A 144179-nucleotide genomic window follows, 5' to 3' on the forward strand; every position below is an offset into this window, starting at 1 on the left:
CCCTAACGGGAGGGGGGGGCGGCTTTGTGCCAGAGTCAGCTGCGGGAGCTCCGGTGGCTCTGAGCGTTGGCACTGCTGTTCCTTTGGAGCAGCGGTGTCATCGTGAAAGAGCTGCTGGGGCCAAGATGTCTTCGCCTCCCAGAAAGACTGGACTAAAACCTTTATTTTGTATTGGCGCCGCTTATCCAGAACAGGAGCAGAAAACTCCAGTACTGATGAGGCGGAGGGTACCAGTAAAAACAGGGCTGGGGCCACTAATAAACAGGCTAGGCAGGCTTCCCGGTCCTTGTATAAAGGACCGGTGACCTGTCCTGTGGTGGTGGCTCCAGCTCTGGTACCCAGTGATGCTGATGGTACACTATCTGCACCAGAACGCACCGGTCCAGCCAGTATGAATGAGGAGGCTAATGTTGGAGTGAATTGTAGTATGGGCTGTAGCACGGGTGGAGGTATGGGGGGCACATCAGCTAAAACAGGCAATAATGGTGTGAGTATGGATTATGTGGAGGAGGGTGGTGAAGGGGCACAGATTAGTGGTGGGGATGTAGGGCCTGGTCCAGTTGCACCCCCAGCGGTGGCAGCACCGATACGCAGCTACGCAAATGTCACCGCTGGGGGGAGGGGGGCACCTTCCTCGTCTTCTGGCTCTGGGGGGGGCAATTTGCAGCAGCGTCTCCTGGGGGCCTTAAGGAGAGGGGAGAGATCAATCAATGTAGAGGGTAGGGAGGTTGATCTATCCTTTTGGATAGAAAGACATGGTCTTTCAGCCTTCCGAGAGGAAAGAGGGGGGGATACTGTGTGGTCCTTCCCAACAGCCGGGCCAGGTGGTCTCCGAAGGAATGTGGTCCGGCTGAGGTGGAGAGGCAGTGATACATGTCCTCCAAGATCTAAAGTTGTTGAGCTTCTGCTGAAGTTGGGCTTTAAGGCAGCTGACATCTACGCCTTAATACATCCTTATGGTACCCCTGAGTTCGATATCAGCTTTGTTCGGCCAGAGGGGCTTGAGCTCTTCTGGTCGAATTATGAGCTGGTAAAGAATGAGCCCGGCTGGCGAGACTTTGCCATTCAGGCGGTGTCTCGCCAAAACAATGTCAAGAAAGTGACCGTTTTAACCCGTAACGAATCACTTTCTTGTGTTGACATCATGACGTGGCTAGGTCGATATGGAGAGGTGGTGGAGGTCCCAAAAAAGAACAGGGATGAATATGGCATCTGGTCAGGGGCCTGGACGTTTATGGTCAAGCTTAAGCTTTCAGGAAACACCGTTACCCATATACCATCTGCGACCTTCCTCGGAAGGGATCGTATCCAGATCTTCTACCAGGGTCAGCCGAAGCTCTGTCACAGATGTGGTGACCCCACACATTTTAGTGCCAATTGCACTGTGCAGAAGTGCACTCTGTGTGGGGAAATAGGCCATCTCGCTGCATCTTGTGCAGAGATTAGGTGTCACCTGTGTGGTGACTTAGGTCACCCATTCAGTCGCTGCCCTCGTTCCTTTGTCAACGCGGTTGTTGCCCCAGTGGGGGTAAGCCATGAGGTGAACTCTGCTGGGGGGATGGCTGGCGGGGATGAAGGGGTGCAGGGGCCAGGGAAGAAAAGTAAGCAGAAGACGCCTGCCCAACTGAGGCGTCTCAAGAAGCGTCAAAGGGATAGGGAGATTCGGGAGTCACAGGAGCACCAGCCAGCTGAGGTGGCTTCTGATCCTGTCCCTGTGACCAGTGTTACTGCTGAGGCCCTGGGGGATAGTGAACTGGATGAGGAGACTGGAAGGATCCACAAAGAGGAGGATACTGTCTCCTCGCTGTCCTCCCATGGTGAGAGCGCGGATGAGGACAGAGGGAGATGGGCAGAAACAAAGCGGGGTACTCGGAGGAATAAGAAAAAGGGAGATTTAAAATCTTCTCCCACCCGCCAGATGCCAAAGGAAGGTACAACTGACCCCCCTCTGATTGGTCTCTCCAACCGGTTCCGAGCCCTCCGCGACATTTCCTCTTCGGAGGAGGAGGCTGGGGGTGAGGTTCCGGATGTTGCGGTGGGGCCCACAGGGGACCCTGAGTCCTCTCTCCCTGGGGAACCTATGTCTTCAGGGGGGGGGACTGGCTCAGAGTCAGGGGACGAGGAAAATGTAAATAAAGGGAAAATGGACACATCCATCTCACTAAAAAGGGGTAAACCATCATCTGATGAGGAGGGTGGTGGGGTGGATGGGAAGGATGGTGGGAAAAAGAAAGCTGTCTAACTCAATCACCCTTGATGGCGGCACCCTCTCCGTTGACTCTGGCATCCATTAATGTTGCCAGCATAAAGTCAGATACGGCTCGATTTGCGGCCTATGATTTTTTTGCCCATATTAATGCTGATATTTTATTTTTGCAAGAGACCAGGCTAACAGATATGTCATCTATCTACAAGGCTAAAAGAGAGTGGAGGAATGGGCCCTCCTACTGGTCTCTTGGGGCCGAGCCGTATAGCGGAGTGGCGGTCCTTTTTACCGCAGCGGTAGAATGCCGACGGGTTATCGAGTTAGAAATGGGGAGGTGCCTGATCTTAGATGTCCTCATGAAGGGACAAGAACTTCGCCTTATTAACATCTACGGCCCACAGTCTAAGTGGGACCGGAAGTGTCTCTTTATGAGGATCAAGCCCTATCTTTTTACAAGTCGGCAGGTGGTCTTTGGAGGGGACTTTAATGCTGTCACGAGGCCCCAAGACAGGGGAGGTGCCAGAGACAAGCTGACTTATGATAGCGTCGCCCTAAATAGCATAGCGAGTGAGGCTCGCCTGGTGGATGTCCACATCCGGCACACCCCAGGCCACGCGGGATTCACCTATCATAGGGGTAGTTGTAGGTCTAGGATAGATAGGTTTTATTTAAAGGAGGAGGCCGTCTCTTCAGCAGTGTCTGTTGTTGAGGTGGAGTTCTCCGATCACTGTTTAATTTTGTTTTCTCTGAATGTTACAGAGACCCCCCGGATGGGCAGAGGCTATTGGAAGCTGAATTCGTCTCTCTTGGAAGAAGCGGAGATAAGACAGTCCTTTGAGGATTTTCTTCAGAGCCAGGTACCATTGCTGGGCCTTTGTAGCAGTAAGTCAGAGTGGTGGGAGATCTTCAAAAAAAGGGTTGCGAGATTCTTCCGCCAGCTCTCAGGCCTCAGAAGCCTAAACAGGTACCGTTTGTACCAGGGCCTGAGGAAGAAACTTGAGCACCTTGTCTCGACTGGAGGTAGTCGTGACGATATCTCCAGAGTGAAATCCTTGCTGATGAGGTGTCAGTACGATAGGCACGCATCTTTGGTTTTTGAGAGGGATTACGGGAAGTACCGCTCGCCCGACCCTTACAGAAACTGCAAGATGTCAGTGAATAGTAAGGTAGTCTCAGGACTGATTGATAGTACGGGATCCTTGAAAAGGTCCAGATCAGGGATCTTGGAGGTCGTCAGATCCTTTTACTCGCACCTCTTGGGAAGGAAGGATCTAGATCGGGATAAGGTGTCAGCTTTCTTGGCTGAAACCATCCCTGAACTAGGAGTAGACCCCTCTCTTGACGTTTTGACAGAAATGATCCGGGAAGAGGAAGTCAGGATGGCTATTGATGGGCTTGCCCTCAAGAAGTCACCCGGTCCAGATGGCTTAACATCTGAGTTCTATAAGACCTTTAAGGACACTTTGGTTCCCCTGTTGACCAAGGTATTTAATGAGTGTCTATCCTCGGGCACTCTGCCAAAGTCAATGAGGAGGTCAGCGCTGATCATCCTGTCAAAGGGTAAAGACCCGTTCCACATTGAGAATTGGCGTCCCATAGCGCTTCTCAATGTGGACCGAAAGATTCTGGCAAAAGTGCTGTTTAACCGGCTGGTGGAGTTTGCACCCCGGCTCCTTTCGGGGGCTCAGCATTGCTCTGTTCCGGGCCGCAGTACATTTAGTGCTGTGCTCAGTGTCCGAGAGGCTGTGGAGCAGGGTAGGGCTGGCCACTGGAAGGGGTACTTGCTGTCCTTGGATCAGGCAAAAGCGTTTGATCGGGTTAACCATGAGTACCTCTGGTCTGTTCTTCTGAGATATGGCCTGCCGGGGGGGTTTGTTGATTGGCTTAAGACCTTGTACGCAGGGGCAGAAAGTTTCCCGCTTGTGAATGGTTGGATTGGCCGCTCTTTTGAGGTTGGGTCTGGTGTCCGTCAGGGTTGTCCTTTGAGCCCGTTGCTGTACGTGTTTGCAATTGATCCTTTCCTTAGGAGGATTGATTGTGGACCGTTGGCGGGGGTGAGAATGGACCTGGCGGTGCCGGATTTGGCTCTGAGGGCGGTAGCGTATGCTGATGATGTCACCGTGTTTGTCTCCTCACAAGAGGAAGGCCAATGGGTGATGTCAGAGGTGGACCGCTACTCGGAGGCATCCGGGTCCAAGATCAACCGGGATAAGTGCGAGAGTCTCTGGCTGGGAGGGGGAGATCCTAATTTTGATCTCCCGGACGCCCTTCCAGAGCCCCAGGAATCTGCAAAAGTTCTCGGCATTGAATTTGGCCAAGGGGATTACCCCAAACAAAACTGGGACAGCAGGCTTAAGATCGCCGCTCAGAAGGTGGATCAGTGGAAGGGTTGGTCTTTGACCCTCGGGGAAAGGGTTAACCTGATCAAAACATTCCTGCTCCCTTTACTGATATACCTGGGCAGTGTGTGCATGTTGCCAGAACCTCTTTGGACCCGGGTCTACAGTGTGTTCTTCCAGATGTTATGGGGGAACAGACTGAACCTAGTGAAGAGGGAGGTTACTTACCGTACAAGGAGACTAGGGGGGTTGTGTATGGTCAACCCTGTGGTATTCCTAGTGAATACCTTTCTTAAGACCAATATAGCAAACCTCTGGTCAGAGAGGGCTCCTCCGTGGGTATCCTCCTGTAGGGGATGGTTTTGGCCTTTCTTCCAGGAATGGGAGACAGGAGGGCAAGTGAAGGATCTTCGCACACCACACGGGCATCTCCCGGCTTACGCTACCCCGGTTCTGAAGGTTATTCGTCGGTGGGGTCTGGGGATGGGGGAGATTAGGACTCTGTCGAGGAAATTCCTTGACAAGAGGGTCCTGTCTTCTCATTTCCAGAGGCCATTGGCGCTCAAGGACTGCCCAAGTCGGGATCTGGAGGTGGGTTTAGAGCTTTTGAATTCTATCAGGATCCCCTTGAAGTTTTGGGACTTGACTTGGCGCTGCTTCCATGGGAAACTGTGTGTGAGGGACAATCTGAAGTGCAGGAGCTCTGATGACCGGGGATGTCCCCGCGAAGAGTGTGGAGGCATGCTGGAAAGCATGGAGCATTTTCTGCTTCATTGTCCCTTTAACACAGAGGTTTACACCAGGGTGGGCGCTTCCATTGGTTGGCCTCGGCTGGCCAGTCTCTCCTATGCGGAATGGGCCTATGGGGCATTCAGAAACCTTGGAGGCTGGGACCGGTGCACTTTATTCCTAGTCAGCTCAGTGGTTAGATACTACACGTGGAACGCACGGTGTTTAGTGTCGACGCAGCGTAAAATCCTCCCTGTGGATGTGGTGGTTAGGAACATTCTCGGTGACCTGGTGAAGGTGCGTTCTCTGGAGTACGAGAGGCTGGGTGCTGGCAGGGCCTCTCGTCTATGGAGGGGCTCTGCCTTTAAAGTGCCTTAGCCTGTTGTCTCCCCCTGGTGGTGGGCTGATGCTGGCACATTAGTCTTTTTGTTTTGAGCAGTTGGTTTATGGTAATATAGGGCTTGCAGGCGCTGAACTTGAGCTTTAGGGGTTTGTTGTTTGGCTTATAGTGTTATATGTATTTGTTATTTTATTTATTGTTGTAGTCTATTTGTATACTTATATATTGTTAGTCTGTGTATATTTTATGTAATGTATATATTGTATATATTGTGTGATGCCACCTGGGGATTGGGTTTAGTTTAGGTTGGGTGGTGGGTTAAAAAGGGGGGAGGGGGTTTGTATGGGACTTTTATATATACAGAAAATCCTGGACTGGTTCATGGACGTCTGGTAACATGTACTGGGGGCATGGGATGCGGGACCAGCTCAGGGCCAAAAAAAAAAAAAAAAAAAAAAAAAAAATAGAAAAATAAAAAAAAGTGGTGTTATTTTGTTTGTGTTGGTTTTTATTATTTTGTATATATTATTATTGTTGTTGTTGTTATTCTTTTGGTATATTACTGGTATTGGGTTTTTGGTATTGCAACTGGGCCAGGAAAATCACATTTAGTATTAGTGTATATTAGTGTATATAGTTTATTAGTATGGTATGGGTATTATGGGTATTATAGGAATATGTCTTTTGTAAATATTGTATATATTTGTTTGTGTGCAGGAATGAGTGTGGGGTGGACCGGTGTTGTATTTTATGCTATGGTGTTGGTTTTATGATCGTTATATTGATATGTTCTGTCGGATATGATATGTTTATGTTTTGTATTTTTTTTATTGTGATGTTTGAAATTTTAATAAAAGATCTACAGGATATAAATCGAGATTTTCCTAGCTTGTGACGGAAAATATTAGTTATATGAAGACAGGAGGCGAGTATCTTATGCATTAATCTTTCTTTATTAATGCCCATAGCAGAATTTTTATAACTTCTTTTAATAAAATTCAAACAAAAAACTACAACTCCCAGCAGTCCTAGCAATGCTGTAAGCCACGCCTAGGCTGGTGGCCCCTATATAATGGACTGCCTCAGGATGATCCTCCTCTTTCTTGATGCGACAAACTCAGCAACACTGGAACACGATAGCCATCCGGAGCACCGCACCGCCACTGGAGTCTTCGGCCAGCCGGCCCGCACTCCCCGACTCCAACTCTGGAACCTCACCAACAATTCTATCCCAACGGGGATTGCATCGGAGGGACGTCATCCCAACAGGGGATGAAGAAAACCGAAAAGCTGCACCAACAGGTCAATCACCAACATGGACACGTCGTCGATTTTCAGTAACCTGAGGAGAGATAAAGACATCCGTCACAGGGTTGGGTCGGGAGGGAAGATACTCGCCTCCTGTCTTCATATAACTAATATTTTCCGTCACAAGCTAGGAAAATCTCGATTTATATATCAGACAGGAGGCTCCTATCTTATGCAAGTTCAAAGCTAACAGTCAAGAATGAAACATCAATACATAAGATATGTAAGCTGTTATAAGACCGACATGGAAATATGTTCCTCTGGTCGGAAGTAGAAATGGCGAAAAGTGGTCTCAGAAGACCAATCCGCAGCCATTAACAGGTCGGAAAGGGAGCCCCCTGAAGAGACTACCTTAGTAGCCATCGTTCCCCTGGTGGAATGAGCACCAAACAGGGAAACGTCTATACCTGCCAGTGCCATGGCGGAACGCACCCAACGTGCCAACGTGGCTGACGAAACCGGGTGGTGCGGCTTAACGTAAGAAACTAGAAGTTGGGAGAAATGCAAGGAGCGCAAGGCGGCAGTCTGCGATTCGTACGCCTGTAGGCAACGAACAACACAGAGCCGCGGATGATCTGGAAAAAACGGGTAAAAGACCGAGTGAATACCAGTCTTAGTCCTACGGACCACTGAAAAACTAACTCCCTGAGGCGAAAATTGTCGCCTAGAAACGTCCAGGGCCCTTACGTCTGACACCCTTTTGACTGAAACTAAACACAAGAGCACCGTCAGTTTAAAGGACAACAGTTTCAGGGAAAGATCGATGTTGTCTTCCCAGGTGGAAAACATATCAAGCACCTTGGAAACATCCCAGGTTGATTGGTACCTGGGCCGCGGGGGTCGTTGAAACTTCACGCCTCTCAAAAGTCTACACACCAACGGGTGTTTTCCAACCGGTAAGGAATCCACCGGGCAGTGATAGGCTGAGATAGCCGACCGATAGACATTAATAGAGCTATATGACTTGCCGGATTCGAACGAATCAGCCAAGTAATTCACCACTACTGGCACAGGTGCCTGTACGGGATCAACCTGTCGTTGATCACACCAACGCACCCAGAGTCTCCAGGCTGATCGATATGCCGATCTAGTCCCGGGGGCCCAGGCCAAGGCGAGGAGGTCCCTAGCTGACTTTGAAAGGTCGCTATCTGCATCTGGGATCCCGAAACCAACCACGCCAGGAGAGGCAGGTTGCCCTCCATAACTAGAGGGTGAAGACCCTTGGTCGGGTTGGTGAGCAGCTGTGGAAAGTGGGGAAGCAATCTGGGGTAATCCACCGACATTCCCAGAAGAAGGGGAAACCACGGTTGTGTCGGCCACCATGGGGTGATCAGCACCACCGTCGCATTCGAGTTCGTTATCTGTAAGAGGACCCTGGGAATCAACCGAAAGGGGGGAAACGCATAATGCGTGCCCTTCGGCCATATCTGGCGGAAAGCGTCCACCGCGTGCGCCTCCGGGTCCGGCCTCCAGCTGAAAAAGTGGGGCAGTTGGCGATTGAGGCGAGAGGCGAATAGATCCAGGTGGAACGGACCCCATAGTTGCCTCAACTGAAGAAAAACGGAACGATTTAGCCGCCAATCGCTGGAATCGAGCAGATAGCGGGAATTCCAGTTGGCAACCATATTGGAGACCCCCGGAATATACTCCGCAATTGGGATTATTTCGCGGGCTAGGCAGAAGTGCCAGAAGTCTTTCGCGACGTTCGCCAGGACCCTGGATTTGGTGCCCCCTAAGCGGTTGACGTATTGCACCGCTGCCACATTGTCCATGCGCAGTAATACACAGCAATTGGACGCGTGTGGTATGAGACTCCTGACGGCGAAAAACGCCGCTAAGTTCCAGTGCATTGATGTGAAGAGTAGCTTCGGAGGCGGACCATGTCCCTCCTGTGGAGGAGCCTCCGCACCGGGCACCCCAACCCCGTCGACTCGCGTCCGACTCTATGATAACGTCTGGACTGGAATTGAAAATGGTCTTGCCGTTCCACTCGACGGCATGACGAAGCCACCATCGCAATTCCTCGGTGGTCTCCGGACAGAGGGGTACCTCGTCTGCATATCTGAGACCCTGCCTCAGATGCATGATCTTGAGCCTCTGCAGGGCCCTGTAGTGAAGCGGGGCCGGGAAGATAGCCTGGATAGAGGCCGCTAGGAGACCCACCAGTCGGGCTAGTGCACGCAAGGATAAATAACCCTTTCGCAGAACCGCCCTGATTTCTTTGCGGATCAGGGTGAGTTTTGACCTGGGGAGACGGAGGACGGCCTGATTGGTGTCCACCAGAAATCCCAAGAACTCCATCTCCTGGGCTGGGATGAGAATAGACTTCTCTAGGTTGATTAGGAATCCCAGCCCTTGTAACAATGACATCGTCCATGTCATATGGAGATATGCTTGAGGTTTGGAATAAGCCATGATGAGGAGATCGTCTAGATAGATGATCAGACGAACACCTCGGCTCCTCAAGGACGCCACCACGGGTTTCATGAGTTTGGTGAAACACCACAGGGCGGAGGATAGTCCGAATGGAAGGCAAGTAAACTGCCACATTCGGTCCCTCCAGAGGAATCGAAGTAGGTGTTGTGATTCCCCGTGGATCGGGACGGTGAGGTAGGCGTCCTTCAAGTCTATTTTCACAAGCCAGTCCCCCGGCTGCAGAAGGTCCCAAAGGAAATGAATGCCTTCCATCTTGAAATGTCGATACTTGACATGTTGGTTCAAGTCCCAGAGGTTGATCACGGGACGATAACCGCCCCCTTTTTTCTTTACTAAAGAGAGGTTGCTTACGAAGCCCGGAGAGGACGGTTCCACCTCCATGACCGCCTGCTTGGCTTGGAGTTCTTATAGCTCCTTGTCTATGAGGGCAACGTTTAGGTTTGCGAATCGGATAGAGGGAGGGATAACATTTAGAACCGGTAGCGACTGGAGGTTTATGAGAAATCCCGCTACTGTGTGTAGAATCCATGCGTCTGCCGTAATCGCAGACCAGGCGTGGATAAAATACCTCAGACGCCCCCCCACAGGGATATGAGCAAGAGGAGTGAAAGGTGTACTCACCAGTAGGAGGTCTGGATCGAGGGTAACCACGTCCGCCGCGGCCACGCCAGGGTCTGCCCCTGGGTGGAAAGAAGGGCGCTGGTTGCGCCACAGGCATGGGGTAGGATGGAGCCTGAGAGTACTGGAACTGAGAAGGGGCTCTGCCCTGTGGCCTATAGGGTGGGGTGCGGCCGGCAGATCGGCCTCTACCTCTGCCGGCCTTAGGGAAAACCTTATTGGTCCCCGATTTCTTCAAAGACGTTTGGGCTTTGTCTAAGCTTGTGAAAAGCCCAACAAACTTGTTGATGTCCTTTATTAAGGAGTCCCCAAACAGCATTCCGTCTGCTGACGGGCCAGGCTCAGATTCTGCCAGGTGGGACAATTGAGGATCCAGGCGCATCAATATTGATCGGCGCCTCTCTATAGAGCAAGTAGTGTTAGCGCTGCCAGCTAGGCAGACCGCTCTCTGTGCCCAACCTTGCAGCTGTTGGAGATCCACAGGCTGATCAGATGCAGCTGCTTGTTCTGATAAATTTAGAATTTTCGTGAGGGGACCCATTAAGTCCAGAATACGGTCCTGGATTGATTTGAAGGACCTCTCAATCCCTTTTTTAGGGAATTTCCCTGATTTTAACAGATATTTAGTGAGAATTGGGTCTACCTCTGGGGTAGCTACTGCCTTTCTAGGGATGAAGGGCCTAGGGCACTCAGCTCTCAATTTGTTTCGGCTAGTCCTATCCAGGGACTTACGTGCCCACGACTCTACGTATTTAGATACGTGAGGCAACGGTGTCCATTCACCAGAACGGGGATGAGAGATGCCGTCTGGGTGGAAAAATGGTTCGCCTAGGGCATCTAGGAGGACCTCGCCCTGCGTTGCAGGGTTGGCGTCTGTGTCGATCGCCGTGTCCCCAGCATTGTCCTGAAAAGATTCAGACTCGGAGTGATCTGACTCGTTGGAAGTATCCGATGAGTCCTCATCTGAGGTATCAACAAATGAGTCGGGTTTGGCCCGTCTAGAGGATCTATGCCCCTTCACATGTATCTCCCTGGGGCCCAGGGGTCGAGTGGTGTCTGAGGGATGCTGGGGTTGGTAGCTCGTGGTTGGAGCTGCCTGGAGCATATTGTTGTCTTCCCCTGCCGGGGAGTCATGTGCCGCCTGGGAATGTTTGCGTTTATGGGACGCTTTCCCTTTCTTAATAGGCGGTTCGCCACCTTGTGAAGGTAACGGTAAAAAAGTCACTGGCTGTTGGGCTTTAGTGATCACAGTGACTGAGGCCAGAGCTGCTTGGACAGATTGATTAATGAGGTCCTGAATCTGGCTTGCACTCATGAATTGTGCTGAGTCTGTAGAGAATACCTCCCCTCTGAGGGGGGTAGCAGTAGGTTCCTCAGCCATGGATGTAAGAGAAGGGGTTAACAAATAGAGTATATACAGCACCTGCTAAGGGTGAGGAAAGTAGCTGAAGATCTCTTTTCCAGTAGGAGGACCAATGAAAGGAGTAGGTCTAAATATATATATATATATATATATATATATATATATATATATATATAACTCTCTATCTATGGGGATAACACTAAGTAGGAGAGTGGAATAAATTCCCTCTCTACACTGCTTACAGGCTCCGTCCTCTACGCCGTCCGCGCTGTAACTGGCGCAGCGGCGTGAGGGGAAGCCGAAAAGCTCCGACTCCCAGGGATGAAGTCTCGCGAGACTACGTCCCCTGGAGCTGATTGGACGCCGCAGGAACGCCCGCTGAATACGTCAGCAGGAGCAAAGGGGAAGAAGGAGGAGGACCCGCCCCCCGCCCACGCGCGCGAAGAGATGCGGGAAGACGATAATAAGAAGGAAGAAAGGCGCAAAGGTAAAATGGTGCCGAGGATAGGAAGGAGAGGAGGGGGGGGAGGGGAGGGGAAGGAAAGGGAAACAGAGAAAGGAATGCGGCGATACCTGAACCGGAGGGTCGGCTCCGGCACCTGGTATAACCCCAATACAGGAAAAGGGGAAAAAAGGTCTACTATAGAAGAAAGTAATGGAGAAAATGTAAAGCGAGGTATATATATATCTGAAAGAGGTACCTTAGGGTATCTGCACAGAATATGAAGTAAATATGAAGTAAATATAACGTTATACAATAAAAACCATATGAGAACTTATCTGTATGTATGCTGCTATGAGCAGAAAGAAAGAGGAGGATCATCCTGAGGCAGTTCATTATATAGGGGCCACCAGCCTAGGCGTGGCTTACAGCATTGCTAGGACTGCTGGGAGTTGTAGTTTTTTGTTTGAATTATATTAAAAGAAGTTATAAAAATTCTGCTATGGGCATTAATAAAGAAAGATTAATGCATAAGATAGGAGCCTCCTGTCTGATATATAACTCAGGATCAGTACAGGATAAGTAATGTAATGTATGTACACAGTGACCTCACCAGCAGAATAGTGAGTACAGCTCTGGGGTATAATACAGGATATAACTCAGGATCAGTACAGGATAAGTAATGTAATGTATGTACACAGTGACCACCCCACCCAGCAGAATAGTGAGTACAGCTCTGGAGTATAATACAGGATATAACACAGGATCAGTACAGGATAAGTAATGTAATGTATGTACACAGTGACCACCCCACCCAGCAGAATAGTGAGTACAGCTCTGGAGTATAATACAGGATATAACTCAGGATCAGTACAGGATAAGTAATGTATGTGCACAGTGACCTCACCAGCAGAATAGTGAGTACAGCTCTGGAGTCTGGCCACTAGAGGGAGCATCTTCCTGTTTGAGCTTCCTGTGAGCGTTTGGTGTGCTCGACCTTGAGAGTGATCCACCTCTCTCCCAGGAGCGACCTTCCTTTCCCCAGAAGGAGGGTTCGTTTCCTGGTATGAGCGAGGAGCGGAGAACCCCAACACCTGCCCCCCGAAGTAGGTCCGCGGGGGGCAGGGGGAGCCAGCGACCAGTTGCAGAGGGACCAGCATCAGGAACTGCACCAGAGGTCTCTGGGTTAAGGCGCTCTGCCAGGAGATGCAGCGATGTATCTCCAGCACCTCCTGAGCCCATGGAGATGAAGAGTAGCCGCAAGGCTGCTCCAACAAAAGGTACTACAGGTACTATGGACTGTGATACTCCTCCTGGAGCAAAGCCAAATGCCCATGGAGGTGTGGAGGAGGATTGGGCAATGCCCAGGGCCCAGGAGCCTGGAACCACCTATGGATCCCGTGTTGCAGAGATACTTCAGGGATATAAAGAAGCAAGGAGCAGCTTGTATAGGCTCCAGGAGGAGGTACAGGAGGCAAAAGCTTTAATGGAAACTGCGTCAAAACGCCAGAAGGCTGAGCTGTCAGCAAGGATTAAACAGCTTAAAACCAGCATCAGCAATCTAAAGAAAAGGAAAACTTTTATTTTGGAGAACAGCGGGCCATTTAAAGAAAAGCTTCAGAATGAAGATCGCTTTGCAGAAAAGGAGAGGGAGAAGCAAAGAAAGCTGAGGGGGCTTCAGCCACGGGTGGAGGAGGAAGGAGACGTTGCGGAGGCCGATAATGTTGAGCCAAATCCACCCGGGGGTCTGCAACATCTCACCCCATACAGTGGGCTCCCTGCAGGGCAAGTGGCAATGTCATCTGGCTGCGGCCCTGGCGGTTCGGGGGATGAGAGTAGCACCAGTCACCAGGGAGGGGCGCTGATGGCCCAGATCCAGCTCCTGGAGTCCCCAGGTCGCCTCCAGGACTTCACGTTTGGACATGAGTTACCAGAGGAGGCACCTGGGGGAAGGAAAAAGAAGAAGTCAAAGAAGACCAAGCTCCAGGAGCAGGTAACATTTGTATATACCCCCCTCCCTGAGCCCCCCGGACTGGCCGCAGGGTCAGCTCACTGTGTGAACCCCATTTCTCAGCCCAGCCTGAGTTCTGCTGTGGACTCAGTGCAGGAGAGTGGGGAGAGTATGGAGTCTAGTGTGGCGGTGAGCTCCATCGCTGTTTGCAGTAACAGTGGTGGAGCAGACAGTGTACCGGCTGTGAGGTCGGACAGTGATATTTGCCCAGCGATGGGCAGTAAAGGCTCTGGCACATTGGGTTGCTCCCTAACGGGAGGGGGGGGCGATTTTGTGCCAGAGTCGGCTGCGGGAGCTCCGGTGGCTCTGAGCGTTGGCACTGCTGTTCCTTTGGAGCAGCGGTGTCGTCGTGGAGGAGCTGCCGGGGCTAAGATGTCTTCGCCTCCCAGAAAGACTGGACTTAAACCCCTATTTTGTATTGGCGCCGCTGATCCAGATCAGCGGCGCCCAGGAGCAGGAAACTCCAGTACTGATGAGGCGGAGGGTACCAATAAAAACAGGGCTGGGGCCGCTAATAAGCAGGCTAGGCAGGCTTCCCGGTCCTTGTATAAGGGACCGGTGACCTGTCCTGTGGTGGTGGCTCCAGCTCTGGTACCCAGTGATGCTGATGGTACAAAATCTGCACCAGAACACACCGGTCCAGCCAGTATGAGTGAGAAAGTTAATGTAAAAGTGAATGAAGGAGTGAATGTATCTGTTAATAATCTGTCTGGGGCTTTGAATGGTGGTTTGGGCTGTAGCACGGGTGGAGGTATGGGGGGCACATTAGCTAAAACATGTGACAATGGTTTGGGTATGGATTATGTGGAGGAGGGTGGTGAAGGGGCGCAGATTAGTGGTGGGGATGGAGGGCCTGGTCCAGTTGCACCCCCAGCGGTGGCAGCACCGGTACGCAGCTACGCAAATGTCACCGCTGGGGGGAGGGGGGCACCTTCCTCGTCCTCTGGCTCTGGGGAGAGCAGTTTGCAGCAGCGTCTCCTGGGGGCCTTAAGGAGAGGGGAGAGATCGATCAATGTAGAGGGTAGGGAGGTTGATCTATCCTTCTGGATAGAGAGACATGGTCTTTCAGCCTTCCGAGAGGAAAGAGGGGGGGATAATGTGTGGTCCCTCCCTACAGCCGGGCCAGGTGGTCTCCGTAGGAATGTGGTCCGGCTGAGATGGAGAGGCAGTGATACATGTCCTCCAAGATCTAAAGTTGTTGAGCTTCTGCTGAAGTTGGGCTTTAAGGCAGCTGACATCTACGCCTTAATACATCCTTATGGTACCCCTGAGTTCGATATCAGCTTTGTTCGGCCGGAGGGGCTTGAGCTCTTCTGGTCGAATTATGAGCTGATAAAGAACGAACCCGGCTGGCGAGACTTTGCCATTCAGGCGGTGTCTCGCCAAAATAATGTCAAGAAAGTGACCGTTTTAACCCGTAACGAATCACTCTCTTGTATTGACATCATGACGTGGCTAGGTCGGTATGGAGAGGTGGTGGAGGTCCCAAAAAAGAACAGGGATGAATATGGCATCTGGTCAGGGGCCTGGACGTTTATAATCAAACTGAGGCGTTCAGGAAACACAGTTACCCATATACCATCTGCAACCTTCCTCGGAAGAGATCGTATCCAGATCTTCTACCAGGGTCAGCCGAAGCTCTGTCACAGATGTGGTGACCCCACACATTTTAGTGCCAATTGCACTGTGCAGAAGTGCACTCTGTGTGGGGAAATAGGTCATCTCGCTGCATCTTGTGCGGAGATTAGGTGTCACCTGTGTGGTGACTTAGGTCACCCATTTAGTCGCTGCCCTCGTTCCTTTGTCAACGCGGTTGTTGCCCCGGTGGGAGTAAGCCTTGAAGTGGATTCTGCTGGGGCGATGACCGTCGGGGATGAAGGGGTGCAGGGGCCAGGGAAGAAAAGTAAGCAGAAGACGCCTGCCCAACTGAGGCGTCTCAAGAAGCGCCAAAGGGATAGGGAGATTCAGGACTCACAGGAGCATCAACCAACTGGGGTGACTCCTGATCCTGTCCCTGCGGCCAGTCTTACTGCTGAGGCCCTGGGGGATAGTGAACTGGATGAGGAGATTGGGAGGATCCACAAAGAGGGGGATGCCGTCTCCTCACTGTCCTCCCATGGTGAGAGCGCGGATGAGGACAGTGGGGGATGGGCAGAAACAAAGCGGGGTACTCGGAGGAATAAAAAAAGAGGAGATGTAATATCTTCTCCCACCCGCCAGATGCCAAAGGAAGGTACAACTGATCTCCCTCTGATTGGTCTCTCCAACCGGTTCCGAGCCCTCCGCGACATTTCCTCTTCGGAGGGGGAGGAGGCGGGGGGGGAGGTTCCGGATGTTGCGGTGGGGCTCACAGGAGACGCTGAGTCCTCTCTCCCTGGGGAATCTTTGTCTTCAGGGGGGGAGACTGGCCCAGAGTCAGGGGACGAGGAAAATGTATATAATGGGAAAATGGACACATCCATCTCACTAAAAAGGGGTAAACCATCATCTGATGAGGAGGGTGGTGGGGTGGATGGGAAGGATGGTGGGAAAAAGAAAGCTGTCTAACTCAATCACCCTCGATGGCGGCACCCTCTCCGTTGACTCTGGCATCCATTAATGTTGCCAGCATTAAGTCAGATACAGCTCGATTTGCGGCCTATGATTTTTTTGCCCATATTAATGCTGATATTTTATTTTTGCAGGAGACCAGGCTAACAGATATGTCATCTATCTACAAGGCTAAAAGAGAGTGGAGGAATGGGCCCTCCTACTGGTCTCTTGGGGCCGAGCCGTATAGCGGAGTGGCGGTCCTTTTTACTTCAGCGGTAGAATGCCGACGGGTTATCGAGTTAGAAATGGGGAGGTGCCTGATCTTAGATGTCCTCATGAAGGGACAAGAACTTCGCCTTATTAACATCTACGGCCCACAGTCTAAGTGGGACCGGAAGTGTCTCTTTATGAGGATCAAGCCCTATCTTTTTACAAGTCGGCAGGTGGTCTTTGGAGGGGACTTCAATGCTGTCACGAGGCCCCAAGATAGGGGAGGTTCCAGAGACAAGCTGACTTATGATAGCGTCGCCCTTAATAGCATAGCAAGTGAGGCTCGCCTGGTGGATGTCCACATCCGGTACACCCCAGGCCACGCGGGATTCACCTATCATAGGGGTAGTTGTAGGTCTAGGATAGACAGGTTTTATTTGAAGGAGGAAGCCGTCTCTTCAGCAGTATCTGTTGTTGAGGTGGAGTTCTCCGATCACTGTTTAATTTTGTTTTCTCTGAATGTCACAGAGACCCCCCGGATGGGCAGAGGCTATTGGAAGCTGAATTCGTCTCTCTTGGAAGAAGCGGAGATAAGACAGTCCTTTGAGGATTTTCTTCAGAGCCAGGTACCATTGCTGGGCCTTTGTAGCAGTAAGTCAGAGTGGTGGGAGATCTTCAAGGAAAGGGTTGCGAGATTCTTCCGCCAGCTCTCGGGCCTCAGAAGCCTAAATAGGTACCGTTTGTACCAGGGCCTGAGGAAGAAACTTGAGAACCTTGTCTCGACTGGAGGTAGCCGAGAGGATATCTCCAGAGTGAAGTCCTTGCTGATGAAGTGCCAGTACGACAGACACGCATCTTTGGTTTTTGAGAGGGATTACGGGAAGTACCGCTCGCCCGACCCTTACAGAAACTGCAAGATGTCAGTGAATAGTAAAATAGTCTCAGGACTGATTGATAGTACGGGATCCTTGAAAAGGTCCAGATCAGGGATCCTGGAGGTCGTCAGATCCTTCTACTCGCACCTCTTGGGAAGGAAGGATCTAGATCGAGATAAGGTATCAGCTTTCTTGGCTGAAACCATCCCTGAACCAGGAGTAGACCCCTCTCTTGACGTTTTGACAGAGATGATCCGGGAAGAGGAAGTCAGGATGGCGATTGATGGGCTTGCCCTCAAGAAGTCACCCGGTCCGGATGGCGTAACATCTGAGTTCTACAAGACCTTTAAGGACACTTTGGTTCCCCTCTTGACTGCGGTTTTTAATGAGTGTCTATCCTCGGGCACTCTGCCAAAGACAATGAGGAGGTCAGCGCTGATCATCTTGTCAAAGGGTAAAGACCCGTCCCACATTGAGAATTGGCGTCCCATAGCTCTTCTCAATGCGGACAGAAAGATTCTGGCAAAAGTGCTGTTTAACCGGCTGGTGGAGTTTGCACCCCGGCTCCTTTCGGGGGCTCAGCATTGCTCTGTTCCGGGCCGCAGTACATTTAGTGCTGTGCTCGGTGTCCGGGAGGCTGTGGAGCAGGGTAGGGCTGGCCACTGGAAGGGGTACTTGCTGTCCTTGGATCAGGCAAAAGCGTTTGATCGGGTTAACCATGAGTACCTCTGGTCTGTTCTTCTGAGATATGGCCTGCCGGGGGGGTTTGTTGATTGGCTTAAGACCTTGTATGCAGGGGCAGAGAGTTTCCCGCTTGTGAATGGTTGGATTGGTCGCTCCTTTGAGGTTGGGTCTGGTGTCCGTCAGGGTTGTCCTTTAAGCCCTTTGCTGTACGTGTTTGCAATTGATCCTTTCCTTAGGAGGATTGATTGTGGACCGTTGGCGGGGGTGAGAATGGACCTGGCGGTGCCGGATTCGGCTCTGAGGGCGGTAGCATATGCTGATGATGTCACTGTGTTTGTCTCCTCACAAGAGGAGGTCAGATGGGTGATGTCAGAGGTGGACCGCTACTCGGAGGCATCCGGGTCCAAGATCAACCAGGATAAGTGTGAGAGTCTCTGGCTGGGAGGGGGAGATCCTAGTTTTGATCTCCCGGACGCCCTTCCAGAGCCCCAGGAATCTGCAAAAGTTCTTGGCATTGAATTTGGCCAAGGGGATTACCCCAAACAAAACTGGGACAGCAGGCTTAAGATCGCCGCTCAGAAGGTGGATCAGTGGAAGGGTTGGTCTTTGACCCTCCGGGAAAGGGTTAACCTGATCAAAACATTCCTGCTCCCTTTGTTGATATATCTGGGCAGTGTATGTATGTTGCCAGAACCTCTCTGGACCCGGGTCTACAGTGTGTTCTTCCAGATGTTATGGGGGAATAGACTGAACCTAGTGAAGAGGGAGGTTACTTACCGTACAAGGAGACTAGGGGGGTTGTGTATGGTCAACCCTGTGGTGTTCCTAGTGAATACCTTTCTTAAGACCAATATAGCAAACCTCTGGTCAGAGAGGGCTCCTCCGTGGGTATCCTCCTGTAGGGGATGGTTTCGGCCTTTCTTCCAGGAATGGGAGACAGGAGGGCAAGTGAAGGATCTTCGCACACCACACGGGCATCTCCCGGCTTACGCTACCCCGGTTCTGAAGGTTATTCGTCGGTGGGGTCTGGGGATGGGGGAGATTAGGACTCTGTCGAGGAAATTCCTTGACAAGAGGGTCCTGTCTTCTCATTTCCAAAGGCCATTGGCGCTCAAGGACTGCCCAAGTCGGGATCTGGAGGTGGGTTTAGAGCTTTTGAATTCTATCAGGATCCCCTTGAAGTTTTGGGACTTGACTTGGCGCTGCTTCCATGGGAAACTGTGTGTGAGGGACAATCTGAAGTGCAGGAGCTCTGATGACCGGGGATGTCCCCGCGAAGAGTGTGGAAGCATGCTGGAAAGCATGGAGCATTTTCTGCTTCATTGTCCCTTTAACACAGAGGTTTACACCAGGGTGGGCGCTTCCATTGGTTGGCCTCGGCTGGCCAGTCTCTCCTATGCGGAATGGGCCTATGGGGCATTCAGAAACCTTGGAGGCTGGGACCAGTGCACTTTATTCCTAGTCAGCTCAGTGGTCAGGTACTACACGTGGAACGCACGGTGTTTAGTGTCGACGCAGCGTAAAATCCTCCCTGTGGATGTGGTGGTTAGGAACATTCTCAGTGACCTGGTGAAGGTGCGTTCTCTGGAGTACGAGAGGCTGGGTGCTGGCAGGGCCTCTCGTCTATGGAGGGGCTCTGCCTTTAAAGTGCCTTAGCCTGTTGTCTCCCCCTGGTGGTGGGCTGATGCTGGCACATTAGTCTTTTTGTTTTGAGCAGTTGGTTTATGGTAATATAGGGCTTGCAGGCGCTGAACTTGAGCTTTAGGGGTTTGTTGTTTGGCTTATATTGTTATATGTATTTGTTATTGTATTTATTGTTGTAGTCTATTTGTATACTTATGTATTGTATATATTGTTAGTCTGTGTATATTTTATGTAATGTATATATTGTATATATTGTGTGATGCCACCTGGGGTTTGGGTTTAGTTTAGGTTGGGTGGTGGGTTAAAAAGGGGGGAGGGGGTTTGTATGGGACTTTTATATATACAGAAAATCCTGGACTGGTTCATGGACGTCTGGTAACATGTACTGGGGGCATGGGATGCGGGACCAGCTCAGGGCCCAAAAAAAAAAAAAAAAAATTAAAAAAAAAAAATTAAAAAATAAAAAAAAAAATTAAAAAAAATGTGGTGTTATTTTGTTTGTGTTGGTTTTTATTATTTTGTATATATTATTATTGTTGTTGTTGTTATTCTTTTTGGTATATTACTGGTATTGGGTTTTTGGTATTGCAACTGGGCCAGGAAATTCACATTTAGTATTAGTGTATATAGTTTATTAGTATGGTATGGGTATTATGGGTATTATAGGAATCTGTCTTTTGTAAATATTGTATATATTTGTTTGTGTGCAGGAATGAGTGTGGGGTGGACCGGTGTTGTATTTTATGCTATGGTGTTGGTTTTATGATCGTTATATTGATATGTTCTGTCGGATATGATATGTTTATGTTTTGTAATTTTTTTATTGTTATGTTTGAAATTTTAATAAAAGATCTACAGGATATAACTCTGGATCAGTACAGGATAAGTAATGTAATGTATGTACACAGTGACCCCACCAGCAGAATAGTGAGTGCAGTTCTTGAGTATAATAAAGCTAATATAAATGTATAAATGCTGTAGAGGTCAGAACCATTTTGGAAAGCTCCATGGAAGATTTAGTCAATGCTTTGTCATCCCAGCTCTGCAGAATGAATGTTTCGTCAGCAGTGAGGTCGGAGTGCAGCCTTATCTTTATGATCTCTTTCCATTGATGGTTTTATTATAATGAAGTCACTGAATTATCCCTTTTTTTTTATCTTCTTGCTCTAAATTCTTCACAAACAGAATAATCTAAGGGAAGTAAAGACCCTGAAAGCAGGGATTCTGTATTTTCTCATATACCTGTGTTAATATAAATAGTTGTTCATTTTTTTCCTCACTTTGCCCTTCAGCCTCTTATCTCGGCTCGCTGTAGGTAGCCACTCCCTGTGCTGATATTATATATATCCAGGTGAGGTGACGGCTCCACAACAGAGACAGCATGGCTCTCACCAAGGACACCCGCCTCACCCTGAGTGATGGGAACACCATACCCATCCTAGGACTGGGCACCTACGCCTCTCCTGATGTAAGTCCCTACTATCTTCTCCTATCGTAGCTGTTGTTCTCCATAGCTGGGGTAGATGTGATTTTCTGACACTTCACAAGAAGGTGACACAGGTGACCTCTATGATCTCCACCGATTTCCAGAACCAAAGGGCTCTATAGATGTGTGGTGGCCCAGTACGGGATGGTGTTGTGTTTCCTCGTACCTCTCCTGCTCTGTTGGGCAGAGTCTCTTCATGTCCCCAGGGCCCCCTTTATGTGTTATCCCCTGTATATATAACTTGTGATATTAATAATGTAATGTTTCTTTAATTGTTATACCATGTGATTGTTACCCAGGAGGCACTAGTGACCAGGTGACCCCCCAAGTTACCTATGGGCTCCTGGCACAGCCCCCCTATACAACCAGGGGAGGGACTGTAATCTCTCTCTCTTAGTTCCTGAGGTCCAGTGAAGTCATCTCGGTGTGTGTGTCCGGATCATTGGAGGCCTCAAGCCTATAGTCTGCAGCCACCTGTCAATTGCAAGTACGCCAAAGTCCTCTAATTGTCAGTCATCAAGTCAGTCAAGTCCACCTTATAGTCACCGTGGCCTGCACCAAAGTCAGTCTAACTACTGCAAGTCCCAGCAAGCCTGCGAGGTCCTCCTGTGACACTGGTCACGTTATCCAATCTGATCTGTCTAGGGTTATGCAGATCGCAAATGCTCTAAGGCTGCATTCACATTACGTTTAGGCACTACAGCTGTCGGATCCGGCTGGGAAATTTCAAAACCGGGAGCTCCTGTATCCCAGCTGGACCGAGGCCAAAACCCATTCAGATAGTGACTCCAGTCGGCTCATTTTTGCCCCATAATCCTGTTTTGTGACCCGATCTAAAACCGTGGCATACAGGGCAAATATGATACAGGGCAAAAATGAGCCGACCGGAGTCACTATCTAACCCGGCAGCTGTAGTGCCTAAACGTAATGAGAATGCAGCCTAAGATATCCATCAGCCAGATACTCATTCAACCAACAACTACCTTTCATGATCCACCAATACACAATGTTTTCTGAATAGGGTAAAGGGGAGGAATCAGCTGCTAGATTCCTCTGGCGATGACTTCTCACCCCAAGAACTAATGGTTTGGGTAGTTGAAACCCAACTTGCGTGATCCTTCACTCCCCTAACATCGGCCATCAGGGAGAGTCAGGAGGTCACAATAGATGGTTGGCCGGTCAGGGCCAACGGGTTCAGCCAACACATGTCCAATGTGTACAGTCAGCTTTATCCTGCTTTCTATTAGATCACGTGTTCTCCCAGCATTCTTCTCTCTCTCTCTCTCACATGCTACATTTGAAGCCCAATACATCAGTACAACATAATCATTGGCTTCGATGGCATGGTTTGGAGCCTTCTGCAGTAAAGGGGTTCTCTGTCGCTAGACATGTTGTCCCCTATCCAAAAGATAGGTCGTGGGGGTCCGGCCGCTGAGGACAACCGCAATCCCTGTAGCGGCACCCCAGTAATCCGGTGCATGGAGGGAACTCTGCTACGTGGCGGATGACTGGCAAACACAGCCATCATGTCTCCTCCCATAGACATGAATGGAGGGGGCGTGGTGTGACGTCATGATCACAGAAGCCCCAGGCTTCCGTGAACGTAACACCGCAGCATCGGCCCGGAGTTCCTATCCTTCGGATAGGCGATAACATGTCTAGGGGCGGAGTACCCTTTTAAGTTCCCATTTCGAAACACAGCTCTTACTTTGGGAAAGTTTAGTACCAGTGAGCGCCTCATGTCGGGAGATGCTGTTCCAGTCCGATTGCTTTAATGGCAAAGCACTATACGGCGCGATCTGACATTAGAGATGACCATGCGCTCTTACGTTCTTCAGTACCGTCAATGGATGGGAGTCTGTCGAAATGTCATGCGCTGTACTACCCCTGTACAGTCTCTTCGTCCTGTTTTACAAATCTAATGCAAAAACCTTTTGATATGTTGTAGAGATGTTTTATAACCTTTAATCGGTTGGGGTGTTTACGATAGCGGGCCGGGAGAAGAGTGCGCTTAGCGCGTTCACTCCCGGCTCTGTGTCACGTAACCAAGACTTGTCTATAGGGTAGGGTCACCAGTAATGGATCTGCAGCATATTATACACTGCGGATCTGCCGATGGACGACCCTAGAGTGTGCCTGTGTTTTCTGCTCATAGACATGCAAGTCGCCATGCGCATGCGCATTGTATTCGCAGACATCGTGGTTGCTCCTCCTGCTCCCTGACCTAGGCTAAAAGTGGCTGCGATGTCTGATCACACTGCGCATGCGCGCTGCAACTCACCAGTCCCTGTGTGTCTGCTCGTAGTGACGGATTGCTGCTACGAGCAGACAACGCAGGCAGAGGCAGGAGGCACATTCTAGGGTTGGTCATCGGTGGATCCACTGTGCAAAATACGCTGCGGATCCGTTATGTGTGACCCTACCCATAATGTACGTCTATGGGGCTGTCCTGGGCACCTAGACATAAAATAATAAAAAAAAAAAAACGCACAGCCGCGCTCAGTCTCCTCATCGATTGGGGTCTGAATTCTCCCCTGGGACATGTCAAAAGCTTTCTGAACATTTTGTCCAGAACGCTCGGTGCCAGAGGCCGTAATCTTGACGTCACCGCTACGGCCCCTCGTGATGTCATGCCATGCCCCCTCCCTTCATGTCTATGGGAAGGGGCATGTTGACCGACACACCCCTTCCCATAGACATGAATAGAGGGGGCGTGACGTGACATCACGAGGGGCCGTGGCTGTGATGTCACAACCACTGCCGCAGGAACCCGGCATTTGTTTAGAACGTTGGGTTCTGCGGGAGATGGCGAGGGGCCTCAGCAGCGGGACACCCGCGATCAGACATCTTATTCCCTATCCTCTGGATAGGGGATAATATGTCTAGCAGCGGTGTACCCCTTTAATATCTTCCGTCCCATGCAAGATTGTGAATTCAAATAGAGAAACAAAACAGTCATGATCCTCGGCTTCTCAGCAAAATTGATTAAACTAACAGGTTGTACGTAGCGGGTCCCTAACATCCCTAGCATGAAATGGCGCAGCACTGAGCAGCGCTGCAACATAAGTGCCCACAGGATGAACAACCCACTGGCAGGGCAGCCCCAATGCCACCCAAAGAGACTCTGGGCCGCGCCACTCTACAGACACGGCGCCACCAATGGCCGCCGGAGAGCAGAGCACCAGTGTGAACAGGTGACAAAACACACATATTATGTACTCCCAGTCAAATACTGAGAGACTGCCAGAAAGAATAGGGCCCTTTGCAGTTTCCTGAAAATTTAAATGGGTACTCCACTGCCAGACATCTTATCCCCTATCCAAAGGATAGGGGATAAGATGTCTGATTGCGGGGGTCCCGCTGCTGGGGCCCCCCGCATTCTCCCACAGCACTTGGCGTTCTAAACAAATGTCAGGTTCCTGTGGCAGTGGTTGTCCCATTCCATAGGCATGAATGGAGGGAGCGCCGCGTGACGTCACAAGGGGGCGTGACCGTGAAGTCATGATCACGACCTCCTACTCTGAGCATTCTGAACAAAATGTTCAGAACTCCGGAGGACTGGACTACCCCTTTAAATAGGCCTGGGCTGAGGGGGAGGGGCAGAGTGCTGACCAAGTGGAATCAAAACAGAGGGGATAGACATCACAATGTAAATTCAAATAGAGACAGACATGGTCACACATATACAACTTGCAGTGATCACAATGGTGCGGTGCGGCGGCCATTGCTGCCGTGGCGCTGTTTCTGTGGGTGGCGTCTAGCAGGCTTGGACTCATTACTTACGACATCGGCATGTAGCCAAGTGATGAAACCTATGTCAACCCCAATGTGACACCTCTGACATTTGTTTCTTTGCGTTCGTTTCTTACGTTTTTTTTTATTGTCATTTTTAATTTTCCTTTTTTGTTTAGGTCCCAAAAAGTCTCGGGGAAGAGGCCACAAAAATTGCCATCGATCTGGGCTACAGGCACATTGACTGCGCTTATATCTACGGCAATGAAGTCCAGGTTGGCAACGCCATCCGTGCCAAGATCGCTGATGGCACAGTCAAGAGGGAGGACATATTCTATACGGGGAAGGTAACGTGTGTTTTTGTTGTTTTTCAGACTTAACAAGTTCCGTGGGATGGAACCAGACGGACTAGACCTCACTCCACCCTACACATCAGTCAGCCTTGGGGTGCCATGTGGTTCTTGTCTAGATTGGCTTCTGCCCTGAGATACATGTGGTGTCATACATGCAGTAAAATCCTTGAACATGAGACGTCTCACACAGTCCTCAGTGGGCACTTCCCTCAGCACTGTCAAAAGACCCTCTGTCCATTTTAGGAACTGCCCAGAGTAGAAGCAAATCCCCATGGCAAACCTCTCCTGCTCTGGACAGTTCCTGACATGGACAGAGGTGTCAGCAGAGATCACTCTGGTTAGACTGGAAAGAACTAGATAACTTCCTCTGGAGTAAACAGCAGCTGATAAGTACTGGAAGGATAAAGATTTTTTAATAGAAGTAATTTTCAGATCTGTTTAACTTTCTCGAACAAGTTGATTTAAAAAAAAAATAATGTTCTCCACCGGAGTACCCCTTTAAGGATGCCCCAATAGCTCCCCCCAGCCCTCAGCAGGCTATGCTGGAAGTTGTAGTTTTGCAACACCTGGAGGCACCCTGGTTGGGAAACACTGTCTAAACAGCTTTCAACATCTCTCAGAAGTCCTCGGCAAATCCCCGGCTAAGCTTGGGTCCCCGCTCAGCCAATGATTTGCTGGGCAGGCCGTCACTAAAGCCCGTCTCCTCGGGTGGGGGCCGGAGTGCGAGGGGTGAGTAGCCGACTCCCCTACAGCAGAAAGGGAATACGTTTATTTTCCCAGAGTACCCCTTTAAAGAGAACCTGTCATGAAACCATATTTTGTAAACTAACTCAGATTATATTTCCTAACACCCCTCCTGCCCTTAAAATTTTTTTTCCGGGTTTTAAAAAACTGTGTATCATACCTTTCCCCTTGATCGCATTGAGTGAGCTCCTGGCAGAAGAAAGTGGGTGATCCCCAACAGGAGCGATGTCACTGAAGCCTGCGAGAGCTGTGCCCGTCATGCCCCGCACAAACTTCCTGAGTTTGGTCTCCTGCCAGGCCAGGAGGAGACCAAACAAACTGTTTGACTTGTGCAGTGAACATAACAGAGCCACCTAGTGGCAGCAGCACACATTACTACTGTAAAATAAAGCATAGGAACCTGGAAGTAAATCAGACATATGTGCTATGGGAGCATCCAGAGAAGCAGCATGGAGATCACCACAAGCCAGGGAGTGAAGTGCGCTACTGTGCGCTTCTCCTTTTTGTTCTCCTGATCGGTGGGATCCTCAGCATCGAGACCCCGACTGATCAAAACTCACGTGTGACACCTCAAATGTTTTTCTAACAGGAATTACAGGAACTTCTGATCAGATGAACGTCCTGATTATTTTTAAATAAATAAATATTATTATTATTAATAATAATAATAATAATAATAATAATAAAAAAAAAATTTTTTATTACAATTTATGCAAACGAGCCTGATGAATATAAATGCGCCTATTATGATAGGATAGGGGTATAGTCCTAGGGAACTTCATTCTGTAAAAATATAATTATATAATTTAGTTTTTACATAATTTTTTTTTTTTATCATTTATTTGTTCATTTTTATGTCCTTTTTTTTTTTATAGAATTTATTCATTTATTTTTATTTATTATTAATTTACTCTTCTTTATTTATTTTTTCTATTTAGCTGTGGTGTTCATTTTTTTCTCCTGAACTTGTCCGCAAAGGTCTAGAAAAGTCTCTGCAGGACCTTCAGCTGGATTACCTGGACCTGTTTATAATGCACTGGCCTTTCTCCCTAAAGGTAAGTGATTGTCTGGACCGGTCAGGACCTGAGCGCCTGAGTCTCCAACTTTGACCTCTCTGCTACTCAGGGTCTATTCACTCAGCAAAATTTCCGCTTGCGAATTCCGCCTCAAATTAAAGCCCATAGACTTCTATGGGATTCCGCACTCCCATTCACACTTCTGAATTTCCGCTTGCTTTCGCAAGCGGAAATTCAGAAGTGTGAATGGGAGTGCGGTATCCCATAGAAGTCTATGGGCTTTAATGAGAGGCGGAATTCCGCAAGCGGAAATTCAGAAGTGTGAATGGGAGTGCGGTATCCCATAGAAGTCTATGGGCTTTAATGAGAGGCGGAATTCCGCAAGCGGAAATTCAGAAGTGTGAATGGGAGTGCGGTATCCCATAGAAGTTTATGGGCTTTAATGAGAGGCGGAATTCCGCAAGCGGAAATTCAGAAGTGTGAATGGGAGTGCGGAATCCCATAGAAGTCTATGGGCTTTAAGCTTTGTCTTACTTAGAAATTTGTCTACATCTGAGCTACTTTGCGATAAGAACGTGCACCCAGGAAAACAGGGGTAAAAAGAACTTGATATACACAAACAATGAGAAATCCCTCCCCCTAAGTCTTGTTAAATGTGTAGCATTATTTCTAGCATACTGCCCAGAATGCCGTTATGTAACAAAAAAAACAAAAAACTCCCTCTGCTCCCCCGAGGCCCTTGGTAGCCTCTTGTGGTCAGGTCAGGTTTTGCCTATGGGCAACATAGGCAGCCTCCTAGAGTGCCCTTTTGAATGGGGCATCCCTCTACCCGCTGCAAGAAAGCTACTAGCCAGCCAGCATCCAAAGCACCCGCCGCTCATCAGAAGCACCCGTCCAACCAGCACCGTTGTACCCCCCCCCCCCTGATGCCATTGTCCACCTCCAAGGCCACCTCCAAGGCCAGACAGGCAGATCATCCTGACATCGAGCGCGCCTCCATACATCCGCCCCATGAGGAGGAGGTTTGTTACAAAGCGTCACCCCAGTAGTAAGGTGGGGAGTGTCAGAGGGGGAAGCCAATGGGCATGGTCAAGGGACGGCAAAATTAGCTGTCCCCCAGGGTGGAAAAAATCCTTGCACCAGCCCTGCTTGTGGTCGACTTGTCACATTGCGGCTCACAACGGCCACAATAATGTCCCACCTCAGCCTGTGATGTATTCCCCTCAGCACCGGACGGTAGACCGCTCAGCCAATCATCGACCGAGGCGGGACATCACTGCGGCTGGCGATTAACTGAGCTGCAGTGTGACAAGTCGGCCACAAGAGGCAGGAGGAGGATCACTGCTGAGGCGGGGATCGGGATAGCAGAGGAATTGGGGGAGCAGAGGAAGGTGAGTACAGTATTTTTTTTACATTCAGGCATTCTGGGCAGTATGCTAAAAAAGAAAGCTGTATCCCGGAGTACCCCTTTAAAATAAGAGTTTTTCAATCGACTTTTACAACTCACATTTGAAATATAGTACATACACTTACAAATATATATATATATTTCAATCTGATGCAAAGATTTTAGTCACCGTATAAACCTCTTTATTGACAGAAGTGAAATAGTGACACCTATAGGTAACAAAAGGAAAAGCAGGTGAATCACATGACACAAAGGAACGTCAACCATGCATTATGTTTGTGTTTTTCAGCCCGCAGGAGCCGAGGAACCCAGCAAATCAGATAAACCCTTTGTGTATGATGATGTGGACTTCTGTGCCACTTGGGAGGTGAGGTATTGAATTGGAATTCTGGGCATTATACACCTTTATTTTAGTTTATCAATGTTAATTAATGTTCTGATTAATGTCCCCTCCTTGTTGGGAACTGCGCCACTCTTGTCCATGTGTGGCTGTGTCTAGTATTGCAGTTATGTGTCATTCAAGTAAATACCTGACACAGCCCAGAAGACTTTTATTGGCCATAGAAAGGAAACACATGTATGTCAAATGCCAGGAAGGAGTTAATTTTATCTTTATATTGGTCAGTACCTTTGTCCGAACAGAGCTCTAAATTCTCTGTATTCAGTCAGGCTGAAGCTGCATACAGAGTTATTATGAAGATCAATGCATAACCAGTATTCAGTAAGCTCTTTAGCTCCCCCTAATGGTGGCTACATCTAGCAGTGTCTGTCAGTCTGGTGTATGTTTATACCTTGGTTCAATGAGAATTAAGGACATCCACATATCAACCCACGTTCACCATGTGACCTCTAATCCGACTATAGGCTCTAGAGGCGTGCAAGGACGCAGGACTGGTGAAGTCCATCGGAGTTTCGAACTTTAACAAAAGGCAACTGGAACGTCTCCTGAGCAAACCGGGACTGAAGTACAAACCAGTCTGTAACCAGGTATGACCACAGGGAGGAGTCACAAGGTCCTAGAACTAGGACACACTGACACTTGGGGGTACAGAACAATGACTCTATACTTGTGTACTCAGCCGCCATACACTTATATGTATAGTATCTATATGGAGGGCTCTGTATACAGTCACACACATGGGACCCCACTACTGCAAGGAAATAGTCTATCTATATATGTATATAAAAAAGCTCTATACAGGTACGCCCCGCAGCTGCCATGAACGTGTGTACAGTATATAGACGGCTCCGTAAAAAGTATGTTTTCACCCAGGACCCCCTATGGCAGGGGGCTGTCACGTACCCTCCCATAGACTTGCATTAAGGGGGCAGGGCATGATGTCATGAGGGGGCGTGGCTATGACGTCACAAGCTCCTGGCGCCATTCTGAACAGTTTGTTCCAAACGCTGAGCAGCGGAGTACCCCTTTAAGGCTGGCCACCTCCGAGGTTAAGCCTGTCTACTGACATGAGATTTAACATACTCTGTTAGTAAAAAGGAGTCCACCATAACTTACCTGCAACTTCCACCTGACTCCTGAACCGCCAAACCAAAGCCATGACAGTGCATAAAATAAGACATTTATTGTTCATTTCTTAAAGGACAAGTCTCATGCCAGACATTACAGGAAAACGTATCCCCTATCCGCAGGATAGGGGATAAGTTTTAGATCGTGGGGGGTCCAAGAGCTGTGGCCCTCCCGCGATCGTCTGTACGGAGCCGAAAATTGCCGAGATATATGCAGGGGGTGTGGCAGCCCCCGCTTCGGGCTCTGTGGGAGAGTCGGGCTCCGTACAGACAATGGCGCGGGGGCCACAGTGCTTGTTCCCCCCCGTGATCTAAAACTTATCCCCTATCAATGTGATGAATTGTTAGTGTAGCATGTGGTATAGCGTATAGCTAAGGGAACCTGTGCTATATATTGTACTGTCATATTGTACCGTCGTATCCTGTTATCATCCATTTTAGGCTGGGAAGATTAGGCAGGGGTGTGGGATCTATGGAGGTAGGGAGGCACGGATCACAGGGCCAAACTACCCCGCAAACATGTGGGGAGGTAGGGGAAGTAGAGGGGCGTTCGTCCTCTTCTTCATCCACGTCCGGACTGTCCAAGATGGAATGGTCTCCCCGATCACAGACTGTAATGTGATGTTTTTTTTAGTGAGTGATGGAGCGGAGTGTTAGTGTAGCATGTGGTATAGTGTCCATCTAAGACAAGTGAACCTGTTAATGATCAATAAAGCTCTTTCAATACCTTTAGGGTGGGAAGATGCCGACTGTAGAATTCTTCAATTGGACAGTACTGATAACTTCACCCATGTATGACCGGTGCTGGTAACCAGTCATATTGACATTCCAAAGTCCAATACCTATAATCTTGTCTTTTGGATGACAGGTGGAGTGTCATGTATATCTGAGTCAGAGCAAACTGCAGGCGTATTGTAAGACCAAGGATATCGTGCTGGTGGCATACAGCGTGCTGGGGTCACATAGAGACAAGAATTGGTAGGTATTATGGAGCACAGATCATCTCTTTATATAGTCATTTATGTGGTAACTAACGTTGATGTCACCTTTAGGGTGGACCTGAGCCTCCCTGTGCTGCTTGAAGATCCAGTCCTGGCCAATGTAGCGGCAAAGTACAACCGTTCTCCAGCAGAGGTCGCTATGCGCTTCATCCTCCAGAAGGGAATTGTGGTGTTAGCCAAAAGTTTCTCTGCAGCCCGGCTTAAGCAAAACCTTGGGGTAACTACATGGTCTTATGTACTTGTTTACCTGCTGTATTGTCAGAGGATATATACAGAATATAAAAGAAGATGACTGAGAACACTCATGGTTTTTCAGTGACCTTTGGAGCAGACACGTGATGCTGATGCTCAGCAGTCAGCTTTTCTGTGTAAACTGGGACAGAGTCTGCAGAATCATTTTATTATCATTACAGGCTGGGATCATCTACGTCATCTCACCATTAGAGGGCTCGGTCAAAAAGTAATCTCATTACTATTAGAGGGCGGGGTCAGCAGAAATGCCTCATTATCAGAGGAATGGGGCAGCAGAGTCATCTTATTATTATTAGAGGGCCGGGTCATCTTATTATTATTAGAGGGTGGGCCAGCAGAGTCATCTAATTATCTCTAGAATGTAGGGTCAACAAAGTTATCCCATTATCATTAGAGGGCGGGGTCAGCAGAGTAATCTCATTATCATTAGAGGGCGGGTTCAGCAGAGTCCTCTCATTATCATTAGAGGGCGGGTTCAGCAGAGTCCTCTCATTATCATTAGAGGGCGGGTTCAGCAGAGTCATCTCATTATCATTAGAGGGCGGGTTCAGCAGAGTCATCTCATTATCATTAGAGGGCGGGTTCAGCAGAGTCATCTCATTATCATTAGAGGGAGGGATGAGCAGTCATTTCATTATAATTAGATGGCGGGGTCAATAGAGTCATCTAATTATTATTGAATGGTTTAGGTCAGAGAAGTCAATACATTATCATTAGAGGGCGGGTTCTGCAGAGTTATCTCATTATCATAAGAGGACAGCATCAGCAGAGTCATCTCATTATCATTAGAAGGCGGAGTCAGCAGAGTCATCTCATTATCATTAGAAGGCGGAGTCAGCAGAGTCATCTCATTATCATTAGAGGGTGGGGTCAGCAGAGTCCTCTCATTATCATTACAGGGAGGGGTCAGCAGAGTCATCTCATTATCATTAGAGTGCGGGGTCTGCAGAGTCTCTCCTTATCATTAGGAGGCGGAGTCAGCAGTCATCTCATTATCATTAGGGGGAGGGGTTAGCAGAGTCATCTCATTATCATTAGAGGGGGGTCAGCAGAGTCTCTCCTTATCATTAGGAGGCGGAGTCAGCAGTCATCTCATTATCATTAGGGGAGGGCAGCAGAGTCATCTCATTATCATTAGACGGAGGGGTCAGCAGAGTCATCTTATCATTAGAAGGCGGAGTCAGCAGAGTCATCTCATTATCATTAGAGGGGGGTCAGCAGAGTCATCTCATTATCATTTGAGGGAGGGGACAGCAAAGTCATCTTATTATCATTAGAAGGTGGAGTCAGCAGAGTCATCTTATTATCATTAGAAGGTGGAGTCAGCAGAGTCATCTCATTATCATTAGAGGGAGGGGTCAGCAGAGTCATCTCATTATCATTAGAAGGCAGAGTCAGCAGAGTCATCTCATTATCATTTGAGGGAGGGGACAGCAAAGTCATCTTATTATCATTAGAAGGTGGAGTCAGCAGAGTCATCTTATTATCATTAGAAGGTGGAGTCAGCAGAGTCATCTCATTATCATTAGAGGGAGGGGTCAGCAGAGTCATCTCATTACCATTAGAAGGCAGAGTCAGCAGAGTCATCTCATAGTCTCTAGAGTACGGGGTCAATGAAGTTATCTCATTATCATAAGAGGGTGGGGTCAGCATCCTATTTTGGAGGGGTCTAAACTCCATCTTATCCTCCATATATATCAGTCTATAAACACATTTCTGTCCATTACCCCCATCCATTGTCTTTGCCATGAAGCTTCTCCACACACTGCTCCACTCTATGTACAGATAATACAAAAAGTAAACGAGTGTCTCCAAACTAAATTGCTGCGATTATTATTAATGTGGCGTCTTCTCTTTTTCAGATGTTTGATTTTGAGCTGAAGGCCGAAGATATAAAAACTCTAGAAGGACTGGATAAAAACTTGCATTATGGACCTTTTAAGGAGTAAGTGAGCTCTACGGGTCTATTCACACTGCAGAATTTCTGATTGCGGAATTCCGCCTCAAATTAAAGCCCATAGACTTCTATGGGATTCCGCATTCCCATTCACACTTCTGAATTTCCGCTTGCGGAATTCTGCCTCAAATTAAAGCCCATAGACTTCTATGGGATTCCGCATTCCCATTCACACTTCTGAATTTCCGCTTGCGGAATTCCGCCTCAAATTAAAGCCCATAGACTTCTATGGGATTCCGCACTCCCATTCACACTTCTGAATTTCCGCTTGCGGAATTCTGCCTCAAATGAAAGCCCATAGACTTCTATGGGATTCCGCACTCCCATTCACACTTCTGAATTTCCGCTTGCGGAATTCTGCCTCAAATTAAAGCCCATAGACTTCTATGGGATTCCGCATTCCCATTCACACTTCTGAATTTCCGCTTGCGGAATTCCGCCTCAAATTAAAGCCCATAGACTTCTATGGGATTCCGCACTCCCATTCACACTTCTGAATTTCCGCTTGCGGAATTCTGCCTCAAATGAAAGCCCATAGACTTCTATGGGATTCCGCACTCCCATTCACACTTCTGAATTTCCGCTTGCGGAATTCCGCCTCGAATTAAAGCCCATAGACTTCTATGGGATTCCGCACTCCCATTCACACTTCTGAATTTCCGCTTGCGGAATTCTGCCTCAAATTAAAGCCCATAGACTTCTATGGGATTCTGCACTCCCATTCACACTTCTGAATTTCCGCTTGCGGAATTCTGCCTCGAATTAAAGCCCATAGACTTCTATGGGATTCCGCACTCCCATTCACACTTCTGAATTTCCGCTTGCGGAATTCTGCCTCAAATTAAAGCCCATAGACTTCTATGGGATTCCGCACTCCCATTCACACTTCTGAATTTCCGCTTGCGGAATTCTGCCTCGAATTAAAGCCCATAGACTTCTATGGGATTCCGCACTCCCATTCACACTTCTGAATTTCCGCTTGCGGAAATTCAGAAGTGTGAATGGGAGTGTGGAATCCCATAGAAGTCTATGGGCTTTAATTCGAGGCGGAATTCCGCAAGCGGAAATTCTGCCATGCGAATGGACCCTAAGGCTAGGTTCACTCTACAGAATCTACGGGAAGAAAATTTCCGCCCGGAGATTCCGAGTGCGGCCAGTGCTGACTGAATCAGTCGGTGCTAGGACCGCGCGGACACTGCAGTCTCCATTAGACTGCAATGTGTTCCGCGAGTATTTCCGCCTGAAGAATGAGCAACGCCATTCTTCAGGCGGAAATTTCCAAGCGGATTTTCCGTTCACAAATTCCGCTTCACAAATTCCGAAGTGTGAATTTGTGAACGGAAACCCATTCACTATACTATACATCTTAGCAAGCGGAATTTCTGCCGTTAATTTCCAAACGGAATTGCAGGCGGAAATTCCGTAGTGGGAACCTAGCCTAAAAGTTATTTCAGAGAGCAGTCGTAGTCATAGACCTGTGTCAGCGCTATATTTATTTAATGTTTTTTAAGAATTATTATTATTATTTATTTATTTTTTATTCCAGAATGAAGCAGCACCCTGAATATCCTTTCCATGATGAATATTAAGTATCTGTCTCTTTAGAGGGTAGAAGATGCGACTATTCCTTTTCATTATTTCCATTACTTTTGACTTTTTATACGTACAGAGCGTGCAGTCATATGTAAGAAAGTATGACGAATATTTAAAATAAAATAAAAAAATAAACAACTAATAAAGCATAAATGGAGTAAACCTTTGTTTTTGTGTTTCTTACTGGAGAAAAAGATAAAAGTTTAGATTCCATTTTATTTCGAATGTTACATTGACTTCTATAAGAAAATTACTATTTATGGCCCATAGGGGGAGCTTTATCAAAACCTGTGCAGAGGGGAAGTTGCCCAGTTGCCCATAGCTACCAATCAGATCGCTTCTTTCATTTTGTTAATAATGAAAGAAGCTGGTTGATTGGTTGCTATGGGCAACTAGACAGGTTTTGATAAATTTCCCCCATAATGCTTACAGAAATATCTACTCTGATTATACTCACTAATTCGACTTTCTCCATAGATTACATCACACATTTATATTCCGTTAATACCCATGGGGGTCATAATGCCCTTTTAACATGGGCCTGGGAATGCTCATTTAGCTGTTCGTTGGCTCGTGTAAAAGGACCTTTAGGAGTAGTTAAAGGGGTACTCTGCCCCTAGACATCTTATCCCCTATCCAAAGGATAGGGGATAAGATGTCTGATCGCGGGGGACCCCACGATCTCGGCTGTGGCACCCCAGACATCCAGTGCAGGAAGCGAACTTCACTCCGAGCAGGATGACTGGCAATGCGGGGCGGAGACTCGTGACGTCACGGTCACGCCCCCTCAATGCAAGTCCATTGAGGGGGTGTGTTCGTGACATCACGAGCAGGGCGGGACCTTGAAGTCACTAGCCTCTGACTCTGCACCCAACGCTCTAGACGAACGCTGTGTGCAGCAGGGAGATCCCCCCCCCCCCCCCACTGGGGACCCTCTCATTCAGTCATCTTATCCCCTATCCTTTGACTGGGGGGATGGCAGTGATTCCCACCCGATGTGCGAGGACCCACCAGTGATGCCTTGGCAGTCTGATGGGGAAAATGGCCACAGGACACCCTAGACCCCCTGCGGTAGGGAAGGTAGAAAACCATCGCATGTCCTCTAGTGGCTGCAGAATGAAGCTTGGAAACACACCAATGACTACAGGGGGGGGGGGGGGGGGATTCAAGGTGAATATGTTTTTTATATCTACTTTGGAAGGTGGGGGGGGGTATTTCTACATGGAGATAGCTACCTACTGGGGAAAGCTTACTATGGGGGGCTTATATACAGGGAGAAAGCTACCTACAGGGGGCATGCTAACTACATGGGGGGCTATATACAGGGAGAAAGCTGCCTACAGGCACAAACTACCTACGGGGGGGGGCTCTACCAAGCTAACATCAAGGAATCCTAAAGGAACTGTTACGCCGAGCGCTCCGGGTCCCTGCTCCTCCCCGGAGCGCTCGCGGCGTTCTCCTCTCTGCAGCTCCCCGGTCAGACCCGCTGACCGGGAGCGCTGCTCTGACATTCACGATGGGGATGCAATTCGCATAGCGGGACGCGCCCGCTCGCGAATTGCATCCCAAGCCACTTACCCGTCCCGGTCCCCGGCTGTCACGTTCTGGCGCACGCGGCTCCGCTCTCTAGGGCGCGCGCGCGCCAGCTCTCTAAGATTTAAAGGGCCAGTGCACCAATGAGTGGTGCCTGGCCCAATCAGCATAATTAGCTTCCACCTGCTTCCTGTCTATATAACCTCACTTCCCCTTCACTTCCTGGCCGGATCTTGTTGCCTTGTGCCAGTGAAAGCGTTTAGTGTTGTCCAAAGCCTGTGTTCCAGACCTCCTGCCGTCGCCCCTGACTACCATCCTTGCTGCCTGCCCTGACCTTCTGCTACGTCCGACCTTGCTCTTGCCTCATCCCTTGTACCGCGCCTGTCTCAGCAGTCAGAGAGGTTGAGGCGTTGCCGGTGGATACGACCTGGTTGCTACCGCCGCTGCAAGACCATCCCGCTTTGCGGCGGGCTCTGGTGAATACCAGTAGCAACTTAGAACCGGTCCACCGACACGGTCCACGCCAATCCCTCTCTGACACAGAGGATCCACCTCCAACTTGCCGAATCATAACAGGAACAAATTACCTATGGGGGAGGGGGTCTAACACATAGGGGGCAAACTACCTACATGGGCAACCTACATCAGATGGTAAACTACCAACAGGGGTAAAAATTATATACCGTGAAAAGGTCGGGAAACACTGCCCTATGGTGTACATGATATAGGGCCTAAAAAGAGTTGTGCTTTATGGTGCTTTATAAATCCTAATCTTAAAGTTAAGGTGGTCATACATTTTTTAACAGCTGTCAGCTGAACAGTCACACGCCAAAATTTCCCTGCAGAATTCCACAGCAGCAGAGTCCCATTGATTTCAAAGCGATTCTGCTGCGCTGTTCACATAGCAGAATTTCAAATTCCGGTGTCCGCAGGAAGAATGAACGTGCCCATTCTTTCTGCGGACTCCGCACATGATGCATTGCCGTATATGGGGGGAGGTAATGTCCGCACGCTCCGGCCGATGGCCACCCTTGGACGCTCCCGAATCTGAACCTACCCTTAGACTCCCTGATTCCTATGAGTCAAATCTTTATTCCGGTATTTAGATTTCTCCATCGCCAGTGTTATTTGGTTATTATACATATTTATGTACTGTACATACTGTAGATCTGGGGTCTTCCCTTATTACCCCACACAGTTACCATTATAGAGTCCGAAAAATTCTACCTTAATTGGATTGTACATTGTGTTTTCCCCTCCCCTCTAACTAGAACATTGCAGACAATTTTTTTTTTTATTAAATTACTTTGAGGCTACAAAATATTATGTTATTTTTTACATTTGTTTATTAAAATCTACAGATACACAGAAATAAATAGAAACACGTGAACATAGTGCTCTATAACATGCTGCCTTCAGATAGAGTTCCCCTTCAAATCTCTAAGAGCTGAATATAACCAAAAACATAAGATTTATCATTTTTTATTGCTTTTTTATTCTAGTAAATAAATCCTTGCCCTTTTTTATATTTAGGAGTCTAATGGGCGGTCCTACTTAGTGATATTAAAGGAGTACTCCGCCCATAGACATCTTAACATGTCTGATCGCGGGGGTCCCCAGGGACAGGGGATCTCCCAGGTGCCGCCCCGGAGGCTCATGACATTACGGTCACACCCCGCTCATGTCTATGGGAGGGGGCGTGTCAGATGACGCCCCTCACGCCCCTCCCATAGACTTGCATTGAGGGGGCGGCCACGCCCCCTCAATGCAAGTCTATGGGAGCGGAGTGACGGCTGTCATCCGACACGCCCCCTCCCATAGACATGAATGGAGGGGGTGCGGCGTGACATCATGGGAGGCGTGGCTGTGACGTCACGTTCACTGCTGCAGGAACCCGGGAGATCGAGAAGGGCCCCAGCAGCGGGACTCTCGGGTTCAGACATCTTATCCCTATCCTTTGGATAGGGGAGAAGATGTCTAGCAGCAGAGTTCCCCTTTAAAGAAGATTTATAGCAGTGAAGTCTTGCTGGAGCCTGGATAGGTAAAATATAAAAACGGGTATTTCCAGGACTTGCTTCTTTTTAGGTAAGATTGTTATCTCAATATTCATCATGGAAGGGACATTTTGGATGGTCCGACCATCTACGAAAAAGAAAAGAGACAAAAAGTTTGCGCTGTCATGATTAAAGTGAAATTGTCACTTCCAAAGACTTTTGACCTGTCAAAACCTTTCATCGGTGGGTTCAGACCCTCATAGATCGAAGGAACGAGCCTTTCTCCCTAATCTGTTTGCCTGGCGTCTGGAGATGGCCCATATACTTAAAGGGGTACTCCGCCCCTAGACATCTTATCCCCTATCCAAAGGATAGGGGATAAGATGTCTGATCGCGGGGGTCCCCAGAGGCGGGAGACCCGCGATCTCGGCTGCGGCACCCAGGACATCTGGTGCACAGAGAAAACTTTGCTCTGTGCCGGATGACTGGCAATGCTATGACTACTTGGGGAAGAAGCAGGGCTGGTGCAGGGATTTTTGCCACCCAAGGCAAAAGCTAATTTTACCGCCCCTTGACTTCACCCATTGGCTCTGCCCTTTGACATGCCCCACCTTACTACTGGGGTGACACACTGTAACAACCCTCCTCCTCATGTAATCTCCTTACTACTGGGGTGACACACTGTAACAACCCTCCTGCCCTTTGTAATCTCCTTACTACAGGGGTGACACACTGTAACAAACCTCCTCCTCAAGTAATCTCCTTACTACAGGGGTGACACACTGTAATAAAACTCCTCCTCATGTAATCTCCTTACTATTGGGGTGACACACTATTACAAACCTCCTCCTCATGTAATCTCCTTACTACTGGGGTGACACATTATTACAAACCTCCTCCTCATGTAATCTCCTTACTACTGGGGTGACACACTGTAACAACCCTCCTCCTCATGTAATCTCCTTACTACTGGGGTGACACACTGTAACAAGCCCCCTCCTCATGTAATCTCCTTACTACTGGGGTGACAAACATGAGCGGGAGGTGAGGAGTTTGGTGGTGGTGCTGCTGGCTGAGCTGGCTGAGCGAGTGGTTCGGATACTGTCTAACTTTCTTGCAGTGGGAAGAAGAGCGCCCCCATCAAGAGGCCGCTCTAGGTGGCTGCCTATTTTGCCCATAGGCAGAGTCGGCCCTGGGAAGGAGGCTCTTCTGTTTCTGCTAAGGGAAAATACTATTTTGGTAACTGGTTTTGCCCTCCCCTCCCATTAGGTCAATACCCCCATCCCATTGCTTTCTGACACTGCAGTTCACTGGGGAGAGGAGTCCTACGATAGGAATGGGACTATTTTGGTCTAGGTCCCCACAGTAGTGGCATAGTCTGTCTCTATGGTATGTAAGTCCTTGACCAGAGGAGAGGTCTTGCTGTGATGTGATGCACCTGTCTGGAGGGGTTAGCTGGGGGAATGAGGGAGTAACCTTTACCAACACAACTAGAACAAAGTGTAGCAGACTAATACAGTGGTCCCTCAACATACAATGGTAATTCGTTCTAAACGAGACATCGTTTGTCGAATCCATCGTATGTTGAGGGATTCGTGCAATGTAAAGTATAGGAAGCTGTACTCACCTGTCCCGGCCGCCCCCGATAGTGACTCCGGGCCTCCGCTGGGCTCTCCTGGTCTTCTCCGGTCCTCCGCTGGGCTCTCCTGGTCTTCTCCGGTCCTCCGCTGGGCTCTCCTGGTCTTCTCCGGTCCTCCGCTGGGCTCTCCTGGTCTTCCCCGGTCCTCCGCTGTCTTCTCCGGTCCTCTGCTGTCTTCTCCGGTCCTCCGCTGTCTTCTCCGGTCCTCTGCTGTCTTCCGCAAGGCCTTACTGGGCCTGCGTAGCGACGTCATTACGCTGCTGCGTACGCCATTCCTATTGTATGACGTGCGCAGCAGCGTATTGACGTCATCGGAGAGGGCCGAGAAGACACCGGAAGATCAGCGCTGGACCCAGAGGGCACCCCGGAGCATCGTGGAAGGGTAAGTAATACTTACCGCACCACACGGGGAACATTCAGCTGCTATCCGGCAGCAGCTTAAGCATTTTGCGCTGCCGGATAGCACTTAATGCGATGGCCCCGGCATAAAAAAGCATCGTATGTCGATGTTGACATCGACATGCGATGGCCTCTGAGATGCCATCGTATGTCGATTTGATCATATGTCGGGGCCATCGTAGGTCAGGGGGTCACTGTACACAGATTATCTACTATGCCCCCTCAATGCAAGTCTATGGGAGGGGTCGTGAAGTCATGACCACGCCCCCCTCATGATGTCACACCATGCCGCCAATGCAAGTCTATGGGAGGGGGCGTGGCAGTGGGGGCATGGTGTGATGTCACGAGGGGGCGTGGCATGGTGTAATGGGGTACTCTGCCATGCCCCCTCCCATAGACTTGCATTGGGGACATGGTATGATGTCACGAGGGGGCATGGCCATGACATCATAACCCCTCCCATAGACTTGCATTGAGGGGGTATGGTGTAATGGGGTACTCTGCCACGCCCCCTCCCATAGACTTGCATTGGGGGCATGGTGTGACATCACGAAAAGGCGTGGCCATGACATCACGACCCCTCCCATAGACTTGCATTGAGGGGACCTGGTGTACTGTCACAAAGGGGCTTGGCCGTGACATCACGACCCCCGCCGCCCGCTTAAGCGTTCAGAAAAAAATTATGCGAAAGCTGGGGCAGCAGAGTACCCCTTTAAATAAAATGCAAATGCAGTCTTGGCCTAGTGAGTACACAAAAAAACTGGTGCAGTATTGCAAGAAAGAAGGTACCAGGGAAGCCCCGGCCTGACGGGTAAAGTGAAAGGACTCACAGGCGTCCATCTGTATAGCGCATGTTCCTATCGAGTTGATTCAGAGCGTCCACATCTTCCTCACTTAGCTTAAAGTCAAAAACCTGAAATTTAAGAGAACATTTTTGGAGCATCGAAAAATGGACATAGTCTCCTCTATGAGCACCAATAAGAACGTTCATACTGATCGACATTGATTCATTTAGTGAAGATAAGTCAGCTTCACCAGTATATATTTGTGAACCCCGAATACTTTCAACAGAATTATTTACGACATATGTCTGGAGACGGTGGGATGCAAAGGGCAGATGGAATTACCCTAGGGGCAGATGGCATTAACCCCTTTTGTTCGTGACGCCAGGGCGTGGTTTATCCTCAATACCACCTGAAGGTATACCGCTGGATCCTGGGCTAGGCACGGGGGCAATAATGACTCCGACGCCAAGTTACGGACAACGGTAGCTTTAATGAGGGTAGACAGATGGTAAAGTCTATACAGTTCAGCCAGGGCCCACGGAGGTGACCAGTGACTCAGAGACCTTAAAGGAGTACTCCGGTGAAAAGGCAACTGGTGCCTTTATTACTTCTATTAAAAAATATTAATCCTTCCAGTACTTATCAGCTGCTGTATACTTCACAGGAAGTTATTTTCTTTTTGAATTTATTTTCTGTCTGGCCACAGTGCTCTCTGCTGACACCTCTGTCCATGTCAGGAACTGTCCTGAGCAGGAACAAATCCCCATAGCAAACCTCTCCTGCTCTGGACAGTTCCTGACATGGACAGAGGTGTCAGCAAAGAGCACTGTGGTCAGACAGGAAAGAAAGGAAAGAAATTAAGAAAGAAAATAACTTTCTATGGAGCATATAGCAGCTGAAAAGTACTGGAAGGATTAAGATTTTTATATAGAAGTCACTGAAAAATCTGCTTAAGTTTCTGGCACCAGTTGATTTGAACAAAATTTTTTAATCAACTGGTGCCAGAAAGTTAAACAGATTTGTAAATGACTTCTATTAAAAAATCTTAATCCTTCCAGTACTTATCAGCTGCTGAATACTACAGAGGAAGTTCTTTTCTTTTTGGAACACAGAGCTCTTTGCTGACATCATGACCACAGTGCTCTCTGCTGACATCTCTGTCCATTTTAAAAACTGTCCAGAGTAGGAATAAATCCCCATATCAAACATATACTGAGATGTCAGCAGAGACCACTGTGGTCATGATGTCAGCAGAGAGCTCTGTGTTCCAAAAAGAAAAGAATTTCCTCTGTAGTATTCAGCAGCTAATTACTGGAAGGATTAAGATTTTTTAATAGAAGTCATTTACAAATCTGTTTAACTTTCTGGCACCAGTTGATTTAAAATAAATAAATAAATAACTAAAGTTTTCCACCGGAGTACCCCTTTAAGGGTTGGTAAGAGCACTGTAGAAATCAATGAGATCTCAGAAATGGCTGACTAGACTCAGATGACTTCCAACCAGAAGACAACCACATCGGAGAGTGTTGGAACCTGAATTGACACAGGAAACTTTTTAGATTTTTTTTTTTACCTCAAAATTCTCCTTTATCCTTGTTGGGATGAAACTTTTTGCAAGCACCACGATCCCTCGTTGCAGAAGATGCCTCAATGCCACCTGAGCGGGCGTCCGTCCATATTTTTTAGCAATTTCAATCAAGACTGGGTCTTGAAGGACATAAGGACTGTTCTGATCTATCCTGGGGGGAAAAGATTTGGTTTAGGGAGGACTTATCCATATGATGAGGACATTGAAGATCAAGCCTGCGCAACGTGGAAGCATAAAATAAAAATAGGCTGGGTGGACCGGGGGCACAGAGGGCCTACGGGTCTCTCATATGGAACTACTAGTGGTGCGTTTGCTTAGTTTTAGGTCTTATTCATTTCAATTCTGACATATGTAGCCATTACTCCAAGCCTGTGGCCTACACTCCCATAGGGTAACACACATTGGGCCAATGGGTTGATAACAGAGCCCAACCTTGCCGTTTTGATCAGCCCTAAATAATGACGTATACCAGGGTTTTTATATATATATATATATATATATATATATATATATATAAAACCCTGGTATTCGTCATTATTTAGGACTGATTGAAGAAAAAAAAAAAAAAAAAAAAAATATATATATATATAGGAATATGCAAAGCAGCTCATTACACAACCTTTTCAGGTAGTGTTCCCTGGTATCAGCTTAGCTCCAGATAAGGAATATAAAAAGCTGAACGGGATATATGCCAAGCCAGACTACTCCCCAAAAGGTAAGTTTTGACCCATCTGCAGACAGCTGTTTCGGGGTTTTTGTCCCTCATCAGTACAGAGCAGGGTGATCTGGCTTGGCTGTGGTGAGAGGCCTGAGGCTTTAGAAGGGGTCAGTACTTTCCTAAGGGAGAGGACACCTCTTCAGGTGTAACGGAGATTCAGGTTAGGCCATTTAGCACTCCGCAGGCATTCTGGGTAGGGGAATAACCTGAATCTCCGTTACACCTGAAGAGGTGTCCTCTCCCTTAGGAAAGTACTGACCCCTTCTAAAGCCTCAGGCCTCTCACCACAGCCAAGCCAGATCACCCTGCTCTGTACTGATGAGGGGCAAAAACCCCGAAACAGCTGTCTGCAGATGGGTCGAAACTTACCTTTTGGGGAGTAGTCTGGCTTGGCATAAATCCCGTTCAGCTTTTTATATTCCTTAACAGGAGCCAAGCTGATACCAGGGAACACTACCTGAAAAGGTTATGTAATGAGCTGCTTTGCATATTCCCCTACCCAGAATGCCTGCAGAGTGCTAAATGACCTAACCTGAATCTCCGTTACACCTGAAGAGGTGTCCTCTCCCTGAGGAAAGTACTGACCCTTTTATTTATATATATATATATATATATATATATATATATATATATACACACACACCAGGTTTTTTTTTTTTTTTTTGTGGATTCAAAAAGAGATAAAAAAAAATATATTAATAAATAAAAATATTGGGAACATTTTATGGTTTATCTGTACTTTTATTTACCATCCGGCATCTCGACTGGACCCCAAAACACTAAATGCCACCAATACGATGTCATGTGATTTGCAGAACTCCAGCAATTTTCTCTGATTGAGGTAGATGTGACATTCCACCTGAGAGAGCACAAAAAGTTTGAAATTTGTTTTTTGGGATTTTTGTTCTGTTTGTTTGTTAGGAAAATAGTAAAAAAAATAAAAAAAATAAAACAGAAGCATTAAAGGAGTACTCCACTGCCCTAGCGTTCAGAACATTTAGTTCAGAAAGTTGGGTGTGGGCTGCAGGGATGTGACATCATGGCCACGCCCCCTTGTGACGTCACACCACGCCCCCTTAATGCAAGTCTATGGGAGGGGGCGTACGCCCCCTCCCATGGACTTGCATTAAGGGGGCGTGGCCATGGCATCACTGCCATGCAGCCCACACCCAGCATTCGGAACTGAATGTTCTGAATGCTTTGGCAGTGGAGTACCCCTTTAAATCCACTGATGCCTAACATGGGTTACCTGGTTACAGACCGGCTTATACTTCAATCCTTCCATGTTCAGGATCACTTCCAGCTGCCGCCGGTTAAAGCTCGAAACCCCAAGTGATTTGACCAGGCCAGAATCTACGCACTCCTCCATCGCCTGCAAGTCATATATACACATCATACTTACAGAAGCACTCTGGGAATTTTATTTTTTCTTATATATTGCAGAATGGGCTATTATTAGAGAATAATGCAGAGGTTCTTGTGTATATCTTGTGCTTAACTGTTCTAGTGGATGTGGCAGGCATCAGTTTTCAGCTATACTGCATGCAATTCCATCACTGAAATGATTTCCTAATGCTGCCTACGTTTCCTATGTATCCTCTGGTTTTGCAGAGAGAGAGTGTGGAGTCTGATCACTTCAACTGGTCATCTAATTAGACTGCTGGAAGTCATCCAGGTGAAGTGATTAGACTCATTAGTGGGTTGGGTCAGTTCACATTATGTACAGTTTTGATGCGTTTTCTTATTCAACAGGAGAAGCAGCAGTATACATATAGAGCTGGGAGGAAAAGTGTATGACTACTATATATCCTGATCGCATAGAGATAGCAGCAGTTTACAGATAGAGCTGGAGGGGAGGTGTATAACTCATATATATCCTGATCCTATAGAGATAGCAGCAGCAGTATACAGATAGAGCTGGAGGGGAGGTGGATAGCCACTAAATATCCTAATGCCATAGAGATAGCAGCAGTATACAGATAGATCTGGAGGGGAGGTATATAACTACTATACATCCTGATCCCATAGAGATAGCAGCAGTATACAGATATAGATGGAGGAAAGGTGGATAACTACTATATATCCTGATCCCATAGAGATAGCTGCAGTATACAGATAGAGCTGGAGGGGAGGTGTATACCTACTATATATCCTGATCCCATAGAGATAGCAGCAGTATACAGATAGAGCTGGAGGGGAGGTGTATACCTACTATATATCCTGATCCCATAGAGATAGCAGCAGTATACAGATAGAGCTGGAGGGGAGGTGTATACCTACTATATATCCTGATCCCATAGAGATAGTAGCAGTATACAGATAGAGCTGGAAGGGAGGTGTATACCTACTATATATCCTGATCCCATAGAGATAGTAGCAGTATACAGATAGAGCTGGAGGGGAGGTGTATAACTACTATATATCCTGATCAATGATGATCTACGATTAAGGTCAGCTGTCACAGAAACATGTCAGATCAATGTCTGACCGCATTGTGTGGAAATTATTTTGCATGAACTAATAAGTCTAGGTTTTATGGGAATTATCCACTGGAACCTCCATTTTTGTTGCTTTTCATCTATTAAAGACCCCATCCCGGGCCATAAATGCAGAAATAGTGTTCCCTATGGAGGGGAGAGATGTTTTTAGGGCCTTCCTAAAATAAAAATGCCCCTTGTTAATACAACAGTGATGTAACATGAGTCGACACTTTTCATAATCCTTGGTGGCCCAACGTCGCTGGCTGTGATGGAATTTTGGATTATCTAAGATTTAGAAAAATGTTTTTAGGAATTTTTTCTCTTTATGCCGAAGGAACGTGGCACTATGTTCACTTAAATTCTGAGACCAATGTTATACCTTCCACGTGTCCCGGATGTCGGTGTTGTGGTAAATCATTTTGCCGTTTTCATAGGTCGGGTAACGTTCTTCACCTGGCTTTTCAGTGGTTGGAAAAAAAAAAAAGAAATATAAAAAATACTTAATAGAAAACCAAAAATACCTAAAACAGAATAAGGTAAAAAGACTGAATTAACCGATCAACTACCGGTAAAAGTGATATTTAAGACCAAAATGGTGTTAACAACCTTGGGACCTTAATCTCTTATGACATCTGTAATGCCAATAGGTTCTTCCCACCAGGACCCAATAACTGACCACTTCCGGCCCCTGTTCAGTCCTGTGGTGTCCCTGCTGGTACTCTGTTCCAAAATACTTTACTTTACTTGGATGAAGCCCTGCATTTCCAGGTGTGACCTATAGGGGCTGGACACACTCTCTTCAACACATATACAGGGCCTACTAATCCTTCTCCAACCTTTCCACTGATATCTCCTATTTAAAAGGGGTACTCCGGCGAAAAACATCTTATCCCCTATCCAAAGGATAGGGGATAAGATGTCTGATTGCGGGGGTCCCGCCGCTGGGGACCCCTGCAATGTCCAACTCCGCTCCGTGATGGATGGCTGGTGACTACAGCCGCCACGCCCCCTCCATTCATGTCTATGGGACATAGACATGAATGGAGGGGGTGTGGCGTGAAGTCACGAACACGGAAGCTCTAAGCTTCTGTGTTCTGGACACCACCACTGCCGGGCCGCTGGGGACCCCTGCGATCAGACATTTTATCCTTTATACTTTGGATAGGGGATAAGATGCTTGTCGCCAGCGTTCCCCTGCATCCTGTGCCTGAGCGTTGTTTGTTCTCTGCACCCACTGGAGAGGTGTGTTACCCTGACCAATTCTGTTTACTGGACTATGATTCTGTTGGACCCTTCTATACCGTACCGTCTCTCCTGTTGCTGACCCACACCTCGACCACCTGCCTGTACTGGACCACGTCTCTGCCTCGTCACTGGTAACGCCTTGACTCTCTAGTTTATGACCCTGCCTGACCTCCCTGATGACACAAAGCAGTGCCATCTGGTCCGCTGGGCCAGCTTAGATTGGGAACACATTTTTGGAACAATCTGGTACCATCTAACACCAGAAGCCTAGCTTCCACATCCTAGAGTGGGATAGAGGGTTAAGACCTAGAACAAGCATAGACAACCTTCGGCACTGCAAATGTTTTGTACTACATCTCCCATGATGCTCTTACAGCCAAAATGCTGCCAAAGCATCATAGGAGATTTAGTCCAAAACATTTGCAGTGCTGAAGGTTGCCTATGCCTGACCTAGAGCATACTTAGACTCTGGTCCAAAGCCAAACCGGTTGGTTATCACAGCGAGACCACACACGTCGCCCGTTACAAAAGCCCTGATGTTAGTCATGCCAACCTTGAGTTCCATAGGGTTGTGGATCAGGAACAGATCAATGTAGCTCAATTGTAGATCTCTCAGCGATTTCTCCAGGGAAGGACGTACCCGCTCTGGACTTTGGTCGGTCAGCCACAGCTGAAAAAAGTCACATACCATGTTGGGTTAAGATGATTCCAGCAGTAGGCAGCTGTGTGAGTACACTTTGCTGGTGTTAGTGTCACCCTGCTGGTGTTAGTGTCACCTTGCTGGTATAGAAGACGTCTTCTCTCTTCAGGGAGTCATCTGCAATCTTTGCCCTGATGGCGCGGCCAACTTCAACCTCATTGCCGTAAATAGATGCACAGTCAATGTGACGGTATCCAACCTCCAGGGCCACTTTCACACTTTCTTCTGCTTGAATCTTAGGAACCTTAAAAAAAGGAGTTCAAATCTGTTCTAAGTTTTGGAAAAAGTTTTGGAACAAACTTAATCTCAAGGGTCGGCCGTAGGGGTGTGGGACCTGTGTGGTCATCAGCAATCCCCAGTGAAAAATAACTTATCCTCTATTCAAAAAATAGGGGACAAGTTATAGATTGCAAGTTATAGACCGGCCCACTCCCCCCCCCCACCCCACCCCCCGCACGCTCGATTTCCTGTATGGGGCCCCGTCAGTCTGCTGGAAACGCACACTCAAACACCCCCAGGAAGTCATGGCCGATACACCCCATTCATGTATAGGATACATGGAGGGGCATGCCGGCCCTTTCCAGCACAATGCTGGGGCCACAGTTCAGGAGATCGCAGGGGGTCCCAGCAGTCTGTAACATATCCCCTATCCTTTTGATAGGGGATAAGTTAGCTTTCACTATACTACTCCTTTAAGAAGATGGCAGATATTGCAAGAGAGCTGTGAATTTTGACTATAATATTAATTGGATGCAAATGTACACAGTGATCCCACCAGCAGAATAGTGAGTACAGCTCTGGAGTCTGGCCACTAGAGGGAGCATCTTCCTGTGAGTCTGCTGAGTGTGGAGGAAGTCGTTTGCTGGATTGTTTGGTGTGTGTGCGCTCTGAGCTCTGCCGTGTCATCTGTGCCGGACAGCGTTCTTCCTTCCCCAGAGGGAGAGCGTGTGTTCAGGCATGAGCGAGGAGAGGAGAACCCCAACACCTGCCCCCCGAATCAGGTCCGCGGGGGGCAGGGGGAGCCAGCGACCAGGTGTGGAGGGACCAGCGTCAGGAAGTGCATCAGAGGTCTCCGGGTTGAGGCGCTCTGCCAGGAGGTGCAGCGATGCATCTCCAGCCACCCCTGAACCCGTAGAGACAAAGAGCAGCCGCAAGGCTGGCCCTGCAAGTTGTGGGACTACAAGTGCAAGAAGTTCCGGAAGCACAGGTACTGTGACAACAAGGCCTGACAATGTGGACTGTGATACTCCTCCTGGAGCAAAGCTAAATGCCCACGGATGTGTGGAGGAGGATTGGGGGATGCCTAGGGCCCGGGAGTCTGGAGTCCCCCATAACTCTCGTGTGGCAGAACACATCCGTGGATATGAGGAAGCAAGGGGCAGCTTGTATAGGCTCCAGGAGGAGGTACGGGAAGCAAAAGCCCTGATGGAAACTGCGGCGAAACGACAGAAAGCTGAGCTGTCAGCCCGGATTAAACAGCTGAAAAATGAAATAAGGATACTGGAGAAGAAGAGAACTTTTATTTTAGAGAACAGCGGGCCATTTAGGGAAAAACTTTTAAATGAAGACCGCTTTCATACAATGGAGAGAGAGAAGCAGAGACGGCTGAGGGGGCTTCAGCCACGGGTGGAGGAGGAAGGAGACGCTGCGGAGGCCGATAATGTTGAGCCAAATCCACCCGGGGGTCTGCAACATCTCACCCCATACAGTGGGCTCCCTGCAGGGCAAGTGGCGATGTCATCTGGCCGTGGCTCTGGCGGTTCGGGGGATGAGAGCAGCACCAGTCACCAGGGAGGGGCGCTGATGGCCCAGATCCAGCTCCTGGAGTCCCCAGGTCGCCTCCAGGACTTCACGTTTGGGGATGAGTTACCAGAGGAGGCACCTGGGGGAAGGAAAAAGAAGCTAAAGAAGACCAAGCTCCAGGAGCAGGTAACATTTGTATATACCCCCCTCCCTGAGCCCCCCGGACTGGCCGCAGGGTCAGCTCACTGTGTGAACCCCATTTCTCAGCCCAGCCTGAGTTCTACTGTGGACTCAGTGCAGGAGAGTGGGGAGAGTATGGAGTCTAGTGTGGCGGTGAGCTCCATCGCTGTTTGTAGTAACAGTGGTGGAGCAGACAATGTATCGGCTGTGAGGTCGGACAGTGATATTTGCCCAGCGATGGGCATGGATGGCTCTGGCACATTGGGCTGCTCCCTAACGGGAGGGGGGGGCGGCTTTGTGCCAGAGTCAGCTGCGGGAGCTCCGGTGGCTCTGAGCGTTGGCACTGCTGTTCCTTTGGAGCAGCGGTGTCATCGTGAAAGAGCTGCTGGGGCCAAGATGTCTTCGCCTCCCAGAAAGACTGGACTAAAACCTTTATTTTGTATTGGCGCCGCTTATCCAGAACAGCGGCGCCCAGGAGCAGAAAACTCCAGTACTGATGAGGCGGAGGGTACCAGTAAAAACAGGGCTGGGGCCACTAATAAACAGGCTAGGCAGGCTTCCCGGTCCTTGTATAAAGGACCGGTGACCTGTCCTGTGGTGGTGGCTCCAGCTCTGGTACCCAGTGATGCTGATGGTACACTATCTGCACCAGAACGCACCGGTCCAGCCAGTATGAATGAGGAGGTTAATGTTGGAGTGAATTGTAGTATGGGCTGTAGCACGGGTGGAGGTATGGGGGGCACATCAGCTAAAACAGGCAATAATGGTGTGAGTATGGATTATGTGGAGGAGGGTGGTGAAGGGGCACAGATTAGTGGTGGGGATGTAGGGCCTGGTCCAGTTGCACCCCCAGCGGTGGCAGCACCGGTACGCAGCTACGCAAATGTCACCGCTGGGGGGAGGGGGGCACCTTCCTCGTCTTCTGGCTCTGGGGGGGGCAATTTGCAGCAGCGTCTCCTGGGGGCCTTAAGGAGAGGGGAGAGATCAATCAATGTAGAGGGTAGGGAGGTTGATCTATCCTTTTGGATAGAAAGACATGGTCATTCAGCCTTCCGAGAGGAAAGAGGGGGGGATACTGTGTGGTCCCTCCCAACAGCCGGGCCAGGTGGTCTCCGAAGGAATGTGGTCCGGCTGAGGTGGAGAGGCAGTGATACATGTCCTCCAAGATCTAAAGTTGTTGAGCTTCTGCTGAAGTTGGGCTTTAAGGCAGCTGACATCTACGCCTTAATACATCCTTATGGTACCCCAGAGTTCGATATCAGCTTTGTTCGGCCAGAGGGGCTTGAGCTCTTCTGGTCGAATTATGAGCTGGTAAAGAATGAGCCCGGCTGGCGAGACTTTGCCATTCAGGCGGTGTCTCGCCAAAACAATGTCAAGAAAGTGACCGTTTTAACCCGTAACGAATCACTTTCTTGTATTGACATCATGACGTGGCTAGGTCGGTATGGAGAGGTGGTGGAGGTCCCAAAAAAGAACAGGGATGAATATGGCATCTGGTCAGGGGCCTGGACGTTTATGGTCAAGCTTAAGCTTTCAGGAAACACCGTTACCCATATACCATCTGCGACCTTCCTCGGAAGGGATCGTATCCAGATCTTCTACCAGGGTCAGCCGAAGCTCTGTCACAGATGTGGTGACCCCACACATTTTAGTGCCAATTGCACTGTGCAGAAGTGCACTCTGTGTGGGGAAATAGGCCATCTCGCTGCATCTTGTGCAGAGATTAGGTGTCACCTGTGTGGTGACTTAGGTCACCCATTCAGTCGCTGCCCTCGTTCCTTTGTCAACGCGGTTGTTGCCCCAGTGGGGGTAAGCCATGAGGTGAACTCTGCTGGGGGGATGGCTGGCGGGGATGAAGGGGTGCAGGGGCCAGGGAAGAAAAGTAAGCAGAAGACGCCTGCCCAACTGAGGCGTCTCAAGAAGCGTCAAAGGGATAGGGAGATTCGGGAGTCACAGGAGCATCAGCCAGCTGAGGTGGCTTCTGATCCTGTCCCTGCGACCAGTGTTACTGCTGAGGCCCTGGGGGATAGTGAACTGGATGAGGAGACTGGAAGGATCCACAAAGAGGAGGATACTGTCTCCTCGCTGTCCTCCCATGGTGGGAGCGCAGATGAGGACAGAGGGAGATGGGCAGAAACAAAGCGGGGTACTCGGAGGAATAAGAAAAAGGGAGATTTAAAATCTTCTCCCACCCGCCAGATGCCAAAGGAAGGTACAACTGACCCCCCTCTGATTGGTCTCTCCAACCGGTTCCGAGCCCTCCGCGACATTTCCTCTTCGGAGGAGGAGGCTGGGGGTGAGGTTCCGGATGTTGCGGTGGGGCCCACAGGGGACCCTGAGTCCTCTCTCCCTGGGGAACCGATGTCTTCAGGGGGGGGGACTGGCTCAGAGTCAGGGGACGAGGAAAATGTAAATAAAGGGAAAATGGACACATCCATCTCACTAAAAAGGGGTAAACCATCATCTGATGAGGAGGGTGGTGGGGTGGATGGGAAGGATGGTGGGAAAAAGAAAGCTGTCTAACTCAATCACCCTTGATGGCGGCACCCTCTCCGTTGACTCTGGCATCCATTAATGTTGCCAGCATAAAGTCAGATACGGCTCGATTTGCGGCCTATGATTTTTTTGCCCATATTAATGCTGATATTTTATTTTTGCAAGAGACCAGGCTAACAGATATGTCATCTATCTACAAGGCTAAAAGAGAGTGGAGGAATGGGCCCTCCTACTGGTCTCTTGGGGCCGAGCCGTATAGCGGAGTGGCGGTCCTTTTTACCGCAGCGGTAGAATGCCGACGGGTTATCGAGTTAGAAATGGGGAGGTGCCTGATCTTAGATGTCCTCATGAAGGGACAAGAACTTCGCCTTATTAACATCTACGGCCCACAGTCTAAGTGGGACCGGAAGTGTCTCTTTATGAGGATCAAGCCCTATCTTTTTACAAGTCGGCAGGTGGTCTTTGGAGGGGACTTTAATGCTGTCACGAGGCCCCAAGACAGGGGAGGTGCCAGAGACAAGCTGACTTATGATAGCGTCGCCCTAAATAGCATAGCGAGTGAGGCTCGCCTGGTGGATGTCCACATCCGGCACACCCCAGGCCACGCGGGATTCACCTATCATAGGGGTAGTTGTAGGTCTAGGATAGATAGGTTTTATTTAAAGGAGGAGGCCGTCTCTTCAGCAGTGTCTGTTGTTGAGGTGGAGTTCTCCGATCACTGTTTAATTTTGTTTTCTCTGAATGTTACAGAGACCCCCCGGATGGGCAGAGGCTATTGGAAGCTGAATTCGTCTCTCTTGGAAGAAGCGGAGATAAGACAGTCCTTTGAGGATTTTCTTCAGAGCCAGGTACCATTGCTGGGCCTTTGTAGCAGTAAGTCAGAGTGGTGGGAGATCTTCAAAAAAAGGGTTGCGAGATTCTTCCGCCAGCTCTCAGGCCTCAGAAGCCTAAACAGGTACCGTTTGTACCAGGGCCTGAGGAAGAAACTTGAGCACCTTGTCTCGACTGGAGGTAGTCGTGATGATATCTCCAGAGTGAAATCCTTGCTGATGAGGTGTCAGTACGATAGGCACGCATCTTTGGTTTTTGAGAGGGATTACGGGAAGTACCGCTCGCCCGACCCTTACAGAAACTGCAAGATGTCAGTGAATAGTAAGGTAGTCTCAGGACTGATTGATAGTACGGGATCCTTGAAAAGGTCCAGATCAGGGATCTTGGAGGTCATCAGATCCTTTTACTCGCACCTCTTGGGAAGGAAGGATCTAGATCGGGATAAGGTGTCAGCTTTCTTGGCTGAAACCATCCCTGAACTAGGAGTAGACCCCTCTCTTGACGTTTTGACAGAGATGATCCGGGAAGAGGAAGTCAGGATGGCTATTGATGGGCTTGCCCTCAAGAAGTCACCCGGTCCAGATGGCTTAACATCTGAGTTCTATAAGACCTTTAAGGACACTTTGGTTCCCCTGTTGACCGAGGTATTTAATGAGTGTCTATCCTCGGGCACTCTGCCAAAGTCAATGAGGAGGTCAGCGCTGATCATCCTGTCAAAGGGTAAAGACCCGTTCCACATTGAGAATTGGCGTCCCATAGCGCTTCTCAATGTGGACCGAAAGATTCTGGCAAAAGTGCTGTTTAACCGGCTGGTGGAGTTTGCACCCCGGCTCCTTTCGGGGGCTCAGCATTGCTCTGTTCCGGGCCGCAGTACATTTAGTGCTGTGCTCAGTGTCCGAGAGGCTGTGGAGCAGGGTAGGGCTGGCCACTGGAAGGGGTACTTGCTGTCCTTGGATCAGGCAAAAGCGTTTGATCGGGTTAACCATGAGTACCTCTGGTCTGTTCTTCTGAGATATGGCCTGCCGGGGGGGTTTGTTGATTGGCTTAAGACCTTGTACGCAGGGGCAGAGAGTTTCCCGCTTGTGAATGGTTGGATTGGCTGCTCTTTTGAGGTTGGGTCTGGTGTCCGTCAGGGTTGTCCTTTGAGCCCGTTGCTGTACGTGTTTGCAATTGATCCTTTCCTTAGGAGGATTGATTGTGGACCGTTGGCGGGGGTGAGAATGGACCTGGCGGTGCCGGATTTGGCTCTGAGGGCGGTAGCGTATGCTGATGATGTCACCGTGTTTGTCTCCTCACAAGAGGAAGGCCAATGGGTGATGTCAGAGGTGGACCGCTACTCGGAGGCATCCGGGTCCAAGATCAACCGGGATAAGTGCGAGAGTCTCTGGCTGGGAGGGGGAGATCCTAATTTTGATCTCCCGGACGCCCTTCCAGAGCCCCAGGAATCTGCAAAAGTTCTCGGCATCGAATTTGGCCAAGGGGATTACCCCAAACAAAACTGGGACAGCAGGCTTAAGATCGCCGCTCAGAAGGTGGATCAGTGGAAGGGTTGGTCTTTGACCCTCCGGGAAAGGGTTAACCTGATCAAAACATTCCTGCTCCCTTTACTGATATACCTGGGCAGTGTATGCATGTTGCCAGAACCTCTTTGGACCCGGGTCTACAGTGTGTTCTTCCAAATGTTATGGGGGAACAGACTGAACCTAGTGAAGAGGGAGGTTACTTACCGTACAAGGAGACTAGGGGGGTTGTGTATGGTCAACCCTGTGGTATTCCTAGTGAATACCTTTCTTAAGACCAATATAGCAAACCTCTGGTCAGAGAGGGCTCCTCCGTGGGTATCCTCCTGTAGGGGATGGTTTTGGCCTTTCTTCCAGGAATGGGAGACAGGAGGGCAAGTGAAGGATCTTCGCACACCACACGGGCATCTCCCGGCTTACGCTACCCCGGTTCTGAAGGTTATTCGTCGGTGGGGTCTGGGGATGGGGGAGATTAGGACTCTGTCGAGGAAATTCCTTGACAAGAGGGTCCTGTCTTCTCATTTCCAGAGGCCATTGGCGCTCAAGGACTGCCCAAGTCGGGATCTGGAGGTGGGTTTAGAGCTTTTGAATTCTATCAGGATCCCCTTGAAGTTTTGGGACTTGACTTGGCGCTGCTTCCATGGGAAACTGTGTGTGAGGGACAATCTGAAGTGCAGGAGCTCTGATGACCGGGGATGTCCCCGCGAAGAGTGTGGAGGCATGCTGGAAAGCATGGAGCATTTTCTGCTTCATTGTCCCTTTAACACAGAGGTTTACACCAGGGTGGGCGCTTCCATTGGTTGGCCTCGGCTGGCCAGTCTCTCCTATGCGGAATGGGCCTATGGGGCATTCAGAAACCTTGGAGGCTGGGACCGGTGCACTTTATTCCTAGTCAGCTCAGTGGTTAGGTACTACACGTGGAACGCACGGTGTTTAGTGTCGACGCAGCGTAAAATCCTCCCTGTGGATGTGGTGGTTAGGAACATTCTCGGTGACCTGGTGAAGGTGCGTTCTCTGGAGTACGAGAGGCTGGGTGCTGGCAGGGCCTCTCGTCTATGGAGGGGCTCTGCCTTTAAAGTGCCTTAGCCTGTTGTCTCCCCCTGGTGGTGGGCTGATGCTGGCACATTAGTCTTTTTGTTTTGAGCAGTTGGTTTATGGTAATATAGGGCTTGCAGGCGCTGAACTTGAGCTTTAGGGGTTTGTTGTTTGGCTTATATTGTTATATGTATTTGTTATTGTATTTATTGTTGTAGTCTATTTGTATACTTATATATTGTTAGTCTGTGTATATTTTATGTAATGTATATATTGTATATATTGTGTGATGCCACCTGGGGATTGGGTTTAGTTTAGGTTGGGTGGTGGGTTAAAAAGGGGGGAGGGGGTTTGTATGGGACTTTTATAAATACAGAAAATCCTGGACTGGTTCATGGACGTCTGGTAACATGTACTGGGGGCATGGGATGCGGGACCAGCTCAGGGCCAAAAAAAAAAAAAAAAAATAAAAAATAAAAAAAATAAAAAAAAAATAGAAAAATAAAAAAAAAGTGGTGTTATTTTGTTTGTGTTGGTTTTTATTATTTTGTATATATTATTATTGTTGTTGTTGTTATTCTTTTGGTATATCACTGGTATTGGGTTTTTGGTATTGCAACTGGGCCAGGAAAATCACATTTAGTATTAGTGTATATTAGTGTATATAGTTTATTAGTATGGTATGGGTATTATGGGTATTATAGGAATATGTCTTTTGTAAATATTGTATATATTTGTTTGTGTGCAGGAATGAGTGTGGGGTGGACCGGTGTTGTATTTTATGCTATGGTGTTGGTTTTATGATCGTTATATTGATATGTTCTGTCGGATATGATATGTTTATGTTTTGTAATTTTTTTATTGTTATGTTTGAAATTTTAATAAAAGATCTACAGGATATAACTCAGGATCAGTACAGGATAAGTAATGTAATGTATGTACACAGTGACCCCACCAGCAGAATAGTGAGTACACCTCTGTACAGGATATAACTCGGGATCAGTACAGGATAAGTAATGTAATGTATGTACACAGTGATCTCACCAGCAGAATAGTGAGTACAGCTTTGGAGTATAATACAGGATATAACTCAGGATCAGTACAGGATAAGTAATGTAATGTATGTACACAGTGACCCCACCAGCAGAATAGTGAGTACAGCTCTGGAGTATAATACAGGATATAACTCAGGATCAGTACAGGATAAGTAATGTAATGTATGTACACAGTGACCCCACCAGCAGAATAGTGAGTACAGCTCTGTACAGGATATAACTTGGGATCAGTACAGGATAAGTAATGTAATGTATGTACACAGTGACCTCACCAGCAGAATAGTGAGTACAGCTCTGGAGTATAATACAGGATATAACTCAGGATCAGTACAGGATAATAATGTAATGTATGTACACAGTGACCCCACCAGCAGAATAGTGAGTACAGCTCTGTACAGGATATAACTCGGGATCAGTACAGGATAAGTAATGTAATGTATGTACACAGTGACTCCAGTGGTCTATGTAGATTTCATAATGTACCACACGATATATATTTACATGTGAAGCACTTATAGTAAAATATTTATTTATATTTATAACATTTACATGAACTGTAACTTAGTACAGAACATTTTGTACTTTGTAGTGAATAGTAACATAACAGAACTGATGGAATGTGGGTGAACTGGATTATACAGAGTATACACGGTATGTACAGAGCAGAGGGTGGACGAGTGAATATGAACCATAGAAGATCGAGTAGACACAACGTACCATGTCTCATAGTCTGGGACATTTGATAATCCAGAACTATTAGATTCTGTTGATGTCGGGTAAATGGAAGTTCGCAGCACAGATTCTGCCTGGAATCACACTCCTATTGACTTCAATGGGTTTTCTGCTACTCTATTGAGTTCAATGCTATTTTACTGCTATAAAAAGATAACATTTCCAGGGCACATCCGAATTCTCACGTAAGAAATCACTAAAACTATATGGATTTTACTTTTTTTGAGGGAACAATCCTCCAGTTCTTCAATAGAAATTCTTAAGTCATATGATTAATCACATGACCCTGGGGGAAAGCAAAAAAAAAAAAGTCTTAAACCCATTTTTTTTAAATTAATACCGCAAAAAACTACATCAGTTTGAAATGACAGGTGCAGGTTTTTTTTTTTTGTGTTCAAGTAACAAAAAGAAAAAAACACATGAAAAAAATAAATATGCCACATGGAAACATAGCCTAAGGCCCTATTCACACAGTGGAATTCCTGAGCACAACACAGTCTCAGTCTTTTCAATGGGACTACCAGCCTTTTCAATGGAACTCTGCTGCGCCGCGCACGCGGGGGGCTTTCCGTGGCGGGAGCATCTACCGTGGAAATTTTTTATTCCGGCCAACGCAGAAAGAATTGACATGTCAGTTGTTTCTGCGGGAATCAACACCGCCTCAAAGGGGTACTCTGCCCCTAGACAACTTATCCCCTATTTAAAGGATGGGGGATAAGATGTCCCCCAGGGGTCTCGGCTGCGTCACGCCAGACATCCGTTGCATGGAGCGAACTTCGCTCCGTGCTGGATGACTGGCGATGCGGGCGGAGGCTCGTTACGTCACGGTATCGCCTCGCTCGTGACGTCAAGGCCATGCCCCCTCAATGCAAGTCTATGGGTAAGTTATTTTTCCATTGTGTACCTTCTGTGTGCATAACATTCTCTCTCTGTTCACCTAGCCCAGGCGGCTGCCTGGATGCCTCTGCAGCTGTCTTTGAATTGATCTGATGCATATTACTGTTATTACTATAGATGTATATTGATACACATTGATACTGTTGTCTCTCCTTCAGGTGACACACTTGACTACATTGTATTTACTACCTTACTCACATGTTTTTAATTACCCCCTGCTGACCACTTATTGCATTATACTTGATGTATCATGACCGGCTACACGCTGTCACCCCCCGGAATAGCCCCAACTTGGGTGCTCTACCAACTCAGCTCCCCTTGCGGAGTTTTACTCCTTAAGACTATCATAGCTCTCTTACATCTATTATACCGACGTGATCGGCTTTGATATTTACTACGGACTTCCATTGATAGCAGAGCGCTACGTGCGCACTCATCCCTACAAAATGCTTCATTCATATGCCGGATTACTAGATTCCGGATTATCAGATTTACCCTGCAGCCGATGTACGGATCTAGAACTACTTCTCTACGAACCATGAGACTTTTCCGCTATATTTAACAAGGAGTACATAGCCTTTTAGTTCCCGGCTGGGAACACTAAGGACATTAGATGCACAGCCTTTTCTCCGAGAACTGCTTCATTAGTCGCATGTTGCGATGCGCATCAGCCGCGCCAACTCCCCTGCCGGGGAGCGCGATCGGCTCACATGTTTTGCTTTGTTTATTGTTGTTTTCTCTGTTTACACTGTTACTATGACAATGTTGACGTCACACCCGGCGTGCCGGCCAGTGGGTGACGTCATCACTGGGCGCCTCCTCATGTATATAGCTGACTGCTTGTTCGCATCTCCAGCTAGACAGCAGAGGAAGGCTTTGCCGAAAAGCGTCCTGTTTACCCGCATACAATAAATGCAAATTGGCTTGCAACTTGGTGAGTGCCTTTTTGTTCTATATGCCTGTTTCTTCCACGTGCACCACCCACCACAGAAGTGCCGACTCTTTTTCCTATACTATGGGAGGGGGTGTGACGGCCGTCACGAGCGGGGCTGTCTAGGGGCGGAGTGCCACGTTAAGGAGGTTATCCAGAGTTAGAAAAACCTGTTGCTGATTTCTTCCAGAAACAGCGCCACACCCGTCCTCAGGTCATGTGTGGTATTGCAGCCATGTTCTCTCAAAGTGATTACATAAGAATTAGGGGGTGGTCCCAGCTTTATTGACCCTTATAGCATGTAACAACATATACATGCCAAAAACAACACTATAGTATATATGTGTATATTGATATATGGGCTTAAAGGGGGGGGGGGAGAGAGAGATTGCTAGTTGAGCCATTCCCATATCTCTGCATTACTCACGTCTCGGTGCGCGTACGTCCCAAACCCAATAACCGGCATCCAGTTTCCATCATTCATGAGGACCGAGGTGGCTGCCATGTCAGAAACCTGGAGAGCAGCGTATGTGAAGGTAGAACTCAGTATGCATGCTATATAATGGCCTGGGGAGGGGAGCGGGGGGGGGGGGGGGTCAGTGTATGGGAGGCAGTGAGGTAGATAAATAGATATTCATCGGGTGTGATGCAGTAAAAGCAAGAATAACGGGATTTTTGCAATGGTTAACGACGACAAAACAGTAACCGGCGCTGACAAGTTCTCCACTGTAGATGGCGATGATATGTGCGTTAATGCTGCATGTCGGGCCCCGGACAGTCAACGCTCAACTGCATTAGTCACTTCTGTATGCAAACATAAAAATAAAAAAAAGCACTGAAGCATACAAAAGTACAACAGTACATCGAGACGATACAAAACCAGTACGAACTACGTACAACCGAAGAGCATTCCACCCATACCTGTATGTCCAGACGTCGTAGATGGAGCCTGCATTCCTCCAAGGTTAAGGGCTTCTCCCAAAAGTCTCCCCACTACGTCATGATTTGAGGATATCTCATACGGAGAACATTTGTGGTGACTCCTAATGGACTGACCATGATGAGATCACCTGTGAAGGATTGAGTAAATTCTGAAAACATGACCTGCTGGGGTTACTTGAGGACAATGTGCAACAGCTGGAGGGCCACCATTTGAAGACCATTGTTCTAGATAAAGCATCCAAGGGGTGAGTTCTAAAAGGAAGAGAGAAAGCTCTATCTCTTGGTTGGATTTTGTTGAAAACCTGGTTATAGGTCCTGGTTGAAGTCTAGGTATTACAGACTAGACTACATGTGGACAGTTCTGTTTTGGGTTGTCCATGTTGGTTTTGGATTCTCAATGTTTGTCCTAGTTTTGGGTTGTCCATATTTTTCTTGGTTTTGGGTTGTCCATGTTTTTCCTGGTTTTGGGTTGTCCATGTTTTTTCTGGTTTTGGGTTGTCCATGTTTTTTCTGGTTTTGGGTTGTCCATGTTTGTCCTCCTTCTGAGTTGCCTATGATAGTATTGGGTTGTCCAGGTTTTTCTTGGTTTTTGGCTGTCCAGGTTTTTTCTGTTTTTGGTTGTCCATGTTGGTTCTTCTTTTGAGTTGTCTATGGGGGTTTTGGATTGTCCATGTTGGTTTTGAGTTCTCCATGTTGATTTTGGGTTGTCCATGCTTGTCCTGATTTTGGGTTGTCCACATTTGTCCTGTTTTGGGTTTTCCATGTTTTTCTGGTTTTGGGTGGTGCATGGTTGTCCATGTTTGTCCTGGGTTTCAGTTGACTACGTTCGTACTGGTTTTGGGATTTCCACATTTGTCCTGCTTTTGGGTTGTCTGTTGGTTTTGGATTGTCCATGTTTATCCTGGTTTTGGGTTTTCCATGTTTTTCCCTGGTTTTGGGTTGTCTATGTTTGTCTGGGTTTTGGGTTGTCCATGTTTGCCCTGGTTTTCACAAAGCATGAATAACACTTACAGAATGGGGAAGTCGCTTGCATGAATATTTATTTTAGGCTTCCTTAGAAACACCTCACACTCCTGCTGTCTCTTCTCCACACTGCAGCTCACACTGAGCTCTGCACTAGTCTCAAGTAAACTGAAACTAAACACTGATTGAACTAAACTGAATAGCTCCTCGTAACCAGGTCACATGGGTACTCTGCATCATATCCTATACATTTCTTAAAGGTACAGTGCCACACAATATTAATTAACCTTAATCGTTAAGCATTAATCGAGCAACATGTTTACCTGACAGGACGCACTCCGGTGCTGGGGCACCACAAGTTCATAGCCTCTAGTGGCCTAGAGACCTCACAGCTAGGATGCAGGATGACCCCCATTTGCCATCTTTCTCACTGAACTGTCGCAGCACACCTGGCAGGTTTTTGCGACACACCAGTTGGGAAACACTGGTCTAGATATTACAGGGAGGTTTTGACACAAATTGTGGAGGCAGTTTACAGTATTTTAGAAAAATGGCAGCATATGGTATGTTACAAGAGCAAGGACTGTGTTCCTGCTCCTGTTTTCAATGCACACTGTTTACAGCGCAGTCTCCTCTCAAAGACAGGTGTCCCTGCTCAATGCAAAGCATGATCCTCTGCTAGCATATAGCATTTTTTGACAGATGGAGCTTGTCAGGCTGTTAAATTGACACTTGCTACATCTGCATATTGCATGGTGCCTGCAACCAGGGACATATCTACCACTGTAGCAGCCATAGCTGCAAACATCTTAGTCATAACTCATGCTCATTGAAGGAGATTTATCAAAACCTGTGCAGAGGAAAGTTGACCAGTTGCCCATAGCAACCAATCATATTGGTTGCTATGGGCAACTGGTCAACTTTTCCTCTGCACAGGTTTTGAAAAATCTCCCCATTGACAAATGCAATGCTTTCAATATGAAACACTAGAATTTTCTGGGTGAATTCTTGTCCAAGATAGGTGTTACGCCGAGCGCTCCGGGTCCCCGCTCCTCCCCGGAGCGCTCGCTACACTCTCTCCGCTGCAGCGCTCCGGTCAGATCCACTGACCCGGGGCGCTGCGATTCTGCTGCCAGCCGGGATGCGATTCGCGATGCGGGTAGCGCCCGCTCGCGATGCGCACCCCGGCTCCCGTACCTGACTCGCTCTCCCTCGGTCCTGTCCCGGCGCGCGCGGCCCCGCTCCCTAGGGCGCGCGCGCGCCGGGTCTTTGCGATTTAAAGGGCCACTGCGCCGCTGATTGGCGCAGTGATTCCAATTAGTGTCTTCACCTGTGCACTTCCCTATATCACCTCACTTCCCCTGCACTTCCCTGCCGGATCTTGTTGCCATTGTGCCAGTGAAAGCGTTCCTTGTATGTTCCTAGCCTGTGTTCCAGACCTCCTGCCGTTGCCCCTGACTACGATCCTTGCTGCCTGCCCCGACCTTCTGCTACGTCCGACCTTGCTTCTGTCTACTCCCTTGTACCGCGCCTATCTTCAGCAGCCAGAGAGGTTGAGCCGTTGCTAGTGGATACGACCTGGTCACTACCGCCGCAGCAAGACCATCCCGCTTTGCGGCGGGCTCTGGTGAAAACCAGTAGTGACTTAGAACCGATCCACTAGCACGGTCCACGCCAATCCCTCTCTGGCACAGAGGATCCACTACCTGCCAGCCGGCATCGTGACAGTAGATCCGGCCATGGATCCCGCTGAAGTTCCTCTGCCAGTTGTCGCTGACCTCACCACGGTGGTCGCCCAGCAGTCACAACAGATAGCGCAACAAGGCCAACAGCTGTCTCAACTGACCGTTATGCTACAACAGTTACTACCACAGCTTCAGCAGTCATCTCCTCCGCCAGCTCCTGCACCTCCTCCGCAGCGAGTGGCCGCTCCTGGGCTACGCCTATCCTTGCCGGATAAATTTGATGGGGACTCTAAGTTTTGCCGTGGCTTTCTTTCCCAATGTTCCCTGCATCTGGAGATGATGTCGGACCTGTTTCCCACTGAAAGGTCTAAGGTGGCTTTCGTAGTCAGTCTTCTGTCCGGAAAAGCCCTGTCATGGGCCACACCGCTCTGGGACCGCAATGATCCTGTCACTGCCTCTGTACACTCCTTCTTCTCGGAAGTCCGAAGTGTCTTTGAGGAACCTGCCCGAGCCTCTTCTGCTGAGACTGCCCTGTTGAACCTGGTCCAGGGTAATTCTTCCGTTGGCGAGTATGCCGTACAATTCCGTACTCTTGCTTCAGAATTGTCCTGGAATAATGAGGCCCTCTGCGCGACCTTTAAAAAAGGCCTATCCAGCAACATTAAAGATGTTCTGGCCGCACGAGAAATTCCTGCTAATCTACATGAACTTATTCACCTAGCCACTCGCATTGACATGCGTTTTTCCGAAAGGCGTCAGGAGCTCCGCCAAGATATGGACTCTGTTCGCACGAGGCGTTTCTTCTCCTCGGCTCCTCTCTCCTCTGGTCCCCTGCAATCTGTTCCTGTGCCTCCCGCCGTGGAGGCTATGCAGGTCGACCGGTCTCGCCTGACACCTCAAGAGAGGACACGACGCCGCATGGAGAACCTCTGCCTGTACTGTGCTAGTACCGAACACTTCCTGAGGGATTGTCCTATCCGTCCTCCCCGCCTGGAAAGACGTCCGCTGACTCCGCACAAAGGAGAGACAGTCCTTGATGTCTACTCTGCTTCTCCACGTCTTACTGTGCCTGTGCGGATGTCTGCCTCTGCCTTCTCCTTCTCTACCGTGGCCTTCTTGGACTCTGGATCTGCAGGAAATTTTATTTTGGCCTCTCTCGTCAACAGGTTCAACATCCCAGTGACCAGTCTCGCCAGACCCCTTTACATCAATTGTGTAAACAATGAAAGATTGGACTGTACCATACGCTTCCGCACGGAGCCCCTTCTAATGAGCATCGGATCTCATCACGAGAGGATTGAACTTTTGGTCCTCCCCAATTGCACCTCGGAAATTCTCCTTGGACTTCCCTGGCTTCAACTTCATTCCCCAACCCTGGATTGGTCCACGGGGGAGATCAAGAGTTGGGGGCCCTCTTGTTCCAAGGACTGTCTAAGACCGGTTCCCAGTAACCCTTGCCGTGACTCTGTGGTTCCCTCAGTAACCGGTCTCCCTAAGGCCTATATGGACTTCGCGGATGTTTTCTGCAAAAAACAAGCTGAGACTCTACCTCCTCACAGGCCTTATGATTGCCCTATCGACCTCCTCCCGGGTACTACTCCACCCCGGGGCAGAATTTATCCTCTCTCTGCCCCAGAGACTCTTGCCATGTCTGAGTATGTCCAGGAAAATTTAAAAAAGGGCTTTATCCGTAAATCCTCCTCTCCTGCCGGAGCTGGATTTTTCTTTGTGTCCAAAAAAGATGGCTCCCTACGTCCTTGCATTGACTACCGCGGTCTTAATAAAATCACGGTTAAGAACCGCTACCCCCTACCCCTCATCTCTGAACTCTTTGATCGCCTCCAAGGTGCCCACATCTTTACTAAATTGGACTTAAGAGGCGCCTATAACCTCATCCGCATCAGAGAGGGGGATGAGTGGAAAACGGCGTTTAACACCAGAGATGGACACTTTGAGTATCTGGTCATGCCCTTTGGCCTGTGCAACGCCCCTGCTGTCTTCCAAGACTTTGTCAATTAAATTTTTCGTGATCTGTTATACTCCTGTGTTGTTGTATATCTGGACGATATCCTAATTTTTTCTGCCAATCTAGAAGAACACCGCCAGCATGTCCGTATGGTTCTTCAGAGACTTCGTGACAATCAACTCTATGCCAAAATTGAGAAATGTCTGTTTGAATGCCAATCTCTTCCTTTTCTAGGATATTTGGTCTCTGGCCAGGGACTACAAATGGATCCAGACAAACTCTCTGCCGTCTTAGATTGGCCACGCCCCTCCGGACTCCGTGCTATCCAACGCTTTTTGGGGTTCGCCAATTATTACAGGCAATTTATTCCACATTTTTCTACCGTTGTGGCTCCTATCGTGGCTTTAACCAAAAAAAATGCCGATCCCAAGTCGTGGCCTCCTCAAGCGGAAGACGCCTTTAAACGACTCAAGTCTGCCTTTTCTTCGGCTCCCGTGCTCTCCAGACCTGACCCTTCCAAACCCTTCCTATTGGAGGTTGATGCCTCCTCAGTGGGAGCTGGGGCTGTTCTTTTACAAAAAAATTCTTCCGGGCATGCTGTCACTTGTGGTTTTTTTTCTAGGACCTTCTCTCCGGCGGAGAGGAACTACTCCATCGGGGATCGAGAGCTTCTAGCCATTAAATTAGCACTTGAGGAATGGAGGCATCTGCTGGAGGGATCAAGATTTCCAGTTATTATTTACACCGACCACAAGAACCTCTCCTACCTCCAGTCTGCCCAACGGCTAAATCCTCGCCAGGCCCGGTGGTCTCTGTTCTTTGCCCGATTTAATTTTGAGATTCACTTTCGTCCTGCCGATAAGAACATTAGGGCCGATGCTCTCTCTCGTTCCTCGGATGCCTCAGAAGTTGAACTCTCTCCGCAACACATCATTCCACCTGACTGCCTGATCTCCACTTCTCCAGTCTCCATCAGGCAAACTCCTCCAGGAAAGACCTTTGTTTCTCCACGCCAACGCCTCGGAGTCCTCAAATGGGGTCACTCCTCCCATCTCGCTGGTCATGGGGGCATCAAGAAATCTGTGCAACTCATCTCCCGCTTCTTTTGGTGGCCGACTCTGGAGACGGATGTTGTGGACTTTGTGCGAGCCTGCACTATCTGTGCCCGGGATAAGACTCCTCGCCAGAAGCCCGCTGGTTTTCTTCATCCCCTGCCTGTCCCCGAACAGCCTTGGTCTCTGATTGGTATGGATTTTATTACTGATTTACCCCCTTCCCGTGGCAACACTGTTATTTGGGTGGTCGTTGATCGATTCTCCAAAATGGCACATTTCATCCCTCTTCCTGGTCTTCCTTCAGCGCCTCAGTTGGCTAAACAATTTTTTGTACACATTTTTCGTCTTCACGGGTTGCCTACGCAGATCGTCTCGGATAGAGGCGTCCAATTTGTGTCTAAATTCTGGAGGGCTCTCTGTAAACAACTCAAGATTAAATTAAATTTTTCTTCTGCATATCATCCCCAGTCCAATGGACAAGTAGAAAGAATTAACCAAGTCTTGGGTGATTATTTGCGACATTTTGTTTCCTCCCGCCAGGATGACTGGGCAGATCTCCTTCCATGGGCCGAATTCTCGTATAACTTCAGAGTCTCTGAATCTTCCTCCAAATCCCCATTTTTCGTGGTGTACGGCCGTCACCCTCTTCCCCCCCTCCCTACCCCCTTGCCCTCTGGTCTGCCCGCTGTGGATGAAATTTCTCGTGACCTTTCCATTATATGGAGAGAGACCCAAAATTCTCTCTTACAGGCTTCTTCACGCATGAAGAGGTTCGCGGATAAGAAAAGAAGAGCTCCTCCCGTTTTTTCCCCTGGAGACAAGGTATGGCTCTCCGCTAAATATGTCCGCTTCCGTGTCCCTAGCTACAAGTTGGGACCACGCTATCTTGGTCCTTTCAAAATTTTGTGTCAAATTAATCCTGTCTCTTACAAACTTCTTCTTCCTCCTTCTCTTCGTATCCCTAATGCCTTTCACGTCTCTCTTCTTAAACCACTCATCCTCAACCGTTTTTCTCCCAAATCTGTTCCTCCCACTCCTGTTTCCGGCTCCTCGGACATCTTCTCTGTCAAAGAGATCTTAGCCTCTAAAAAGGTCAGAGGGAAAACTTTTTTTTTAGTGGACTGGGAGGGTTGTGGTCCTGAAGAGAGATCCTGGGAACCTGAGGACAACATCCTAGATAAAAGTCTGCTCCTCAGGTTCTCAGGCCCTAAAAAGAGGGGGAGACCCAAGGGGGGGGGTACTGTTACGCCGAGCGCTCCGGGTCCCCGCTCCTCCCCGGAGCGCTCGCTACACTCTCTCCGCTGCAGCGCTCCGGTCAGATCCACTGACCCGGGGCGCTGCGATTCTGCTGCCAGCCGGGATGCGATTCGCGATGCGGGTAGCGCCCGCTCGCGATGCGCACCCCGGCTCCCGTACCTGACTCGCTCTCCCTCGGTCCTGTCCCGGCGCGCGCGGCCCCGCTCCCTAGGGCGCGCGCGCGCCGGGTCTTTGCGATTTAAAGGGCCACTGCGCCGCTGATTGGCGCAGTGATTCCAATTAGTGTCTTCACCTGTGCACTTCCCTATATCACCTCACTTCCCCTGCACTTCCCTGCCGGATCTTGTTGCCATTGTGCCAGTGAAAGCGTTCCTTGTATGTTCCTAGCCTGTGTTCCAGACCTCCTGCCGTTGCCCCTGACTACGATCCTTGCTGCCTGCCCCGACCTTCTGCTACGTCCGACCTTGCTTCTGTCTACTCCCTTGTACCGCGCCTATCTTCAGCAGCCAGAGAGGTTGAGCCGTTGCTAGTGGATACGACCTGGTCACTACCGCCGCAGCAAGACCATCCCGCTTTGCGGCGGGCTCTGGTGAAAACCAGTAGTGACTTAGAACCGATCCACTAGCACGGTCCACGCCAATCCCTCTCTGGCACAGAGGATCCACTACCTGCCAGCCGGCATCGTGACAATAGGCCAGTGGTGCTTTTTGCTCTTTTGACATCTCCTGATCTGAGACTGTAAAAAGTGGTGCACCTGTGTGGTGAACTACTGGGGTGATGCAGAGTTAATGATGCCAGGGTAGCATTAACCACCACGCTTCAAAGTTAGACAGTTCTCCTGGGCCAAACGCTGGGGACAATAACAATCACAGATGCAGGATTATGGCATAGATGTTATAATCTATTACAGTAGAGCTCAAAGCAGGGGAAATGCAGAGTAACCCTTGGGAGACTTTTGCCTTGCTGGGACTTGTGGTGCTTTTCACTTGACTAACTTTTAGTTCCTGTAGACTTTTGATTTTTGCCTTTAGGCTTTAGACTTGTTACTTGAGAACACCAATGCTGACTTGGGACTGATGGTTTGTAATTTTCCCAACGCTTTAGCTTACCACCAGGCCTGGACTGTAGACTCTGGGACCGAGAGTTGCCTGAGGTTTTCTATCTCCTGCTATCCGAGACTTCAGATTGGACCTTTGCAATGGGGTCCTTGTAGATGCGTGGTTACAGACTTTTGACTTCTTTTCAGGTCTCCTACAGATTGCCACAGACATCTTCAAACTCCTCTCCACACTGTACCTCAGCCAATACTAACCATCTCCTACCCTATATAAGGACTTGGCTAGGGGGCATCCCATTGGGCATCAAGATCACATGGTTTAATCAAGGCAGCATAACAAACACATAAAAAATTAATGGACAATGAACCAGAGTACATTACAATGCAACACCTTGCGCAGCGGGATCAGCACAGGCACCTGAGGCAACATTTACCGGACAGGGCCACATCCTGTACTGGGACACCACACATGTACTGAAGTTGAAAGAATAATTACCCCTCTAAAATTGGGCTCCTTCCTGCCTGCACCAGGTGGCTCCCTAGGTGATCGCCTAGTCTTGCCCTGGCCCTTCCCTAGTTTACCGCACAGCTTTGTTCTATCTGTGTCTCATTATTCTGGCGGGTAAGTGATCCTGCCCATCTGGACCCAGGCTTGTATCTAGAATCCAGTATTCCTGAACCTAAGTAGGTATCTTGTATCTGAGTGTGAACTTTTGCCTAAATGTCCTGAGCTACAACCCTATCTTGTTGTTCCTGTATTGCAACTCTGCGTTCCATGTCTTGAAGTTCAGCTCTGCTATTTCTGTATTCTGCGATAAATCTAAGTTTGAGACTTGTAACATGTGACCCTTCGGATATCAGATCTGAGAACCAGCGCGGGTCACACGACGTCCTCTAGGCTGATGGAGCCGCTGGACAAGAAGCCGACATAGACATAACAGAACTGTAGCCAAGACAAGCAAAGAATTCTCACAGTATTTTACAGCTTTTTTTCTTTAGGGTCTATTCACACATACATTATCCTGGGAAGATTTGACGTGCAGGATTTGAAGTTGTGTGGTGTTCCAGCGCCTATAGCTGTCCTGTGGCTTCGGACTGCTTTAGCCAGCTTGGCAGCACGGTGTTGGGCCCATCAAAAGACCTACTGTTATATCAAATATGTTCGCACTCTATTGCAAAGTAATATATTTTTCTGATTAATTCCATTATTATTTGTATATATGTTATTAATGTGTTACTGTACCCTTAAGAGTGAGCAGTGAACCCCATGCGACCCTGCCTGCCAATGTGAACCCCTAAAGTCTCCCCTATAGAGTAGTGGGGGGGGAGGAGGAGCTTCCCTGGAGTTCAAGTGTTCCAGGTACCGCTGAGGCACAGTGTGGTTCAGGTGTGTTGTGTGCTCTGAGGAGAGGCCTAGCTCAAATCTACTTCTTCTGGTCATTCTGAAAGAATCTCCCTTACCCCTTACGGTGGAAGTTCATGCCCCGACGGAGAAGGCTTCTCTACCTTGTCAGGACCCTACCTACCAGGATTCATCTACCAGTCTTACAAGTCAGTATAAATCCGTTAAAACACCACAAATCCCAGCAAGGCAACAGTGCTCCCAAGGAGTTACGCTGCACTCTCTCTCCCAAGACCAACTTTCCATGTAATACCATCTGCACCACCTCAGTAAAGACCGTTATCCGTTACCTGACGTTGGTGTGTTCATCCTCCCTGTGTCTGGCCCAAGAGAAGCTGTCTCCAACCTCGGACTGTGTATAGGATAACAGTGCCCTGGCATCACGAAGTGATCAGGTATTTCTACTAACACAATGCATATGTGATAGCCTAAGGGGGGTAGGGTATGGGGAGTGTAGCTGTGTGGGTATCAAAGGGTGCTTGTTAACTCTTGTTATTCGTGATGCCAGGGTGTGGGCTCCTCAATAAAGCTTTTCCTACCGCGGCCCTTCCCAGGAACGATAGGGAGGTAGATGATAATAGGTTTGAGGTAGATAATAATGGATTGTCCACAACCGGAAAGCTTCTGTAAACAGCGTTAACTTTTACTGAAGATTTTCTGTACACTTCATCAACACAACAGACTCTTATCATAACAACAGCTTCCTTTTGGAGATTAACAATGGTTGGGACTTTAGCTTTAAGAGTCTTTTGGTCTATTGCCCTGTTCCACTGGATTTAGGGGAATTAGTTGTGGTCCAGTAGTCACGCTAGCATTAGCAGGAATTAGAGTAAAACTCACGATTTTTGGTTCTGCTGAAGCCGTAGGTTTTGAGGCCTAGCGTGTCTTTGAAAGTTGCATAGCACCGTCCTGTTAGTCCGGCATCCACTAGAGCAGCAACCCAAGAGAGCGATAATTGGACGCAGCTCCCTTATATGGGCAGGGGCTGGACTAACGCTAATTGGTCCAATTCCCATTACAGAGATTTGTGGGTAACACGTGACCCATGGACCTCCTAAGGTCCTACAACATACCATAGAGGTTACCAGCATGGTCACATGACCGAAGGTCCTGCGACGCTGAACAAGGTAAGTACTATACATTTCTATAGAATATAGATATAATTATCAAATATATACATTTATTAACATTACAGTTGGACTTAAGGAGAGGTGACTAGGGGCTGTCCCACCTGAGGAACCCTACCTGAACGTAGTTACTCTGAATTTGGGGACCTCTGCACTAGGTACTGGATGCAATACGGTACCGGGACACCACACATAGAAGGAGAAAGAAAGAGAGCACACACCTGGTAGTCTTGCTGTGTAGATTTATTCAAGGATTACATCCAAACAATCGGCATGCCTTCACCCTGTAGTCCAAGCAGAGCTGGAGCGGCAGGAGCTTCACTCCTGGACGACAACGCTGTTTCACGCTCAGAGGCGTTTCCTCAGGTCTCTGGTGACCTTGCTATGGGTGGGTTTTGTTTGGGGTGTGACTATCTCTGAATGAGGTTTGTTTGGGGCCGGGCTTGCTATGGGTGGGGATTGTCATGTGTGGGGTTTTTTGGGGGTAGGGCTTGCTGTGTGTGTGGGATTTGGTAGGGGTGGGGTTTGCTGTGGATGGGGTTCTTTGGGATGTGGCACACTCATTTTACAAATACTTCCTGTATATTGTTTTCTCTATAAAGATCTTACGATAAAGACAGTGATCTCAAATGCCAATAGCTGGTAAAGTTACAGCTATGCATTTAGAGAAGATCATCACCTCAGAGCTGTCATAGGGGTGTCACAGACTATTGGGTCATGTATTATCAGGGAGGTTCTGGTGCCCCAAGGCCCACGTCATTACATGTGTCACGTCTGGTCAGCAAGTATGATAATATGTTCACATTTTATTATATGCAGACTAATATTAGGGCGTGACTTCGTGGGCTGAGTTTACCAGATTTGTTTAAGTGGTTTTGACTGTGGCTTTAAGAATCTTTAACTGCAAGTAATAACCGGGCTCTTCAGAGGTGATATCAATGTAGGCCCTAACTATACAGCAGAAAGAGTATTCGACTATGATAAGTGTCTGTGAACAGGTTAAAGGGGTACTCCACAGCTCAGCGTTTGGAACAAACTGTTCTGAACACTGGAGCCAGCGCCGTGAGCTCGTGATGTCTTAGCCCCGCCCCCTCATGACGCCATGTCCCGCTCCCTCAATGCAAGTCTATGGGAGGGGGCGTGGCAGCTGAGTGGAGAGAATTGTAGAGAGAGAATTGTAGTTTCGTTTCTCTCTTCCTCTGCCGGCCATGGCGTCATCTTCTCTGAGAGACGAGCTGGACTGTTCCATCTGTCTGATCACTTATACAGATCCTGTAATGCTGAGATGTGGACACAACTTCTGCCGGGTCTGTATTGATCGTGTGCTGGATACACAGGACCAGTCTGGAGTTTATTCCTGTCCTGAATGTAGAGAAGAGTTTCAGGAGCGGCCGACACTGATGAGGAACATCGCTCTGAGGAAAATAATGGAGAACTTCCTGGTTACTGATCCAACACCGACAGAACCCGGGATCTTCTGCACTTACTGTGTGGACTCTCCTGTCCCTGCTGTGAAGTCCTGTCTGCACTGTGAGGCTTCTCTGTGTGATAAACATCTGAGAACTCACAACAAGTCACCAGAACACGTCTTATCTGAGCCCAGAACTTCTCTGGAGAACAGGAAATGTTCGGGGTGTGTGGTGCAGGGCAGATGTTGTTACCCTAGGGGCAGATGGCATTAACCCCTTGTATTCGTGACGCCAGGGCGTGGTTTAGCCTATAACCACCTGAAGGTATACCGCTGGATCCTGGGCTAGGCACGGGGGCAATAAAGACTCCCACGCCAAGTTATGGAAAACAGTAGCTTTACTGAAGGTAGACAGTTGGTAAAGTCTATACAGTTCAGCCAGGGCCCAAGGAGGTGACCAGTGATGCAGAGACATTAAGAGCTTGCTGGGACTTGTAGTAGGACTGCACAATTGAATGCAGACCACGCTGACTTGACAGATGACAGGGACTGACTTGACTTGACTCATAAAGCTGTGACTTTATCTTACTTGACTTGATGGTGACTGCAGGACTTGACTTTGAGGTCTCCAACACTCTGGACACACACACTAGGCGACTGCACTGGACCTCAGCCGAAGAGAGAGAAGCTCCACCCAGGGCTTATATGGGGGAGACTAGCAGGGAGCCCATAGGTCACTCTTGGGATCACATGGTCACTGGTACCTGATGGGTAACAATCACATGACATATCACATGGTATAACTCAAAGCAATATTACATTTTATAACACTTTACATGGTAAAACATATTTACAATGGGGAAACAAGTGCAGGGGGCCTTTAGGACACTGAAGGAGGCCGCCTGACAGGACAGCAGGAGCACGGGGTAACACCACCTGCACTGGGCCACCACAGTTTGGCTGGAGAACATGGGGGACACCAGGTGGAGATGATGGATGAGAAGAAACTGAGAAATGTTCTCCAGAAACTGATCACAAAGAGAGAGAAGACTGAGGAAAGAGTCCGGAGTCTGGAGGAACGCAGGAGAAAAGCTCAAGAGAAATCATCTGGAGAAGCGGAGAGAGTCACTGCCCTGTTTATAGACATGAGGAGACGGCTGGACGACCTGGAGAAGAAGGTCCTGAGTGAGATCTCCAGGCAGGAAAAGGAAGAGTCACTGTTACTGTCTGCTCTGATCCATCAGCTGGAAATAAAGAAGGACGAGCTGTCCAGGAAGATGAGACACATTGAGGAGCTGTGTAAGGCTGCTTTCACACTATGAAGTTCACCCGTTATTAAACGTCCATTTTCTTTGTAAAAAACGAACGTTTAATAACGGATGAAATAACGGGTGCTAACGGCGGAATAAAAATTCATCTGTTAAGACCCGTTATCTCTCATGTATGGCCGAACACCTCTGCCTACAGACTCCCACAGCTGGGATTACTACTACTCCCATCATGGACCAGACTTGTTTCCATGATGGGAGTAGTAATTCCCTGGCTGCGGGAGTCTGCAGACAGCTGGGGAGGCTACATTAGTGTTTGTACTACTACCCCCATCATGGAACAGAGTCTGTACAGCAATCTCCCAGCAACCACATTCTGCACAAGGCATACCTGGGGTGCGGCAAATTAATGGCGCACACTCATGAGCCTCTCATAGCATCCTGGAGACGTCACCATAGTCAACCACTCCTGGATACATAGGGTGCCATTGGTTGCTATATGGAGAAGTACAACTTGTATTACGTGCATCTGACCTTCACCAATCTTTAATAAAACAGATTTGGCAACTGTACAACTAATTTCTCCGCGCTTCGCTCCATAAAACTTGAAAGACTGAAGACAGTGAGTGGTTGAGTGAGTGATCCTTCCCTTCCGGATTACCATCTGTAAAAAGTTGAATAAAAGAGATGGGAATCACACTGCAATTCTCAAGCGACGGGAATTGTGGTGGATATATGAACTTAATACATTAAAACCATATGGATTGAATGTCGACTTCAAGATAACACAAGATATATATAATGCATAGTTACTGCTGCTCTGGCTCTGTATATACCGTATTTATCGGCGTATAACACGCACTTTTTAGGCTAAAATTTTTAGCCTAAAGTCTATGTGCGTGTTATACGCCGATACACCCCCAGGAAAGGCAGGGGAGAGAGGCCGTCGCTGCCCGCTTCTCTCCCCCTGCCTTCCCTGGGGTCTAGAGCCCTGCTGCCGGCCCTTCTCACCCCCTGGCTATCGGCGCCGCTGCCCGTTCTGTCCCCCTGACTATCGGTACCAGCGCAGATAGCCAGGGGGAGAGAAGGGGCAGCGGCACCCATTGCCGGCGCCGCTGCCCCGTTGCCTCCCCCCATCCCCGGTGGCATAATTACCTGGGTCGGGTCCGCGCTGCTGCAGGCCTCCGGCGTGCGTCCCATTCGTCGTTGCTATGCGCTGCACGGCGTGATGCATGATGTCAGTGCGCCGCGCCGTGCATAGCAACGACGCAGGGGACGCACGCCGGAGGCCTGCAGCAGCGCGGACCCGACCCAGGTAATTATGTCACCGGGGATGGGGGGAGGCAACGGGGCAGCGGCGCCGGCAATGGGTGCCGCTGCCCCTTCTCTCCCCCTGGCTATCGGCGCCGGCAATGGGGCGCCGGTACCGATAGTCAGGGGGACAGAACGGGCAGCGGCGCCGATAGCCAGGGGGAGAGAAGGGCCGGCAGCAGGGCTCTAGACCCCAGGAAAGGCAGGGGGAGAGAAGCGGGCAGCGACTGCCTCTCTCCCCCTGCCTTTCCTGGGGATGTATCGGGGTATACACGCGCACACACGCACCCTCATTTTACCATGGATATTTGGGTAAAAAACTTTTTTTACCCAAATATCCTTGGTAAAATGAGGGTGCGTGTTATAGGCCGGTGCGTGGTATACCCCGATAAATACGGTAATTGGATATATTTTAATACTTGTTTTTATAAAATTTTTATTTTTTTATTTTATTCAATTTGTATATATACATATATTTTTTTTCAGTGTTTTCCAAACAGTGTGTGCCAGCTGTTTCAAAACTACAACTCCCAGCATGCCCAGACATCCATATCCTGTCCGGGCATGTTGGGAGGTTTGTAATTTAGTAAAATCTATCTAAACACTGTTTTGTAAACACTGATATATATATACAGTCATGGCCGTAAATGTTGGCACCCCGGAAATTTTTCAAGAAAATTAAGTATTTCTCCCACAAAAGGATAAAACAAACAACAAAAAACGTGGTCTCAAATGGCTGGAGGTGCTCAACCCCAAATGCAGTTGTGCATTTATACTGGGGGAGCAGATCCTGCCCTTGTAGTCCGTTGCTAAGGGCGATCCCCAGCATAAAAATGCATACAATGGAGGATGCCTGCAGCGGACTACAAGTGCCACAATAGAATCCTACACCAGATAAACGGTGTGGATGTGTAACAATTAGAATACAATACAGGAATATTGGTGCACTACTGTGGTAGATGTAAACAATACATTGGCTATCCCTCAACACTGATGTTAAAATTGAGACATTCGCCAGTGTATCCTTATATGAAGGACACACCAGAGCCCGCACACCAACGCCAAGGTTTCTCAAATTGGTGCGAGACCTAACGCTAATCCTACCTGTGCTTGATAAGCAAAACAGGGGCCAGTGGGCAATTACGGCAGCATTCGGTTGACTCACAACTTCCTCCCAGATACCCTCCAGCGTGACTGAGCACACATGCAATGGGAGGAGGGAGGCAAGCTGCAAGCCCCACCTGAGCTGGAGGGTATCTGGGAGGAAGTTGTGAGTCAACCGAATGCTGCCGTAATTGCCGACTGGCCCCTGTTTTGCTTATCAAGCACAGGTAGGATTAGCGTTAGGTCTCGCACCAATTTGAGAAACCTTGGCGTTGGTGTGCGGCTCTGGTGTGTCCTTCATATAAGGATACACTGGCGAATGTCTCAATTTTAACATCAGTGTTGAGGGATAGCCAATGTATTGTTTACATCTACCACAGTAGTGCACCGATATTCCTGTATTGTACACAAAAGGATTGCAGTAACACATGTTTTGCTATCCACATGTTTATTCCCTTTGTGTGTATTTGAACTAAACCAAAAAAAGGGAGGAAAAAAAAGCAAATTGGACATATTGTCACCAAACTGCAAAAATGGGCTGGACAAAATTATTGGCACCTTTAACTTAATATTTGGTTGCACACCCTTTGAAAAAAAGTAACTGAAATCAGTCACTTCCTATAAGCATCAATAAGCTTCTTACACCTCTCAGACGGAATGTTGGACCACTCTTCCTTTGCAAACTGCTCCCGGTCTCTCTTATTGGAAGGCGCCTTTTCCCAACAGCAATTTTAAGATCTCTCCACAGGTGTTCAATGGGATTTAGACCTGGACTCATTGCTGCCACTTCAGAACTCTCCAGTGCTTTGTTGCCATCCATTTCTGGGTGGTTTTTGAATTATGTTTGGGCTCATTGTCCTGTTGGAAGATCTCGGACACAAACCCAGCTTTCTGACACTGGGCTGTACAGTGTGACCCAAAATCCTAAACAATAAAGATATTTGAAGCTCAAGGTCTTTGGATAAGGAACACACTTGTTAGTTAAGATATATCAAATATTTATTAATTAGTTTCTATCAAACTGATAATCCGGGATCACAGGGCCCTTGTAAATCCACGGAGTCAGAAGATTTAAATAAAAAATATAAAATCATAAAATTCATATATATTAAATATAGAAATCAAAAAAAAAAATATCTATAGATGTATAAGACCACTGGAAATGATAGCAGCTATTTCAAATCGGCACTCTGGATAGTATTTGTTTATAGATAATGTCCATAGAAGTGCCAATGCAGTCCTAAAAGTATATCACAGTCTTTCACACTTATAAATGTCCTTTTATAACAGTTGAGTGGCAGTTGAGTAATATTCAGGTGTCTGTGACCTCAGAATTAGATACCGCTCTGTATGTCATATAGAGCAATTCTAGGATACTGTATTCCACAGCACTGGTTATTCGAATGCCGGCAGTAAATTCCAACTATGAGCATAGTATTAAAGAAGGTTTAGCTCACCGGTCCGGATGCAATTTTTCGGAGGTATAGTTACCGCTCCTTGCTTGTCCTCAGCGATGTCAAGCAGCCGTCTGTCCCCGCTCTCTGGCCTGAGAGCGCACCGCTGGAGTCTCTGCCGACTCCTATTAGCGCGGTGTTAGCAGATGGTGGGCGATGTACACAGGGACTGCAGCACTTGCAAGGCAGGTATTCCAGGTGGCGTCCTCGTGCAGGTAGCGCGCGCTCCCGGTCTCTGACCACGCGCTCAAGAAATGTCCGTGTGACAGCTGGTAATTGCTGTGGACTGCAAATGATAATAGTTCAGTGGTCTCATACGTCTCTTGGGGGGGTCGCCGGACGCGTTTCAGCACCCACTAGGTGCTTTCTTCAGCGGCTTAAATATATAGGTCCTGGGGGTCTCAAAGTATCTGTTATATAGGGTTGAGCTCCACCCTCCGTTCTGATGTCATACCAGAGTTGTAAACATTATAGTAGCTCACATCTTTATGAATGACTATGTATTCGGTGAGCCAGATTAAAGGGGAACACTTACTCTACGAGAATTAGAAACAGCAAGTGAACAAAAATACAAATAAAGATAAATAAAATGAAAAAAGAGCACTTATTCAGCACTCAAAAATCAATACATATAGAAATGGGAAAATATATAGAGAATAAAAAATAAAATATATAGATAGATAGTATGATGCAAAAAGTAGTAAATGGGATATATTACATAAATATCAGAAAAATCAGAACGCATATGTATAATTAAATAAATACCTATGTATGTGAGTGAATACATTTATAAATGTATATGGGAAGATATTACAAATATTAAAATTGTTCATATTAATGGTGAACTAATAAAAATCAATAAAAATTGAAAAATCTATAAAAATTGAAAAATTGATGACTAAATAGTTTCAAGAACCTCAGACTGTTCTAAACTGATATTTTAATAATAAAATAAAATACACCTATAGAGATGAAAATAGAAATAAATATGAATAACAAATTAATCAATGTAAAATAATGATGCACTGAATGGGACATGAATCAAATGTGTGTGTCCATTTCTATATTTAATATATATGAATTTTATGATTTTATATTTTTTATTTAAATCTTCTGACTCCGTGGATTTACAAGGGCCCTGTGATCCCGGATTATCAGTTTGATAGAAACTAATTAATAAATATTTGATATATCTTAACTAACAAGTGTGTTCCTTATCCAAAGACCTTGAGCCTCAAATATCTTTATTGTTTAGTACTTCTTTATCAGACACCTTAGGTACAGGTGTCAGTTTGAGTCGCCCGGGTCATTGTAGTGAAACTTTCTGCAGGAGCCTCTCCGTTCTTTACTATATTGTGTGACTCAAAATCCGTTGGTAATCCTCAGATTTCATGATGCCTTGCACACATTCAAGGCACCCAGTGCCAGAGTCAGCAAAACAACCCCAAAACATCATTAAAACTCCACCATATTTCACTGTAGGTACTGTGTTCTTTTCTTTGTAGGCCGCATTCCATTTTTGGTAAACAGTAGAATGATGTTGTTATGATTCGGCTAGCTGGATGTGGATCCACTGTGTCAGCGAGGGATTGGCGTGGACCGTGTCGGTGGACCGGTTCTAGGGTTGCTACTGGTTTTCACCAGAGCCCGCCGCAAAGCGGGATGGTCTTGCTGCGGCGGTAGCAACCAGGTCGTATCCACCAGCAACGGCTCAACCTCGCTGACTGCTGAGAAGGCGTGGGACAGAAGGACTAGGCAGAGGCAAGGTCAGACGTAGCAGAAGGTCGGGGCAGGCGGCAAGGTTCGTAGTCAATGAGGATAGCAGAAGATCTGGAACACAGGCTTTGGACAACACTAAATGCTTTCTCTGGCACAAGGCAACAAGATCCGGCCAAGGAAGTGCAGGGGAAGTGAGGCTATATGGACAGGGAGCAGGTGGAAGCTAATTGGACTGATTGGGCCAGGCACCAATCACTGGTGCACTGGCCCTTTAAATCTTAGAGCGCTGGCGTGCGCGCGCCCTAGAAAGCGGAGCCGCGCGCGCCAGAACATGACAGCCGGGGACCGGGACGGGTAAGTGGCTTGGGATGCGATTCGCGAGCGGGCGTGGGAAGTGGGAATGGGGAGGGGGGACATAGGGTGAAGCTTGTCACGGGGCAGAGTGTCACCAGGACGGGGGCTATGAGGAGGCACGGCACAGTCCTGATAGGCCTTGGGGAGACCAGGCACCGGAGGAGACACTGAGGCCTGACAGACGGGACTGGGAGCCGACGTTAGGCATTTCTTACGGCAAGCAGAACCCCAATTCTTGATCTTCCCGGTGGTCCAGTCAAGGGTGGGAGAATGATGCTGGAGCCATGGCAGACTGAGGAGGACTTCAGAGGTGCAGTTGGGCAGGACGAAAAATTCAATTTTCTTGTGATGCAGTCCAATGCTCATAAGCAAGGGCTCTGTTTGGTAACGCACAGTGCAGTCCAACTTAACTCCATTGACCGAAGAAATGTAGAGCGGCTTGACGAGACGGGTCACCGGGATGCAGAACTTATTCACCAAAGAGGCCAGAATCAAATTTCCAGAAGCACCAGAGTCCAAGCAGGCCACGGCTGAGAAGGAGGAGTTGGCAGAAGGAGAAATCCGCATGGGCACAGTGAGACGTGGAGAAGCAGCCTTTGTACCAAGAGACGCCACACCCACGTGAGCTGGGTGCGTGCGTGCGTTTCCCAGACATGGAGGACGAATAGGGCAATCCACCAAGAAATGTTCGGTACTGGCGCAGTACAGACATAAATTTTTATCCCTACGGCGAGTCCTCTCTTCATGGGTCAGACGAGACCGATCCACTTGCATAGCCTCCTCGGCGGGAGGCACAGGGGTAGATTGCAAAGGATACTGTGAGAGAGGTGCCCAGAGATCAAGGTCTTTTTCCTGGCGGAGCTCCTGGTGTCTTTCAGAAAAACGCATGTCAATGCAGGTGGCCAAATGGATAAGTTCTTGCAGGTTGGCAGGAATCTCTCGTGCGGCCAGTACATCCTTGATGTTACTGGATAGGCCTTTTTTAAAGGTCGTGCAGAGAGCCTCGTTATTCCAAGATAATTCGGAGGCGAGAGTACGAAATTGGATGGCGTACTCGCCTACTGAAGAATTACCCTGGACCAGGTTCAGCAGGGCAGTCTCGGCAGAAGAAGCTCGGGCTGGTTCCTCGAAGACACTACGGACTTCAGCGAAGAAGGACTGGACTGTGGCTGTGGCAGGATCATTGCGGTCCCAGAGCGGTGTGGCCCAAGACAAGGCCTTTCCAGACAGAAGACTCACTACGAACGCCACCTTAGACCGTTCTGTAGGAAATTGGTCCGACAACATCTCCATATGTAGGGAACATTGAGACAAGAAGCCACGGCAGAGTCTAGAGTCCTCATCAAATTTGTCCGGCAGGGACAAGCGGAGGCTAGGAGTGGCCACTCGCTGCGGAGGAGGTGCAGGAGCTGGCGGAGGAGATGGTTGCAGCTGTAGCAGTGGCAGAAGTTGCTGTAACGTGGCGGTCAACTGCGACAGCTGCTGTCCTTGTTGGGCAATTTGCTGCGATTGCTGGGCGACCACCGTGGATAGGTAAGCGAGACTTGGCAGCGGCACCTCAGCGGGATCCATGGCCGGATCTACTGTTAGGATTCGGCAGGCTGGAGGTGGATCCTCTGTGCCAGAGAGGGATTGGCGTGGACCGTGTCGGTGGACCGGTTCTAAGTTGCTACTGGTATTCACCAGAGCCCGCCGCAAAGTGGGATGGTCTTGCAGCGGCGGTAGCAACCAGGTCGTATCCACCGGCAACGACTCAACCTCTCTGACTGCTGAGATAGGCGCGGTACAAGGGATTAGACAAGAGCAGAGTCGGACCTAGCAGAAGGTCAGGGCAGGCAGCAAGGATCGTAGTCAGGGGCAACGGCAAGAGGTCTGGAACACTGGCTAGGGATACACAAGGAACGCTTTCACTGGCACAATGGCAACAAGATCCAGCCAAGGAAGTGCAGGGGAAGTGAGGTTATATGGACAGGGAGCAGGTGGAAGCTAATTGGACTGATTGGGCCAGGCACCAATCACTGGTGCACTGGCCCTTTAAATCTTAGAGCGCTGGCGCGCGCGCGCCCTAGAGAGCGGAGCCGCGTGCCAGAACATGACAGCTGGGGACCGGGACGGGTAAGTGGCTTGGGATGCGATTCGCGAGCGGGCGCGTCCCGCTATGCGAATCGCATCCCCATTGCGAATGTCAGTGCAGCGCTCCCGGTCAGCGGGTCTGACCGGGGCGCTGCAGAAGGGAGAACGCCGCGAGCGCTCCGGGGAGGAGCAGGGGCCCGGAGCACTCGGCGTAAGAGATGTGCTTTACCAAAAAGCTCTATCTTGGTCTCATCTGTCCACAAGACGGTTTCCAAGTAGGATTTTGGCTTACTCAAGTTCATTTTGGCAAAATGTAGTCTTGCTTTTTTGTCTGTGTCAGCAGTGGGGTCCTCCTGGGTGTCCTGCCATAGCGTTTTATTTCATTTAAATGTTGACGGATAGTTTGCGCTGACACTGATGCTCCCTGACAGCTTGTATGTCTTTGGAACTTGTTTGGGGCTGCTTATCCACCATCCGGACTATCCTGTGTTGACACCTTTCATCAATTTTTCTCTTCTGTCCACGCCCAGGGAGACTAGCTAAAGAGCCATGGGTTGCAAACTTCTTGATAATGTTGTGCACTGTGGACAAAGGCAAATCTAGATCTCTGGAGAGGGACTTGTAACCTTGAGATTGTTGATATTTTCCCACAATTTTAGTTCTCAAGTCCTCAGACAGTTCTCTTCTCCTCTTTCTGTTGTCCATGCTTAGTGTCGCACACACAGACACACAATGCAATGACTAAGTGAACTCTCTCCTTTTATCTGCTTTTAGGTATGATTTTTATATTGCCCACACCTGTTACTTGGCCCAAGTGAGTTTAAAGGTGCATCACATGCTTGAAACAATCTTCTTTTTCCACAACTTTGAAAGGGTGCCAATAATTTTGTCCAGTCCATTTTTGGAGTTTGGTGGCATTATGTCCAATTTGCTTTTTTACCCCCCTTTTTTGGTTTAGTTCCAATACACACAAAGGGAATAAACATGTGTATAGCAAAGCGTTATTGCAATCCTTTTCTGTGAGAAATACTTCATTTTCTAGAAAAATTACAGGGGTGCCAACATTTATGGCCATGACTGTATCTTATCATGAGCACAGGAACTTTTGGGACTGCACAACAGAGCAGTCAGGCTCCTCCCACCCATGTGACTGATCACATGGTAATGACATCACTGAAGTTGCTCTGCTATGCACACATAGTCTGTAGGTTACCTGGCAGCCTAGGAGTAGGTGACCCTGACTGCAGGGACCTAAGGGGTTAAGGAGGAGGTTGGGCAGTGTCCCTCCCATTTTTCCCTGTGGTAGAAGGTGGTTAGGCGGGTACGCCCAGGGGATATATTAAGCCATTCCTCCCCTGGGGCTTCCTTTTGGAAATCACTGGCATCTATGTAAAGTTGTGTCCGCAGAATGGCTGATGAGGTATGTGCTCCGGGAGCGGGTGCTGGCTGATCCGGGTGTCCTTTCTTGGGTGTTGGCTGAGCTGGGTGGCCCTGCCACTGCATCTCCTGTCCCTGTGGTTGTGGAGCCGGCCGGCTCTGCTATGTCTGAGGGAGGTTGCCGTACCTCCCGGTTTTCATGTCCTCCTGCCTGGCTAAGTCCTAGCCCTCCCAGGGCTTCTGCTAGTGGGAGGAGGGGACGCACAGCCAATCCGGGGTGTCTGGGTCAGCAGCCGTGCGCAGACCCGGTGCCTGTTAGTTGTTCAATGAAGGGCATTGGAGATTTCTCAGCTTGTGTAAATACAAGCACGAGTGTTCCTCCTGTGGCAGAGGACATACAGCAGTGCGCTGTCCGCGGGCCCCAAAGCAGTCTGTCCGGTCTCAGCCCACGGCTGCAGGGAAGGACCCCGATGAACGTGGCCGTGATGGCCCCATGGTTGGACCAGTAACCCAATAGGGAGGATGCTGCAGTTTTGTCTAATGGTTTTCTTTTTTATACAGTTTGTTTTAGGAAATTTGTGGACAATTTAAAATCGACTAGGGAACATCCTGAAGTATTGTGGGATAGGTTTGGTAAGGAGGTTGCCTTGGGATGTTTCATAGGTCCTTTTGTTTCCCCTCCTTTTTCAAACTTGCGGGTGTCACCGCTGTGCCAAAAAAGAGGTGGGAAAGTTTTGACTTATTCACCACCTTTCGTATCTGAAGGGTTCCTCAGTGAACGATGGTATTCCGAAGGAGGATACCTCTGTGCCGTATGCCTCTTCTGACTGGGCGGTGGCCCTGTTTAGGGGGGATGGTGAATCGGTCCTGATGGCTAAGTCCAATATAGAGTCGGCTTTTTATTTGTTGTTGGTTCATCCGGAATGTTATCACCTGTTGGGATGTCGTGTGGATGGTCAGTTTTATTATGATGTGTGTTTGCCCATGGGCTGTTCGATTTCGTGTCACTACTTCGAAATGTTCAGTACATTTTGGGAGTGGGTGGTGCGATTTGAGACGGGCAGTGTTTCTATTATCCACTACTTGGACAATTTTTTGTTTGTGGAGAGTTTACTTTTGTTGGTGGAGAGTTTTTGTGGGGTGCGCAAGGTTACACTCCGACACCTGCAGCTTTTGTTGGGTCATCTGGTTTTTGACTCTAGGGTGATGCCTATGGGCCGGGTTTTTTCTAGGAGGTTGTCTTTGGCCACAAAAGGCGTGTTTTTGCCTGGACATCATATTCGCATTTCCAGGCAAATGCGTTCAGACGTTTTAGTGTGGAGGGAGTTTTTGAGGTACAATGGGCACACTTGTTGGCAGGCTGCTGAGTTGTCGAATGTTGAGCTTCAATTGTTTACGGATGCGGCTGGCTTCTGTGGTTTTGGGGCTTTTTCCAGGGGTGAGTGGTGTGCAGAGGCGTAGCCTGCGGAGTGGAGGGATCGTGGCTTGTGCCGTAATCTTACGTTTTTTGAACTGTTTCCTATGGTTGTTGCTGTGGAGTAAGAATCAGCAGGTTTGTTTTTGAGTGGTGTGCATTGGATTAATGTTTTGTCCTCTTCCTCTCTTCCTGTGTTGTCTCTGATTTGGCATTTGGTCCTTTGTTGTTTGGAGTTGAATATTTGGTTCAGATCTCGCCATGTTCCGGAGGTTAACAACGTTATTGCTGATGCTCTTTCTCGTTTTCAGTTCCAGGAGTTTCAGCGACTTTGTCCGGAAGCAGTGTTGGAGGGACTCCCATGCGGAATTGGTGACCGACGCCTGATGCTGTTGATCGAATCTTCGGTGGCGGCCCACCTGGACCAGACATGGTAAGACGTGGAAGGAATGATGGTCGGTGGCTAATGGGCGTGATGTGGCTGCGAGTGTGGCTGACATTTTGTCTGCTATGATTGATTACTTGCTGTCTCTGCGCAATGCTAATATTTCTGCTGTGGTTGCACAGCGGTGTATGGCGGGGGTGAGTTTTCATTTTAAGTTGTTGGGATGGGATGATGTGACTAAGAGGTTTTTGATTTTGCAGGCTTTGAAAGGTTGGCAGCGCACGCATGTGCGGCAGGAGACTAGGAGACCTGTTTCCTACTCCTTCTTGGTGTATCTGTTGTCTGTTCATCGCCTTTTGAATCTGTTCTGTATTCTGCTGCCTTTTGTGTTGCGTTTTTTGGTGCGTTGTGGGTTGGTGAGCTGGTCCCAGTGTCTAAGACCAGTACTGGTGGTTTGTTATGGGAGGACGTTGTGTGTTCTAACAGGGTTTTACAGCTGCGTATACGGCAATCTTAGACTGATCAGGGGGGTAAGGTGCCTGGGTGCGCATGGAGGCGTTGGATGGGGACGCGTGCCCTGTTCGGGCTGTTGAGGATTTTTTGAAGGTTAGGGATTCTGGGGCACATTTTTTTGCGCATGCTGACAGTTTGCCTTTGACGAGATATCAATTTCAGGTTGTGTTCAAGCGATGCTTGGGCTTGGTAGGTGCCCCGGTGTCTGAGTTTGGTATGCACTCTTAAGTATTGGTGCTGCTACTGGGGCTTCGAGGGCGGGCCTTTTGGTGGCTGCTATTCAGCGCATTGGGCGCTGGCGCTCAGACTGTTATGCGGGTTATGTACGTCCAGAACTGTTGCTCTGACTTTATTTCTTTTTCAGATCCTCCAATGGCCACGGTTTTCTTCCTGGGGCATTCCTATTTCCACGAGGCGGCGCAGAGAGCAGATTGTCGGCCCGGTGGTAGATCCCTGGGTTGTGGTAATGTCGCCGCGTATTGGCGTGGCATTCTGAGTATGAGCTGGCCAAGGGTTCTGACGGAGGCAGTTGACATTGCCAGGATGGTCCGTTCTGGTGTGATACTGGTCATTCACGCTGGTGGGAATGACATTTGTTATTCCAGAGTTCGGGATCTAATTACGGTGATGAAGGCTGATGTGGAACGGCTTTCAAGTTTTTTCTTGGAGCTCGTCTTGGTGTGGTCCGAGATAGTGCCCCAGGTCACCTGGCAAGGTGCCCGTAATGCCGAAGCTATTGAGCGGTCTCGCCGCTTGGTAAATTTGAGGATGGCCCAGTTTGTGAGATCTAAGGGCAGGGTGTTGGTCCGTCATCAGGAGCTGGAGGGTGACAACAAGCGGTTTATGATACCGGATGGGGTCCACCTCAATTGGGCTGGATATATTTCTGTCAGGCTTGCAGGATGGTCTGGATCAAGTGTTCTTCCTTTTCGGTGGCGGTCGGAGCACCGTGTAGGGGTACACGGGCTCCTCAGTGGCCTGGAGAGTGATGACCCGACGACAGGCATACCGCTTCAGCAGAAGTAGCAGGTTGATTTAAATTTATAGGATATTCAGGTTAACTGCAATACAGTTGTTATGTGGTTATTTATATAATAGATATATAATAGATGAGCTGTGACCACCACCCAGTCCAGTTAAAATGGATTTCGTGTTTTGTTATTATTTGATAGAAAAGGGAAGGGCACATGGTTATGGGGATATAAAGGGTTTGTTCTCTGCAGTCTGATTTGCAGCAGTTTCGATACCTTTATAGAAGTAGTGCAGTGAAAAATAACTTATCCCCTCTCATACGGGAGTCCATCCCTCACATGTCTAAACCTTGGCAACAAAAGTGAGTACATTCGTAAGTGGAAATGTCTGAATTGGGCCCAAATTGTCAATATGTACGGTACAGACTTTGCGCTACCCCACCTTCCATTTGAGGATGCCCAACAGATGCTTAACAGGGTTTAGGATCTAGTCAGATGCTTGGCCAGTCCATCACCTTTACTCTCAACATCTTTAGCAAGGCAGTGGTGGTCTTGGAGGTGTTTGGAGTCCTTATCTTGCTGGAACACTGCCCTGCGGCCCAGTCTCCAAAGAGAGGGGATCATGCTCTGCTGCAGTATGTCACAGTACATGTTGGGATTCATGGTTCACTCAATGAACTGTAGCTCCCTAGTGCCAACAGTACTCATGGAGCCACAGACCATAACACTCCCATCACCATGCCTGACTGTAGACAAGGCACATTTGTCTTTCTACTTGTGGTGGCCCAGTATGGGAGTTGTTACCCTGTACCCTTGCTGCCCTGTCAGGCAGCCTCCCTTCAGTGTCCCCTGGGCCCCCCTTGCACCTGTTCCCCATGTACATATGGTTACCATGTATTATACTGTGAGTTTAAGACTGTTTAACATGTGAGTTGTCACGTGGTTGTTAACCAGAAGGTTTCAGTGTCCAGGTGACTTAAGGGTGACTAATGGGACCCAACCAGAGTCTCCCCAATAAAAGCCCTGGGAGGAGTCTCTTTTCTCTCTTAGTCTTTGTTGAGGTCCAGTCAAGTCGTGCCTAAGCGTGTGTTCAGAGTCATAGGAGTCCTCAAGTCCAGTCTACAGACAAAAACTACAAACCTGCAAGTAAGCCACAGTCACAGTCTTGTCAGTCACAAGTCAGTCAAGTCAAAGTAATCTGTCTAGTCAACGTGGCCTGCACTAAATTGTCCACCTCTACTACAAGTGCCAGCAAGCCCTTAAGGTCTCTGAAGTCACTGGTCACCTCCGTGGGCCTGGCTTAACTGTATAGACTTTTCCACCTGTCTACCCTCAGTAAAGCTACTGTTGTCCGTAACTTGGCGTGGGAGTCTTTATTGCCCCCATGCCTAACCCAGGATCCGGCGCTATACCTTCGGGTGGTATTGAGGATAAACCACGCCCTGGTGTCACAAATACAAGGGGTTAATGCCATCTGCCCCTAGGGTAATTTAATCTGCACTTTGCATCACACCCTCTACCACATACTCCTCACCTGGTTGCCTCCATATACACTTGACACCATCTGAACCAAATAAGTGTATCTTGGTCTCATTGGTTCCAGTAATCCATGTCCTTAGTCTGCTTGTCTTCTGTAAACTTTTTGTGGGCTTTCTTGTGCTTCATCTTTAGAAGAGGATTTCTTCTGAGACTACCAAATTTATGCAGTGTGCGGCGTATGGTCTGAGCACTGACAGGCTGACCCCCACCTCTTCAACCTCTGCAGCAATGCTGGAAGAATACATATATCTATTTTCCAAAGACAACCTCTAGATATGACGCTGAGCTTGTGCAGAAAACTTCTTTTGTTGACCATGGCGAGGCTTGTTCTGAGTGGAACCTGTCCTGTGAAACCACTGTATGGTCTAACCTACCATGCTGCAGCTCAGTTTCAGAGCATTGTATAGCAGCAATTCTTTTTTTCAGACCCTCATAGAGTTCCTTGTCATAAGTTCCCATGTTGAACATCCAATGACCAGTAATAGAGAGTGTCAGAGTGATAACACCAAATTTAAGACACCTGCTCCCCAGTCACACTTGAGACCTTGTAACACTAATGAGTCACATTACATCGGGTAGGGTAAATAGTTAATTAGGTTGAATTTGGACATTTCCACTTAGGGGTTTACTCACTTTTGTTGCCAAGGTTTAGACATTAATGGCTGTGTGTTGATTTATTTTGAGGGGACACAACATTGTTATACAGGCTGTGCACTCACTACTTTACATTGTAGTAGAAAGCCATTTCTTCAGTTATAAAGATATGAAGTATCTACTTTCATCCAAGTGCCAGAATTTGTCTCGTACTCTTGCATCGCGGAGGATTGTATTGCCGAGCACCATGGATGGGTGAGCTAATTACACAGTAAGGAGGTGATCTCAAACACCAATAGCTGTTAACGTTACAGTATTTATAAAGCATGGATAATCATTTTACTCCAGACCCCACAATACAAGCTCCAGCTATGCATTTTGAAAAGGTCCTCACCTTAGAGCTGTCCTAGGAATGTTAAAGACTATGGGGTCATGTATTATCAGGGAGGTTCTGGTGCTCCACGTTTTTACTTATGTCACACCTGGTCGGCAAGTATGATGATATATGCTCATTTTAATACATGCAGACTAATATTAAGGTGTGGGTTTAGTTCCCAGATTCATATAATGGATTTTTTTAAAGGTGACAATGATCTTTTATTTCAGTGTTTTCCTATGTACCACTAATAAATCCTGACTGTTACTTTTTTAACAAATCTGTTTTTATTAAACATAAATCAAGTGCAAAACAGATAACTGCATTCGTTTGTATATGTACACTACAATAGGAAGATCAAATGTAGAGTGCGAGGGAGGGTTGTACAAGTTACAAAGGGTACATGGTAGGCATTGCATAGAAGATTGCGAGGAGGGACAATCCGTTCGAACGCGTCACGTTTGAGAGAGTGCTATCAGTTAGTTCATCTAGTCAAGATATTTTACTTAGTTTATCCAACCATTGAGCTTTGGGTGAGGGGGGTTCTGACTCCACAGAAGAGGGATGAGGGTTTTAGCAGCTGCTACCATTTGTGTAGGTAAGAATGTAATAGTTGGTTGAAGTGCAGATGTCAGTAAAGAACATTAAAGAGCTGTGGACAGAGAGACATTCCTGACTATTACTTTAAGAATCTTTAACTGAAAGTAATAACCTGACTCTTTTAGATGTGATCAGAATGTAGGCCCTAAATATACAACAGATAGAATATATGACTATGAGAAGTGTCCATGAACAGGTTAATAGTGACTAAACTTGTGCTGTTCAGCCCTGCCCTGAGTAAAGTATAAAATTTGCCCTTTGGTTTCTGAGCGTCAGAGATTTGTTGTTTTGTCTCCCTCTTCCTGGGTCAGCCATGGCGTCTGCTGCTCTGAGAGACGAGCTGGACTGTTCCATCTGTCTGATCACTTATAAAGATCCTGTAATGCTGAGATGTGGACACAACTTCTGCCGGGTCTGTATTGATCGTGTGCTGGATACACAGGACCAGTCTGGACTTTATTCCTGTCCTGAATGCAGAGAAGAGTTTCAGGAGCGGCCGACACTGATGAGGAACATCGCTCTGAGGAACATAATGGAGAACTTTCTGGTTACTCGTCCAACACCGACAGAACCCGGAATCTTCTGCACTTACTGTGTGGACTCTCCTGTACCTGCTGTGAAATCCTGTCTGCTGTGTGAGGCTTCTCTGTGTGATAAACATCTAGGATTTCACAGCAAGACACCAGAACATGTCTTATCTGAGCCCAGAACTTCTCTGGAGAACAGGAAATGTTCTGTCCATAAGAAAATCCTGGAATATTACTGCACTGAGGACGCTGCTTGTATCTGTGTGTCCTGTGGATTGGCTGAAGAACATCGGGGACACCAGGTGGAGATGATGGATGAGGCCTCTGAGAAGAAGAAGAAGAAACTAAGAAATGTTCTTCAGAAACTGATCAAAAAGAGAGAGGAGACTGAGGAAAGAGTCCGGAGTCTGGAGGAGCGCAGGAGAAAAGCTCAAGAAAAATCATCTGAAGATGCGGAGAGAGTCACTGCCCTGTTTATAGACATGAGGAGACGGCTGGACGACCTGGAGAAGAGGGTCCTGAGTGCGATCTCCAGGCAGGAAAAGGAAGAGTCACTGTCACTGTCTGCTCTGATCCATCAGCTGGAAATAAAGAAGGACGAGCTGTCCAGGAAGATGAGACACATTGAGGAGCTGTGTAACATGGCGGATCCACTGACTGTCTTACAGGATCCAGACACAGGTAACTTGTGTGATCCTGAGGAGGGGGAAAGGGATGACGACACAGGGGGACATGATAAGGCACATGATGTAGATGATCTGGATGTGACTGTGATCTCAGACACATTCCACACATTATGTGACATAATATCAGGTATAAGGAGCGGGATCTATGAGGAGGATCCTACAGACATATTACTGGATGTAAACACAGCTGGTAATTATCTCCTTATATCAGACGACCTGAAAACTGCAACCGAGACAGAAGAGAAGCAGAATCGTCCAGAAACAGCAGAGAAATTCCAGGATTATCCACAGGTGATGAGCAGAAGGAGATTTACCTCAGGACGACATTACTGGGATGTGGAGATCAGTAGATCAGGATGGAGGAGGGTGGGGATGTGTTATCCCAGTATAGACAGGAGGGGAGATCAGTCAGTCGTTGGAAATAATAACAAGTCCTGGGGTTTGTTGAGGAATTGGAATAATTATCAGTATTATGTGATACATGACAGTAAACAGATCTGGTTACCTCACAATATCTCCATTGATAGATTCAGGATCTGTCTGGATTATGAGGCCGGGCAGCTGTCCTTTTATGAGCTGTGTGACCCCATCAGACACTTACACACCTTCACCACCACCTTCACCGAGCCCCTTCATGCTGCATTATGGGTAGAGGGAGGTTCTATAACAATATTAGGGGGAGACAGGAACTGGAAGAAACCATCATAATAAGAAAACTGCTTAAAGAAACCAAGATCCTGATTGGTGGATAATTTAGCCAATGGGATGAATGAGGAGGCAGGGCTACAGGGGATGATTGCTACATGGCAGCCGTCCCTATGACTAGATCACATGGTCTCATTGATTGACACATTTCTACATATTGGGGCAATCAGGTGTTTAGAGGATTATTTCTGCGTTAATAATATTAAAGGGGATTTCACGGGGTAATATTGTCTAAGACCAAAGGGTAGAAATTCATATCCCCCATACTCATAGTGCCCCCTCTAAAGCTTCTACAGTAACCAGCGCTGTAAATATAGTGCCGCCATAATGTTTCCTCTATTCTGTACATAGCACCATAATAATGTCTGCCCAAGTGCTCCATATAATTGTGTTATAGATATAGGATCAGCTCAATGGCAAATATAAAATGATGCTATTAGCGGGAGTGTGCGAGAGATTGTTTCACAGGTATCCAAGCTAGATCCATAGATCAGATACACATCAGTATCACAAGGTGAGGGGTAAATATGATGTGTTACAATATTAATCCAATGTCCCTACAGACGTTCCTAACACTCACAGCTGACTGAGCACACGCTATCTATTCTAATACTCTGCATGTGTATGGAAAAGTCTATAGAGGTAATTCCATATATGTATACACAAAAGCAATAAATCTACATTTCTATAATAAAACTTGGGAGTCCTCCTGCCATTACCTGAATAAGAATTAACCCCTTAATAACTCAGCCTGTTTGGGCTTCAGGACGCTGATAATTTTATTTTTTTGTATGACAACCAGAAAAATGGAAAAAATGCAAAAAGGGGATTGGCACTGAATATGCCACTGTTGTAAATGCAACAATAATGGTATGTGGACAATAGGTGGAGAGGAAGTATGCATATCCCAATTCGGATCCCGAGAGGTGCTTCACGGAAACAGACAATATTATAAGTATCTAGATACCAAGGGATTCGAAAACGGAGCACTCACCCAGTACATGTCCCTTAGGGTCGGCTGGTCCTCAAACGGGGTGTTCGGCAGGTAGGCAGCAGATGGAACGGGGGGAGCTCAGACGCTGGACACTCTGTGGCCGGCGTCTGAGCTCCCCCTGTTCCATCTGCCGCCTCCCTACCGAACACCCCGTTTGAGGACCAGCCGACCCTAAGGGACATGTACTGGGTGAGTGCTCCGTTTTTGAATTCCTTGGTATCTATATAATTTTCTTTTTTACATTTCCATTTTTTCTCCTCGTCTTCTAAGAGTCGTATCTTTGTTGTGACACCTTTAATTTTACCATGAAATGTAGAGGAAAAACTGGGAAAAAAAATCACTTGAATTTTATAAAAAGCTGCACTTTTGCAACTTTTGGGGGGTTTCGTTTTCATGCAGTGCACTTTATGGTACAACTGACGTTCTCTTTACTATGTGGGTCAATACAATTACAACTATACCCATATTTACATAGCTTTTGTTTTATTACACTTTTTTTTTTTAGGAAAGTTAAACGTAATTTTTTTTTACAAAATAAATATGCTTAATACTGTCATATTCTGACTCCTATGTGTTTTTTTTTATTTTTATTATTTTCTTGCCTAAGGGGCTGTATGAGGGTGTGCTGTGATCTGTCATTTTTAAGGGGAAGGGGGTTTATGCTGTGCTGTCAGGAACTGTCCAGAGTAGGAGCAAATCTCCATAGCGAACCTCTCCTGCTCTGGACAGTTCCTGACACAGACAGAGGTGTCAGCTGAGAGCACTGTGGTCAGACAGGAAATAAATTCAAAAAGAAAAGAGCTTCCTGTGGATCATACAGCAGCTGATAAGTACTGAAAGGATTAAGATTTTTAAATAGAATTTACAAATCTGTTTAACTTGCTGGAATCAGTTGATTTAAAAAAAAATATATAATAATAATAATAATAATAATAATAATAATTTCCAACGGAGTACCCCCTCTAAATGGCTGACATCAGTGTCCAATCACGATGATGTCTGTCATTGACCTGAGTACCAGTTGCTGATAGCAGCCATCACTCACTGTCTATGAAGTGAGGTCAGCTCCTGATCTTGCTTCAGAACCACATGACATAAATTTTCAGTACGGTGCACCAAGGCACAGGTACATCGTAGGTCATTAAGGGGTTAAAAACTTTTAGGTGAGTGCTGGTGGGATTCCATTGACAGCCCTGGAATCACATTTCTATCAGAGACTCCACCCTATTTGCCAGGAAGAATAATGCAGCATGGAAGGTGATTCTCTCCACCAATAGGAAAGACACCGCATCGGAACCCAAAGATCCTCTTAAAGCGTACCCGTCAGATCCAACAAAATTTTTTTTGTAATATATCACTCAGTACCTAATCCTGACCATGCACATGTAATTTTTATGTGTCTAGCACCTTTATTTATTTATTACACTTTTAATTGAGCTCACTAGTCTGAATTCCTCTCAAAGGAAGGGGGCATGGCCTCACTGCGCAGGTCTCCGCCCCCCTCCCTCAGTATGCTGTCTGCTCACATCTCCCCTAGCATTTGCAAAACTACAACTCCCAGCTTGTCCTCACTGACAGTATCGGGACACAAGCTGACTGTGGGAGGATTTTTCCTCCAGCTCTGAACCCTGCACTCACAGCTGTCAATCATGAAGTGTGTCCATGACATAGGTGATGACGCATGGACACAGCAGGACTAGTATGTGTCCAAGCAGGCAGGGGGGCAGTTGTTTGACTGGCTTTTTCAGTATGAAATACTGAAAAATTTCTAATGAAAGCAATTGCAATACCTATTAGTTATATTAGTTATACATGATTTACAACATATTAAAAGTTTTTGTATCTGACATTGCCCATTTAAGTAACTTGGGTCCTTTGGGTGCTGCAGGTGTCAGTCATGTAATGGATCTGGTAAAAGGCTTACGCTGAAATGTGCGCAGGGGCTGTCATTCTCCTTGGCTCCACTTGTGATCCATCTGGTAATGCTCTTGCACTTTGTTCTCCTCTTTTACATCCTGCACAAGCTCTTTATACTGAGTATTGGAGTAGAGCTTTGTAGTTGTACCTAGTCCATGATATTATTATGACACGTCGGTCGCTGTTTATCTGCAGCTCCATCGGTATAATCATTGTCTGCTCACGATTCATAACTTTTTGCCCACTGGGAGTGGTGTGAACACCTTCCTATCTGTCGCTAATATCCGTTCTTTATTACTAAAAATCTATTTATAAATGACTTGTGATCTGTAATAACTATTTTCTGTAGGTTCTGTATATTCTTATGTGGTCGTCGCTATCTAATATTTATGTAGGTTACAGGGGTGCAGTGATATACCTTTAACTCCACTATATACAGGCTGTGCACTATATACACACTGTGCACATAGGTTGTACTATGACGGATATGGCAGAGCGTTGTTTACTCCTGGTATTTTATTTTTTGTCGATATCACGTCGTACAGCGCCTTCTGTTTCGTCCAGCACAACTTCATGTTGTGTTTCATTACGCTGACTTGGTCATGTGATCATCAATTAGTCTCTGAAAAAGTTACATTAGAGGAAGTAAAGTCCTGGATCAGCTGACTTCCTGGGAACTACAGGATGACATCACCAGCCAGCTTTCTAAGAAATTGCATCATAACTGCATGTATTGTGAACTGACCCAACCCCTTATGCATTTGAGCTGTTTAGACTTCTTGTTGCTGGAGTCTAGCCAGGTGATCAGGTTGGTCTCATGAGGTGAATGGCAGTGATTAGAATCCACCCGCTCTTCCTACAAAACCAGAGGATTCATGGGAAATGTAGGCAGCATTAGGAAATCATTTCAGTGATGGAATTGCAATCAGTATGCCTGCCACATCAGCTAATACAGGTTAGCACAAGGCATACACAAGAACCTCTACATTCTTCTCTATTAAAAGTCTATGCTGCACTATACAGTGGTCAGAGCTGGTTTTAGACCTTGTGTGGCCCCTGGCAAAATTAAAAGTAGGACCGCAAAATCTGAAATTTCAAGTCAGTCACATTTAGTTAATTCAAGAGGCGGCATATCAGGAGTGTTACTAAAAGACCAGGGGCACCAGTCACAGGGCATATGTTCCCCTAGACTAGTGTTTCCCAGCCTTTTTAAGGCCTAATGCTGCCACCACCCTTTTCCCACATATCAGGGGAGTGGTTAAGGGGACCATGTCCCCCAGACACAGGGAGGAATCTGTCACCTGTGCTAAACAATCTTCCTTTCAATGCTTTACAACACAGGGTTTAAAGAAGAAGTATCATGGACCAAGTCACATTTTTTTTTATATCATGTGAAAGTGCATCAGCTCACCATTCTGACAATCTGCTCCTCATGTATCTCACCCTCTCCCTTCTCCTGCCATCCTCTCTGAAAGATCAGTACTTCCTGGTAAATGGAGGTCCCTGACTTCCTGTCTCCCATAATGCCTTTTCAGTTCATCACAGAAGTAGCCCAGCCTAGACCAGTGCTTCCTAACCAGGGTGCCTCCAGCTGTTGTGAAACTACAATTCCCAGCATGCCTGGGAGTTTTAGTTTGGCAACAGCTGAAGGCACCCTGGTTGGGATACACTGACCTAGACACTGATCACTTTCCTAACAGCAGGCTCAGTGTTTCCCCTCCCCCTGCTTCTATTCTCAGGACATCGTTCTTTCAGACTGACCTGCTGTCAGATTGTGATCAGTGCAGGGGAAAGCAGGGATCTCCCCCTCCCCCTCTGCTTCTTCTCGGGACATTGGGACATCGTTCTTGCTCTTATAAACACTGAGCTGGCTGTCAGATGCTTCCCTGCCGAGGAGATGAAGACGCTTGCTCAGCTCACTGGGGCTTCTATGATTGGCTGAAGCTGCACATGGGAGGTTCCCTTGCCGTGCACAGAGCTGGCTAAGCTGCAGAACTATGGGAAATTGTGACATCACGGCCCCCAGCATAATGCAGCTCAATGGGGGGTCGCAAGTCATCAGAACAGGGAGCTGCTGAACTTCCTCTCTGAACAAAGAAGCTAGAAAAACAGGTTTTACTTACAAGATGGGTGAAGTCAGTGATTTACAAAGTGATAGAACTTTTGCTTCTGCATTTAAAACACAATACTTTTTCTACATGGGACTTCTCCTTTAAGGACCTTCCTGTGAGTCACTTGACAGGTGTGCACAGGAAGAGGACAGGCATGAAATCTGTGTACATAAAGGATGATTGTGTGTGTAAGTATGTTTTACCCTCTTGTTACATCTAGAGCTGCACTCACTATCCTGTTGTTAAGGACGTAGGGCGTACCTGTACGCCCTACGCCTGGTCTCGGTATATAAAACGGGGTCACGCCATGACCCCGCGTCATACCGGGTCGGTCCCGGCGGCTAAAGATAGCTGGGACCCTGGGCTAATAGCGTGCGGCACCGATCATTGTGCCGCGCGCTATTAACTCTTTAGAAAGCTTCCCGGCAGCTCAGTCGGTCTGATCGGGACCATCGCGATAAAATAGCGATGTTCAGATCAGCTAGCACGCGAGCGGAGGTCCCCTTACATTGCTCTGTCGCGTCCGATTGGCGATTCATTGCTCCAAGCCTGAGAGCCCCTATGGGAGCTATAACACTGCATAAAAAAAGTGGAAAAAAAAGTTAATAAAGGTCATTTAACCTCCTCCCTAATAAAAGTTTGAATCACCCCCCTTTTACCATTGAAAAAAACAAAAAAAAACTGTGTAAATAAAAATAAACATATGTGGTATTGGGGAAATGTCCGAATTATAAAAATATATCGTTAATTAAACCGCTCGGTCAATGGCGTATGCGCAAAAAAATTCCAAAATCCAAAATAGCATATTTTTGGTCACTTTTTATATCATGAAAAAATGAATAAAAAGCGATCAAAAAGTCCAATCAATACAAAAATGGTACCGATAAAAACTTCAGATTTGCCATCATACCGGCCCGCACGCAGAAAAAAAAGTTATAGTGGTCAGAAGATGAGAATTTTTAACGTATAAGTTTTCCTGCATGTAGTTATGATTTTTTTCAGAAGTACAACAAAATCAAACCTATATAAGTAGGGGATCATTTTAATCGTATGGACCTACAGAATAGTCAGGTGTCATTTTTACCGAAAAATGTACTGCGTAGAAACGGAAGCCCCAAGAATTACAAAATTGTGTTTTTTTCTTCAACTTTGTCGCACAATGAATTTGTTTTCCATTTTGCCGTGGAATTTTTGGTAAAATGACTAATGTCACTGCAAAGTAGAATTGGTGGCGCAAAAAATAAGCCATAATATGGAATTTTATGTGCAAAATTGAAAGCGTTATGATTTTTAGAAGGTGATGAGGAAAAATTTAAAATGTAAAAACAGAAAAACCCTGCGTCCTTAAGGGGTTAAATCATGTCTTATCCTCCAGTCACTTCCAGATCTGCACTCACTATTCTACAGTTACATCACTTATTATCCTCCAGTGACTTCCAGAGCTGCACTCACTATTCTGCAGTTACATCATGTATTATCCTCCAGTCACCTCCAGAGCTGCACTCACTATTCTGCTGTTCCATCATGTCTTATCCTCCAGAGCTGAATTCACTATTCTGCTGTTACATCATGTATGTCCTCCTGTCAGTTCTAGAGTTGTACTTCCTATTCTGCTAAAGTGGTGGTAAAACAAACCAAATCTTTTGGTAAACGAATATAGCTACATTATATGTACAAGACAGGGACTGGTAAGAGTGTGTGTGGGGATGGGGGCCCAGGTACTCCTTCAGTATGGTGCCCCAAAGTTTCTGATAGCGTTCCTTTTACCTCACAACTTTACTTCACATCATTACCTCTTATCATTATCTCGCATTATTACCTCACAACTTTACTTCACATCATTACCTCACAACTTTACTTCACATCATTACCTCATATCATTATCTCACATCATTACCTCACAACTTTACTTCACATCATTACCTCACAACTTTGCCTCACATTTTTACCTCACATCTTTACCTCACAGGCAGTGCTGCCATCAGGGGCCCGGGCAAGTTTAAAAATATAAGGGGCCCGTTGCTGCCACCACCATCCTCCACATATCAGGGGCGTAGTTAAGGGGACCATGTCCTACAGACACAGGGAGGAATCTGTCACCTGTGCTAAACAATCTCCCCTTCACCTCCATACAACACATGGGTTAAGGACCTTCCTGAGCGTCACATGACCTCACAGGTCCTTCAACCATGTGAACAGGAAGAGGACAGACAAGTAAGACTTTACCTCACAACTTACACTCTGGGATAGAGGAAAATGCGGCTTGTGCCTCACTGGGTGAGGAGACTCCGGGAAGACACCAGAGGCCATATTAACTCTTTATAAAGGATTCATAGAGACATTTCCCTCAGGAGGATGAACCTAGTGTCTCCAGCAACAAAGATGTCACCTCATCCCCATCTACAGCCACAACAACAGAGGCCCCAGTGGGGGCTGAGGAGAATCCTTGTGGTGATGAAGATGGAGGACGCGCCTCACCAGATCCGCAAGAGATGGAGAAGAAGGAAAAGAGGTTTTCATGAAGAGAAAAACAAATTCTTATTGAGGAGGTAATGTGTGTAATGTCTGATTTATATATGTGTAAAAGTGTCTTACATCTGTCATACAGATTCATGGCTGCCACCTATAGAGGTTATCAGGATTAGAAAAACAGTGCCACCCCTGTCCTCAGGTGGTTTGTGGTATTGCAGCTCATTTCATTTGGACCCAATTTATAATACCACACAAGTATAGATGTGGCACAGTTTTTGACAGAAACTTGCTCTTTTTTTGTTCCCTATTACCCCATACCCCCTCATGCCTCATGCCCAAGCATTCTTTTATCATTTTTCCATCTTGGTCTTCCAAAAATTTAATTTAATTTTCCAGTAATAAAGCCTTGTGAGGGATTGTTCTTTTGCATGAAAAGTTTAATTTTTAATGCCACCATTTTGGGGTTCATATATCATATTGTTTAATTTTTGTTGTCTTTTTTATGTTGTGGAAATACAAAAAAAAAAAAGATTTTGTCATTACTTAAAATTTACACCATTTACCGTACGGTAAAAATAACATTCTTTAGAAGATTTATCAAAACCTGTGTAGAGGAAAAGTTGACCAGTTTCCCATAGCAACCAATGAGATCGCTTCTTTCATTTTTAAAAAGGACTCTAAACAATGAAAGAAACGATCTGATTGGTTGCTATGGGCAACTGCACTACTTATTTTCTACACAGGTTTTGATAATTCCTTACTTTATTCTGTGGGTCAGTACAATTACAGTGTTACCAAATGTGTATATAGATAGATAGATATGAGATAGATAGATATGAGATAGATAGATAGGAGATAGATAGATAGGAGATAGATAGATAGATATGAGATAGATAGATAGATAGATATGAGATAGATATATATGAGATTGAGATAGATATGAGATACATAGATATGAGATAGATAGATAGATATGAGACAGATAGAGAGATATATATAGATAGATAGATATGAGATAGATAGATATGAGAGAGATAGAGAGATATATAGATAGATAGATATGAGATAGATATGAGATAGATAGATATGAGATAGATAGATAGATAGATAGATAGATAGATATGAGATAGATGGATATGAGATGGATAGATAGATAGATAGATATGAGATAGATAGATATGAGATAGATAGATAGATATGAGATAGATAGTTAGATATGAAATAGATACCATGCCACGGGTTTTAGTCTGGTCACAAAACCATGATACGGGGCATAAATCAGCTGACTGGAGTCACTACCTTACTCCAGTCAGCTCATTGAAGTGAATGAAATTCGGCGCTGGTCCGGCTAGGATATGGGAGCGCCTGGTTTTGAAATTTCCCAGCCGGATCCGGCAGCTGGATCTTGGAATCGTGGTGTGAACGCACCCTAAATTAAATCCAATCTGCCCGAATAGAGGGAATGATCAATGACAAGCCACTAAGTGAACAGACAAGACATAACAGTACATGATTTTTTAAATAGTTTTTTTCCCCCTGTTTTTAACCGATTGGGGACCTCCATGATCTCCGGGCTGGCATTGTGGCGTTCTGAACACGGAAGCCTGGAAATTCCGTGCTCATGACGTCACTCCATGCCCCCCCCCCCATTCATGTCTGTAAGAGCGGGCGTGACGGCTAGTACACATCCGCCACGCCCCCCTCCCGTAGACATTGATGGAGGGGGCATGGTGTAACATCACGAACACGGAAGCCACAGTATCGGCCCCAAGATCGCGGGAGGACCCCCCCACGATCAGACGTGTTATCCTTTAATTAGGGGCAGAGTAGACATTCAAGCAGATTAACCCCCTTAGGGTATTAACGTAAATGTACATCCTGGTGCCTTGGTACTTACCGTAATGCACCAGGACATGCCACAAGTCTCTTCATGTACGGTGGGTTCTAGTTTCTATCAGTAGTTGGGGACCTACCTCTAATAGCGGACATCAGCAATGTATGGAAAGCATGTAAAGGAGGCCTCACGGTAGACCCACATGTGATGTAATATTATGGTACAGACAAATCTACATAAAATCCACAGGTCGTACATGCAGGCTCGATGCAGCCGCTGTGCACTCACTGGATATTTCCCTCTTTACAGTGCAAAATGTGAAAGCTGCTACAAATATGCATCCAACACTGTATGTACGACCGGCAGATTCTTTGTAAATTTTAAAGTTAAATTAAAGCACATTTAATTTCCATCTTTTCTGTCGCATTTTTTACCCTAAAAATACTGGATTATAGAAGATAGTATATGGTTGTGCTCCTGCTAGCATCTTACAGATATAATTATGTAAAGCATATAGAAGAGGAGGCGGAGGCACTTACCAATCCAATAAAATACTGTAAGAACAAAGAAGCCACAGTACATTACCAGGTGCCAGGGCCGAAAACGTCACACTGCCGCTCAGCCTATCGCCGGCCGAGTCGGGACTTTGCTGCGGCCAGTGGTTGGCTGAGTGCAGTATGACTCGCCGACCACCAGCAACCAGGAAGAGGATCCCGGCGGAGACCGGAGTGGGTTACCGGAGACACCGGAGGAGCGAAGGAAGGTATGTATCTCTTTATTTTTTTATTGCCGGCAGTATGGAGGACAATTTTTCTATTCTGGAGTACTCCTTTAAGTCTCTGAGTTTTTTTGGCATCGAACGAGTCAGTAAAAAAGAGGGGATTGAAAAACGCAAGCTTCTGCTCCAGCAAGAAGCAAAATGGATCATCCGTACAAGAGCAGAAGGAAGTGTTAGATTTAAGCGTTTTTTGTATAAGTATCCTTACTCTTGAAAATTTGCACATGTTACGATTGTTTTTATTGTGTTGTTTTTGTGTGTTATCCACTGTCCTAATCACACAATGTAAACGCCTCCCCCCACCTGCGTAAGCAAGGGGGAGTGTTTAGCCTTGCACACAGGTGGGGGAAGAGTGGTCTCATGAAGCGCTAGCTGCGTGAAATAGCTATCATCTCCTTGGTGTCCCATGTGTAAGCACCTGCTGTTTTTATGCTGCCGTTGGAATAAAGTACAGTATTTTATTGGATTGGTGAGTGCCTCTGCCTCCTCTTCTATATGCTTTACGAATACTACAGCTATTGTGGATAGAACTCCACCATTTATACCTTTATTCTCGGACTTATCCTTACTACTGCACCTCAGTACATGTTCACACAGCTGATTTATTGCACCAGAGACGGCTTTCTTTTTCTTCCTGTTGGAGATGCAATTTAATGTTTATGGTACTGCTGCTAGTCCCGGCTTGATGCAACACAGAGGGCCCATGTCCCAGATGTTTTAGGACCTTGAATCCCACCATATTATTACCATTGCTTAGGTCTTGGAGCTGTAGTTTTTGACATGGTAAAAACCAAAGAACGCCCTAACCTGGCTTGGAAGTTAGTAAACACATATATGATTATTGAGGTTGATAGTAAGTGACACCATTTTCTACCATCCTGGGTGACACCAACCCTAGCTACATAACTTCCAGGTCCTCTACTTTGGGAGACAATTTTTATAGCCATTCTTTACTCAGGGCAATAGATGGAGATCTAGATGGTATGTCTGTGTTGTGAATTATGAACCGGCCATTGTCATCTACGGGAAAAAGATCGTCCCCGAGCTACAAAAGAAAATAAGAAGGCAACATTATGGTGATCTTGGATGTACATATGGCACATAACCCTTCATCCCCATAACCTAATGCCATTGTGTCCCCATAACCAGTGCCGGTGTGCCCCTCATAAACAGTGTCTGATAGTATGTTCCTATCACTAGCCAAACGACTATCTCCTTAAACAATGTCAGTCCTAGCATGCAGGGCAGAGAGTGTCCTTATAAACAATGCCAGTCTAAGAACGATCCTATAATAGAGCATGTTCCTATACATAGCACCTGCCAGAAAGAGTCTCCATTAACAGTAATGTTGTGTCCCAGAACCAATAACTGTCCTCTGCCTTTGGACTGTCTCGGGCAGCTTGGTCTCACCAGAATTTCCCAGTTAAATCAATTAAATGTATATTATAATGTCAGATAACATATTTTCGTAAATTAACCTCTTTGGGACGCAGGGCATATGCATACCTGTACGCCCTGAGTATTTCCAGTCCCCGCCGCTCGCTGAGCGGGGATCGGACCGGAATGCCTGCTGAAATCATTCAGCAGGCTTCCCAGGCACATCGCCACAATCTGCGATCGCCACAAATCGTCAATTCAGACCGGCAATTTGCTGCGATTCCGTTCCCTGCCGCTCGCCGGGCGGGGATCAGACCAGGATGCCTGCTGAAATCATTCAGCAGGCATCCCGGCACAGTGCTGAGGGGGGGGGTCCTGAGAACCCCCCATATCGGCGATCGCCGGGAAATACAAACCGGCGATCTGCGGCAATTACAGGTCTTTGGGGTCACATGTGACCCCATGACCCGGAAAAGGAGGATGATCAATGGTGTAATATACACCACCAATCATCATCCATACTGTCCTGGAAGGTGGCAGTGTTGCCACCTCCCCCCCCCAGGACAGCTGTGATTGGGCGGTCGTAGTGACCCCACCAATCATATGGTATGAGGAGGGGGAAGGAGAGCAGGAGCATGTTGCTCTCCTCTGCTTATCACCATTTTGTGTCTGGTGCTGAGCAGGACGGAGCCCCATGCTGCATTTCCCCCCTCAGAGTATAAAAAGTGCCATCTGGTATTGTTTCTGTGCCCCCTGGGCCCCCCACAGCAGTTATTAGGGACAGCTTTAGATTAGGCAAGGACAGATAGAGATGGTGAAAAAAATATAAAAAAAATTTCAGAGCAACATACTGTAGGTGTCCGTGGGTCCGCAGCACCTTTTGCTGCATGACCCAGGCCCAACAGAGTCGCTGCGGTCTGCTCCCAGCTTTTTTTGTGGGGTGCAGACCTTTTTTTTTTTTTTGCTAAACTGTGGCCGTCTCTCTTCCATACAAAAGAGTGGCCGGCCACCGTTAGCTAAAGCTCCCGTAGTACTGATCAGCATTTTTTTGTGGTGCAGACGCCTTTTTCGCGGATTATAAACATCTTTTTTATTTTATTTTTTGCACCAGTTAGGCGGTCCGTTCCACAAGTAGCAGGCCTGTGCTGTGTGGACGGACCGTACCTGTGAGTGCGGCCTGCCCCACCGCTGTCAGTGATTTATCAGGTGCTTTTTTATTCGGGTTGTAGCGGGTGAAATGTGTGGGGGTCTGTGTACGTTCCCCCAGCCACTGTTCTGGGCTGAGTGGCCGGACCCCTACTTACTTCTGTCCTTATTTTTTTTATTTTCTCAAAAAAAAGAAAATAACTTTTTTCCTTATTTTAATTTAGTTTTATTTTATATTTTAATATTTTTGTTCTTAGGGCGGGTTATTTAGTAGTTTATGGCAGGTTAGGGTAGGAAGTCTCGCACCACACTACACGCAGCACACACACCAATAAAGTCTTCCCTGACACGTACATACACTTCACCCCCCATGAGAGTAGGGATGTGGCCCGCAGGGGGTTTTCAGCGGAGGAGGCATATGCCGTACTTGCCTCCGACACTGAAAGCGCCACAGATGACGAGGAAGACCCCACCTTCCTTATTACTTCCACGTCCTCCTCATCATCTTCTGATTATGAGCCACCAAGGCGGCGGAGACGCCGCCATGTGCGGCCCAAACCTCCTCTGCTCCTGACCCTGTGCCCCATGCTAGTATGAGTCTCCCTGGCGCTCATACTAGTCAAGCCCCCCAGCCAAGTTAACTGGTGCCTAGTGTGGACCACGAGCCCATGATTCCTGAGTTTGTTGACGACTCAGGAATCAAGATTGACATTGTCGGGTTCACTGAAATGGACTATTTTAGTTTTTTTTCAGTGACAACTTTGTCAATCTGATGGTTGACCAGATGAACCTGTACGCCCAACAGTTCATCACCGCAAACCCGGGCTCCTTTTTAGCAAGGCCCAATGGCTGGTTCCCACCCAGTGCACCGAAAATAAGGACCTTTTGAGGCCTCATGCTGCATATGGGCCTTGTTAAAAAACCAAAGGTCAGGCAGTACTGGAGTGGTGATGTCCTCTACCAGACCCCGCTCTACAGTATGGTCATGACCCGTCCCCATTCGAGGCCATTCGGAAATGTTTGCATTATGCTGATAATGCGGTATGACCCCCGGTATAAATTCAGGCCGGTCATCAATCACTTCGGGGCCAAATTTTGGGAGGCCCCTGGAAGGGAGGTCGCTAATGATGAGTCTCTCATCAGCTTTAAGGGGAGACTCAGTTTCCGGCAGTACATCCCAACCAAGCGGGCACAGCATGGCTCGCTTGTGAGGCCTTTCTTCCTAACACCGGCAGAATCCTATCCCCCGGGGTAAGTCCCGTGCCTTTTCCCATGAAAACCTGTTGCTGGTCAGGTATAAGGACAATAGGGATGTCCTTATGCTCACCAGAATTCATGGGAACGGCAGACCCCTGTCCCTGTGTGAGGTAGCGTGGGATCGGTCCTCAAGCCTGATTTTATTCTGGGCTACAATCAGTATATGGGGGGAGTTGATCTCTCTGATCAAGTCCTCAAGCCATATAATGCCATGCGGAAAACACAGGCATGGTACAAAAAGTTGCAGCCTACATGGTACAGGTTGCCATGTATAACTCTTTTGTACTGTCCCAATACGCTGGCAAAACAGAGGCATTCCTGCAGTCCCAAGAGGAAGTTCTAAAGGCCCTCATCTTTGGTGACTGCCAAAGAGCTGGTCAGAGCACCTCTGGAACTTCGGTTCCCTGGATCATCCCCGGCCAACACTTTCCAGGTGAGGTTCTCCACACTGGAAAGAAGGGACAATCCCAGAAAAAATGCAGAGTGTGTAAAAGGAGGGGGATTTGGAAGGCCCCACCACTCATTGTGACACTTGCCCCAATCATCCGGGCCTCTGCATAAAAAATTGCTTCAGGGAGTATCACACTTCCATGGAGCACTACATTTTAAATCCTTTCCCCTAATTGTAATTCCCCAGAATTCGACTCCAATATACCAGTCCAGAGTACATTGTCTTCCAAATCTTAAAACCAAACATCCCCCCCCCAAAAAAAAACCCATAAACATATTTCCCAATACCCCTGATAATATATTCCCCCCCCCCCCCCCCCCAAAAAAAAAATGGGTCATGGGACACAGTCAAAAGCATTGGGGGTTTGCAGTTGCCTCAATTGCGCAGCACTCTCTCCCCACCTGAGCGGGGTACGCATTTCAGGTAACAGAATAGGGACGGCAACACACATCACATTCCCAGAATGATGATTCAGAACATAGGGTTTGGGGCGGGCATCATTTTTTACTTTTGGCTATACTCTGGGTCATCATACGGGGAAAATTATTGGCATATCAGTATTAAAATAGCAATTTTCATTTTCCCCAAACTACACTTCATCCATTCCTGGAAAATAAATTTAGGGAACACCCGTCTGTTCCAAATCTCCCCTTCACCCCTATACACCTTCTCTCGGGGGTGTACTGTTTGTAATAGACTCACATGTGGGTGTTCCTTTCATGTATTTTCCTCTGAATGTATGTAACTGTTAGGTCCGTAAGAAACATCGGCCTCAAATGCGAAGAGTTCTCGCTCATGAGCTCTGTCGTATTTCCAGGCAACAATTCGGAGTCATGTTAGTTGTTCGCAGAAAGATAAAGCAGAGCATAGGTTGAAAATTGCAATTTTCAAAAGCTACCCTTTATCCATTCCTGGAAAATAAATTTAGGAAACACCCGTATGTTCAAAATGTCCCCTTTAACACTATACCCATTCCTCAGGGTTTGTACTTTCTGTAATGGTGTCACATGTGGGTGTTTCATTTTTGTATTTTCCTCTGAATGTATGTAACCGTCAGCTACTGATATGCCATAGGCCTCAAATACAAACAGACCTCTATGACTTCTGAGCCTAGTTGTGCGCCCACCCAGCACGTTACCCCATATGTGGATGTATTTCCATAGTCAGGAGAAAAAGCCCTTCAAAATTTGTAACCCAATTTCTCCCATTACCCCTTGTGAAAATGTTAAAAATTGGGTAACCCCAGCATTTTAGTGTAAAAAAATAGTAATAGCGTGTGAACACACCCTTAGGCCTCAAATCTCAATGGTGCTGTCTAACTCTGTCGCCCTGTTTTGCACCCGCATAGTGCTTTCCCGCTGTATATGGGGTATTATCTTATTCTAGAGAAATTGGGCTACAAATTTTGTGGAGCTTTTTTTCTCTTACTACTTGTGAAACTGAAAAATTTTTGGTTAATACCATATTTTAGTGTTAAAAATCGAATTTTTCACTTTTACGGACGACTGTTCAAAAAAAAAAACTGTGAGGTATAAGTACTCACTGTAACCCTTGTTATATTCCTGGAGGGGTCTAGTTTCCAAAATGATGTCACATGTGGGGGGTTTCTGCTGTTCTGGCATCATGGGAGGTTTGAAAATTCACATGGCCCCGACTTCAATTTCAGCAAAATTGTCTCTTCAAAAGACCAATGGCACTCCTTCTGTTCTGAGACCTGTAGTGCGCCAGCAGAGCACTTAACATCCACATATGGGGCATTTTCTTAATTGGGAGAAACTGGGCTTCAAATTTTTGGGGTCCATTTTCTCCTATTACACCATGTGAAAATGGAAAAGTTGGAGTAACACCATCATTTTAGTGTTAAAAATAAAATTTTTCAGTTTTACAGCCCACTGTTCAAAAAACCTGTGAGGTGTAAGTACTCACTGTAACCCTTGTTACGTTCCTGGAGGGGTCTAGTTTCCAAAATGGTGTCACATGTGAGGGGTTTCTGCTGTTCTGTCATCATGAGAGGTTTGAAAATGCACATGGCCCCGACTTCAATTTCAGCAAAATTGTCTCTCCGAAAGACCAATGGTGCTCCTTCTGTTCTGAGACCTGTAGTGCGCCAGCAAAGCACCTAAAATCCACATATGGGGTGTTTTCTTAATCAGGAGAAATTGGGCTTCAAATTTTGGGGTCCATTTTCACCTATTACCCCTTGTGAAAAAGAAAAAATTGGGGTAGCACCATAATTTTAGTGTTAAAAATCAAATTTTCCATTTTCACGTCCAACTTCAATGCAAAGTCTTCAAACATCAGTGAGGTGTTAAAGTTCACTACACCCTTTGTTACGTTCCTTGAGGGGTGCAGTTTCCAAAATAGCATTCCATGTGGGGGTTGTTTTGCTGTTCTGGCACCATGGGGGCTTCCTAAATGCCACATGCCACATTGCTCTTTCCCTCTTTAGCCATGTTGTGAGCTCGCAGAGCACTTTATGTCAACATATGAGGTATTTACATAATCGAGAGAAATTGGGCTACAAATTTTGAGGGCTTTTTCACCTAATACCCCTTTTAAAAATTTAAACAAATGAGGCTATAAGAACATGTTAGTGTAAAAAATGCAGATTTAGATTTTTCTCCTCCACTTTGCTGCTATTCTTCTGAAACACCTAAAGGGTTAACACCCTTTCTGAATGTCATTTTGAATACTTTGGGGGGTGTAGGTTTTATAATGGGGTCATTTATGGGGTATTTATCACAGAAAGGCCCCTCAAATCCCCTTCATACTTAAAGGGGTACTCCGGTGAAAACCTTTTTTCTTTTAAATCAACTGGCTCCGGAAAGTTAAACAGATTTTTACATTACTTCTATTAAAAAATCTTAATCCTTCCTGTACTTATTAGCTGCTGAATACTACAGAGGAAATTATTTTCTTTTTGGAACACTAACATGTTCTTATAGCCCCATTTGTTTAAATTTTTAAAAGGTGAAAAAAGCCCTCAAAATTTGTAGCCCAATTTCTCTCAATTATGTAAATACCTCATATGTTGACATAAAGTGCTCTGCGAGCTCACAACATGGCTAAAGAGGGAAAGAGCAACTGTGGGATTTTTTTAAACTAATTTTGCTGTCATGGTTTTTTTGGGGCCATGTTGCATTTAGGAAGCCCCCATGGTGCCAGAACAGCTCTCTGGAATGCTCTCTGATGACATCACGAGCACAGTGGTCTCTGCTGACGTTATTATAATAATAATAGTAAGTCTTTATTTATTGTTGTCCTTAGTGGGATTTGAACCCAAGGCCCCAGCACTGCAAGGCAGCAGTGCTAACCACAAAGCCACCATGCTGCCGTTAGCATACATCTGCTATGCAGGGTTGCTAAAATGGACAGAGATGTCAGCAGAGAGCACTGTGCTCGTGATGTCATCAGTGTTCCAAAAAGAAATAAGTACTGGAAGGATTAAGATTTTTTAATAGAAGTAATTTACAAATATGTTTAACTTTCTGGCACCAGTTGATTTAAAAGAAAAAAGGTTTTCACCGGAGTACCCCTTTAACTGGTCCTTGAAAAATTCAGATTTTGAAATTTTCGTGAAAATTTTGAAAATTGCTGCTATACTTTGAAGCCCTCTAATGTCTTCAAAAGTAAAAACATGTCAACTTTATGATGCCAACCTAAAGTAGACATATTGTATTTGTGAATCAATATAAATTTTTCCTTACAAGCAGGGAGTTTCAAAGTTAGAAAAATGCTAAATTTTCTAAACTTTCATAAAATTTGGGGATTTTTCACCAAGAAAGAATGCAAGTAACGCCGAAAATTTACCACAATGTTAAAGTAGAATATGTCATGAAAAAACAGTCTCGGAATCAGAATAAACGGTAAAAGCATCCCAGAGTTATTAATGTGTGGTAGCCCTTGGGGGGTGTATGGTAGTTGGGGTGTTGTTTCGGTAGATGAGGGGTTAATGTTAACCCTATAGTTCATGATGCCAGGCTGAGGGCTAGTATGCTGAGGTAATTCTCCGGCCTATCGCCGCCCTTCCCAGTAACGATAGGTGCATGCATAAAATGACTGAAGGTCCTCAAGGTACTTGAACTTGAACTTGGATAACTTTACTTAAATGCTTGCGGTACATCCAATGCACAATAACAGTCTCTGAAATATAGTCTCTATCTAGTGCAATGACTGACAGTTGTTGCGGACCTTGACTTCTCATAAAAGTCTCTGAATTAGGGAATATTGCGAAGATCCGTCCGGATTTAGGGGATAGATAAGGTCTGGTGATCTTGCAGAGTGTTTAGGGATTGAAACACTCACAATTTAGAAGATATCATCCGTCGCCGCAAGACTCAGGCCTAAACTCACTGATGACAGCAGCGCAGATCCTTCTCCATTAACAGCCCACGAGGAAACAGAGTGAGCAATGGCTGCCGCTCCCTTATATGGGCAGGGGCGGGGTTGTTTTTACTGGTCCAATTAACTGTCACTCACCGTTACAAGGAATGATGGGTAGAATATGTCACAGGGACCTCGAAAGGTCCTCAAGCATAAAACCATAGAGTTTACCTGATCACGTGACCTGCAGGTCCTGCTACGCTCCGTACAGGTAATTAACTATTTATATACATGTATACAATCCTATATATATAAATCCTAAAGAATTATTGGATAACTAATACCTAGATGAGAGGTGACTAGGGGTGAGCTAGTTAAGAAGAACCCGACGTCCTAGGGACTCTGGCTATGGGGACCTATATACAAAGGTACCGGATAAGATGCGGTACCGGGACACCATAAACCCCCTTACTTAAGATAAGTTGACCTCGACGCCTGTCCCCTAAGACAGAGGGACTAGGACCAGAACAGGATGATCTATAAATTCGTAATACATCCTAAGTAAACATTGAACACATCTACATTCTCTGATACTCTTACTAGTATCTGGACTAGAAAATAAAAATCTATTTAGACATTGGTGCTATCTAGACATGAATGCTATCTAGACATTAACGAAGCTATCTAGGGACTCTGGCTATGGGGACCTATATACAAAGGTAACGGATAAGATGCGGTACCGGGACACCACAAATGCATAAAGTGACAGTGGTCAGAATTGCAAAAATGGGATGAGGCCTTAAGGTGAAAATGTAGTATGTAGGGGAGAAAAAAGACAGATGTGGCGCTAATATAGTGCCAGTTATCCGTGGATAACTGATGGTTAGTAGAGAGATAAGAGCCTGCTCACCTTTAAGTGTTGCGCTAATTTCAGGCGCAACACTGATGTAAGCTTTGAGCAGGTGTCTTTCCGCAGGTACGCCGGGAGCAGCTGGCTGTCGGTCCCGTCGGAGACAGTGCATAAGATAATGTAGCAGATGTGGAAGGTAGGAATCCCGTCATGGGTTTCCTAAACCTTCCCGTGGGTGACGACTTTGGCGCTGCACCGCTAACCGGCGGGGTCAAACAGCAGTCGGAGAGGGTGCAGAGAATAGTGATAGCTTTTTATTGTATAATCATCAAACGCGTTGTCCAACTAAGCACCGATCCGATCCATCGGCTAGTGCTGCAGCGCCGAAGTCGTCACCCACGGGCAGGGCCGTTTGAAGGAATTTGGGGGCCCCAAGCAAAATGGACACGGAGGACCCCCCCCCCCATTTGATGTTCACGCACGTCACGCTCTAGGGCCGGCGTCAGGACATAGTAACGCCGGCCCTTGAATTCTGGGAGCGCAACGTGAGCGGGCGTCGATACGACGCACATTAGGGGCAGCAGTGTTCCCCCCACATTAGGTGCAGCAGAGTTCCCCCCACATTAGGTAGGCAGTGTTCCCCCCACATTAGGTGCAGCATAGTTCTTCCCACATTAGGTTGACAGTGTTCCCCCCACATTAGGTTGACAGTGTTCCCCCCACATTGGGTGCAGCATAGTTCCCCCCACATTAGGTTGGCAGTGTTCCCCCCACATTAGGTGCAGCATAGTTCCCCCCACATTAGCATAGTTCCCCCCACATTAGGTAGGCAGTGTTCCCCCCACATTAGGTGCAGCATAGTTCTCCCCACATTAGGTTGGCAGTGTCCCCCCCACATTAGGTGCAGCATAGTTCTCCCCACATTAGGTTGGCAGTGTTCCCCCCACATTAGGTGCAGCATAGTTCCCCCCACATTAGGTAGGCAGTGTTCCCCCCACATTAGGTGCAGCATAGTTCTCCCCACATTAGGTTGGCAGTGTTCCCCCCACATTAGGTGCAGCATAGTTCCCCCCACATTAGGTAGGCAGTGTTCCCCCCCCACATTGGGTGCAGCATAGTTCCCCCCACATTAGGTAGGCAGTGTTCCCCCCGCATTAGGTGCAGCATAGTTCTCCCCACATTAGGTTGGCAATGTCCCCCCCACATTAGGTGCAGCATAGTTCTTCCCACATTAAGAAGGCAGTGTTCACCCCACATTAGGTGCAGCATAGTTCCCCCCACATTAGGTAGGCAGTGTTCCCCCCACATTAGGTGCAGCATAGTTCTCCCCACATTAGGTGCAGCAGTGTTCCCCCACATTAGGTGCAGCATAGTTCTCCCCACATTAGGTTGGCAGTGTTCCCCCCACCTTAGGTGCAGCATAGTTCCCCCCACATTAGGTGGGCAGTGTTCCCCCCACATTAGGTGCAACATAGTTCTCCCCACATTAGGTTGGCAGTGTTTCCCCCACATTGGGTGCAGCATAGTTCCCCCCACATTAGGTAGGCAGTGTTCCCCCCCACATTAGGTGCAGCATAGTTCTCCCCACATTAGGTTGGCAGTGTCCCCCCCACATTAGGTGCAGCATAGTTCTCCCCACATTAGGTAGGCAGTGTTCACCCCACATTAGGTGCAGCATAGTTCCCCCCACATTAGGTAGGCAGTGTTCCCCCCACATTAGGTGCAGTATAGTTCTCCCCACATTAGGCTGGCAGTGTTCCCCCCACATTAGGTGCAGCATAGTTCTCCCCACATTAGGTGCAGCAGTGTTCCCTACCCATACCCCCTGTCCAGACCCCCCCCCCCCAGGGCCATTTTTTTTGGTGAGGATCTGACTGCTGAGACCCCCATCGATCAACTCGGTTAAAGGGGTTCTCCAGCTGTTGGAAAGCTAAAACTACCATCATGTCTGAAGAGCCTCTTGCAATAGGAGTTGTAGTTTTGTAACAGCTGAAGAGACACAGATTGGACACAGTTTTACCCATAATCACTGCAGAACATACAAGTGACTACAGCTCTGATGGGACAGTCAGGAGAGCACACAATGATATCAGTGACCTGAGAGACGTCTTCTCCTTATCTTTTCTTCTTCATCTGGTCAAGAGACCAGGTCTTCCTCCAGCTCCATCTTCTCTGCAGAGTCTGACATCCAGACATCATTGGCTCCTTACTGTCAGCAGATCCTCATCCTCTGCATGGAGACAGTAATCATTATAACCCTGCCAGAAAGTGTACCCTAAATAAAATACTGCCCCACACTGTACCCTGAATATAATACTGCTATACACTGTACCCACTAAATATAATACTGCCCCACACTGTACCCACTAAATATAATACTGCTATTCACTGTACCCACTAGATATAATACTGCTATTCACTGTACCCCCTAAATAAAATACTGCCCCAAACTGTACCCTAAATATAATACTGCCACACATTGTAACCTGAATATAATACTGCTATACACTGTACCCACTAAATATAATACTGCTATTCACTGTACCCACTAAATATAATACTGCCCCACACTGTACCCTAAATAAAATACTGCCCCACACTGTACCCTAAATAAAATACTGCCCCACACTGTACCCTGAATATAATACTGCCATACACTGTACCCTGAATAAAATACAGCTATACACTGTACCCACTAAATATAATACTGCCCCACACTGTACCCTGAATATAATACTGCCACACACTCTACCCACTAAATGTAATACTGCCATACACTGTACCCACTAAATATAATACTGCCACACACTGTACCCTGAATATAATACTGCCACACACTGTATCCACACACTGTATCAGTACTATAACCAGGGGGGGGGTTATTGGGGGGTGATGAGGAGAGGTCTTATCACCCCCATAACAACCCCCCTGCACCTCTCATCACCCCCATAACACCCCCTGCACCTCTTATCACCCCCATAACACCCCCCTGCACCTCTCATCACCCCCATAACACCCCCTGCACCTCTTATCACCCTTATAACCCCCCTGCACCTCTTATCACCCCCATAACACCCCCCTGCACCTCTCATCACCCCCATAACCCCCCTGCACCTCTTATCACCCCCATAACACCCCCCTGCACCTCATATCACTCCCATAACCCCCCTGCACCTCTTATCACCCCCATAACACCCCCCCTGCACCTCTTATCACCTCCATAACCCCCCCTGCACCTCTTATGACCCCCACAACCCCCCTGCACCTCTCATCACCTCCATAACCCCCTGCACCTCTTATCACCCCCATAACACCCCCCTGCACCTCTCATCACCTCCATAACACCCCTGCACCTCTTATCACCCCCATAACACCCCCCTGCACCTCTTATCACCCCCATAACCCCCCCTGCACCTCTTATCACCCCCATAACACCCCCCCTGCACCTCTTATCACCTCCATAACCCCCCCTGCACCTCTTATGACCCCCATAACCCCCCCTGCACCTCTCATCACCCCCATAACCCCCTGCACCTCTTATCACCCCCATAACACCCCCCTGCACCTCTTATCACCCCATAACACCCCTGCACCTCTCATGACCCCCATAACACTCCCCCCCCCCACACACACACACACCTCTCATTACCATTGTAGTCCACTAACCACCATACAATCTCCCTATACCCCCCCCCCCCACCCCCTGGGCCCCCCGTGACAGTTTACTTACCCTACCGGGGATCGTTGCAGTGGCATGAGTCTGCTGCTGCTCCTGTCACTGCACGGGGAGGATGCAGGAGGTTCGCGTGGGGACGTAGGCAGGGATAGGTCAGGTGATTGGAGTAGACGTGCGTGCCTGCGCGGGGCACGTGACATCTCTACTCCCATCAGCCCCTGACCTGTCCGGTGCGGGCCCTGCTTTGTTTCTTAAGGGGCCCGCGCCCTACAAAAAGGTAATTTAATTGAAATGTGCGGCCACCCCGAAGTGCCCCGTCGCTACAGGATGGACAAGCACCAGCTCTGCTCGAGGCCCCCAGCCAGCTCGGGGCCCCAAACAATTGCTTGGTTTGCCGGTCCGGTAGCGACGGGCCTGCCCACGGGAAGGTTTAGGAAACCCGTGTCGGGATTCCTACCTCCCACATCTGTTACATTAAGGGGAAAATGGGCGTTGTCCAACTAAGCACCGCTCCGTCGGCTAGCGATGCAGCGCCAAAGTCGTCACCCACGGGAAGGTTTAGGAAACCCGTGCTGGGATTCCTACCTCCCACATCTGCTACATTAAGGGGAAAATGGGCTGAGTCCTTAAGGGGTTAAGGAGCCCGGGCAGAAGGGAGAAGGTGGGTCCCAGGCTCCTAACTTGACACTGCACTCAGCCTATCATCTGCCGAGGTGGGACATCGCTGCAGCCGGCGATACACTGACCGCAGTGTGACAAACTGTGCACACGAAAGAAAGAAGAAGACCGGGCCGGACGATCAAAGAGCTGTAGCAGCGCAACGGGGGAACGGAGAAAGGGGAGTTAATGTTTGTTTTGTTCTTTTGCAGCCCAGGCACAATAGGATGAAGAACTATTTCACAATACTACTCCTTTAACCTGTTGGGGACAAAGGGCGTATGCATACGCCCTTGCGTCCTGGTACTTAAGGACGAAGGGCGTATCCATACGCCCGTGGGAATTTCGGCCCCCGCCGCGCGCCGGGCGGGGACCGGGCCGGGGTGACTGCTGATATCGATCAGCAGGCACCCCGTGCAAATGCCCAGGGGGGTCATTAGACCCCCCCATGTCGGCGATCGGCGCAAATCGCAAGTGAATTCACACTTGCGATTTGCGCCGATTCCGGGTCATTACGGGTCTATGGTGACCCGGTGACCCGGAATAGAAGGGGGATCGCGGGTGTCTAAGACACCCACGATCCCCCTAAAGCGATAGGAGTGAGGTGGCACGGGTGCCACCCCTCCTATCTCTGCTATTGGTGGTCCAGACGCGACCACCAATAGCAGATCTGGGGCGGAGGGGTTTACTTTTGCTTTCCCCGTCCTGCCCTCCCACAATAGGCGGGGCAGAACGGGGAAAACGAAGAGGAGCGGCGCAGGAGTCCACTTACCCCTCCGGAGGCAGCGGAGTGACGGGGATCGGCGGCGGCGACGGAGATCTGCGGCGGCGTGCGGCAGAAGAGGACAGCTCCCGGATGCGACGGAAGCCGGTGAGTAGTTGCATAGCAACATCTAGAGGGCTACAGTCTGAGACCACTATAGTGGTCTCTAGACTGTAGCCCTCCAGATGTTGCAAAACTACATCTCCCAGCATGCCCAGACAGCTGTTTGCTGTGTGAGCATGCTGAAATTTGTAGTTTTGCAACAGCTGGAGGTCTGCAGTTTAGAGACCACTGCACAGTGATCTCTATACTGCCCTCTAGATCTTGCAAAACTACAACTCCCAGCATGCACACACAGCTGTTTGCTGTCTGGGCATGCTGGGAGTTGTAGTTTTGCAACATCTGGAGGTCCACAGTTTGGAGATCACTGTTCAGTGGTCTCTAAATTGTAGCACTCCAGATGTTGCAAAACTACAAATTCCAGCATGTCCACACAGCAAACAGCTGTCTCGGCATGCTGGGAGTTGTAGTTGCGTACCTCCAGCTGTTGCATAACTACATCTCCCAGCATGCCCTTCTTTGATCAGACATGCTGGGAATTGTAGTTTTGCAACAGCTGGAGGCACACTGGTTGGAAAATACTGAGTTAGGTAACAGAACCCAACTCAGTATTTTCCAACCAGTGTGCCTCCGGCTGTTTCAAAACTACAACTCCCAGCATGTACTGACAGACCGTGCATGCTGGGAGTTGTAGTTTTGCAACAGCTGGAGGCTCACTGGTTGGAAAATACTGAGTTAGGTAACAGAACCTAACTGAAGGTTTTCCAACCAGTGTGCCTCCAGCTGTTGCAAAACTACAACTCCCAGCATGTACTGACAGACCGTGCATGCTGGGAGTTGTAGTTTTGAAACAGCTGGAGGTTTGCCCCCCCCCCCTCCCCCCCATGTGAACGTATGGGGTACATTCACACGGGCGGGTTTACAGCAAGTTTCCTGCTTCAAGTATGAGCTGCGGCAAATTTTTCGCCGCAGCGCAAATTCCTAGCGGGAAACTCACCGTAACCCGCCAGTGTGAATGTACCCTAAAAACACTACACTACACTAACACCTAATAAAGAGTAAAACACTACATATACACCCCCTTACACTGTCCCCCCCAATAAAAATGAAAAACTTATTGTACAGCAGTGTTTCCAAAACGGAGCCTCCAGCTGTTGCAAAACCACAACTCCCAGCATTTCCGGACAGCCACTGATTGTCCAGGCATGCTGGGAGTTTAGCAACAGCTGGAGGCACCCTGTTTGGGAATCACTGGCGTAGAATACCCCTATGTCCACCCCTGTGCAATCCCTAATTTAGTCCTCAAATGCGCATGGCGCTCTCTTACTTTGGAGCCCTGTCGTATTTCAAGGAAACAGTTTAGGGCCACAAATGGGGTATCGCCGTACTCGGGAGAAATTGCACTACAAATTTTGGGGGCTTTTTCTCCTTTTACCCCTTATGAAAAGGAAAAGTTGGGGTCTACACCAGCCTGTTAGTGTAAAAAAAAAATGTTTTTACACTAACATGCTGGTGTTGCCCTTTACTTTTTATTTTCACAAGAGGTAAAAGGAAAAAAAGACCCCCAAAATTTGTAACGCAATTTCTCCTGAGTACGGAAATACCCCATATGTGGGCGCAAAGTGCTCTGGGGGCGCACAACAAGGCTCAGGAGTGAGAGCGCACTATGTACATTTGAGGCCAAAATTGGTGATTTGCACAGGGGTGGCTGATTTTACAGCGGTTCTGACATAAATGCAAAATAATAAATACCCACATGTGACCCCATTTTGGAAACTACACCCCTCACGGAATGTAATAAGGGGTACAGTGAGCATTTACGCCCCACAGGGGTCTGACAGATTTTTGGAACAGTGGTCTGTGAAAATGAAAAATTTAATTTTTTTGTTTGCACAGCCCACTGTTCCAAAGATCTGTCAAACCCCTGTGGGGTGTAAATGCTCACTGCACCCCTTATTACATTCCGTGAGGGGTGTAGTTTCCAAAATGGGGTCACATGTGGGGGGGTCCACTGTTCTGGCACCACGGGGGGCTTTGTAAATGCACATGGCCCCCGACTTCCATTCCAAACAAATTATCTCTCTAAAAGCTCAATGGCTCTCCTTCTCTTCTGAGCATTGTAGTTCGCTCGCAGTGCACTTGACGTCCACATATGGGGTATTTCCATACTCAGAAGAAATGGGGTTACAAATTTTGGGGGGCATTTTCTCCTATTACCCTTTGTAAAAAAGTAAAATTTGGGGAAAAACCAGCATTTTAGTGGAAAAATATTTTTTTTTTCATTTACACATCCGACTTTAACAAAAAGTTGTCAAACACCTGTGGGGTGTTAAGGCTCACCGTACCCCTTGTTACGTTCCTTGAGGGGTGTAGTTTCCATAATAGTGTGCAATGTGGTTTTTTTTTTGCTGTCCTGGCACCATAGGGGCTTCCTAAATGGGACATGCCCCCCAAAAACCATTTCAGAAAAACTCACTCTCCTAAATCCCATTGTTGCTCCTTCGCTTCTGAGCCCTCTAGTGCACCCGCCGAACACTTGACATACACATATGAGGTATTTTCTTACTCGAGAGAAATTGGGTTACAAATTTTGAGAGGATTTTTTTCCTTTTACCCCTTGTAAAAATTCAAAACCTGGGTCTACAAGAACATGCCAGTGTAAAAAATGAAGATTTTGAATTTTCTCCTTCACTTTGCTGCTATTCCTGTGAAACACCTAAAGGGTTAACACACTTACTGATTGTCATTTTGAATACTTTGAGAGGTGCAGTTTTTATAATGGGGTCATTTATCGGGTATTTCTAACCAGAAGACCCTTCAAATCCACTTCAAACCTGAACTGGTCCCTGAAAAATTCCGATTTTGAAAATTTTGCGAAAAATTGGAAAATTGCTGCTGAACTTTGAAGCCCTCTGATGTCTTCCAAAAGTAAAAACTCGTCAATTTTATGATGCAAACATAAAGTAGATATATTGTATATGTGAATCAATACATAATTTATTTGGAATATCCATATTCCTTATAAGTAGAGAGCTTCAAAGTTAGAAAAATGCTAAATGTTCAAATTTTTCATGAAATTTTTGCATTTTTCACCTAGAAAGGATGCAAGTATCGCCGAAAATTTACCACTAACATAAAGTAGAATATGTCACGAAAAAACTATCTCGGAATCAAATTTATAAGTAAAAGCATTCCAGAGTTATTAATGCTTAAAGGGTAGCTCCCAACATCATGATTTTTTTTTCTTCTGTCCCTGCCTATTGCACTTCTATGCCTAACACCCTCCCTGCCTTTATTTTTTTTTTTTACTATTTTTAAAATGGCATTTAGTCTGCCTGGTAGTGTGCTCACTACCAGGCAGACTTCCCGAGCAGGCACCACGTCACTGATGCCTGCTGGTGGGGGGGACTTCTGCCCCTAGTTCTCCCAACAGGGTGCCTCCAGCTGTTTCACCACTACAACTCCCAGCATGCCCTGACATCTATTGGCTGTCAGGGCATGCTGGGAGTTGTAGTGGTAAAACAACTGGAGGCACCCAGGACAGGAGTTTCATGGGGGAAGGAGTGAGCCAGGAGCCGATGCGGGAGGGACGTGTGCGGGGGAGACTCTTCCTGCCGCTCGGTAAGTAAACCCAAACAACCCCCATCCCCCCCCCCGTACCTTGCAGCAGCGCCCCCCATCCTCCCCCGTACCTTGCAGCAGCGCCCCCCATCCCGCTCGTACCTTGCAGCAGCGCCCCGCACCTTGCAGCAGCTCCCCCCATCCCCCCCGTACCTTGGAGCAGCACTTCCCGCACCTTGCTGTAGCAGCCAACCCCCCGCGCCGCCCGCACCTTGCAGCAGGGCCGTCGGCGAGTGCGGGAAGCCGATGCGGAGCCCTGGCTGTTACTGCGCCTGCGCAAAATTTCGACTGATGCCCTGCCGGAATCAGTCGGAATTTTGCAGTGACGTCACTCCGCACTGCATTCGGCCACTAGGAGGGCGCCCCCTAGTGGCCGAATTTCAAATTGCTTTTAAAATGTTTTAAAAGCATTTTTTTTTAAATAAAAGTATATTAGAGATATGTTGTAGTACTTGAGTACTACAACATATCAAAAATTATTTTTCATGACAGTGCCCATTTAAAGTGACAGTGGTCAGATTTGCAAAAAATGCTCCCGTCCTTAGGGTCATAATGGGCTCCGTCCCCAAGGGGTTAAACGGGTTCTCCTCTGGAAAACATTATTTTTTAAATCAACTGGTGCCAGAAGTTAAACAGATTTGTTTACATTACTTCTATTTAAAAATCTTAATCCTTCCAGTACTTATCAGCTGCTGTATACTACAGAGGAAGTCCTATTCTTTTAGAATTTCCTTTCTGTCTGACCACAGTGCTCTCTGCTGACACCTCTGTCCATGTCAGGAACTGTCCAGTACAGGGTAGGTTTGCTCTGGGGATTTGCTCCTGTTTTGGACAGTTCCTGACATGGACAGAAGTGTCAGCAGAGAGCACTGTGGTCAGACATGACTAGTTGAGCGTAGAGATACACTTAACCTTGTACCCTGCCCCACCTCTTGCTTACCCAAATAAACACAGACTCCTGGTTATGGTGCAAAGGGCACAGCGGACCAACATTTTATTAACAAAACTGAGTAACAAATATATATCATCTTTTAAATCTCTTTATAAATAATATAACAAAATATCCGGGGTAACATATCTCCCATAAAATTTACATAACCTTTACATTATTCATACCTAAAAACTGACCCTGATATAGAAAATGTCTAGAGGGGGACCTGAAGGCACCTTCTCTTCCAGGCACTCTCTCGTACTGTGCCTTGGTCGTCCATCACCTAACCCAAGGGCACCTTTTTCGGAGACCACTCTGTCCCTTATCGCTTGGGACCCCCATAAGTAGCTGGCTACCAACCCAGCTCCATTATGACTGGGCCTCTACCATCTACCAGGCCATTATGACCGGGCCTCTACCATTGTTCAAGCATGTCTCCAAATCCCCCTCCAGCTCCCACCGCTGTGACAAAACCCACCACGCCACACCCACCCAGGTGCACTACCACCTACTCCCGATTACAGGCTGGCGGGCAGGACACACTTTCTTCTGGTCCTGAATGACTCCTTCCCTTCCTGTTCCGTCTCTCCAAACCCTCCTGACGTCAGCCCACACTCCTCCCATCTTTAACCCCTTGGCTCCCGCTTCACCTCCTACTTTTTAAAGGATACCTTTCATCAAATTTTTTTTTGATATGTTTTTTGAATTTCCTTTCAGAAAGCCCCCAAAGTGGACAGCATGGGAGTCCCTACCAGTCCTTTTTTTTTTTTTTTTTTTTTTATAGATTTCAGACTCATGCCAGGACACAGACAAACTCAGCACTGCCCCCTGCCAGGGAGTGAGTCTGTGTCCCTGCTGCAATCTGAGATATTAGGATATTAGGCATGAGTCTGAAATCTATAAAAAAAAAAAAAAAAAAGGACTGGTAGGGAGACCCCCTAGTGGTCATTTTTTCAAAGTGGAAAATGAAATAGAAAGAAGCATATTTTTTTAATAACATGCTATTGGAAAGTTATTCTGCATACATTAATCTATAATATATCAAAAGTATTTTTTTGATGAACGATACCCTTTAACCCCTTGTCTCCCGCTTCCTACTTCCCATGTCATGTGCCCCCTCAGCTCCCATGCTGTCCACTTCGGGGGCTTTCTGAAAGGAAATTCAAAAAGAAAAGAACTTCAGCAGCTGATAAGTACTGGAAGGATTAAGATTTTTAAATAAAAGTAATTTACAAATATGTTTAACTTTCTGGCACTAGTTTATTTAAAAAAAAGTGTTTTCCAGTGGAGTACCCCTTTAATACGTTTTGTTAGAGGTGGGGCTTGCTGTGTGTGGGGTTTGTTGGAGGTGGGACTTGCTATGGGTGGGGCATGTCTGAGGTAGGGTTTGCTGTCTATGGGGTTTGTCAGGACGTGGCACATGAGAATACACATTATTTTGCATATATTCCCTGTATATTGTCTTCTCTATAAAGGTCTTACAGTAAGGAGGTGATCTCAAACCCCAATAACTTTTACAGTATTTATAAATCATGGACAATCATTTTACTCCAGACGCCACAATACGAGCTCCAGCTATACATTTAGAGAAGGTCGTCACCTCAGAGCTGTCATAGGGATGTTACACACTATGGGGTCATGTATTATCAGGGAGGTTCTGGTGCTCCATGTTTTTACGTATGTCACATCTGTTTGGTAAGTATGATGGTATGTGCGCATTTTAATACATAAAGACCAATGTTAGGATGAGACTTTAGGTTGCGCAGCTATACTATAGGTTTCTCTTATTTACTACTAATAAATACTGACTGTTACTTTAGGAATCTCTATCTGCAAATAACAACCCGGCTCTATAGATGTGATCACAACTTAATATACAGCAGATAGAATATGTGGCTATGACAAGTGTCCATGAACAGGTTAATATTGAATGATCTTTGCTGATCTGCCCTGCCCTGTGGTGACAAGTATAAACCCGCCCTCTGGTTTCCGAGTGGAGAGAATTGTAGTTTCGTTTCTCTCTTCCTCTGTCGGCCATGGCGTCTTCTGCTCTGAGAGACGAGCTGGACTGTTCCATCTGTCTGATCACTTATACAGATCCTGTAATGCTGAGATGTGGACACAACTTCTGCCGGGTCTGTATTGATCATGCACTGGATACACAGGACCAGTCTGGACTTTATTCCTGTCCTGAATGTAGAGAACAGTTTCAGGAGCGGCCGACACTGATGAGGGACATCGCTCTGAGGAACATAATGGAGAACTTCCTGGTTACTGATCCAACACCGACAGAACCCGGGATCTTCTGCACTTACTGTGTGGACTCTCCTGTCCCTGCTGTGAAGTCCTGTCTGCACTGTGAGGCTTCTCTGTGTGATAAACATCTGAGAACTCACAACAAGTCACCAGAACACGTCTTATCTGAGCCCAGAACTTCTCTGGAGAACAGGAAATGTTCTGTCCATAAGAAGGTCCTGGAATATTACTGCACTGAGGACGCTGCTTGTATCTGTGTGTCCTGCAGTTTGGCCGGAGAACATCGGGGACACCAGGTGGAGATGATGGATGAGGCCTCTGAGAAGAAGAAGAAGAAACTGAGAAATGTTCTCCAGAAACTGATCACAAAGAGAGAGGAGACTGAGGAAAGAGTCCGGAGTCTGGAGGAACGCAGGAGAAAAGCTCAAGAGAAATCATCTGGAGAAGCGGAGAGAGTCACTGCCCTGTTTATAGACATCAGGAGACGGCTGGACGACCTGGAGAAGAAGGTCCTGAGTGAGATCTCCAGGCAGGAGAAGGAAGAGTCACTGTCACTGTCTGCTCTGATCCATCAGCTGGAAATAAAGAAGGACGAGCTGTCCAGGAAGATGAGACACATTGAGGAGCTGTGTAACATGACGGATCCACTGACTGTCTTACAGGAACCAGACACAGGTGACTTGTGTGATCCTGAGGAGGGGGGAGGGGATGAGGACACAGGGGGACATGATAAGACACATGATGTAGATGATCTGGATGTGACTGTGATCTCAGACACATTCCGCACATTATGTGACATAATATCAGGTATAAGGATCTATGGGGAGGGTCCTGCAGACATATTACTGGATGTAAACACGGCTCAGAATAATCTCCTTATATCAGACGACCTGAAAACTGCAACATGGACAAATATAACACAGAATCGTCCAGAAGCAGCAGAGAGATTCCAGGAATATCAGGTGATGAGCAGAAGGAGATTTACCTCAGGACGACATTACTGGGATGTGGAGATCAGTAGATCAGGATTGTGGATGGTGGGGATGTGTTATCCCAGTATAGACAGGAGGGATCAGTCATTGATTGGAGATAATAACAAGTCCTGGGGTTTGTGGAGGTATTATAATAATAATAATAATAAGTATTATGTGATACATGACAGGAAAAAGATCCAGTTACCTCACCAGATCTCCAGTAATAGATTCAGGATCTGTCTGGATTATGGGGCCGGGCAGCTGTCCTTTTATGAGCTGTGTGACCCCATCAGACACTTACACACCTTCACCACCACCTTCACCGAGCCCCTTCATGCTGCATTATGGGTAGGGGGAGGTTCTATAAAGATATTAGGGGGAGGCAGAAACTGGGAGAAACCATCATAATATAATAAACTGCTGAGAGAAACCAAGATCCTGATTGGTGGATTATTTAGCCAATGGGATGAATGAGGAGGCGGGGCTACAGGGGATGATTCCTACATGGCAGCCGTCCCTATGACTAGATCACATGGTCTCATTGATTGACACATTTCTACATATTGGGGTAATCAGGTGTTTAGAGGATTATTTCTGCCTTAATGATATTAAAGGGGATTTCACAGGGTAATATTGTCTAAGACCAAAGGGTAGAAATTCATATCCCCCATACTCATAGTGCCCCCTCTAAAGCTTCTACAGTAACCAGTGCTGTACATATAGTGCCGCCATAATGTGTCCTCTATTCTGTATATAGCAACATAATAATGTCTCCCAAAGTGCCCATATAATTGTGTTATAGATATATATATATATATAGTGCCGCCATAATGTGTCCTCTATTCTGTACATAGCACCATAATAATGTCTCCCAAAGTGCCCATATAATTGTGTTATAGATATATACATATAGTGCCGCCATAATGTGTCCTCTATTCTGTATATAGCCCCATAATAATATCTCCCAAAGTGCCCATATAATTGTGTTATAGATATATATATAGTGCCGCCATAATGTGTCCTCTATTCTGTATATAGCACCATAATAATGTCTCCCAAAGTGCCCATATAATTGTGTTATAGATATATATATATATATATAGTGCCGCCATAATGTGTCCTCTATTCTGTATATAGCACCATAATAATGTCTCCCAAAGTGCCCATATAATTGTGTTATAGATATATATATATATAGTGCCGCCATAATGTGTCCTCTATTCTGTATATAGCACCATAATAATGTCTCCCAAAGTGCCCATATAATTGTGTTATAGATATATATATATAATGCCGCCATATTGTGTCTTCTATTCTGTATATAGCAACATAATAATGTCTCCCAAAGTGCCCATATAATTGTGTTATAGATATATATATATATATATATAGTGCCGCCATAATGTGTCCTCTATTCTGTATATAGCAATATAATAATGTCTCCCAAAGTGCCCATATAATTGTGTTATAGATATATATATATAATGCCGCCATATTGTGTCCTCTATTCTGTATATAGCAACATAATAATGTCTCCCAAAGTGCCCATATAATTGTGTTATAAATATATATATATAATGCCGCCATATTGTGTCTTCTATTCTGTACATAGCAACATAATAATGTCTCCCAAAGTGCCCATATAATTGTGTTATATATATATATATATATATATATAGTGCCGCCATAATGTTTCCTCTATTCTGTACATAGCAACATAATAATGTTTCCCAAAGTGCCCATTAGTGTTGCTCGCGAATATTTGCAATTCGAATATTATTTGCGAATATCGCATATTCGCGAATTTCGCGAATATAGCGCTATATATTTGTAATTACGAATATTCGTTTTTTTTTTTTTAGTTTTTTTTCCCACAGTACACATCACAGTGATCCCCCCTCTCTGCTTCCAGCTTGTGTGGAGTAAAGAAGGCTCTAATACTATTGTGTGAGACTGGCGTGCAAAATTCGCATATGCGAAAATTAGCACATGCAAATTTGCGCATATGCGAATTTTCGTCGTGTATGTTAATTTTGTATATGCTAATTTTCACATATGTTAGTTTTTGCATACGCAAATTTGCGCATATGCGAAAATAAAACGAGATTATAACGAATATGCGAATATTCGCGAATATATGACGAATATTCGTCCATATATTCGCAAATATTCGCGAATTCGAATATGGCCTATGCCGCTCAACACTAGTGCCCATATAAATGTGTTATATATATATATATATATACATATATATATATATAGTGCCGCCATAATGTGTCCTCTATTCTATACATAGCACCATAATAATGTCTCCCAAAGTGCCCATATAATTGTGTTATATATATATATATAGTGCCGCCATAATGTTTCCTCTATTCTATACATAGCAACATAATAATGTCTCCCAAAGTGCCCATATAATTGTGTTATAGATATATATATATATATATATATATATATATATATATAGTGCCGCCATAATGTTTCCTCTATTCTGTACATAGCAACATAATAATGTCTCCCAAAGTGCCCATATAATTGTGTTATAGATATAGATATATATATATATATATATATATATATATATACATAGTGCCGCCATAATGTTTCCTCCATTCTGTACATAGCACCATAATAATGTCTCCCAAAGTGCCCCATATAATTGTCTTATAGATATAGGATCAGCTTAAGGGGTAAATATAAAATTATAGATTTTCTTGTCATTTGGGATGTATGAGAGTCATTTTTTGTGTCGTGATCAGTAGTTTTAATTGCTACCATTTTGATATAGATGGAAATTTTTTATCTCTTTTTATCACAATTCCGCACACAGGTATACCTTTTTACCTTTATTTATTTATTTTTTTGCAAAGAAGGAAAATTATGGGTGTGATTTCATTTTTTATTAAGGTAGGGACTTTATATTTTATTTATTTACTTTTTCAGAACCCCTTCAGCTGCCTTGGAAATCGGCCCCCTGCTAATATGCTGCAGGCGTGCAAATTGAGCACCTGCCAGATTCAGCTCTTCACAATGTACCGTATATGCCGGCATATAAGACGACATGGCGTATAAGACGACCCCCAACTTTTACAGTTAAAATATAGAGTTTGGGATATACTCGCCATATAAGACTACCCCTCCTACCGCGATGTACGGTACCTTGTAGTTCCCCCCACATTAGGTAGGCATCATGTTCCCCCACATTAGGTAGGCAGTATAGTTCCCCTACAATAGTAGGCAGCTCCCCCACAATAGGTCGGGAGTTACCCCACATTAATTGGCAGCTCCCCCTCATTAGTAGCAGTTCCCCCACATTAGGAGGCAGCTCCCCCACATTTGTAGGCAGCTCCCCCCACATTTGTAGGCAGCTCCCCCCACATTAGGTCAGCAGTTCCCCCACAATAGTAGGCAGCTCTCCCACATTTGTAGGCAATTCCCCCACAATAGTAGGCAGTTCCCCACAATAGTAGGCAGCTCCCCCCACATTTGTAGGCAGCTCCGCCCACAATAGTAGGCAGTTCCCCCCACATTTGTAGGCAGCTCCCCCCACATTTGTAGGCAATTCCCCCACATTAGGTCAGCATTTCCCCCACAATAGTAGGCAGCTCCCCCCACATTTGTAGGCAGCTCCCCCAACAATAGTAGGCAGCTCCCCCCACATTTGTAGGCAGCTCCCCCCACATTTGTAGGCAGCTCCCCCCACATTAGGTCAGCAGTTTCCCCACAATAGTAGGCAGCTCCCCCCAACAGACATACAGCTTCCAGCCATATACAGTGTATGGCTGCAGGCTGTATGTCTGTACTGGTCTGCCCCAACAGTGTTCTGATCACCACTCCTCCGGCCCGAGTCACCATCTACTGCTATGGACCATAGAAGTAGGTGCCGGGACCAGGGAGCGGATCACTTAAGATAGCACGGCCGGTCACTCACCAGGCCCCGGTCGGCGCCCGTCCTGCTGGTCCTGCGCTCCTCTGCCTCTATGGTTGTAGGCACGTGACGTCACTGACGTCCCGTGCGTACAACAATAGAGACGGAGGACCGGACCGCAGGAGGACCGAAGGAGGATCGCAGAAGGACGCCGGGGAATGGTAAGTGACCGGCGGACATCCTTATGTCCCAAAAAGATTTTTCGGGACACAGGGATGTCCGGCATAGGAATACCGATGATTATCTGCCCGGGCCGGCTCCCGTGTGTGGCTGCAGGCGGGGGCCGGCCAGAGCAGGTAAAAACTAATACTGTATACTAAAAACCAGGGGGCCTCCAGCTGTTGTAAAACTAAAACTCCCAGCATGCCCGGACAGCCTTTGCGTGCTGGGAGTTGTAGTTTCACAACAGCTGGAGGCACCCTGGTTTTTAGTATACAGTATTAGTTTTTACTTGCTCTGGCCGGCCCCCGCCTGCAGCCACACACGGGAGCCGGCCTGGGCAGATAATCAGGACGACCCCCGACTTTTCAGAAGAAAATTCGGGGTTAAAAAGTCGTCTTATACGCCGGGATATACGGTAAGCTCTTTTCTATTGATGGCAGCATTTAAGGAGTTAAATGACCAACATCAGCGTGGTTATTGTGTCGGTCATTGACTTTGAGTGCCAGTTGCTTAAAGCAGCCATCACTCACTGTCTATGAAGTGAGCTCAGCTACTTATCTGGCTTCATAACTGGCTGATACTGTATACTGTAACTCAGGATAAGTAATGTAATGTATGTACACAGTGACTCCACCAGCAGAATAGGGAGTACAGCTCTGGAGTGCTGACCAATTAGTTGCGGGTGTGGTCGTGCTTCAGCTTTGCTGTGTGTCTGCTGTGTCTCCTGAGCTCCAGGGATTTCCATCGTTTCATCCTGGGGCCTGCTTCCTCCTCCCCAGGGAGGGAGTGGGTTTCCAGGCATGAGTTAGGGAGGCGAGTCCCAGGCTTCTGCTCCTCGGACTAGGCCGCAGGGGAGCAGTAGAAGCCAGCAAGCGGCCTGTACATCGGAGGATTTGGGGGTGAGGCGTTCTACTAGGAGTCGCAGCAATGCTGCTCCAACTCCCCCCACAGAGGCGAGAAGCTGCAAGGCTGGTTCCTCCTCGGAAAAGCTGGGTGCAGCCAGCGGAAAGCTGGGTTTGTCTGGAAGAAGGCAGAGTGCTCACGGAGGTGAAGCCGACCTCAGTGAGGAAGGCTGGGGAGTGCTGAGGACCCGGGAGTCTATTTCCACCTATACCTCCCGGGTAAAAAGTCACCTCCGTGAGTATGAAGACGCCTGTAAGGCCATCAGGAGGCTCCGAGAGGAACAGCGGTGTGCCGGTGCTAAGGTAACTCGAAAAAGACAGAGATCCAGGGGCAGATAAAGGGACTCATGTCTGAAATACAAGTTTTGGAGGAGAGGAGAGCCGAATTATTGGAGAAGAGTGGTCCATTTAAAGAGAAACTGGAAAATGAGGAGCGCTTCAGGGTGAAAGAAGAAGATAAAAATAAAAGGTTGATGGGGCTGCAACCTGAGAGCCAGGTGGATGATGTGGAGGAGATGGAGGAAGAACAACAGCCAGATCCACCTGGTGGCCTGCGGCAACAGCAGCAGGCCCCGTACAGTGGGCCCCCTGCACAGCAACCAGCAGTATCACCTGCCGACTCAGGGGAGGACAGTGACAGCAGCTACCAGGGAGGGGCGCTAATGGCCCAGATCCGCATGCTGGAATCCCCAGTGTGTCCTCAGAACCTGATGTTTGGAGATGAGCTCCCAAATGAGGCACCTGGGGGTAAGAAGAAAAAGAAGACCAAGCCAAAGCAGCAAGAAGTGGTGAGTTACATCTACACCCCCCTCCCTGTATACCCTGAGTCGGCCGCAGGGTCAGCTCATTGTGCAAGCCCCGTTACCCAGCCCAGCCCGTGTTCTGTGGTGGACTCGGTGCAAAGGTGCGGGGAGAGTACAGATACTAAAAGGGCGCAGAGCTCCATGCCTGTTTGCAGTAGCAGGGATGGAGCAGAGAAGGCATCGGCCGAAAGGCCGTACAGTGAGGGCGGCCCAGCGGTGGGCAGAGAGTCAGACTCCGGTGCTGTAGTTCGCTCCCCTGTGGGAGAGGGGGGGGACTCAGTGCCGGAGGTAGCAAAGGGCATAACGGACACTCCCAAAAGTGAAGAAAAACGTTTGTTTTGTATTGGTGCCGCTGATCCCATTGATCAGCGGCGCCATGAAAAGACTGGAGATGATGCTGATGAGGCGGAGGGCACTAATAAGAACAGGGCTGGGGCCTCCTCTAGACCGGGCAAGCAGCCCTAGTGCCCCGTGATGCTGAGGCCGGATTATCTGTTTCTGGTCCAGCCAGTGTGAATGAGAAGGTAAATGGGGGTACGGGGTGTATGACTGGGGAGCGGATGGAGGTTAATATTATTGGAGAAGGTGATTTTGCTGTTGCTGAAATTAGGGGTGGTGATGGGACTACAGATGATGTTATTGGAAACAATGTTGTTGGGGGAAGTGCTAATGTTGTTATTGGGGGTGGTGGGGATGTTGTCATTAGAAGTGGTGTAGGTGTAGGGTCTGGTCCAGTTGCCCCCCCAGTGGTGACAGATCATAGGAGTTATGCCAATGTCACTGCTGGGGGAAGTAGAATACTTTCCTCGTCTCCTGACTCTAGGGACGGTTTATTGCAGCGACGTCTCCTGGAGGCTCTGAAAAAGGGGGAAAGGTCGATTAATGTAGAGGGTAGAGCAGTTGATCTGTCCTTCTGGATAGAGAGACACGGTCTCTCTGCCTTCCGAGAAGAAAGAGGGGGCGATACTGTGTGGTCCCTCCCAACAGCCGGGGCAGGTAGTAACCGTAGGAATGTGGTCCGTCTTTGGTGGCAGGGCGAAGATATGTGTCCTTCAAGGACCAAAGTGGTTGAGCTCTTGCTAAAGATGGGCTTCAAGGCAGTTGATATCTTCGCCTTGCTACATCCCTACGGTGCTCCTGAATTCGATATCAGTTTTGTTCGGCCAGAGGGGCTTGAGCTTTTCTGGTCGAATTATGAATTGGTAAAGAATGAGCCCGGCTGGCGAGACTTTGCCGTACAGGCATTGTCTCGTCAAAACGAAATCAAGAGAGTGACCGTTTTGACCCGTAACGAATCACTCTCTTGTGTTGACATCATCACCTGGTTAGGACGGTATGGCGAGGTAATGGGGGTCCCGCAGAAGAACAGGGACGAGTTTGGCATCTGGTCAGGAGCCTGGACGTTTCTGGTAAAACTTAAACGTTCAGGAAATACAGTTACCCATATTCCATCCTCTGCCTTTCTCGGCAGGGATCGTATCCAGATTTTCTACCGGGGTCAGCCGAAGCTCTGTCACAGATGTGGTGACCCCACACACTTCAGTGCAAACTGTACGGTGCAGAAATGTGCCTTGTGTGGGGGTGTAGGCCATCTTGCCGCATCTTGTGCGGAGATTAGGTGTCACCTGTGTGGTGACTTAGGTCACCCATTCAGTCGTTGTCCTCGTTCTTTCGCTAATGCAGTCGTGTCCCCAGCGGGTGAAGATCACGAGCCGGAATCTGCTGGGGAGGGGACTAGCAGGGGTGGAGGAACTGAGGGGTCAGTGAGGAACAGCAAGAGAAAGACACCAGCCCAACTAAGACGTCTTGATAAACGCCAAAGGGATAGGGTGATGGGGAAAGCCCGGGTTACTGGGACGACCTCTCATTCTGTCCCAGAGGCCAACCTTGCTGCTGAGACCCTGAGGGATGGCGAGCTGAATGAGGAGGTCAGGAGGATCCAGAATGAGGAAGGTGCCATCTCCTCAGATAGCGTGGAGGAGGATGATGTGGGATGGCAGAAGGAGACACGAAAGCGGGGTACAAGTAAAAAAAAAAAGGGAGATTTAAGATCTTCTCCCACCCTGGTCCAGGTGCCAAAGAAAGGCAAAACTGACTCCCCTCTGGTTGGCCTTTCCAATCGATTCCGACCCCTCAGGGACATCTCCTCCTCTTCTTCGGAAGGGGAGGATGAGGGGGAGGTGGCAGAGGGGCTTCCAGGGGGCGCCGAGTCCTCTTCCCCTGGGGAGGTTATGTCCTCGGGGGAAGGGACTGGCCTAGAATCCGGAGACGAGGAAAGTAAAACGACGTCTGGTGAGATGGACACTTCCATTTCTCTAAAGAGGGTGAAGAGTTCTTCTGATGTGGAGGGTGAGAAGGGGAGTGGGAAAAAGAAAGCTGTTTAACTCAATCACCCTTGATGGCGGCACCCTCTCCGTTGACGCTGGCGTCCATTAATGTCGCCAGCATTAAGTCAGATACAGCTCGTTTTGCTGCCTATGATTTTTTTGCCCATATTAATGCTGATATTTTATTTTTGCAGGAGACCAGGCTTACAGATATGTCATCTATCTACAAGGCTAAAAGAGAGTGGAGGAATGGGCCCTCCTACTGGTCTCTTGGGGCCGAGCCGTATAGCGGAGTGGCGGTCCTTTTTACCGCAGCGGTAGAATGCCGACGGGTTATCGAGTTAGAAATGGGGAGGTGCCTGATCTTAGATGTCCTCATGAGGGGACAAGAACTTTGCCTTATTAACATCTATGGCCCACAGTCTAAGTGGGACCGGAAGTGCCTCTTTATGAGGATCAAGCCCTATCTTTTTACAAGTCGGCAGGTGGTCTTTGGAGGGGACTTCAATGCTGTCACGAGGCCCCAAGATAGGGGAGGTTCCAGAGACAAGCTGACTTATGATAGCGTCGCCCTTAATAGCATAGCGAGTGAGGCTCGCCTGGTGGATGTCCACATCCGGCACACCCCAGGCCACGCGGGATTCACCTATCATAGGGGTAGTTGTAGGTCTAGGATAGACAGGTTTTATTTAAAGGAGGAAGCCGTCTCTTCAGCAGTGTCTGTTGTTGAGGTGGAGTTCTCCGATCACTGTTTAATTTTGTTTTCTCTGAATGTCACAGAGACCCCCCGGATGGGCAGAGGCTATTGGAAGCTGAATTCGTCTCTCTTGGAAGAAGCGGAGATAAGACAGTCCTTTGAGGATTTTCTTCAGAGCCAGGTACCATTGCTGGGCCTTTGTAACAGTAAGTCAGAGTGGTGGGAGATCTTCAAGGAAAGGGTTGCGAGATTCTTCCGCCAGCTCTCGGGCCTCAGAAGCCTAAACAGGTACCGCTTGTACCAGGGCCTGAGGAAGAAACTTGAGAACCTTGTCTCGACTGGAGGTAGCCGAGAGGATATCTCCAGAGTGAAGTCCTTGTTGATGAAGTGCCAGTACGATAGGCACGCATCTTTGGTTTTTGAGAGGGATTACGGGAAGTACCGCTCGCCCGACCCTTACAGAAACTGCAAGATGTCAGTGAGTAGTAAAGTGGTCTCAGGACTGATTGATAGTACGGGATCCTTGAAGAGGTCCAGATCAGGGATCCTGGAGGTCGTCAGATCCTTCTACTCGCACCTCTTGGGAAGGAAGGATCTAGATCGAGATAAGGTATCAGCTTTCTTGGCTGAAACCATCCCTGAACCAGGAGTAGACCCCTCTCTTGACGTTTTGACAGAGATGATCCGGGAAGAGGAAGTCAGGATGGCTATTGATGGGCTTGCCCTCAAGAAGTCACCCGATCCGGATGGCTTAACATCTGAGTTCTATAAGACCTTTAAGGACCCTTTGGTTCCCCTCTTGACTGCGGTTTTTAATGAGTGTCTATCCTCGGGCACTTTGCCAAAGTCAATGAGGAGGTCAGCGCTGATCATCCTGTCAAAGGGTAAAGACCCGTCCCACATTGAGAATTGGTGTCCCATAGCACTTCTCAATGCGGACAGAAAGATTCTGGCAAAAGTGCTGTTTAACCGGCTGGTGGAGTTTGCACCCCGACTCCTTTCGGGGGCTCAGCATTGCTCTGTTCCGGGCCGCAGTACATTTAGTGCTGTGCTCAGTGTCCGAGAGGCTGTGGAGCAGGGTAGGGCTGGCCACTGGAAGGGGTACTTGCTGTCCTTGGATCAGGCAAAAGCGTTTGATCGGGTTAACCATGAGTACCTCTGGTCTGTCCTTCTGAGATATGGCCTGCCAGGGGGTTTTGTTGATTGGCTTAAGACCTTGTATGTAGGGGCAGAGAGTTTCCCGCTTGTGAATGGTTGGATTGGCCGCTCTTTTGAGGTTGGGTCTGGTGTCCGTCAGGGTTGTCCTTTGAGCCCTTTGCTGTACGTGTTTGCAATCGATCCTTTCCTTAGAAGGATTGATTGTGGACCGTTGGCGGGGGTGAGAATGGACCTGGCGGTGCCGGATTCGGCTCTGAGGGCGGTAGCGTACGCTGATGATATCACCGTGTTTGTCTCCTCACAAGAGGAGGGCAGATGGGTGATGTCAGAGGTGGACCGCTACTCGGAGGTATCCGGGTCCAAGATCAATCAGGATAAGTGTGAGAGTCTCTGGCTGGGAGGGGGAGATCCTGATTTTAACCTCCCGGACGCCCTTCCAGAGCCCCAGGAATCCGCAAAAGTCCTCGGCATCGAATTTGGTCACGGGGATTACCCCAAACAAAACTGGGACAGCAGGCTTAAGATCGCCGCTCAGAAGGTGGATCAGTGGAAGGGTTGGTCTTTGACCCTCCGGGAAAGAGTTAACCTGATGAAAACTTTCCTGCTCCCTTTGCTGATATATCTGGGCAGTGTATGCATGTTGCCAGAACCTCTTTGGACCCGGGTCTACAGTGTGTTCTTCCAAATGTTATGGGGGAATAGACTGAACCTAATGAAGAGGGAGGTTACTTACCGTACAAGGAGACTAGGGGGGTTGTGTATGGTCAACCCCGTGGTATTCCTAGTGAATACCTTTCTTAAGACCAATATAGCAAACCTCTGGTCAGAGAGGGCTCCTCCGTGGGTATCCTCCTGTAGGGGATGGTTTCGGCCTTTCTTCCAGGAATGGGAGACAGGAGGGCAAGTGAAGGATCTTCGCACACCACACGGGCATCTCCCGGCTTACGCTACCCCGGTTCTGAAGGTTATTCGTCGGTGGGGTCTGGGGATGTGGGAGATTAGGACTCTGTCGAGGAAATTCCTTGACAAGAGGGTCCTGTCTTCTCATTTCCAGAGGCCATTGGCGCTCAAGGACTGCCCAAGTCGGGATCTGGAGGTGGGTTTAGAGCTTTTGAATTCTATCAGGATCCCCTTGAAGTTTTGGGACTTGACTTGGCGCTGCTTCCATGGGAAACTGTGTGTGAGGGACAATCTGAAGTGCAGGAGCTCTGATGACCGGGGATGTCCCCGCGAGGAGTGTGGAGGCATGCTGGAAAGCATGGAGCATTTTCTGCTTCATTGTCCCTTTAACACAGAGGTTTATAACAGGGTGGGCGCTTCCATTGGTTGGCCTCGGCTGGCCAGTCTCTCCTATGCGGAATGGGCCTATGGGGCATTCAGAAACCTTGGAGGCTGGGACCGGTGCACTTTATTCCTAGTCAGCTCAGTGGTCAGGTATTACACGTGGAACGCATGGTGTTTAGTGTCGACGCAGCGTAAAATCCTCCCTGTGGGTGAGGTGGTTAGGAACATTCTTGGTGACCTGGTGAAGGTGCGTTCTGTGGAGTACGAGAGGCTGGGTGCTGGCAGGGCCTCTCGTCTGTGGAGGGGCTCTGCCTTTAAAGTGCCTTAGCCTGTCGTCTCCCCCTGGTGGTGGGCTGATGCTGGCACATGAGTCTTTTTGTTTTGTGCTGTAGATATATGGTGATATAGGGCTTGCAGGCACTGAACTTGAGCTTTAGGGGTTTGTGTGATTGAAAAGCCTTATTGTTGTTTGTTGTTTGGTTTGTATAGTTTGTATTATTTTGTATATATTTGTTTTGTTTGTACATTTATGTATATGTGTATATATGTATATATATTGTATTTTTTTTTTCTAGGGGTTGTGTTGTGTTGGGGTTTAGTGTTAGGTTGGGTGGTGGGTAGATGGGGGGAGGGGGGATTCTGTGTGGGACTTTTTATTTAAAAAAATAAATAAGTAAAATCCTGGACTGGTTCATGGACGTCTGTTATCATGTACTGGGGGCATGGGATGCGGGACCAGCTCAGGGCCAAAAAAAAAAAAAAAAAAAAAATTGTATATTCTGTTTTTCTGTTTGCGGTGTTTGTTGGTGGTTTGACACATATTTATTATTTTGGGTGGTGAAATGCAACCGGACCAGTTTTTAGTTATTATTGTTGTTATTATTATTACTGTAAGTATTATTATTATTATTATTGTATAGTGTTTAGCAGTTGTTGTTATTATAGCGGTGTGTTTGGTGAGAATGAGGCTGGACCAGAAGATACTTGGTTGGACATTTTTGGACTAATATGGACTCATTATTGTATATATTATACAGGTGTATGTTGTTTGTATTATTGTTATGGTGATGTTCGTTCTTTTTGTAATGTTTTATATTTTTTAATAAAAGATCTACAGGATATAACTCAGGATCAGTACAGGATAAGTAATGAAATGTATGTACACAGTGACCTCACCAGCAGAATAGTGAGTACAGCTCTGGAGTATAATACAGGATATAACTCAGGATCAGTACAGGATAAGTAATGTATGTACACAGTGACCTCACCAGCAGAATAGTGACTACAGCTCTGGAGTATAATACATGATATAACTCAGGATCAGTACAGGATAAGTAATGTAATGTATGTACACAGTGACCTCACCAGCAGAATAGTGAGTACAGCTCTGGAGTATAGTACAGGATATAACTCAGGATCAGTACAGGATAAGTAATGTAATGTATGTACACAGTGACCCCACCAGCAGAATAATTTCTTAAGACCAATTTTGCAAACCTCTGGAAAGAGAGGGCTCCTCCGTGGGTATCCTCCTGTAGGGGATGGTTTCGGCCTTTCTTCCAGGAATGGGAGACAGGAGGGCAAGTGAAGGATCTTCGCACACCACATGGGCATCTCCCGGCTTATGCTACCCCGGTTCTGAAGGTTATTTGTCGGTGAGGTCTGGGGATGTGGGAGATTAGGACTCTGTCGAGGAAATTCCTTGACAAGAGGGTTCTGTGTTCTCATTTCCAGAGGCCATTGGCGCTCAAGGACTGCCCAAGTCGGGATCTGTAGGTTGGTTTGAGGCTTTTGAATTCTATCAGGATCCCCTTGATGTTTTGGGACTTGACTTGGCGCTGCTTCCATGATAAACTGTGTGTGAGGGACAATCTGAAGTGCGGGAGCTCTGATGACCGGGGATGTCCCCGCGAAGAGTGTGGAGGCATGCTGGAAAGCATGGAGCATTTTCTGCTTCATTGTCCCTTTAACACAGAGGTTTACAACAGGGTGGGCGCTTCCATTGGTTGGCCTAGGCTGGCCAGTCTCTCCTATGCGGAATGGGCCTATGGGGCATTCAGAAACCTTGGAGGTTGGGACCGGTGCACTTTATTCCTAGTTAGCTCAGTGGTCAGGTAATGCACGGTGTTTAGTGTAGACGCAGCGTAAAATCCTCCCTGTGGATGAGGTGGTTAGGAAGATGCTGGGTGACCTGGTGAAGGTGCGTTCTCTGGAGTATGAGAGGCTGGGTGCTGGCAGGGCTTCTCGTCTGTGGTGGGGCTCTGCCTTTAAAGTGCCTTAGCCTGTTGTTTCCCCCTGGTGGATGGCTGATGCTGGCACATTAGTCTTTTTGTTTTGTGCTGTAGGTATATGGTAATATAGGGCTTGCAGGCACTGAACTTGAGCTTTAGGGGTTTGTGTGGCTGAAAAGCCTCTTTGTTGTTTAGTTTTTAGTGTTATGTGTATTTGTCATGGTATTTATTGTTGTAATGTATACTTATGTACTGTATATATGGTTAGTCTGTGTATATTTTATGTACTGTAAATATTGTATATATTGTGTAATGCCACTTGGGGTTTGGGTTTAGTTTAGGTTGGGTGGTGGGTTAAAAGGGGGGAGTGGGTTTCTATGGGATATATATATATATATATATATATATATATATATATATATATATATATATAGAAAATCCTCGACTGGTTCATGGACATCTGGTAACATGCACTGGGGGCATGGGATGCGGGACCAGCTCAGGGCCAAAAAATAAATAAAATAAAAAGTGGTTTTTGGTTTGTGTTGGTTTGTATTATTTTTGTATGTATATATTATTGCCATTGTTGTTGTTATTCATTTTGATATTGGGTTTTGCTTAATTATTTGGTTTTTGGTATTGCAACTGGGCCAAGGAATTCACATTTAATAGTAGTGTATATAGTTTATTAGTATGTTATGGGTATTATAGGAAAAAGTCTTGTAAATATTGTATAGGTTTGTTTGTGTGGAGGAATGAGTGTGGGGTGGACCGGTGTTGTATTTTATGCTATGGTGTTGGTTTTATGATTCATTATATTAATATGTTCTGTCAGATATGATATGTTTATGTTTTGTACTTATTTATTGTTATGTTTAAAATTTTAATAAACGATTTACAGGATATAACTCAGGATCAGTACAGGATAAGTAATGTAATGTATGTACACAGTGACCCCACCAGCAGAATAGTGAGTACAGCTCTGGAGTATAATACAGGATATAACTCAGGATCAGTACAGGATAAGTAATGTAATGTATGTACACAGTGACCTCACCAGCAGAATAGTGAGTACAGCTCTGGAGTATAATACAGGATATATAACTCAGGATCAGTACAGGATAAGTAGTGTAATGTATGTACACAGTGACCTCACCAGCAGAATAGTGAGTACAGCTCTGGAGTATAATACAGGATATAACTCAGGATCAGGACAGGATAAGTAATGTAATGTATGTACACAGTGACCTCACCAGCAGAATAGTGAGTGCAGCTCTGGAGTATAATACAGGATATAACTCAGGATCAGTACAGGATAAGTAATGAAATGTATATACACAGTGACCTCACCAACAGAATAGTGAGTACAGCTCTGGAGTATAATACAGGATATAACTCAGGATCAGTACAGGATAAGTGTCACGATGCCGGCTGGCAGGTAGTGGACCCTCTGTGCCAGAGAGGGATTGGCGTGGACCGTGCTAGTGGACCGGTTCTAAGCCACTACTGGTTTTCACCAGAGCCCGCCGCAAAGCGGGATGGTCTTGCTGCGGCGGTAGTGACCAGGTCGTATCCACTAGCAACGGCTCACCTCTCTGGCTGCTGAAGATAGGCGCGGTACAAGGGAGTAGGCAGAAGCAAGGTCGGACGTAGCAGAAGGTCGGGGCAGGCAGCAAGGATCGTAGTCAGGGGCAACGGCAGAAGGTCTGGAAACACTGGCAAGGAACACACAAGGAACGCTTTCACTGGCACTAAGGCAACAAGATCCGGCAAGGGAGTGCAAGGGAAGTGAGGTAATATAGGGAAGTGCACAGGTGAAAACCCTAATTGGAACCACTGCGCCAATCAGCGGCGCAGTGGCCCTTTAAATCGCAGAGACCCGGCGCGCGCGCGCCCTAGGGAGCGGGGCCGCGCGCGCCGGGACAGAACAGACGGGGAGCGAGTCAGGTAGGGAAGCCGGGGTGCGCATCGCGAGCGGGCGCTACCCGCATCGCGAATCGCATCCCGGCTGGCAGCAGGATCGCAGCGCCCCGGGTCAGAGGACGTGACCGGAGCGCTGCAGCGGAGGGAGTGAAGCGAGCGCTCCGGGGAGGAGCGGGGACCCGGAGCGCTCGGCGTAACAGTACCCCCCCCCCTTGGGTCTCCCCCTCTTCTTGGAGCCTGAGAACCTGAGGAGCAGACTTTTGTCAAGGATGTTGTCCTCAGGTTCCCAGGATCTCTCTTCAGGACCACAACCCTCCCAGTCAACTAAAAAAAAATTTTTCCCTCTGACCTTTTTGGCAGCCAAAATTTCCTTGACCGAGAAGACGTCCGAGGAGCCGGAAACAGGAGTGGGAGGAACAGATTTGGGAGAAAAACGGTTGAGGATGAGTGGTTTGAGAAGAGAGACGTGAAAGGCATTAGGGATACGAAGAGAAGGAGGAAGAAGAAGTTTATAAGAGACAGGATTAATTTGACACAAAATTTTGAAAGGACCAAGATAGCGTGGTCCCAACTTGTAGCTAGGGACACGGAAGCGGACATATTTAGCGGAGAGCCATACCTTGTCTCCAGGGGAAAAGACGGGGGGAGCTCTTCTCTTCTTATCCGCGAACCTCTTCATGCGTGAAGAAGCCTGTAAAAGAGAATTTTGGGTCTCTCTCCATATAATGGAAAGGTCACGAGAAATTTCATCCACAGCGGGCAGACCAGAGGGCAAGGGGGTAGGGAGGGGGGGAAGAGGGTGACGGCCGTACACCACGAAAAATGGGGATTTGGAGGAAGATTCAGAGACCCTGAAGTTATACGAAAATTCGGCCCATGGAAGGAGATCTGCCCAGTCATCCTGGCGGGAGGAAACAAAATGTCGCAAATAATCACCCAGGATCTGGTTAATTCTTTCTACTTGTCCATTGGACTGGGGATGATATGCAGAGGAAAAATTTAATTTAATCTTGAGTTGTTTACAGAGAGCCCTCCAGAATTTAGACACGAATTGGACCCCTCTATCCGAGACAATCTGCGTAGGCAACCCGTGAAGACGAAAAATGTGTACAAAAAATTGTTTAGCCAACTGAGGCGCAGAAGGAAGACCAGGAAGAGGGATGAAATGTGCCATTTTGGAGAATCGATCAACGACCACCCAAATAACGGTATTGCCACGGGAAGGGGGTAAATCAGTAATAAAATCCATACCAATCAGAGACCAAGGCTGTTCGGGGACAGGCAGAGGATGAAGAAAACCAGCGGGCTTCTGGCGAGGAGTCTTATCCCGGGCACAGATAGTGCAGGCTCGCACAAAGTCCCCAACATCCGTCTCCAGAGTCGGCCACCAATAGAAGCGGGAGATGAGTTGCACAGATTTCTTGATGCCCGCATGACCTGCGAGATGGGAGGAGTGACCCCATTTGAGGATTCCGAGGCGTTGGCGTGGAGAAACAAAGGTCTTTCCTGGAGGAGTCTGCCTGATGGAGGCAGGAGAAGTGGAGATCAGGCAGTCAGGTGGAATGATGTGTTGCGGAGGGAGATCAACTTCTGAGGCATCCGAGGAACGAGAGAGAGCATCGGCCCTAATGTTCTTATCGGCAGGACGAAAGTGGATCTCAAAATTAAATCGGGCAAAGAACAGAGACCACCGGGCCTGGCGAGGATTCAGCCGTTGGGCCGACTGGAGGTAGGAGAGGTTCTTGTGGTCGGTGTAGATAATAACAGGAAATCTTGATCCCTCCAGCAGATGCCTCCATTCCTCAAGTGCTAATTTAATGGCTAGAAGCTCTCGATCCCCGATGGAGTAGTTCCTCTCCGCTGGAGAGAAGGTCCTAGAAAAAAAACCACAAGTGACAGCATGCCCGGAAGGATTTTTTTGTAGAAGAACAGCTCCAGCTCCTACTGAGGAGGCATCAACCTCCAATAGGAAGGGTTTGGAAGGGTCAGGTCTGGAGAGTACGGGAGCCGAAGAAAAGGCAGACTTGAGTCGTTTAAAGGAGTCTTCTGCTTGAGGAGGCCAGGACTTGGGATCAGCATTTTTCTTGGTTAAAGCCACGATAGGAGCCACAATGGTAGAAAAATGTGGAATAAATTGCCTGTAATAATTGGCGAACCCCAAAAAGCGTTGGATAGCACGGAGTCCGGAGGGGCGTGGCCAATTTAAGACGGCAGAGAGTTTGTCTGGATCCATCTGTAGTCCCTGGCCAGAGACCAAATATCCTAGAAAAGGAAGAGATTGGCATTCAAACAGACATTTCTCAATTTTGGCATAGAGTTGGTTGTCACGAAGTCTCTGAAGAACCATACGGACATGCTGGCGGTGTTCTTCTAGATTGGCAGAAAAAATTAGGATATCGTCCAGATATACCACAACACAGGAGTATAATAGATCACGAAAAATTTCATTGACAAAGTCTTGGAAGACGGCAGGGGCATTACACAGTCCAAAGGGCATGACCAGATACTCAAAGTGTCCATCTCTGGTGTTAAATGCCGTTTTCCACTCGTCCCCCTCTCTGATGCGGATGAGGTTATAGGCGCCTCTTAAGTCCAATTTAGTGAAGATGTGGGCACCTTGGAGGCGATCAAAGAGTTCAGAGATGAGGGGTAAGGGGTAGCGGTTCTTAACCGTGATTTTATTAAGACCGCGGTAGTCAATGCAAGGACGTAGGGAGCCATCTTTTTTGGACACAAAGAAAAATCCGGCTCCGGCAGGAGAGGAGGATTTACGGATAAAGCCCTTTTTTAGATTCTCCTGGACGTATTCGGACATGGCAAGAGTCTCTGGGGCAGAGAGAGGATAAATTCTGCCCCGGGGTGGAGTAGTACCCGGGAGGAGGTCGATAGGGCAATCATAAGGCCTGTGAGGAGGTAGAGTCTCGGCTTGTTTTTTGCAGAAAACATCCGCGAAGTCCATATAGGCCTTAGGGAGACCGGTTACTGGAGGAACCACAGAGTTACGGCAAGGGTTACTGGGAACCGGTTTTTGACAGTTCTTGGAACAAGAGGACCCCCAACTCTTGATCTCCCCAGTGGACCAATCCAGGGTTGGGGAATGAAGTTGAAGCCAGGGAAGTCCAAGGAGAATCTCCGAGGTGCAATTGGGGAGGACCAAAAGTTCAATCTTCTCATGATGAGATCCGATGCTCATAAGAAGGGGCTCCGTGCGGAAACGTATGGTACAGTCCAATCTTTCATTATTTACACAATTGATGTAGAGGGGTCTGGCGAGACCGGTCACTGGGATGTTGAACCTGTTGACGAGAGAGGCCAAAATAAAATTTCCTGCAGATCCAGAGTCCAAGAAAGCCACTGTAGAGAAGGAGAAGGCAGAGGCAGACAACCGCACAGGCACAGTAAGACGTGGAGAAGCAGAGTAGACGTCAAGGACTGTCTCACCTTTGTGCGGAGTCAGCGTACGTCTTTCCAGGCGGGGAGGACGGATAGGACAATCCCTCAGGAAGTGTTCGGTACTAGCACAGTACAGGCAGAGGTTCTCCATACGGCGTCGTGTCCTCTCTTGGGGTGTCAGGCGAGACCGGTCGACCTGCATAGCCTCCACGGCGGGGGGCACAGGAACAGATTGCAGGGGACCAGAGGAGAGAGGAGCCGAGGAGACGAAACGCCTTGTGCGAACAGAGTCCATATCTTGGCGGAGTTCCTGACGCCTTTCAGAAAAACGCATGTCAATGCGAGTGGCTAGGTGAATAAGTTCATGTAGATTAGCAGGAATTTCTCGTGCGGCCAGAACATCTTTGATGTTGCTGGATAGGCCTTTTTTGAAGGTCGCGCAGAGGGCCTCATTATTCCAGGACAATTCTGAAGCAAGTGTACGGAATTGTACGGCGTACTCGCCAACGGAAGAATTACCCTGGACCAGGTTCAACAGGGCAGTCTCAGCAGAAGAGGCTCGGGCAGGTTCCTCAAAGACACTTCGGATTTCCGAGAAGAAGGAGTGTACTGAGGCAGTGACGGGGTCATTGCGGTCCCAGAGCGGTGTGGCCCATGACAGGGCTTTTCCGGACAGAAGACTGACTACGAAAGCCACCTTAGACCTTTCAGTGGGAAACAGGTCCGACATCATCTCCAGATGCAGGGAACATTGGGAGAGAAAGCCACGGCAAAACTTAGAGTCCCCATCAAATTTATCTGGCAAGGATAAGCGTATCCCAGGAGCGGCCACTCGCTGCGGAGGAGGTGCAGGAGCTGGCGGAGGAGATGACTGCTGAAGCTGTGGTAGCAACTGTTGTAGCATAACGGTCAGTTGAGACAGCTGTTGGCCTTGTTGCGCTATCTGTTGTGACTGCTGGGCGACCACCGTGGTGAGGTCAGCGACAACTGGCAGAGGAACTTCAGCGGGATCCATGGCCGGATCTACTGTCACGATGCCGGCTGGCAGGTAGTGGACCCTCTGTGCCAGAGAGGGATTGGCGTGGACCGTGCTAGTGGACCGGTTCTAAGCCACTACTGGTTTTCACCAGAGCCCGCCGCAAAGCGGGATGGTCTTGCTGCGGCGGTAGTGACCAGGTCGTATCCACTAGCAACGGCTCACCTCTCTGGCTGCTGAAGATAGGCGCGGTACAAGGGAGTAGGCAGAAGCAAGGTCGGACGTAGCAGAAGGTCGGGGCAGGCAGCAAGGATCGTAGTCAGGGGCAACGGCAGAAGGTCTGGAAACACTGGCAAGGAACACACAAGGAACGCTTTCACTGGCACTAAGGCAACAAGATCCGGCAAGGGAGTGCAAGGGAAGTGAGGTAATATAGGGAAGTGCACAGGTGAAAACCCTAATTGGAACCACTGCGCCAATCAGCGGCGCAGTGGCCCTTTAAATCGCAGAGACCCGGCGCGCGCGCGCCCTAGGGAGCGGGGCCGCGCGCGCCGGGACAGAACAGACGGGGAGCGAGTCAGGTAGGGAAGCCGGGGTGCGCATCGCGAGCGGGCGCTACCCGCATCGCGAATCGCATCCCGGCTGGCAGCAGGATCGCAGCGCCCCGGGTCAGAGGACGTGACCGGAGCGCTGCAGCGGAGGGAGTGAAGCGAGCGCTCCGGGGAGGAGCGGGGACCCGGAGCGCTCGGCGTAACAATAAGTAATGTAATGTATGTACACAGTGACCTCACCAGCAGAATAGTGA

General features: G+C 47.6%; 4 protein-coding genes across 7 annotated transcripts; 3 read left to right on the forward strand and 1 right to left on the reverse strand.

The window, feature by feature from the left end:
* Positions 1-6591: 6591 nt before the first annotated feature.
* On the reverse strand, positions 6592-98705 carry LOC130267623 (aldo-keto reductase family 1 member C1-like). 4 transcript variants are annotated; one of them, XM_056517661.1, is made up of 9 exons: positions 98124-98705; positions 47964-48131; positions 47741-47857; positions 46322-46399; positions 44712-44834; positions 44212-44321; positions 42730-42895; positions 41202-41284; positions 6592-6956 (listed from the first exon to the last, which is right to left on the reverse strand). In XM_056517661.1, the coding sequence occupies exons 1-9, from the start codon at positions 98229-98231 to the stop codon at positions 6872-6874; spliced, it is 1038 nt and encodes a 345-aa protein (XP_056373636.1). In that variant the 5' UTR covers positions 98232-98705; the 3' UTR covers positions 6592-6871. The 4 variants fall into 4 exon arrangements, with proteins under 4 accessions (XP_056373636.1, XP_056373635.1, XP_056373638.1 ...); XM_056517660.1 differs by lacking the exon at positions 98124-98705 and adding an exon at positions 95462-95703; XM_056517663.1 differs by lacking the exon at positions 98124-98705 and adding an exon at positions 59735-59809.
* LOC130267630 (rho crystallin-like) lies at positions 21112-34958 on the forward strand. The gene is made up of 9 exons (XM_056517674.1): positions 21112-21205; positions 25135-25302; positions 26991-27107; positions 28766-28843; positions 29341-29463; positions 30872-30981; positions 31056-31221; positions 33119-33201; positions 34760-34958. Exons 1-9 carry the CDS (start codon positions 21119-21121, stop codon positions 34800-34802), a joined length of 975 nt encoding a protein of 324 aa, XP_056373649.1. The 5' UTR covers positions 21112-21118; the 3' UTR covers positions 34803-34958.
* Positions 88956-91436, forward strand: LOC130267612 (E3 ubiquitin/ISG15 ligase TRIM25-like). The gene has a single exon (XM_056517646.1). It carries the CDS (start codon positions 89535-89537, stop codon positions 91140-91142), a length of 1608 nt encoding a protein of 535 aa, XP_056373621.1. The 5' UTR covers positions 88956-89534; the 3' UTR covers positions 91143-91436.
* Positions 98706-119588: 20883 nt separating the features above from the next.
* LOC130267615 (E3 ubiquitin-protein ligase TRIM11-like) lies at positions 119589-125024 on the forward strand. The gene has a single exon (XM_056517651.1). It carries the CDS (start codon positions 122394-122396, stop codon positions 123993-123995), a length of 1602 nt encoding a protein of 533 aa, XP_056373626.1. The 5' UTR covers positions 119589-122393; the 3' UTR covers positions 123996-125024.
* The last annotated feature ends 19155 nt before the right edge of the window (positions 125025-144179 follow it).

Source organism: Hyla sarda, chromosome 4, assembly GCF_029499605.1.
Source record: "Hyla sarda isolate aHylSar1 chromosome 4, aHylSar1.hap1, whole genome shotgun sequence".
NCBI lineage: Eukaryota > Metazoa > Chordata > Amphibia > Anura > Hylidae > Hyla > Hyla sarda.

Bases quoted from the DNA above. Each gene is read 5' to 3' on its own strand.
- LOC130267630 (XM_056517674.1), top strand. From the start codon at position 21,119: ATGGCTCTCACCAAGGACACCCGCCTCACCCTGAGTGATGGGAACACC. The intron at 28,844-29,340 runs GTGAGGTATTGA...ATCCGACTATAG, and splicing joins ACTTCTGTGCCACTTGGGAG to GCTCTAGAGGCGTGCAAGGA. The intron at 33,202-34,759 runs GTAAGTGAGCTC...TTTTTATTCCAG, and splicing joins CATTATGGACCTTTTAAGGA to AATGAAGCAGCACCCTGAAT.
- LOC130267612 (XM_056517646.1), top strand. From the start codon at position 89,535: ATGGCGTCTGCTGCTCTGAGAGACGAGCTGGACTGTTCCATCTGTCTG.
- LOC130267623 (XM_056517660.1), bottom strand. From the start codon at position 95,572: ATGGGAGACAGGAAGTCAGGGACCTCCATTTACCAGGAAGTACTGATC. The intron at 48,132-95,461 runs GTGAGCTGATGC...CCTTTTTTTAAG, and splicing joins AGGAGCAGATTGTCAGAATG to GTTCCTAAGATTCAAGCAGA. The intron at 46,400-47,740 runs GTTGGCATGACT...ACCACTGAAAAG, and splicing joins ACAACCCTATGGAACTCAAG to CCAGGTGAAGAACGTTACCC.
- LOC130267615 (XM_056517651.1), top strand. From the start codon at position 122,394: ATGGCGTCTTCTGCTCTGAGAGACGAGCTGGACTGTTCCATCTGTCTG.